At 44.7% G+C, this 134,291-nt stretch overlaps 3 protein-coding genes across 10 annotated transcripts in view; all 3 read left to right on the top strand.

Moving 5' to 3' along the window:
• Positions 1–13,918: 13,918 nt before the first annotated feature.
• LOC118370742 (kinase suppressor of Ras 1-like) lies at positions 13,919–79,197 on the top strand. 6 transcript variants are annotated; one of them, XM_052467818.1, is made up of 21 exons: positions 13,919–14,377; positions 33,774–33,914; positions 62,308–62,455; positions 62,562–62,970; positions 63,162–63,298; positions 63,583–63,688; positions 66,513–66,596; positions 67,570–67,631; positions 67,752–67,864; positions 67,988–68,168; positions 68,664–68,705; positions 69,165–69,222; positions 69,393–69,450; positions 73,014–73,268; positions 74,857–75,053; positions 75,263–75,359; positions 75,656–75,795; positions 75,913–76,044; positions 76,285–76,420; positions 77,089–77,222; positions 78,163–79,197. In XM_052467818.1, the coding sequence occupies exons 1-21, from the start codon at positions 14,243–14,245 to the stop codon at positions 78,239–78,241; spliced, it is 2,844 nt and encodes a 947-aa protein (XP_052323778.1). In that variant the 5' UTR covers positions 13,919–14,242; the 3' UTR covers positions 78,242–79,197. The 6 variants fall into 6 exon arrangements, with proteins under 6 accessions (XP_052323778.1, XP_052323780.1, XP_052323779.1 ...); XM_052467819.1 differs by having other exon boundaries at positions 13,921–14,377; positions 63,619–63,688; XM_052467820.1 differs by lacking the exon at positions 68,664–68,705 and having other exon boundaries at positions 13,920–14,377.
• A 1,520-nt stretch (positions 79,198–80,717) lies between these two features.
• Positions 80,718–91,720, top strand: LOC118370736 (galectin-9-like). The gene is made up of 8 exons (XM_035755840.2): positions 80,718–81,004; positions 81,479–81,567; positions 81,704–81,911; positions 82,773–82,892; positions 82,977–83,156; positions 90,246–90,334; positions 90,667–90,823; positions 91,114–91,720. The coding sequence occupies exons 1-8, from the start codon at positions 80,969–80,971 to the stop codon at positions 91,258–91,260; spliced, it is 1,026 nt and encodes a 341-aa protein (XP_035611733.1). The 5' UTR covers positions 80,718–80,968; the 3' UTR covers positions 91,261–91,720.
• Positions 91,721–112,795: 21,075 nt separating this feature from the next.
• Positions 112,796–134,291, top strand: part of LOC118370744 (unconventional myosin-XVIIIa-like) — a 176,896-nt gene continuing 155,400 nt past the window's right edge. For all 3 annotated transcript variants that reach the window (XM_052467794.1, XM_052467793.1, XM_052467792.1), the window contains exons 1-2: positions 112,796–112,920; positions 115,119–116,343. In XM_052467794.1, the coding sequence (XP_052323754.1) occupies positions 115,291–116,343 (1,053 nt within the window). In that variant the 5' untranslated portion in view covers positions 112,796–112,920; positions 115,119–115,290. The remainder of the gene's footprint in view (positions 112,921–115,118; positions 116,344–134,291) is intronic.

Below are 134,291 nucleotides of genomic sequence, written 5' to 3'. Positions count from 1 at the left end.
CTCTGTGGAGACGGGAGAACCTTGCAGAAGGACAACCATCTCTGCAGCACTCCACCAATCAGGCCTTTATGGTAGAGTGGCCAGACGGAAGTCACTCCTCAGTAAAAGGCACATGACAGCACGCTTGGAGTTTGCCAGAAGGCACCTGAAGACTTAGACCATGAGAAGCAAGATTCTCTGGTCTAATGAAACCAAGATTGAACTCTTTGGTCTGAATGCCAAGCTTCACATCTGGAGGAAACCTGGCACCATCCCTACGGTGAAGCACGGTGGTGGCCAGTGGTGTAAAGGACTTAAGTAAATATACTTGAAAGTACAACTTAAGTAGTTTTGGGGGGGTATCTGTACTTTACTTTAAAATGTATATTTTTGACAACTTTTACTTTTATTCCACCACATTCCTAAAGAAAATAATGTACTTTCTACCCCATACATTTTCCCTGACACCCAAAAGTACTTTTGTTACATTTTGAATGCTTAGCAGGACAAGAAAATGGTCTAATTCATGCACTTAAATAGAAAATCCCTGGTCATCCCTACTGCATCTGATCTGGCAAACTCACTAAACACAAATGCTTTGTTCGTAAATTATGAGTGTTGGAGTGTGCACCTGTGAATGGAAAAGATCTGTACATTTAAAAGAGCAAACAAATTGTGCCGTCTGGTTTGCATAATATAAGGAATTTGAAATTATTTATACTTTACTTTTGATACTTAAGTGTATTTAAAACAAAATACTTTTGGACTTTTATTCAAATAGGATTTTACTGGGTGACTTTAACTTGAGTCTTTTACTCACGTATGACAATTGGGTACTTTTTCCACCACTGGTGGTGGCAGCATCATGCTGTGGGGCTGTTTTTCAGCTGTAGGGACTGGGAGACTAGTCAGGATCGAGGTAAAGATGAACGGAGCAAAGTACAGAGAGATCCTTGCGCTCAGAGCGCTCAGGACCTCAGACTGGGGCGAAGGTTCACCTTCCAACAGGACAACGACCCTAAGCACACAGCCAAGACAATGCAGGTGTGGCTTAGGGACAAGTCTCTGAATGTCCTTGAGTGGCCCAGCTTGAGAGGATCTGCAGAGAAGAATGGGAGAAACTCCCCAAATACAGATGTGCCAAGCTTGTAGCGTCATACCCAAGAAAGGAAAGGGAAAGGGGGCTACCTAGTCAGTTGTCCAACTGAATGTATCTTCCGCATTTAATCCAACCCATCTGAATCCGAGAGGTGCGGGGGGCTGCTGGCCCAATGCTCTAAGACTCGATGCTGCTATCGCTGCCAAAGGTGCTTCAGCAAAATACTGAGTAAACGGTCTGAATACTTAAGTAAATGTGATATTTGAGTTTTTTAATTTGTATAAATTAGCAAAACATTTCTAAAAACATGTTTTTTTGTCATTATAGGGTATTGTGTGTCGATTGATGAGGGAAAATAACAATTTAATCCATTTTAGAATAAGGCTGTAATGTAACAAAATGTGGAAAAAGTCAAGGGGTCTGAATATTTTCCCGAATGCACTGTAGGGAATAGGATGCCATTTCAGATCCACCACCCCTAGTGTGCTTTTACACTATGTTTTGGAATGGTCAATGAAGAGAATCTGGCAGTTGGTCAGCACAGGAGGGCCTCTCCTTCTCGCCTGTGAAACATCACATTGTTCTCATATTGACATGTCTGTGAACAAGGACACAAATCGGGCCTTTACATAAGATCTGTACTGGATGACCCGTGCACTGAGAACAGGGAGAATATGGTGGAACTGTGACTAGTACAAGTTTCTTATCAGGCATGAGAATGTGTGACATAAATTGTACTAAGTCAATTTGCATTGGTGTACTCTCGTTTCTTAAACGTGGATTGACATTTGAGGAATGATACATATATTAATATAACAAGAACAGAGAGGATATGCATAAATGCATAAGTAAATATTGATACAATGACATTACCGGAATGTGGATACATTATAGAGGGCTGTAAATATCAGGGGATGAATTAACGTTACCGAACATTCTTTCCCTTCCTCCAATTGTGACCACTTCCTGTGTCTCAATCTCCTAACAGTCACTTCCTGTCCTTGTTGAGTGTCTTCATTGCCAACTACATCACTCTTTTAACAGACCTCCAAAATAATGGATTTTTTTTTACATAGAAAATATAAGGTCACTTTACCTGGGGGGGGGATATGGAACTCTCTCTCTCTCTCTCTCTCTCTCTCTCTCTCTCTCTCTCTCTCTCTCTCTCTCTCTCTCTCCCTCTCTCAATTCAACTCAATTCAATTCAAGCTTTATTGGCATGGAAAACATATGTTAACATTGCCAAAGTAAGTGAAGTACAGTTGAAGTCGGAAGCTAACATACACTTAGGTTAGAGTCATTAAAACTTGTTTTTCAACCACAAATTTCTTGTTAACAAACTATAGTTTTGGCAAGTTGGTTAGGACATCTACTTTGTGCATGACACAAGTCATTTCTCCAACAATTTTGTAAATGCAGATTATTTCACTTATAATTCATTGTATCACAATTCCAGTGGGTCAGAAGTTTACATACACTAAGTTGACTGTGCCTTTAAATAGTTTGGAAAATTCCAGAAAATGATGTCATGGCTTTAGAAGCTTCTGACAGGCTAATTGACATCATTTGAGTCAATTGGAGGTGTACCTGTGGATGTATTTCAAGGCCTACTTTCAAACTCAGTGCCTCTTTGCTTGACATCATGGGAAAATCAAAAGAAATCAGCCAAGACCTCCACAAGTCTGGTTCATCATTGGGAGCAATTTCCAAATGCCTGAAGGTACCATGTTCATCTGTACAAACAATAGTACGCAAGTATAAACACCATGGGACGACGCAGCCGTCATACCGCTCAGGAAGGAGACGTGTTCTGTCTCCTAGAGATTAACGTACTTTGGTGCGAAAAGTGCAAATCAATCCCAGAACAACAGCAAAGGACCTTGTGAAGATGCTGGGGGAAACAGGTACAAAAGTATCTATATCCACAGTAAAACGAGTCCTATATCAACATAACCTGAAAGACCGCTCAGCAAGAAAGAAGCCACTGCTCCAAACCGCCATAAAAAAGCCAGACTACGGTTTTCAACTGCTCTTGGAGTCTCTCCCCTCTGTCACTGACTGACCGTATTGTACCAGTAGATGGCAGTACATTCTCACAAGAAAGTTGGGACAAGAGGACAAAATAACAGTAATCTGAAAATAAATTACAACAATAATTTTGGAATATTTTATAATTGAACCTTTATTCATTTAGGCAAGTCAGCTAAGAATTTTTATTTAGTTTCAATGATTGCCTACCCCGGCCAAACCCTAACCCAGACGACGCTGGGCCAATTGTGAGCCACCCTATGGGACTCCCAATTATGGCCGGTTGTGATACAGCCTAGAAATGAGGTCTGTAGTGATGCCTCTAGCACTGAGATGCAGTGCCTTAGACCGCTGTGCCACTCGTGAGCCCAAACATGGGGAGCAGGGTCTGCAAAACAGTACAGGAAGAGACAGGAGAGACTGTATATGGGCACGACAAATTGTGTTTTCATCCTTCTTTGCATGATGAGATATTTATATATAATGAAACAGCAACACATTTTGATTATCTTTGTTGATTGTATTTCTATAGACTTGCTCCAAATAAAAGTAAAGTCACTAGAGCCAAATTCAAACAGCTTAGGTCAAGCCATCATTCTCCACTGATCCAGAGAGGGTAGCAGGCGGGAGTGGCACGATGGCCCAGTTTCTCTCTAATCACCTGAAATCTAGGCAACAGGGCAGAGCCAATCGCTGTGAATGTGATTAGAATTTCATTAAACACAGCAAGTTGCCTGAGGTCAGAACCCTCTGGGCTGTAAAATTAAGTGTGTCTCTTTTTATGTATCCTTTATTCATCGAGGTGAGTTGTATTGGACTTCGAGAGTGTATGACATTTTGTCTGTATTTGCCTCCCTTACATACCATTACATTATTCCTACTCTTCTGCAGGACTCATGGAACTGGCTGTGTGCCCTCCCATCCTCCAGGATTTGGCTGCTCCTCCTCTCCTGCCTGCGTCATGAAGGGGGCTTGTTTTCTAGATGTTTGGGAGCGGGGAGCTTTCCCATGGGAAACACAGGCAGAGCAGGTCACAGCACGCCAGTCAGAGCTTCATCTCAACACACAAATTAAACAAAGACCTGGCTATTGTCTGCACTCTTCTAACTACTCTGGTTCCCACCATATTTCTCTCTCCATCGTTATATCTCCCCCAACCTGTATACTGGTAAACCACGTACATAGAGAACATTTAATGAACAAGTGCTGCGCTCTAATCCTTGTATTTAGTGATAGTTAGGCCAGGGTTATTGCGATTATCGATGTACCCTTAGGCACGGCATTTAACCCTGCACCATTGAGAGCATCTTGACTAGCTGCATCACCACTTGGTATGGCAACTGCTACAGATGGTAGTGCGTATGGACCAGCACATCACAGGGGCTGAGCTCTGTGTCATCCAGGACCTCGGATAAGAGCGTCTGCTAAATGACTTAAATGTAATGTAATGTATACCAGGTGGTGCCAGAGGAAGGCCCTAAAAAATTGTCAAAGACTCCAGCCACCCAAGTCAGAGACTGTGCTCCCTGCGTTCATCCACCTCTGGCCTGCTCGCCTCCCTACCTCTGAGGAAGTACAGTTCCCGCTCAGCCCAGTCAAAACTGTTCGCTGCTCTGACCCCCCAATGGTGGAACAAACTCCCTCACGACGCCAGGACAGCGGAGTCAATCACCACCTTCCGGAGACACCTGAAACCCCACCTCTTTAAGGAATACCTAGGATAGGATAAGTAATCCTTCTCACTCCCCCCTAAAAGATTTAGATGCACTATTGTAAAGTGGCTGTTCCACTGGATGTCATAAGGTAATGCACCAATTTGTAAGTCGCTCTGGATAAGAGCGTCTGCTAAATGACTTAAATGTAAATGTAAATGTACTGCATGGCGAGCGGTACCGATCCACCAAGTCTGGAACCAACAGGACTCTGAACAGCTTCTACCCTCAAGCCATACAACTGCTAAATAGTTAACCAATAGCTACCCGGACAATCTGCATTGACCCTTTTTGCACTATCTCTACTCAAATCAAATCAATCTAATTTATTGGTCACATACACATGGTTAGCAGATGTTAATGCGAGGGTTGCGAAATGCTTGTGCTTCTAGTTCCGACAATGCAATAATAATCAACAGGTAATCTAACCTAACAATTCCACAACAACTACCTTATACACACAAGTGTAAAGGGATGAAGAATATGTACATAAAAATATATGAATGAGTGATGGTACAGAACGGCATAGGCAAGATGCAGTAGATGGTATAGAGTACAGTATATACAGTGGGGCAAAAAAGTATTTAGTCAGCCACCAATTGTGCAAGTTCTCCCACTTAAAAAGATGAGAGAGGCCTGTCATTTTTATCATATCACTTCAACTATGACAGACAAAATGAGAAAAAATATCCAGAAAATCACATTGTAGGATTCTTAATGAATTTATTTGCAAATGATGGTGGAAAATGAGTATTTGGTCACAGCGGGGTGGAGATGTTGTTACCTACCCTCACCACCTGGGGGAGGCCCGTCAGGAAGTCCAGTACCCAGTTGCACAGGGCAGGGTCGAGACCCAGGGTAGGTCTGTGGACCTATTGGGACGGTAAGCAAATTGGAGTGGGTCTAGGGTGTCAGGTAGGGTGGAGGTGATATGGTCCTTGACTAGTCTCTCAAAGCACTTCATGATGAGGGAAGTGAGTGCTACGGGGCGGTAGTCGTTTAGCTCAGTTACCTTAGCTTTCTTGGGAACAGGAACAATGGTGGCCCTCTTGAAGCATGTGGGAACAGCAGACTGGGATAAGGATTGATTGAATATGTCCGATAACACACCAGCCATCTGGTCTGCTCATGCTCTGAGGACCCGGCTGGGGATGCCGTCTGGGTCTGCAGCCTTGCGAAGGTTAACACGTTTAAATGTTTTATTCACGTCAGCTGCAGTGAAGGAGAGTCCACAAGTTTTGGTAGCGGGCCGTGGCACTGTATTGTCCTCAAAGCGAGCAAAGAAGTTGTTTAGCCTGGTCCGCAACGGGGCTGGTTTTCTTTTTGTAATCCGTGATTGACTGTAGATCCTGTCACATACCTCTTGTGTCTGAGCCGTTGAATTGCGACTCTACTTTGTCTCTATACTGACGCTTAGCTTGTTTGATTGCCTGGTGGAGGGAATAGCTACACTGTTTGTATTCCGTCATGTTTCCGGTCACCTTCCCTGGTTAAAAGCAGTGGTTCACGCTTTCAGTTTCGCCCGAATGCTGCCATCAATCCACGGTTTCTGGTTTGGGAATGTTTTAATAGTTGAGGAATGTTTTAATAGTTACTCATCATATACGCTGCTGTTACTGTTTATTATCTATCCTGTTGCCAAGTCACTTTATCCATACCTATATAGTGGGGAGAACAAGTATTTGATACAGTGCCAATTTTCCAGGTTTTCCTACTTACAAAGCATATAGAGGTCTGTCATTTTTATCATAGGTTCACTTCCAGAAAAAAAAGAAAACAATCCAGAAAATCACATTGTATGATTTTTAAGTAATTCATTTGCATTTTATTGCATGACCTAAGTATTTGATCACCTACCAACCAGTAAGAATTCCGGCTCTCACAGACCTGTTAGTTTTTCTTCAAGAAGCCCTCCTGTTCTCCACTCATTACCTGTATTAACTGCACCTATTTGAACTCGTGACCTGTAAAAAAGACACCTGTCCACACACTCAATCAAACAGACTCCAACCTCTCCACAATGGCCAAGACCAGAGAGCTATGTAAGGACATCAGGGATAAAATTGTAGACCTGCACAAGGCTGGGATGGGCTACAGGACAATAGGCAAGCAGCTTGATGAGAAGGTAACAACTGTTGGCACAATTATTAGAAAATGGAAGAAGTTCAAGATGACGGTCAATCACCCTCGGTCTGGGACTACATGAAAGATCTCACCTCTTGGGGCATCAATGATCATGAGGAAGGTGAGGGATCAGCCCAGAACTACACGGCAGGACCTGGTCAATGACCTGAAGAGAGCTGAGACCACAGTCTCAAAGAAAACCATTAGTAACACACTACGCCGTCATGGATTAAAATCCTGCAGCCCACGCAAGGTCCCCCTGCTCAAGCCGGCGCATGTCCAGGCCCGTCTGAAGTTTGCCAATGACCATCTGGATGATCCAGGGCAGGAATGGGAGAAGGCCATGTGGTCTGATGAGACAAAAATAGAGATTTTTGGTCTAAACTCCACTCGCTGTGTTTGGAGGAAGAAGAAGGATGAGTACAACCCCAAGAACACCATCCCAACCGTGAAGCATGGAGGTGGAAACATAATTCTTTGGGGATGCTTTTCTGCAAGGGGACAGGATGACTGCACCGTATTGAGGGGAGGATGAATGGGGCCATGTATCGCGAGATCATGGCCAACAACCTCCTTCCCTCAGTAAGCTCATTGAAGATGGGTCATGGCTGGGTCTTCCAGCATGACAATGACCCGAAACACACAGCCAAGGCAACTAAGGAGTGGCTCCGTAAGAAGCATTTCAAGGTCCTGGAGTGGCCTAGCCAGTCTCCAGACCTGAACACAATAGAAAATCTTTGGAGGGAGCTGAAAGTCCGTATTGCCCAGCGACAGCCCCGAAACCTGAAGGATCTGGAGAAGGTCTGTATGGAGGAGTGGGCCAAAATCCCTACTGCAGTGTGTGCAAACCTGGTCAAGAACTACAGCAAACAAATGATCTCTGTAATTACAAACAAAGGTTTCTGTACCAAATATTAAGTTCTGCTTTTCTGATGTATCAAATACTTATGTCATGCAATACAATGCAAATTAATTACTTAAAAATCATACAATGTGATTTTCTTGATTTTTGATTTTTTTTAGATTCCGCCTCTCACAGTTGAAGTGTACCTATGATAAAATTACAGACCTCTACGTGCTTTGTAAGTAGGAAAACCTGCAAAATCGGCAGTGTATCAAATACTTGTTCTCCCCACTGTATGTACATATTTACCTCAATTACCTTGCACCCCTGCACATCGGCACGGTACTGGTATCCTGTTATTTTTAGCCATTTTTACTCATTGTATATATCTTTGTTCTCTCTGCATTGTTGGGAAGGGCCCGGCAGTAAGCATTTCACTATTAGTCTACACAAGTTGTTTACTAATTCGATTTGATTTAATTGCTCCTGTAAGTCTCTGGATAAAAACTTCTGATAAATTACGTAGCCCTTTTCTGCAGTCGAATGACCAAAGCGGAATGTAAATCATATTTTTAATAATTCCATAATTAATCAACTCTGGTGTTTCTATGTCAAACGGTTTTGTTATATTTCAGTCTTCTGTGATGTATATAAAGTGTAATATTGGGATGCAAACTGGTAATTGAAGACACTTCAACTCTATATCTGACATGGTACAGATGGCTTATTTTTTGTAAGCCCATAACCATGTGTGTGAGGTGTATACTTTGCTTCAGTAGATGCTGCTTGCTCTGCCTGCTTTATATCTGTCTTACAAGGGGAAATACGGTGTGGACAGCAGCGAGTGAGAGAGCAAGTGGTGTGTGGAAGCTTTGGTGTGCTGTGTCGTCAGTTGGTGTTTTTAATCAGAGAAAGGTGAAACAGACACAGTGTATGTGTGAGAGGAATCAATCCAAAGCACGCGTATTATGACTATAGCTTCTTTTTTTTTTTTTTTTTTTTTTTTTTACCCCTTTTTCTCCCCAATTTCGTGGTATCCAATTGTTGTAGTAGCTACTATCTTGTCTCATCGCTACAACTCCCGCACGGGCTCGGGAGAGACGAAGGTTGAAAGTCATGCGTCCTCCGATACACAACCCAACCAAGCCGCACTGCTTCTTAACACAGTGCGCATCCAACCCGGAAGCCAGCCGCACCAATGCGCCGGAGGAAACACCGTGCACCTGGCCACCTTGGCTAGCGCACACTGCGCCCAGCCCGCCACAGGAGTCGCTGGTACACGATGAGACAAGGACACCCCTCCCTAACCCGGGCGACGCTAGGCCAATTGTGCATCGCCCCACGGACCTCCCGGTCGCGGCCGGTTACGACAGAGCCTGGGCGCGAACCCAGGGACTCTGATGGCACAGCTGGCGCTGCAGTACAGCGCCCTTAACCACTGTGCCACCCGGGAGGCCCATGACTATAGCTTCTTTAGTTAGCTCTTGAGTATTCTACTACATCTCCAACAATGCATCTCGCCTAGAAGGGCCATTCCAGGCAGCCTTTATTGCAGTCATAATGCATATTTGCTTAAATCACTGTACACATCAAGACAGGCTTCTATTTGAACCAGGTGTCTACTTCCTTAATACACACAGCATTTGCTCATTTGCATAGTTAATTGTCTAAGTCCAGCATTCACTTCCAGCATTTTAATCAATTTCCTGCAATAATGTGTTGTCATTTACACAGTCACGTGTCTTTTGTCTTAGTGTGCCTCTATTTCACAAAAAGTATTATATTCCTTGTAATGGAGACGCAGGGAGTCAGTTTAATAGGAATGAACATAGAGTGAATACAAAAACAGGAGTAGCATCTAAACATGAAAACAGGAAACCATACTACCTAATGGCTGATACAAAGGAGTTCTAGATAAAGGGGAAGTAATCAGGGAGTGATGGAGTCCAGGTGTGCCTCATGATGGGGAGCAGGTGTGCGTAATGATGGTTGCCAGGTGTGTGGTTAGTTTACCGGCGACGTTGAGCGGGGGAGCGGAGGTAAACATGACTGTAACCCCCCCCCCCGACACACGGCTCCAGCTGCAGGACAACGCAGGCCAGGGTATGGTCGAGAAGTGGCAGGTCTGGTCGAGAAGCGGGCAGGTCCGGTCAGCGAAAGTGGAAATCTCGGATGAGGTTGGGATCTAGAATGTCATCCACCGGAACCCAACACTGCTCCTCTGGACCGTAACCTTCCCAGTCCAACAGCTACTGGAGCCGACCCCCACAACATTGGGAGTCCAGGAAGGATCTGACAGCATGTCCAGGGGAGGTGGAGGGGTGTCGCGGGGGGCGACATCAGCCAAGGGACCAGGAACCACCGGCCTGAGGAGGGAAATGTGAAAACAGGGTGAGATCCAGATATTTGTGGGAAGCTGTAATCGGTATGTTACCTCATTGACCCTCTGGAGGATTTTGAATTGCCCCACAATCCTGGGGCTCAGCTTCAGGCAGGGCAGAGATCAACAGGATGGAACACAGGCGATCAACAGGACGGAACACAGGAGCCTCAATGCGGTGGCAATCCGCCTGCACCTTCTGGTGGTTGGACAGCGCGTTGGAGCCTCACATGGGCAGCGTTCCAAACTTCTTTGGTGCCCCAGAACCACTCGTACACCACAGGGGCTTCGGTCTGGCTTGGGGTCTACAGGGCCAGGGCCGGCTGGTACGCCAGGACACACTGCCCGGTGGAGGAGTGACGAACTGAGTTCTGGGCGTACTCCGCCCAGGGAAGGAACCGGGTCCACTCCCCCTGCCGGTCCTAACAGTGACTCCTCAGGAATCTCCCCAGCTCCTGGTTGGTCCTCTTCAGCTGCGCGTTGGACTGAGGCCGGTACCCGGATGTGAGGCTGACCGTGACCCCAGCTTCTTCTGGAAGGCTTTCCATACTCATGACGTGAATTGGGGACGGGACCACAGTTGGTGCTGAAGACCTGGAGAGTGCTAGGGAGACCAGCTACAGGGAGAAAACAAAATGATTTGGAGAATCTGTCCACAACAACCATAACAGTGGTGAAACCATCAGACAGGGGAAGATCAGTAACAAAATCTATAGACAGATGGGACCAAGGCCGCTCAGGCACTGGGAGGGGAAGGAGTTACCCTGCTGGGGCGTGCCTGGAGGACTTGGTTTGAGCACATACTGAGCAGGAATTGATGTAGCGGGCGACATCCTGCACAAAGGTGGACGACCAGCACTTAATGGAGATGGATTGAGCTGTGAGGGCGATACCTGGGTGTCCAGCGGCAAGGAACATGTGTGCCCAGGTTAATAGCCGATCCTTTACCTCCGTAAGAATGTGGGTGCTCTCCGGAGGACAGGTAGCAGGTGCAGGTTCCCTCTCCAGAGCCTGCCATATGTCCACGTCTATGTCCCAAAGCACAGGCGCAAAGATTCGGGAGGGCAGTATGATGGGCTCCCTCAGATCCGGAACATCTCCCGAATCGTGGAGGCGTGACAGGGCATCGGCTTTTAATGTTCTTTGAACCTGGGTGGTACGACAAGGTCCTCCTGCTGTAGTTGGAGTAGTCGCTCACCCCCCTCTCCGCCCTCCTGTGGATGATCGAAGACTCCTCTGAACAGAGCCAAGAATCTCCCATAGGAACCCAGCTCCTCCTCTCTGCCAGATGGCCGTATCACACTCAGCAGTGAAATAACCAGGGCAACGTTGGACCTCTCAGGGGCGGGGGCTCCCGTTTGATGAGCAAAATAGAGGGAGCACTGGAGGAGTCAAGCCATTGCATTTGGATGGAGTCCCGTCATATTTGTCCAGAAGGGACAAACGGGCATCGTTGACCTGGGCAGACTGCTGAATGGGCTGGGGTGCATGCTCGCTGGGTTGACTCATGGTAGAAGATCCTCCGCTCGTTGGGGGTGGCGCCTTAGAGGAAGATTTAGACGTTGAAGAACGCAGAGGACCTCATCCATAGTCCCCAGTTGCGCCAGCTGGTCGTGGTGTTGGCAAAGTGTTTCCCCCTGTTCGCCGACCATCTGGGAGATGTCTCATTTGGCTGCTGCTTCCATTCTGTGAGGTAGTATTCTGTAATGGAGACGCAGGGAGTCAGAAAGCAGGTGGTCGTTGAGTTTACTTCACCTTTATCTAGCACTCCGTTGTATCACCCATTAGGCTGTATTGTTTCCTTTTTTCATGTTTAGACGCTATTCCTGTTTTTGTATTCATTCAGTGATGGAGTCCAGCTGTACCTCATGATGGAGCGCATGTGTGCTTAATGATGGCTGCCAGGTGTGTGTAATGATGGTTGTCAGGTGTGTGTAATGATGGTTCCCAGGTGTGTGTAATGATGGTTGCCAGGACCGGTGGTTAGTAGACCGGCAACATTGAGCGCGGGAGTAGAGATGACATTATTTATTTTCCTTTTTGACTGTGCATTTTTGGCAGTGTTTATTTTCGCCACTAGATGGCGCTCAACCTATTTCTGGTGGTCTGTACTTCCGAAGTTGTTAACTGGTGGAGGCTGGTGGGAGGAGCTATAGGAGGACAGGCTCATTGTAATGGCTGTAATGGAATAAATGGAACGGAGTCAAACGTCTATTCCTGCCATGAAAAGGAGCCCATCCTCCTATAGCTCCTCTCACCAGCCTCCACTGACGTTGACTGTTGAAAAGATGGCACCGTACTGGATGGCCGCCGTTTTGTGAGCTCCGACCCAACTTTGCTATTTTGTAATTCTTTTGGTGTTCATTTGTACTTTATTTTCACAAAATGTATCCGCTATCATTTCTTATAGCCGACAAGAAATGTTGAATTTCAGATCGGCAGTTACTTACCTCAGCTCTGACTTTGACTCATCAGCCCTGGGCTCTTTCTGTAATTCTGACCCAATCTTTGATGTATCCAAGAGGAAACGTTGGTGTTACAGAAGCAAAAGTGGGAGTCCTGGCGAGATTAAGGTGAAGGGAAAACTGGCCACCTCTACCCTCCATTCTTCTGACCAAGATGGGTGAACAATCTTGGCCAATAGAATCACTTGATAATAAGGTGGATGACCTCCGATCACAGATTTGCTACCAATGGGATTCTCATAACTGCAAAATGCTCTACTTTTCTGAAATACCCCCCATGGCTGTCCAACTCGATGGATTCTCCATTCCCGAGTGGACAGGACAGGGAAGTCAGAGATATTGACAGTGGGAGGGGTTTGCCTCTTCATCAACAACAAATTGTGAGTTTTCAGCTATTGTTGTCTCAGGACAAAAAAAATAACAAGCTGGCAGTTAACAAACTGTACAAGGCTATAAAAAAGCAGGAAAACTTGCCCCCCGAAGGCTGCTTTCTTCATTGTGATGCCCAACTTCCATCAACACGTCTCCTTCACTACTAGGGGCAATAAAGGCTCCTGAGTGGCACTGCATCGCAGTGCTAGAGGCACAACCTGCCTTGATCGGGAGTCCCATGGGGCGGCGCACAATTGGCCCAGTGTAGTCCGGGTTAGGGGAGGTTTGGCCGGGGCTGTAATTGTAAAATAAGAATTTGTTCTTAACTGACTTGCCAAGTTAAATAAAGTATTTTATTTGTATTTTTGCACTCTATGCACACTCACAGGACTCTATACACACACACACACACACACACACACACACACACACACTTCATTTTCTCACACACATAACATTCATACACATTTATACTGACTCTACACACACTCACATTCAATCTTCATGTATGCTGCTGCTACTCTGTTTATCATATATCCCGATCCCTAGTCGCCCAGTATCCCTGCACATTACAGTTTGCTCAGAAAATGCAGCACGGCTGGCGCTTAAATGTACACACAGAGCCAACATTAATACTATGCATAACAATCTCTCATGGCTCAAAGTGGAGGAGAGATTGACTTCATCACTATTTGTTTTTGTAAGAAGTATTGACATGCTGAATGGACCGAGCTGTTTATATAAACTACTATAAACTACTACGCATTGTTGGTTTTAGAGCTTGCAAGAAAGGCATTTAATTGTACTTGTATGATATTGCCATCTTCTTGTGAAGATTTCTATATGTTATTATATATCCTGATAGGATAAACAGTTCTCCAGGAGTTGTGAGATATGATCTTCTGCGCAGTGTGAAAGAGGTTAAAAGACGACGCGGCCACTCTGTCAAACACCATTCATAAGTAAACTACGTAGCTCTTGAGAATACACAGAACAGCTAAGACTTTAAAGGTTTTAAATGAACTGTTCGTTTTGTTTGCAGCTCTTGGGAGTCTATTACTAAGTGCAGATTATTTGTTTGTATGCGTCCCTGTAGCGTGTCTACTTTTTAACTGTCCAAACTCAACCCAACCTGTCAAGCCGTGCCAATGACGAGGAATTGATAGTGTGCCAGTCAAAGGTGGAAGGATGGTTTAAAGTAATTAACTATCGGACGGGGACTGTGAAGGTGGCGCAGCGATGGACAAGGACGCACTCCGCCAGTGCGAACTCATCCAGAATATGATCGAGATCTCCATCTCTAGTTTACAAGGACTCCGAACCAAATGCGCTGCATTGAGCGACCTCACTCAGAAAGAAATACGCACTTTGGAGGTACAGTATGGTCAGCATAGCCATAACATACACTTCGACAGTTATCGTAATAAACTTCAGTTTATTGGTGTGTGTGTGTGTGTGTGTGTGTGTGTTTGTGTGAGCGAGAGAGACAGTGGAACATGACATTGTTTGATGTGTGTTGTGCCCATGATATAGGCTACTAGATTGGTTTTTATATAGAAAATAATAGACATTGCAAGCACACCACATTCTTGAAATAAATTCAAATGATACAGTGATATCGTGTATATCGATCTGGCCCAAAGATGAACAGTCTTTGATGTGCTGTATTCCTATAGTAGGTACAATTGAAGTCGGAAGTTTACATACACCTTCACCAAATACATTTAAACTCAGTTTTTCACAATTCCTGACATTTAATCAGAGTAAAAATTCCCTGTCTTAGGTCAGTTAGGATCACCTCTTGATTTTAAGAATGTGAAATCTCAGAATAGTAGAGACAATGATTTATTTCAGCTTTATTTCTTTCATCACATTACCAGTTGGTCTGAAGATTACATACACTCCATTAGTATTTGGTAGCATTGCCTTTAAATTGTTTAACTTGGGTCAAACGTTTTGGGTAGCCTTCCACAAGCTTCCCACAATAAATTGGGTGATTTTTGTCCCATTCCTCCTGACAGAGCTGGTGTCACTGAGTCAGGTTTGTAGGCCTCCTTGCTTGCATACGCCTTTTAAGTTCTGCCCACAAATTGTCTATGGGATTGAGGTCAGGGCGTATGTGATGGCCACTCCAATACTTTGACTTTGATGTCCTTAAGCCATTTTGCCCCAACTTTGGAAGTATGCTTGGGGTCATTGTCCATTTGGAAGACCCATCTGCAACCAAGCTTTAACTTCCTGACTGATGTCTTGAGATGTTGCTTCCATATATCCACATTATTTTCCTTCTCATCATGCCATCTAATTTGTGAAGTGCACCAGTCCCTCCTGCAGCAAAGCACCCCCACAACATGATGCTGCCACCCTCGTGCTTCACGGTTGGGATGGTGTTCTTTGGCTTGCAAGCCTCCCCCTTTTTCCTCCAAACATAACGATGGTCCTTATGGCCAAACAGTTCTATTTTTGTTTCATCAGACCAGAGGACATTTCTCCAAAAAGTACGATCTTTGTCCCCATATGCAGTTGCAAACCGTAGTCTGAATTTTTTATGGCGGTTTTGGAGCAGTGGTTTCTTCCTTGCAGAGCGCCCTTTCAGGTTATGTTGATATATGACTCGTTTTACTGTGGATATAGATACTTTTGTACCTGTTTCCTCCAGAATCTTCACACTGTATTTTGCTGTTGTTCTGGGTTTGATTTGCACTTTTCGCACCAAAGTACGTTCATCTCTGTTTGTACAGATGAACGTGGTACGTTCAGGCATTTGGAAATTGCTCCCTATGATGAACCAGACTTGTGGAGGTCTACAATTTTTTGGCTGATTTCTTTTGATTTTCCCATGATGTCAAGGAAAGAGGCACTGAGTTTGAAAGTAGGCCTTGAAATACATCCACAGGTACACCTCCAATTGACTCAAATGATGTCAATTAGCCCATCAGAAGCTTCTAAAGCCATGACATTATTTTCTGGTATTTTCCAAGCTGTTTAAAGGCACAGTCAACCCAGTGTATGTAAACTTCTGACCCACTGGAATTGTGATACAGTGAATTATAAGTGAAATAATCTGTCAGTAAACAATTGTTGGAAAAATTACTTGTGTCATGCACAAAGTAGATGTCCTAACCGACTTGCCAAAACTATAGTTTGTTTACAATAAATTTGTAGAGTGGTTGAAAAATGTGTTTTAATGACTTCACCATAAGTGTATGTAAACTTCCGACTTTAACTGTATATTGTATTTAGGTTCAACTTCCCTGTTCCTTCCATGCCCATAATCAATAACAGTTACGTAGCCTAAGGCAGCACCTATGTGTTAAAACTGTTTATTACAGATTTTAAACTATAATTAACAGTTTATGAACTTCTTATAAAACAGTAAGGCAGAAACACATTGATGAAAGGTTATGGCTGGCTGTCATCAAACAAAGTCTGTGTGATATTTTGACACATCTGTCCCCCCCAATGAATACTGTCAGTTTCACTTCTCCCTCAAGTCAGTATGTCCCCCAGGCAACCCACAATGCACAGCTCTACTCTTCACTAAAAAAAGATTGAGTTGCCACTTCCACCTTGATCCATTCACATTGTTATTCAGCTGGGTATTACAAACGGAGCGACCTCCTTATAATGTAAAGCCCTTTAGGATCATACATACATGGAGATGCCAACTGTCATTATCATCACATCACCTTTTCTGTACTGGTCATATCAGGTACAGTACCAATTTCCCATGGGATTGTTGACTTCGAAGCACTGGATAAGACCGTATGTTCTGGGTTTCTCATCGCTATCATTGCCATCTTCCCAAGGAGAGAGCTGGTTCAGGGAGTGCAGATCAGAGTGCTTGTGTACTAGTGACTGTAGAAACATCTAAATGTGGACTTCTCTCCCTCCCACACATTCTCAGTGTGGGCTGTTGAACAACAAAATCAAATGAAGCGCAGTGGGAGGGGAGGAAGGAAGGGGAGAAAAGGGGAAAGAAGGGCGGAGAAGATAAAGGAGGAGATATCCAACATGGCCGTTTCTTATTACAGATAAACAGTGAGGGGTTGTCTTTAAGACTGGACTGGGGGAACCAGGGAACCAGCAGTCAACAACATGGTTAGAACAAAAGAGGCAGACTAAGCCACTGCCTTTCTCTTCCTCTGTCTTTATCTGTGTCTCTCTCCTCTCTCTCCCTCCTCTCTCTCTCTTCTCCCCCCTCTCTTTCTTTTTCATTCCCTTTCTCTCTTTTTCTCCCCCTCCTCTCTCTCTCTCTCGTTCTCTCTACCCCCATCTCTTTTTATCTCTAACCCACAATAGGCCTGTCTGCCCTCTACCCCCAAGCCATAAGACTCCTGAAGAGCTAATCAAATGGCTACCCGGACTATTTGCATTGTCCCACCCCCTGTTTTACGCTGCTGCTACTCTCTGGTTATTGTCTAGTTATTATAGTCACTTTAACTCTACCGACATGTACATATTACCTCAATTACCTCGACTAACCGGTGCCCTCGCACAATGACTCTGTACCGGTACCTCCTGTATATAGCCTCCACATTGACTCTGTACCGGTACCTCCTGTATATAGCCTCCACATTGACTCTGTACCGGTACCTCCTGTATATAGTCTCCACATTGACTCTGTACCGGTACCTCCTGTATATAGTCTCCACATTGACTCTGTACCAGTACCTCCTGTATATAGTCTCCACATTGACTCTGTACCGGTACCCCCTGTATATAGCCTCCACATTGACTCTGTACCGGTACCTCCTGTATATAGCCTCCACATTGACTCTGTACCGGTACCTCCTGTATATAGCCTCCACATTGACTCTGTACCGGTACCTCCTGTATATAGCCTCCACATTGACTCTGTACCGGTACCTCCTGTATATAGCCTCCACATTGACTTTGTACCGGTACCTCCTGTATATAGCCTCACTACTGTTAATTTACTGCTGCTCTTTAATTATTAGTTATTTTTATAACCATTTTTACTTATCTATTTTTACTTAACACGTATTTTTCTTAAAACTGAATAGTTTGTTAAGGGCTTGTAAGTAAGCGTTTGACTGTAAGGTCAACACCTGTTGCATTCGGCACATTTGACAAATATAATTTGATTTGATTTGTCTGTATAGGGTAGTCAGGCCTGAACTAAGTGGCTGTATGGGGAGTTGGGTTTCTCAGGTCTGTCCATGTGAACCAGTGGCGGATTTAGGTATAGGCGACATGGACAGCCCTGCCAGGGGCGGCATGGGGTGCCCGCACCAAAAAATTTGGTATGGTGACATTTGCGTGATTGGTTTTCTATCGCTCATTTGCACGTCACGTCAATGATATCATGTCACCATGTTGGACTGTGGGTCAATTAACCTTGTCGGAGTGGGTGTCCTGATTCTAGTTTGTGAGCTAGGCAGACTACTACCTGGGAAGGTCTCCCACTCAGAAGTACGAGATGGGGAGGGGAGCGGGGATAGGTTGACCTCAGGTCTCCCCACTGGAAGCCTGAGGTAGGGAGAGCGGGGGAATCTATCAAATAGCGCACCTCTAACTTTGTTCAGTACTAATGCAATTAGTAAAATCAGTCACACTACGAAATGCTGCCAAATAAACCACAATTCATTCATAGTACTGTGAATACATAGTTAAACAGACATATTGTTTCATTTTTGTCTGGTTTGTGCGAAATCGTTAAGAATAAAATAAAACCAGACTCTTGGTTGACAGTGTTGGGGGATGGGTAATGTATTGATGCTGGGTGCCAAATCAACACAAATGTGTTTATATTTCTCTTTGTTACTTCTTTTTGATATTTCTGAGTCTTATTTTTGTATATATTTTTATATTTATATATCTTTACACTACCGTTCAAAAGTTTGGGGTCACTTAGAAATGTTTGTTTTTGAAGAGTTGCAAAGAAAAAGCCATATCTCAGACTGGCCAATAAAAAGAAAAGATTAAGATGGTCAAAAGAGCACAGACACTGGACAGAGAAACTCTGCCTAGAGTCGCTGTAACGGCTGTCTTGGGTGGAAGAAGGAGAGGACCAAAGCGCAGGGTGGTTAGTCTTTTTAATAGAAAACTGAACACTTCAAAAACACAAAACAACTTAAACAAAGGAGTAACACAAGAACTAGGGTCAGAACGTGACAGTCGCCTCTTCACTGTTGACGTTGAGACTGGTGTTTTGCGGGTACTATTTAATGAAGCTGCCAGTTGAGGACTTGTGAGGCGTCAGTTTCTCAAACTAGACACTCTAATGTACTTATCCTCTTGCTCAGTTGTGCACCGGGGCCTCTCACTCCTCTTTCTATTCTGGTTAGAGCCAGTTTACTCTGTTCTGTGAAGGGAATAGTACACAGCGTTGTACAATATCTTCAGTTTCTTGGCAATTTCTCGCATTGAGTAGCCTTAATTTCTCAGAACAAGAATAGACTGATGAGTTTCAGAAGAAAGGTCTTTGTTTCTGGCCATTTTGAGCCCGTAATCGAACGCACAAATGCTGATGCTCTAGATTCTCAGCTAGTCTGAAGAAGGACAGTTTTATTGCTTCTTTAATGAGGACAACAGTTTTCAGCTATGTTAACATAATTGCAAAAGGATTTTCTAATGATTAATTCAAATTTTAAAATGATAAACTTGGATTAGCTAACGCAACATGCCATTGGAACACAGGAGTGATGGTTGGTGATAATGGGCCTCTGTACACCTATGTACAGTTGAAGTCAGAAGTTTACATACACCTTAGCCAAATACATTTAAACTCAGTTTTTCACAATTCCTGACATTTAATTAGAGTAAAAATGCCCTGTCTTAGGTCAGTTAGGATCACCACTTTATTTTAAGAATGTGAAATGTCAAAATAATAGTAGAGAGAATGATTTATTTCAGCTTTTATTTCTTTCATCACATTCCCAGTGTGTCAGAAGTTTACATACACTCAATTAGTATTTGGTAGCATTGCCTTTAAATTGTTGAACTTGGGTCATTCGCTTTGGGTAGCCTTCCACAAGCTTCCCACAATAATTTGGGTGAATTTTGTCCCATTCCTCCTGACAGAGCTGGTGTAACTGAGTCAGGTTTGTAGGCCTCCTTGCTCGCACATGCTTTTTCAGTTCTGACCACACATTGTCTATGGGATTGAGGTCAGGGCTTTGTGATGGCCACTCCAATACCTTGACTTTGTTGTCCTTAAGCCATTTTGCCACAACTTTGGAAGTATACTTGGGGTCATTGTCCATTTGGAAGAGCCATTTGCGACCAAGCTTTAACTTCCTGACTGATGTCTTGAGATGTTGCTTCAATATATCCACATAATTTTCCTACCTCATGATTCAATCTATTTTGTGAAGTGCACTAGTCCCTCCTGCAGCAAAGCACCCCCACAACATGATGCTGCCACCCCCATGCTTCACGTATGGGATGGTGTTCTTTGGCTTGCAAGCCTCCCCCTTTTTCCTCCAAACATAACAATGGTCATTAAGGCAAAACAGTTCTATTTTTGTTTAATCAGACCAGGGGGCATTTCTCCAAAAAGTACGAACTTTGGCCCCATGTGCAAACCGTAGTCTGGATTTTTTATGGCGGTTTTGGAGCAGTGGCTTCTTCCTTGCAGAGCGGCCTTTCAGGTTATGTCGATATAGGACTCTTTTTACTGTGGATATAGATACTTTTGTACCTGTTTCTTCCAGCATCTTCACAGGGTCCTTTGCTGTTGTTCTGGGATTGATTTCCACTTTTCTCACCAAAGTACGTTCATCTCTAGGAGACAGCGGTATGATGGCTGCGTGGTCCCATGGTGTTTATACTTGCGTACTATTGTTTGTACAGATGAACGTGGTACCTTCAGGCGTTTGGAAATTTCTCCCAAGTATGAACCAGACTCGTGGAGGTCTACATTTTTTATTCTGAGGTCTTGGCTGATTTCTTTTGATTTTCCCATGATGTCAAGCAAAGAGGCAAGAAATTTGTGCAGTGGTTGAAAAACGAGTTTTAATGACTCCAACCTAAGTGTATGCAAACTTCCAACTTCAACTGTAGATATTCCATTAAAAATCTGCAGTTTCCAGCTACAATTGTCATTTACAACATTAACAATGTCAACACTGTATGTAAACAGCCTGTATTGTGTTTACAATGGACATTGCAGATGAGTAGCACTGTCCTACACTGTCATTGCCTTAAAGAGATGGATAAAGGACTCTGACCACAATATGCATATGTTGTCTGTCAGGACAGGACAGGTGTGTGGGGGGTTGGGATAGGCTAGTTTCGAGTGTTGCTGGACACCAGATGATGAAGAAATGGAGAGATGTTTGGTGCTGCCTGAAACATGTTTCTTATGTAATTGCAGAAGTGGTGTTGTGTTTCTGACTGGTTTTCAACTTCCTCATATTAGCTGCAGTGAAGTAGGCTAACTATATTTATTCCTCAACTTTTCTAATATTAATATGCACATTGCTTCACTTTACAACTAGAGTAGCCTGGCTGGCATGAAAATGAACCTGCGGGAAAAGCGTCCTACGCATGTCATGTATTTTTTCCCCCTGCCCCTGTTCCGACAAGTACATGATAATGGCCCATTCTAAATCAAAGCTAATTTCACACATATATTATTTAGTATATGTAAAGACAAGATTAAATTGAGAATAGTCTGATGGGTGACTATATTATCACTTGTGAATGATGCTCAGCGTGTGCAGTCTAAGGCAATAAACAGCGAATGCCTTTTTTTGCGACTTTTTCAAATCATAGTGGCATGCATAATGTAGCCTAGCCCATAGGCCTATATGTTTTAATAAGGTTTGTATCACACCTCATGTAGCCTAGCCCATAGGCCTATATGTTTTAATAAGGTTTGTATCACACCTCATGTAGCCTAGCCCATAGGCCTATATGTTTTAATAAGGTTTGTATCACACCTCATGTAGCCTAGCCCATAGGCCTATATGTTTTAATAAGGTTTGTATCCTATATGTTTTAATAAGGTTTGTATCACACCTCATGTAGCCTAGCCCATAGGCCTATATGTTTTAATAAGGTTTGTATCACACCTCATGTAGCCTAGCCCATAGGCCTATATGTTTTAATAAGGTTTGTATCACACCTCATGTAGCCTGGCCCATAGGCCTATATGTTTTAATAAGGTTTGTATCACACCTCATGTAGCCTAGCCCATAGGCCTATATGTTTTGATAAAGTTTGTGTCACACCTCATGTAGCCTAGCTCATAGGCCTATATGTTTTAATAAGGTTTGTATCACACCTCATGTAGCCTAGCCCATAGGCCTATATGTTTTAATAAGGTTTGTATCACACCTCATGTAGCCTAGCCCATAGGCCTATATGTTTTAATAAGGTTTGTATCACACCTCATGTAGCCTAGCCCATAGGCCTATATGTTTTGATAAAGTTTGTATCACACCTCATGTAGCCTAGCCCATAGGCCTATATGTTTTAATAAGGTTTGTATCACACCTCATGTAGCCTAGCCCATAGGCCTATATGTTTTAATAAGGTTTGTGTCACACCTCATGTAGCCTAGCCCATAGACCTATATGTTTTGATAAAGTTTGTGTCACACCTCATGTAGCCTAGCCCATAGGCCTATATGTTTTGATAAAGTTTGTGTCACACCTCATGTAGCCTAGCCCATAGGCCTATATGTTTTGATAAAGTTTGTGTCACACCTCATGTAGCCTAGCCCATAGACCTATATGTTTTGATAAAGTTTGTGTCACACCTCATGTAGCCTAGCCCATAGGCCTATATGTTTTGATAAAGTTTGTGTCACACCTCATGTAGCCTAGCCCATAGGCCTATATGTTTTGATAAAGTTTGTGTCACACCTCATGTAGCCTAGCCTCTGTTTTGACAAGGTTCGTATGACAACTAAAGTGGACAAATAACTCCAAACGTGGTAACCAAAAAAGTGTTATACAAATCAAAATATATTTTATATTTGAGATTCTTCAAAGTAGCCACCCTTTGCCTCGATGACAGCTTTACACACTGTTGGTATTCTCTCAACCAGCTTCATGAGGAATGCTTTTTCAATAGTCTTGAAGGAGTTCCTACATATGCTGAGCACTTGTTGGCTGCTTTTCCTTCACTCTGTGGTCCAACTCATCCAAAACCATCTCAATTGGGTTGAGTTTGAGTTTGGGTCATCCGTTCACTTACTCTGCATCTCACAAAGACACTGCGGTTGGAACCAAAAATCTCAAATTTGGACTCATCGAACCAAAGGACAGATTTCCACCTGTCTAATGTCCATTGTTCTGGTTTCATGGCCCAAGCAAGTCTCTTTGTCACGTCTACTATAATGATTGGACCAAGGCGCAGCGTGCGTAGAGTTCCAAATATTTTAATGAATAGAGACTCACCAAACAAAATGAACAAGCACAAACGAAACGTGAAGCTACTGGTGTGCATACAGGCAACTGACTGTAGACAAGATCCCACAAAGACCAATGAGGAAATGGTTGCCTAAATATGATCCCCAATCAGAGACAACGATAAACAGCTGACTCTGATTGGGAACCATACCAGGCCAACATAAACCATTAATCACCGAGATGACCCACCCTTGTCACTATCACACCCCAACCAACTAAGAATAAACAGCTCTCTATGGTCAGGGAGTGACAGTACCCCCCTGTCCGGGTGGTCCAGGTTCCAGACCGTGGACCGTCGTTGGAGGTTCCGGACTGTGAAACGTCATAGGAGGTTCCGGACTGTGAAACGTTGCCGGAAGCTCTGGACTGGGAACTGTCGCCGGAAGCTCTGGACTGGGAACTGTCACCGGAAGCTCTGTACTGGGAACTGTTGCCGGAAGCTCTGGACTGGGAACTGTCACCGGAAGCTCTGGACTGGGAACTGTCGTCGGAAGCTCTGGACTGGGAACTGTCACCTGAAGCTCTGGACTGGGAACTGTTGCCGGAAGCTCTGGACTGGGAACTGTCGCCGGAAGCTCTAGACTGTGGAAGTGCACTGGAGGCCTGATGAGTGGGACAGGTACAGGTGGCACCGGGTTGATGACACGTACCTCAGGGCGAGTGCGGGGATGAGGCACAGGACTTACTGGACTGTGGAGGCCTGATGCATGGGACCGGTACAGGTGGCACCGGGCTGATGACACGCACATGAGGGAGAGTACGAGGAGCAGGAACAGGACACATCTGACTGGGAAAGCGCACTTGAGGGAGAGTGCGAGGAGTTGGCACAGGACGCACTGGGTTGTGAAGGTGCACTGGAGACCTGGTGTGTATAGCCGGCATCAATTGTTGCCAAACTTTAACACACTTCTCAGGACGAGTACGTGGAGCTGACTCAGGTGGCACCAAACTGACAACACGTTCCTTTATTCCAAATCTGTGCATCCTCCACCAACTCAACAACTCTCCCATTTCTCTCTCCTCCAAATTCTCCTTCTTCTCCCAGACTGGCTCTGGTTCACCCCTCGGCTCCGCCGACTGCTCCATGAGCCCCCTCCCAAAACTTTATTGGGGTTTATGTGGCCTACCTCCCCGACTTCGTCACTGTCCCTCCTTCGCTGCTTCCTCCTGCCTCCATGGCAAGCTCTTCTCTCCTGCTATTATGTCATCGTCCCAAGTCCAGGATGTTCTCTCCTTAATCTCCTCCACAGACCAGGATGCCATTATCTCCCGGGCACGCTGCTTAGTCCGTTGTTGGTGGGATCTTATGTCACATTCGCTATAATGATTGGACCAAGGCGCAGCGTGCGTAGAGTTCACATATTTTAATTAATAGAAACTCACCAAACAAAACAAACAAGCACAAATGAAACGTGAAGCTACTGGTGTGCACACAGGCAACTAATTGTAGACAAGATCCCACAAAGAACAATGAGGAAATGGCTGCTAAAATATGATCCCCAATCAGAGACCACGATAAACAGCTGTCTCTGATTGGGAACCATACCAGGCCAACATAAACCATTACTCACCTAGATGACCCACCCGTGTCACTATCATGCCCCAACCAACAGAGAATAAACAGCTCTCTATTGTCAGGGCATGACACTCTTCTTATTATTGGTGTCTGTTAGTAGTGGTTTCTTTTCAGAAATTCAACCATGAAGGCCTGATTGACGCAGTCTCCTCTGAACAGTTGATGTTGAGATGTGTGTGTTAAGCATTTATTTGGGCTTCAATCTGAAGTGCAGTTAACTCTCTTACACCTCTGCAGCCGAGGTAACTCTGGATTTCATCATAGCGTTTGATGGTTTTTGCGACTGCACTTGAAGAAACTTTTAAAGTTCTTGAAACTTTCCGTATTGACTGACCTTCATGTCTTAAAGTAATGATGGACTGTCATTTCTCTTTGCTTATTTGAGCTGTTCTTGCCATAATATGGACTTGGTCTTTTACCAAATAGGGCTATATTCTGTATACCACCCCTACCTTGTCTCAATACAACTGATTGGCTCAAATGCATTATTTAAGAAGGAAAGAAATTCCACAAATTAACTTTCTTTTCTTTCTTTTTTTTTACCACCTTTTCTCCTCAATTTCGTGGTATCCAATTGTTATTAGTTACTATCTTGTCTCATCGCTACAACTCCCGTACGGGCTCGGGAGAGACGAAGGTTGAAAGTCATGCGTTCTCCGATAGACAACCCAACCAAGCCGCACTGCTTCTTAACACAGCGCGCATCCAACCCGGAAGCCAGCCGCACCAATGTGTCGGAGGAAACAACGTGCACCTGGCGACCTGGTTAACGTGCACTGCGCCCGGCCCGCCACAGGAGTTGCTAGTGCGCGATGAAACAAGGATATCCCTACCGGCCAAACCCTCCCTAAACCGGACGACGCTAGGCCCCCACAAATGAACTTTTAACAAGGCACACCTGTTAATTGAAATGCATTCCAGGTAACTATCTCATGAACCTGGTTGAGAGAATGCCAATACTGTGCAAAGCTGTCATCAAGGCAAAGGGTGGCTACTTTGAAGAATCTCAAATGTAAAATTCTTCAGTTTGCAAATCACCTGCATGCTCGTCATCCTGAGCAGGGTCTTGACCTGATGGCAGTTCGGCGTCGTAAATGCACACCTTCGGTAGCCGTGCTCTTCACGGATAAATCCCCATGTCGCAAGGATCTGTACACAATTCCTGGAAGCTGAAAATGTCCCAGTTCTTCCATGGCCTGCATGCTCACCAGACATGTCACCCATTTAGCCTGTTTGGGATGCTCTAGATAGACATGTACGACAGCTTGTTCCAGTTCCCGCCAACAACCAGCAACTATGCACAGCCATTGAAGAGGAGTGGGACAACATCCCATATGCCACAATCAACAGCCTGATCAACTCTATGCGAAGTAGATGTGTAGCTCTGCATGAGGCAAATGATGGTCACACCAGATACTGACTGGCTTTCTGATCCACGCCCCTACTTTTTAAAAATGTATCTGTGACCAACAGATGCATATCTGTATTCCCAGTCATGTGAAATCCATAGATTAGAGCCTAAATCATTTATTTAATTTGACTGATTACCTTATATGAACTGTAACTCAGTAAAGTCTTTGAAATTGTTGGATGTTGCTTTGATATTTTTGTTCAGTGTAGGAGGGCCTGTTTCTTTGTTAACCGCTCAACACAGACTAGCCGCATGTGCGCACTCATCACTTGGAGAAAATATCCTTTCTATTTTATTCAGCTATATTCAATGGTTTTCTTCTTACTATAAAATACTTCCATATGTCTGAAACACAGGCTTCTAGCGAGGGCAATTTTGGGGCTTCACCATTTTTCTCTCACACCCTGACTGTAGAGAGTGTTTATGTCTCTATTTTGGTTTGGTCAGGGTGTGATTTGGGTGGGCAGTCTATGTTCTATGTTCTATGATTTTCTATTTATATGTGTTTGGCCGGGTGTGGTTCTCAATCAGAGGCAGCTGTCTATCGTTGTCTCTGATTGAGAACCATACTTAGGTACCCTTCCCCCACCGGTTTTGTTGGAAGTTAACTTTGTCTTTGTTTAGGGAACATAGCCCAAAGCTTCACGGTTTGGTTTTTGTTCTTCATTTTGTCGGCGTCATTTTTTGAATGAAGAGAAAATGTACGCTTACCATGCTGCACTTTGGTCCAGTCCTTCAGCCAGCCATGACAGTTTCATTGAAATGTACAGCTGTGTGTCATCCACATAGCTGTGAAAGTTAACATTATGTTTTCGAATGACATCCCCAAGGGGTAAAATATATATTGAAAACAATAGTGGTCCTAAAACGGAACCTTGAGGAACACCGAAATTTACAGTTGATTTGTCAGAGGACAAACCATTCACAGAGACAGACTGATATCTTTCCGACAGATAAGATCTGAACCAGGCCAGAACTTGTCCGTGTAGACCAATTTGGGTATCCAATCTCTCCAAAAAAATGTGGTGATCGATGGTATCAAAAGCAGCACTAAGGTCTAGGAGCACGAGGACAGATGCAGAGCCTCGGTCTGATGCCATTAAAAGGTCATTTACCACCTACACAAGTGCAGTCTCAGTGCTATGATGGGGTCTAAAACTAGACTGAAGCATTTCGTATACATTGTTTGTCTTCAGGAAGGCAGTGAGTTGCTGTGCAACAGCTTTTTCAATTTTTTTTGAGAGGAATGGAAGATTCGATATAGGCCGATAGTTTTTTATATTTTCTGGGTCAAGGTTTGGCTTTTTCAAGAGAGGCTCTATTACTGCCACTTTTAGTGAGTTTGGTACACATCCGGTGGATAGAGAGCCGTTTGTTATGTTCAACATAGGAGGCCCAAGCACAGGAAGCAGCTCTTTCAGTAGTTTAGTTGGAATAGGGTTCAGTATGCAGCTTGAAGGCCATGATTATTTTCATCATTGTGTCAAGGGATATAGTGCTAAAACACTTGTGTCTCTCTTGATCCTAGGTCCTGGCAGAGTTGTGCAGACTCAGAACAACTGAGCTTTGAAGGAATAAGCAGATTTAAAGAGGAGTCCGTAATTTGCTTTCTAAAGATCATGATCTTTTCCTCAAAGAAGTTCATGAATTTATTACTGCTGAAGTGAAAGCCATCCTCACTTGGGGAATGCTGCTTTTTAGTTAGCTTTGCGACAGTATCAAAAATACATTTCGGATTGTTCTTATTTTCCTCAATTAAGTTGGAAAAATAGGATGATCGAGCAGCAGTGAGGGCTCTTCGGTACTGCACGGTACTGTCTTTCCAAGCTAGTCGGAAGACTTCCAGTTTGGTGTGGCACAGCCCTAGTGCTACTGTGACCTTATTACAGAGCCCTGTGACTCCTTCAGTCTAAAGTTAAATCTACAGACTGGCCACACCTAACTAATAGCCGTCATCTGATTTCCATACACTAACTAATGTTCCGGTGGTCAGCTTCTACTCTGTAATCAGATCTGGCAAACCAGGGATGGACATGGCCCATATTATCTCTATTGATGATCATTTTTCAGAGATTTTTACTTTTGAGTCTCTCTCCCACTTCATTGGTAAGATCAAAGAAGTGCTAGTTTGATCATTTTGACGATTTTCCTAAGCAGCAGCTACGGTGAAGTCAGTGGAAGAAACAGAAATACAAAATTATAGGTTGTGTGGTGTCAGGAAACTCCCATGTGGTTTTGCAAATGATCTGTCCCCCCCTTTCATCTTTCTTTCCCTCCGTCTGGTTCGCTTTCTCCTTCCTTCTTGACCTTTTTGCTCGCACTCTTTGTCACATCTATAATTTTCCTTTGCCTTCACTAAGACGCACACAAATGTTTTTTCCACAGATGGAAAAAATGTGGGTACTGTGGTCTTTTCATAACCGCAATACAAGCACAGCTTCAAGATATGAACTGTGATAGTGGCTGAGAAATATACCTTAAACCACTATCATCCCACCCCCACGCAGGCTTTGTCTGGTACATAGAGACTAACATTGAAAGGTTGAGCACTGGCAGCCAAGGCCACCTCCTGTATTCTATCAGTGAAAAGGCCCTTCCCTTGGGTCATTGTCACACACAATACACACAATTTGGTTACATACACTGTGGTAAAACATGTGGGCACAGATACGTGCTGCCTGTCTGCCCCATGGACCCACTCAGCCTGCCCCACCCCTTGCTGAGTGTCAATGCCATGTAACAGAGCTGGGAGATGGAGAGAAAGATAGACAGTGAATAACGGCGAGCACCACAGTGGAACGAGGCCAAGCGTTGTCTGGTGCAAACCAACACCGCCTGGTTTACTCTAGTCGCTCAGTCAAGTGCATCAAATCAACTATGGCCATTCTCTGATAGGGAGAGAGACAGGAGGGCATTCAGAGACATTCTCCCTCAGACTGGTCTAGTGCTGATAAAACTTTAATGTTATTCCACTGAGCACACGGCAAGTGGTACCTGAGTGCCAAGTCTAGGTTCAAAAGGCTCCTTAACATCTTCTGCCCCCAAGACGTTAGACTGCTAAACAGTTAATCAAATGGCTATCCAGACTTCCTTTTTAAGCTGCTGCTACTCGCTGTTTATTATCTATGCATAGTCACTTTACCCCTACCTACATGTACATATGATCTGAATTACCTCGACTTAGCCATACCCCTCCACACACATTTACTCGGTACCAGTACCCCCTTTATATAGCCTAGTTATTTGTATTTTATTGCGTTACTTTATTTTATTATTATTTATATTTTTTAGCAAATATTTTCTTACTTAAAAAAAAGTCTGCATTGCTGGTTAAGGGTGCATGTGACAAATACAATTTGATTTGATTTGACTAGGCCAGGCTCCCTAAAACCTACCAGGACCAGCAGTGTTTGAAGATGGGAGCTTACACATATTACACACATATTTACAGTTGCAGCTTTTTGGGTAAGAGGTCAGTTAAAATCCAGCTTTGAAAAAACAAAATACTTAAAACACTGCCATATTAAATTCAGCTCCAAAAGGTGCTAGAAGTAATGTTTGTGGCTGGACAGAGGGGTAAGACTAGAAGTACTTATTGTGACTGGACAGAGGGATACTTTCGGAAAGTATTCAAACCCCTTACTTTACAGCCTTATTCTAAAATTGATTAAGTGTATATTATTTCTCACCAATCTACTCACATTACCACATAATGACAAAGCTAAATCAGGTTTTTAGAATTTTTTGCAAATGTATAATAAAAAAAACAGAAATACCTTATTTACATAAGTATTCAGACCCTTTGCTATGAGACTCGAAATTGAGCTAAGGTGTATCCTGTTTCCATTGATCATCCTTGAGATGGGAGTGCCCCTGTGGTAAATCCAATTGATTGGACATGATTTGGAAAGGCACACACCTGTCTATATAAGGTCCCAGTTGACGGTGCATGTCGGAGCAAAAACCAAGCCATGAGGTCGAAGGATTGTCGAAGGATTGTCCGTAGAGCTCAGAGACAGGATTGTGTTGAGGCACAGATCTGGGGAAGGGTACCAAATAATGTCTGCAGTGTTGAAGGTCCCCAAGAACCCAGTGGCCTCAATCATTCTTAAATGGAAGAAGTTTGGAACCACCAAGATTCTTCCTAGAGTTGTCCGCCCTGCCAAACTAAGCAATCGGGGGAGAAGGGCCTTTTTCAGCGAGGCGACAAAGAACCCGATGGTCACTCTGACAGAGATCTAGAGATCCTCTGTGGAGAGGAGAATCTTCCAGAAGGACAACCATCTCTGCGACAGTCCACCAATTAGGCCTTTATGGTAGAGTAGCCAGACGGAAGCCACTCCTCAGTAAAAGACAAATGACAGCCACTTGGAGTTTGCCAAAAGGCACCTAAAGACTCTCAGACCATGGGAAACAATTTATTAATTTATTTTTATTTCATCTTTATTTAACCAGGTAGGCCAGTTGAGAACAAGTTCTCATTTACAACTGCGACCTGGCCAAGATAAAGCATAGCAGTGCAACAAAAACAACAACGCAAAGTTACACATAAACAAACATACAGTCAATAACACAATAGAAAAATCTATGTACAGTGTGTGCAAATGTAGAAGAGTAGGGAGGTAGGCAATAAATAGGCCATAGAGGTGAAATAATTACAAGAAACAAGATTCTCTGGTCTGATGAAACCAAGATTGAAGTCTTTGGCCTGAATGCCCAAACTTCACATCTGGAAGAAACCTGGCACCATCCCTACGGCGAAGCATGGTGGTGGCAGCATCATGCTGTGGGGATGTTTTTCAGTGGCAGGGACTGAGAGACTAGTCAGGATCGAGGAAAAGATGAACGGAGCAAAGTACAGAGAGATCCTTGATGAAAACCTGCTCCAGAGCACTCAGGACCTCAGACTGGGGCAAAGGTTCACCTTCTAACAGGACAATGACCCGAAGCACACAGCCAAGACAACAAAGGAGTGGCTGCAGGACAAGTCTTTGAATGTCCTTGAGTGGCCCAGTCAGAGCCCAGACTTGAACCTGATTGAACATCTCTGGAGAGACCTGAAAATACCTCTGCAGCGACTCTCCCCATCCAACCTGACAGAGCTTGAGAGGGTGTGCAGAGAACATTGGGAGAAACTCCCCAAATACAGGTGTGCCAAGCTTGTAGCGACATACCCAAGAAGACTCTAAGCTGTAATCGCTGCCAAAATACTGATTAAACACTTATGTAAATGTCATATTTCTGTTTATTTTATTTTATACATTGACAAACCTTTCTAAAAACCTGTTATTGTGTGTAGATTGATGAGAAAAAAAATACAATTTAATAATACATTTTATAATAAGGCTGTAATGTCAAATCAAAATGTATTTTATTTGTCACATACACATGGTTAGCAGATGTTAATGCGAGTGTAGCGAAATGCTTGTGCTTCTAGTTCCGACCATGCAGTAATATCTAACAAGTAATCTAACCTAACAATTTCACAACAACAACCTTATACACACAAGTGTAAAGGAATGAAAAAAATACGTACATAAAAATATATGAATGAGTGATGGCCGAACGGCATAGGCAAGATGCAGTCGATGGTATAGAGTACAGTATATACATATGAGGTTAGTAATGTAGGGTATGTAAACATTATATAAAGTGGCTAGTGATACATTTATTACATCAATTTTTTCATTATTAAAGTGGCTAGAGATGAGTCACTATGTTGGCAGCAGCCACTCAATGTTAGTGATGTCTGTTTAACAGTCTGATGGCCAAGAAGCTGTTTCTCAGTCTTTCGGTCCCTGCTTTGATGCTTTGAGATGAAATTAACATTGTGGACAGTTTTCAGCAACTTGCAACATTGAAATGCAGAAAAAACTTTTTTTCCATAAACAAGCTCTAAATCATGTTTGATGCACTCTGGACAACAAAAAAAAATATTATGTTTATTCGAGATGCACCTCGCGCTGCTGCGCCTACTTCACCACCCTGTCTGTGTGGGTGGATCCATTCAGTTTGTCTGTGATGTGTAGCCGAGGAACTTAAAACTTTCCACCTTCTCCACCTAGTCGTCTCTGTAACCCCAGCCCAGCATCACCCATAATCTCATTTTGACATAAACGGGTTCTGCCGTCGGTGGCTGCAGGGTTTCCATGGCGCTCAGTTGTCATGGCAGTGGCACAGGCCAACGCCCCCATGACAAAACTTGCTCTGTGTTCCTTTGAGTTTGTATGTAATGAGGACTATTTGCTGTTAGCTGCTCTGAGGGGAGAACTGTTAACAACACATGAAGTCATAGATTAACTGAAATTGTCCCCTCCTCGTTTCCTCTCCTTCATCAACATTCTACATTTATGTTCTTGAGAGTTTTTAACACTGAGGTACTTCTGAGACAAAGTTGTCCTTTTTTAGGCCTGAGTGTACAAAACATTAGGAACACCTTCCTAATATTGAGTTACACCCCCCCACCCCTTTTGCCCTCAGAACAGCCTCAATTTGTTGGGGCATAGACTCGACAAGGTGGAGAAAAAACGTTCCACAGAGATGCTGGCCAATGTTGACTCCAATGCTTCCCACATTTGTGTCAAGTTGTATCCTTTGGGTGGTGGACCATTCTTGATACACACGGGAAACAGTTGAGCGTGAAATCCCAGCAACGTTGCAGTTCTTGACACAAACCGTCGTGCATGGCACCTACTACCATACCCCATTCAAAGGCACTTAAATCTTTTGTCTTGCCCATTCACCCCCTGAATGGCACACATACACAATCCATGTCTCAATTGTATCAAGGCTTAAAAATCCTTATTTAACCTGTCTCCTCTCCTTCATATTAACTGATTAAAGTGGATTTAACAAGTGACATCAATAAGGGATCATGGCTTTCCCCTGGTCAGTCTATGTCATGGAAAGAGCAGGTGTTCTCATCTACACTCAGTGGATCTCTCTCTCTCTCTCTCTCTCTCTCTCTCTCTCTCTCTCTCTCTCTTTCTCTGTCTCTCTTTCAGTTGACAGGGGGATTTCCTCAGCCTGAGCTTAGTCTCACTTCTCACCAGCGTTTTGCATAGAACACCAGACCTCATGCTGAAAATAACAAGAAAGAAATACTGTGCAGTTTGTTCTCAAACATCAGTGGGTTTCACACCTGCAGTTGTCAGTTTGTTGTCAGTCTCCTTTGTTAAAATTAAATGAAACTCCCACACACTGTGCTGCAAGTTTTAGTTTCCACTCATTTTGTTCTACTTTGTTATAATTACTTTCAGGATTATGCTTTTGCTTAGCATCGTCTCTGTTTCAGTTATTTTGTGAACATTCTTAATTACATTTTCCCCATCAACATTTTTGGAGATCAGACCAAGCGACGTCTTATCACTCTTGTGTTTGTGTTGTCGCCCCCTCCAGGTGAAGCTGACTAAGTACATCTGTAAGCAGCTGCAGTGTAAGCAGAGAGTGCCTGAGAGACAGAGGACCCAGGCTCTGGCCAGCTACCCTCGACTGGGAGACTGGCTCTGCACCATCAACCTCAGACCTGAACTCATACAGGTAATATTTAGTCACACTGTGTATGTTGGTTGTGCATCTTGGTTGTTCCAATGAATATACTCTCCTGCAACCCGCCTCACCCAATGTTGTACAGATCTGCTATTGTTATACTTTAGAACCGGAACCCCCATCAGGAGCTAGCCAGCTAACTAGCTACTAGCTAGTAGTCAGTTAGCCACTGCAAGCGGTCTTCACTGTTAATTCGGACACCAGCCAGCCTCAGCTCGGTCAATACCTGCCAGTCTGCACAGCGCGATATCAACCCAGAGCATATCGGACAGCCTTTTCTCTACCACATCTTATGATTCCTACTGCAAACTCTGAAACTTTACACCGGTTCATCGCAGCTAGCTAGCTGCAATCCGAGTGGCTACTCCTGGCTAAGGTCTATGTCCCAAAGCAAGCACCAGTTAGCCTTGAGCTAGCCTCGAGCTAGACCCATCTCCCGTTTAGCCGAAGAGGTCCACCAGCTAATTCTTGGGCTACAATACCTCTTTTGCCAATTGGCCTGGACCCTTTACTGCCGACATGGAGCCCCGCCGATCCATCACGACTGGTCTGCTGGCGTAATCGTCCGAGGTGGTTTCAACAGACTCTAACGTTGTGATGTTGCTGAAGGCCCATCTGCTAGCCATCTGCTAATCGTCTCCCTGACTCACCTATTGTTACTCATTGGACCCTATGATCACTCGGCTACACATGCCTCTCACTAATGTCAATATGCCTTGTCTATTGCTGTTTGGATAGTTATTATTATATTACTTCACTGTAGAGCCCCCAGCCCTGCCCAATATGCCTTAGGCTGTGGAGGTCAACTCCCTCTTGTAGGCTTCAATTGGGTTTACCTTGGTCTACGCTCCCATTCCCCTTTTGTCGCCCCCCCCCCACACACACACATGCAGTGACCGCACCTGGCTGAACTGGTGCCTCTAGGTGCCTCTAGAGACATAACCTCTCTCACAAACCTCTCTCACAAAATGCCTAGGTTTACCTCCACTGTACTCACATCATTCACTGCTTTAGCACACTCCGCCAACCCTGATGTCCTAGCCGTGCTTGAATTCTGGCTTAGGAAGGCCACCAAAAATCCTGACATTTCCATCCCTAACTACAACATTTTCTGACGAGATAGAACTGCCAAAAGGGGCAGAGTTGCAATCTACTGCAGAGATAGACTGCAGAGTTCTGTCATACTATCCAGGTCTGTGCCCAAACAATTCAAGCTTCTACTTTTAAAAATCCACCTTTCCAGAAACAAATCTCTCAATGTTGCCACTTGTTATAGACCCCCTCAGCCCCCAACTGTGCCCTGGACACCATATGTGAATTGATTGCCCCCATCTATCTTCAGAGTTCGTACTGTTAAGTGACCTAAACTGGGATATGCTTAACACCCGACCGTCCTACAATCTAAGCTAGATGCCCTCAATCTCACACAAATTATCAAGGAACCTACCAGGTACAATCCTAAATCTGTATCCACAGGCACCCTCTTAGATATCATCCTGACCAACTTGCCCTCTAAATAAACCTCTGCTCATTGCCTGTGTCCGTAATGGGTCTGCGGTCAAACGACCACCCCTCATCAATGTCAAATGCTCACTAAAACACTTCAGCGAGCAGGCCTTTCTAATCGACCTGGCCCGGGTATCCTGGAAAGATATTGACCTCATCCCGTCAGAAGAGGATGCCTGGTTGCTCTTTAAAAGTGCTTTCCTCAACATCTAAGAATAAATATAGCCCTTGGTTCACCCCAGACTTGACTGCCCTTGACCAGCACAAAATATCCCGTGGCGTTCTGCATTAGCATCGAAGAGCCCCTGCGATATGCGCTGATTGACAGAGTCGAAAGCCTTGGCCAGGTCGATGAAGGGAAGTCAGGAACCATTATACACAGTCAGTTAAGAAAGCTAAGGCTAGCTTTTTCAAACAGAAATTTGCATCCTGTAGCATTAATTTCAAAACGTTTTGGGACACTGAGAATAAGAGCACCTCCTCCCAGCTGAATATTGCACTGAGGATAGGAAACACTGTCACCACTGATAAATGTACAACAATTGACCATTTCAATAAGCATTTTTCTATGGCTGGCCATGCTTTCCACCTGGCTACCCCTACCCTGGCCAACAGCTCTGCACCTCCTGCAGCAACTTGCCCAAGCCTCCCCCCGTTTCTCCTTCACCCAAATCCGGATGCTACAAATCTGCTGGGCATCTGGACCCTCTCTTTCTAAAATGATCTGCTGAAATTGTTGCAAACCCTATTACTAGCCTATTCAACTTCTCTTTTATATCGTCTGAGATCCCCAATGATTGGAAAGCTGCCGCGGTCATCCTCCTCTTCAAAGGGGGAGACACTCTAGACCCAAACTGTTATAGACCTATATCCATCCTGTCCTGCCTTTCTAAAATCTTCGAATGCCAAGTTAACAAACAGATCACCGACCATTTAGAATCCTTCTTCACTATGCAATCTAGTTTCCGAGCTGGTCATGGGTACACCTCAGCCACGCTCAAGGTCCTAAACAATATCATAACCGCCATCGATAAAAGACAGTACTGTGCAGCAATCTTCATTGACCTGGCCAAGGCTTTCGACTCTGTCAATCAGCGCATTCTTATTGGCAGACTCAATAGCCTTGGCTTCTCAAATGACTGCCTCGCCTGGTTCACCAACTACTTCTCAGATAGAGTTCAGTGTGTCAAATCGGAGGGGCTGTTGTCCGGACCTCTGGCAGTCTCTATGGGGGTGCCACAGGGTTCAATTCTCGGGGCGACTCTTTTCTCTGAATATATCAATGATGTCGCTCTTGTTGCTGGAGATTCTCTGATCCACCTCTACGCAGACGACACCATTCTGTATACATCTGGCCCTTCTTTGGACACTGTGTTAACAAACCTCCAAACTAGCTTTAATGCCATACAACACTCCTTCCGTGGCCCCCAACTGCTTTTAAATGCTAGTAAAACTAAATGCATGCTCTTCAACTGATAGCTGCCCGCACCCTCCCACCCGCCCGACCAGCATCACTACTCTGGACAGTTCTGACTGAATATGTGGACAACTACAAATTCTTAGGTGTTTGGTTAGACTGTAAACTCTCCTTCCAGACTCACATTAAGCATCTCCAATCCAAATTAAATCTGGAATCGGCTTCCCATTTCGCAACAAAGCCTCCTTCACTCATGCTGCCAAACATACCCTCGTAAAACTGACTATCTTACCTATCCTTGACTTCGGCAATGTCATTTACAAAATAGCCTCCAACACTCTACTCAACAAACTGGATGTAGTCTATCACAGTGCCATCTGCTTTGTCACCAAAGCCCCATATACTACCCACCACTGCGATCTGTATGCTCTCGTTGACTGGCCCTCGCTACATATTTGTCGCCAAACCCACTGGCTCCAGGTCATCTATAAGTCTTTGCTAGGTAAAGCCTTGCCTTATATCAGCTCATTGGTCACCATAGCAGCACCCTCTCGTAGCACGCGCTCCAGCAGGTATATTTCACTTGTCATCCCCAAAGCCACCTTTCCTTCCAATTCTCTGCTGCCAATGACTGGAGCGAATTGCAAAAATCACTGAAGCTGGAACATCACCATCTGCACATCTATCACTCCAGTGTTTATGCTAAATTGTAATTATTTCACCTCTATGGCCTATTTATTGCCTTTCCTCCTTAATCTTCTACATTTGCACACACTGTACATAGATTTTTATGTTGTGTTATTGACTGTATGTTTGTTTATGTGTAACTCTGTGTTGTTGTTTTTGTCGCACTGCTTTGCTTTGTCTTGGCCAGGTCGCAGTTGTAAATGAGAACTTGTTCTCAACTGGCCTACCTGGTTAAATAGAGGTGAAATAAAAAATAAAATAAATATGTGTGTGTGTGTGTGTGTGTGTGTTTGTGTGTGTGTGTGTGAATCAAGGAAAAGCAAGAGTCTATGTAATGGTATCCCTGTACAGTCCTCCCTGAAAGGTTAAAGTACCCAGGTTAGTTTGGTTAGTTTGCATCTGACTTAGAGAAGGTGATCATCTTGGACTCCTCAGATTCCATGTACCAGGTCCCTTAGCTGATGGTGACATGGCATAACAGTTGGCTATTCAAGAGAAGATGTTCCTGCGCATTGCTTATTATAGTTTCAGGACAGTCAATATCCACTGAAAATGTCCACAATTGGAGCTGCTTGTGAGCCATTTAACTTTGAACATGGTTAAAGAACATGGTTAACTTCTCCGATACTGAACTTGGTTAACTCCTTCAATGCAGAACTTGGTTAACTCTTCCGATACAGAACTTGGTTAACTCTTCCGATACAGAACTTGGTTAACTCCTCCAATGCAGAACATGGTTAACTCATCCGATACTGAACTTGGTTAACTCCTTCAATGCAGAACTTGGTTAACTCTTCCGATACAGAACTTGGTTAACTCCTCCAATGCAGAACATGGTTAACTCATCCGATACTGAACTTGTTTAACTCCTTCAATGCAGAACTTGGTTAACTCTTCCGATACTGAACTTGGTTAACTCCTCCAATGCAGAACTTGGTTAACTCTTCCGATACTGAACTTGGTTAACTCCTCCAATGCAGAACATGGTTAACTCATCCAATGCAATATAAACATCCTAAGTGAACCAACAGTACTGTCTCCCTTTATCTGTGTCAGATTGAATTTGGGTCTTTGTTTATTTTGGACCGTAACATGCTTATGATAGGGCATATTTCATAGCAGTGTAAGCCTTTGCTGGAAGCTGAAAGCAGGCTTTTGTAGTTCCGCTCTGTCTCCACCCTTCCAGTTGGCAGTAGCAGCTTCACGGGGAGAGATTCTGTCACTATTTTGTCAGGACTGGTACATACACAAAAACATTTAATCTGGTGTTTTTATAGAGACAGTTTGCTCTGCCAATGGAAAATGAGTGATCACTTTTTACCGTAAATTTATTCTCTCACAGACCTACATTTAGGACTGTTGTTGTACGCTTTGGGTTCTGAGACCTACCCACCCCCAAAGCCTATTGGCCTGTAGTCAACTCTTGACGTGATCTTCTCCATTCCATGTCCCAGCTCGTGTCCTTGGCCTCCAGCCATACCCCCCTCACTATACCCCGGCCTATGTTTAGGTGTTATGTGTTTTTACTTTGTACCAAAATGGCAGAATATATATGTATGTGTACTGCACCCCCAGCAGGTTTGTGCAGATGATGCTATTCAGGAGTTGGCAACTGTCAAAAACAGAATAGGAGGATACTATTTTGTTATATACAGTATGTGTCCTGGCCCACTAATCTATGTCTATCACGGACGAGTCTAAGCTGCTCCTATCTACCAAGCCCTCTTTGCAAACACAGCCCAGTGGGCAAAAACTCATTCAATCAACATTGTTTCAACGTAATTTCAACAAAAACATTGAATGTGATGATGTTGGGAATTTCATATTTTTCCCACCAAACTTTTAACATAAATTCAATGACATGATGCCATTTTTTGTTGATTTGGTATTTGGTATTTTATTAGGATCTCCATTATCTGTTGCAAAAGCAGTAGCTACTCTTCCTGGGGTCCACACAAAACACGAAACACAATACAGAATTACTTAATACAGAACATCAATAGACAAGAACAGCTCAAATTCAGAACTACATTAAAAAGGCACACATAGCCTATATATCAGTGCATACACACAAACCATATAGGTCAAATAGGGGAGAGGAGTAGTGCCGCGAGGTGTTGCTTTATCTGTTTTTTGAAACTAGGTTTGCTGTTAAGAAATATGAGATAGAAGGAAGTTCCATGCAATTAGGGCTCTATATAATACTGTACACTTTCTTGAATTTGTTCTGGATTTGGGGACTGTGAAAAGCCCCTGGTGGCATGTCTGGTGGGATACGTGTCTGTGTCAGAGCTGTGTGTAAGCTGACTGTGTAAACAAGTTGGGATTTTCAACACATTAATGTTTCTTATAAAAATAAGAAGTGATGATGTCAGTCTTTCCTCAACTCTTAGACAAGAGAGACTGGCATGCAATAGTATTTATATCAGCCCTCTGATTACAATGAAGAGCTAAATGTGCCGCTCTGTTCTGGTCCAGCTGCAGCTTAACTAGGTCTTTCCTTGCAGCACTGGACCACACGACTGGACAACAATAGAGATTAGACAAAACTAGAGCCTGCAGAACTTGCTTTTTGGAGTGTGGTGTCAAAAAAATCAGAGCATCTCTTTATTATGGACAGACCTCTCTCCATCTTTACAACCATTGAATCTATATGTTTTGACCATGACAGTTTACAATCTAAAGTAATGGCAAGTAATTTAGTCTCCTCTACTTGTCCAACAGCCACACCATTCATTACCAGATTCAGCTGAGGTCTAGAATTTAAGGAATGATTTGTACCAAATACAATGCTCTTAGTTTTAAAGATGTTCATGACCAGTTTATTACTTGCCACCCATTCCAAAACAGTCTGCAACTCTTTGTTAAGGGTTTCAGTGACTTCATTAGCTGTGGTTGCTGATGCGTATATTGCGGATATTGCCACTATATTGTGATCTTGTTCCTGTAGTGCTTGTAAACACCCTGGTTGGTTGATTAATAACCTGAACCAGATTACAGGCACTGGTTACAGTAAGAAGCTTCCTTTTGAGCGGACAGCTTGATGAAAACCAGTCAATATTCCCCAAGAAAGCAGACCTCTTCGTTTACGTCACATACACCATCAAGCATTTCACACGTTATTAGATACTGACTGTTAGCACTTGGTGGCCTATAGCAACATCCCAAAAGAAAAGGCTTTAGATGTGCCGAGAGAACCTGCAACCACAACACTTCAATAACACTTGACATAAGATCTTCTCTAAGCATTATATGGCTCTGAATATATACAGCAACACCTCACCCATAAGCATTTATGTCTCTTCTATAGATGTTATATTCTTGTATTGCTACTGCTGTATCATCAAATGAATTACATTTGAAGTTGGAAGTTTACATACACCTCCAAATACATTTAAACTCAGTGTTTCACAATTCCTAACATTTAACCCTAGTAAAAATTCCATGTCTTAGGTCAGTTAGGATCACCACTTTATTTTAAGAATGTGAAATGTCACAATAATAGTAGAGAGAATGATTTATTTCAGCTTTTATTTCTTTCATTACATTCCCCGTGGGTCAGTTTACATACACTCAATTAGTATTTGGTAGCATTGCCGTTAAATTGTTTAACTTGGGTCAAACGTTTCGGGTAGCCTTCCACAAGCTTCCCACAATAAGTTGGGTGAATTTTGGCCCATTCCTCCTGACAGAGCTGGTGTAACTGAGTCAGGTTTTTAGGTCTCCTTGCTTGCACACACATTTTCAGTTCTGCACACACATTTTCTATAGGATTGAGGTCAGGGCGTTGTGATGGCCACTCCAATACCTTGACTTTGTTGTCCTTAAGCCATTTTGCCACAACTTTGGAAGTATGCTTGGGGTCCATTGTCCATTTGGAAGAGCCATTTGCGACCAAGCTTTAACTTCCTGACTGATGTCTTGAAATGTTGCTTCAATATATCCACATACTTTTCCTCCTCATGAATTAATCTATTTTGTTAATCCTCGCAGTTCCAGACAGGCAGGTCACGGGGAAGATTGAAAACAACAAACAGCAGGGATCTAGGCAATCACAAACCCGGGACAATCCATGGTCCCAGCCACAATGGCTAACTGTGTCGTGGGCTACTTTCAAGAAAACCCTGCTAGCTTGATATGCAGCTAGCTAGTAGCTAGGCTAGCTGCAACGCCAAATAGCTTCTCAGACCTGTCCTTGGTCAGCAGGATCACTGGAAAGAAACAAGCAGTCCTAGCAACTGATGCCAACTGCGTCGTGGGATCCAAACTAAGAAGCTAGCTACCAAGAACTTTCCAATACACTTTCAAACAACAAACTTTCCAAACAAACAAAACCAAGCTCTTCTTTGTTCCGCATTCAACAGGAAGTGACTTGAAGTTTCACGTTGAATTCACGTTAGTTGACAACTCAACCAAATGTAAATGAACACTGGATGTTGAAATTATGTCTGGGCCCAGTGGGAGGCCATTTAAATGTGTAAGATCAGCCAAGAGGTTGAGAAGGAGGAGTGGTATGTGTGAATGAGAGATTCTGAGAAAATTAGGGAGGGAGAGCAAGAGATAGACTAATTATGACTGGAAGATGAGAGATTCTGCAGTGGTCTAGAGAGGCTAAGATTAAGATTAAGGCTAGAGATAAACTCAGGAAAAAAATAAACGTCCCTTTTTCAGGACCCTGTCTTTCAAAGCTAATTTGTAAAACTCCAATAACTTCACAGATCTTCATTGTCAAGGGTTTAAACACTGTTTCCCCTGCTTATTCAATGAACCATAAATAACAGCTTACAGACAGTAGGCAATTAAGGTCACAGTTATGAAAATGAGGCCTTTCTACTGACACAAAAAAATACCAAAAGAAAGATGCCCAGGGTCCCTGCTCATCTGCGTGAATGTGCCTTAGGCATGCTGCAAGGAGCCATGAGGACTTCAGATGTGGCCAGGGCAATAAATTGCAATGTCCATACTGTGAGACACATAAAATAGTGCTACAGGGAGACAGGACGGACAGCTGATCATCCTCGCAGTGGCAGACCACGTGTAACAACACCTGCACAGGGTCGGTACATCCAAACATCACACCTGCGGGACAGGTACAGAATGACAACAACAACTGCCCGAGTTACACCAGGAACGCACAATCCCTCTATCAGTGCTCAGACTGTCTGCAATAGGCTGAGAGAGGCTGGACTGAGGGCTTGTAGGCCTGTTGTAAGGCAGGTCCTCATCAGACATCACCGGCAACAATGTCGCCTATGGGCACAAACCCACCATCGCTGGACCAGACAGGACTGGCAAAAAGTGCTCTTCACTGACGAGTCGCGGCTTGTCTCACCAAGGGTGAAGGTCGGATTTGCATTTATCTTCGAAGGAATGAGCGTTACACCGAGGCCTGTACTCTAGAGCAGGATCGATTTGCTGTGACATGGTCTGGTGTCACAGCATCATCGGACTGAGCTTGTTGTCATTGCAGGCAATCTCAATGCTGTGCGTTACAGGGAAGACATCCTCCTCCCTCATGTGGTACCCTTCCTGCAGGCTCTTCCTGACATGACCCACCAGCATGACAATGCCACCAGCCGTACTGCTAGTTCTGTGCGTGATTTCCTGCAAGACAGGAATGTCAGTGTTCTGCCATGGCCAGCGAAGAGCTCGGATCTCAATCCCATTGAGCACGCCTGGGACCTGTTGGATTGGAGGGTAAGGGCAAGGGCCATTCCCTCCAGAAATGTCCGAGAACTTGCAGGTGCCTTGGTGGAAGAGTGGGGTAACATCTAACAGCAATTACTGGCAAATCTGGTGCAGTCCATGAGGAGGAGATGCACTGCAGTACTTAATGCAGCTGGTAGCCACACCAGATACTGACTGTTACTTTTGATTTTGACCCCCCCTCCTTTGTTCAGGAACACATTATTCCATTTATGTTAGTCACATGTCTGTGGAACTTGTTCAGTTTATTTCTCAGTTGTTTAATCTTGTTATGTTCATACAAATATTTACACATGATAAGTTTGCTGAAAATGAACACAGTTTAGTAAGAGACTGAAATAGTGACACAGAAAGAAAGAGTGGGTTCCGAGATAGAAGGAAAGATATAGAAGCAAATAGATAAAAGGAAAGATAGGAGTAAAGACAAAGAAGTAAAGACAGAAGTAATGAGATAAAAGGAGACATAGAAGTAATGACAGAAGTAAAGACAGAAGTAATGACAGAAGTAAAGACAGAAGTAATGAGATACAAGGAAAGACATAGAAGTAAAGAGAGAAGTAAAGACAGAAGTAATGACATAAAAGGAAAGACATAGAAGTAAAGACCTAGAAGTAGAGATATAGAAGAAAAGAGATTAAAGGAAATAAATAAAAGGAAAGACATAGAAGTAAAGAAATAAAAGGAAAGACAGAAGTAAAGAAATAAAAGTAAAGACAGAAGGAAAGAGATAGAAGTAAAGACAGAAGGAAAGAGATAGAAGTAAAGAGATAGAAGTTAAGAAATAAAAGGAAAGACATAGAAGTAAAGAAATAAAAGGAAAGACATAGAAGTAAAGACAGAAGGAAAGAGATAGAAGTAAAGACAGAAGTAAAGAGAGAAGTAAAGACAGAAGGAAAGAGATAGAAGTAAAGACAGAAGGAAAGACAGAAGTAAAGACAGAAGGAAAGAGATAGAAGTAAAGACAGAAGGAAAGAGATAGAAGTAAAGACAGAAGGAAAGACAGAAGTAAAGACAGAAGGAAAGAGAAGTGGAAAGAGATAGAAGGAAAGATATAGAAGTAAAGAGATAAAAGTAAACACAGAAGTGAAGACATAGAAGGAAAGAGATAGAAGGAAAGACAGAAGGAAAGACATAGAAGTAAAGACAGAAGGAAAGAGATAGAAGTAAAGACAGAAGGAAAGACAGAAGTAAAGACAGAAGGAAAGAGATAGAAGTAAAGACAGAAGGAAAGACATAGAAGTAAAGACAGAAGGAAAGACATAGAAGTAAAGAGATATAGATTTAGTAGATAGGTTGTAGTGTTTTCATTGCCTCATGCCAGCTACAGTACACCCCACCCCCCCGCCACGCTATTTATACACACGGTCCTGCCTCCCCACATACCACACACACGCACACTCACACACATGGACGTAAGCACTCACACACGCATGGACATGAGTGCTCTCACACACACAGACACGTAACACTGGACAGCGTAGGATCGCCGATACAGACTATGAGACAGGAACTTACGTGGCTGAACTTGCAGGTCCTGGATTCAACAGGTGGATTTATAGGGAAAGGCAGACAGAGATAGTAGGACCAGTGAAGAGCAGCACATGTGGTGCTGTGTCCGGGACACTGAGGTAGGCTAATGTCGCGTCTAATTGAAAATAACATTATTCTCCGCTCACAGCAAGAAAGCATGTGGATGTATGTTGTTATGCAAAGGATTGACAACATTGTTTTGTCACCAAAAATGTGTTGAGTCCATGAATGCAAATCTGCATTCTTGCAGAACAACAATGTTTTTACTGTTCCTGTAAGTCTGGCGACCTGTTTTAATTGAATAGGTTAGAATACAAGCCATTCTCTACTTTAGCATCTGTGTGGACCATACTACCACAGCTCCTAAAACGCGATTGTCAATTGTCTTTCTCTCCCTATGAAAGTGTCCTGGCAACAATGGCCATTCATTTAGCCAGGGCTCCTCTCCATTCGCTATATGACTCACAGTGCAGGAATGTATTCACCCATGCCTCATCACACTAAAAGTGGCACCAGTTAGCTGACAGTCTGTTGGGTACATTTGGGATCGGATGTGCTAAAAGAGCTAGCCTGGTCCCATATCTGTTTTGTTTTGGGTGATCTCGCACTCCGAGGCCCGCGTGAGAAGGTTCTTTAATCATGTCAACACCAACAAGGCCGCAAGCCCTGACGGTATTCCAGGCCACGTTCTCAGAGCATGTGCAGAACAGCTGGCAGTCATTTTCAACCTCTTCTTGTCCCAGTCTGTAATCCCCACATGTTTTAAGATGACCACAATCATCCCTGTTCCTAAGAATTTCAATGCTTCATGCAACAATGATTACTGCCATGTAAGCACTCACTTCTGAAATAATGAAGTGCTTCGAGAGGCTGGTTATAGCACACATTAACTCCACCATCTCAGCCACCCTAGACCCACTCCAATTTGCTTACTGCTCCAACAGATCCAGTGCTCTCAACACTGCCCTCATCCACCTAGATAAGAGATAAGAGATAAGAGACAAGATAAGAGAGAGATAAGAGACTACCTATGTGAGAATGCTGTTCATTGTCTACAGCTCAGTGTTCAACACCATTATCCCCTCCAAGCTTGTCACCAAGATTAGGACTCTGGGTCTGAACACCTCCCTCTGCAACTGGATCCTGGACTTCCTGACGGGCCAACCCCAGGTGGTGAGTGTAGGCAACATCACCTTCACCACGCTGACCCTTAACACTCCCTGTTCACCCACAACTTTGTGGCCATGCTCGACTCCAACACCATTATCAAGTTGGCTGATGACACGACTGTGGTAGGCCTAATCATCGGCGACAATGAGTCAGCCTACAGGGAGGAGGTCAGTGACCTGGCAGTGTGGTCAGCAAGACGAAGAAGCTGATGGGGAGGGGGGAAATCCCTAAAGACTTAAAATGGTCCAAACACACATGCACAGTCGTGAAGAAGGCGCGACAGTGCCTCTTCGCCCTCAGGAGGTTGAAAAAGTTTGACAGTTATACCATTGAAGCATATTAACTGGCTGCATCACTGCTTGGTATGGCAATAGCACCACCCTCCATCCCATGGCGCTACAGAGGGTTGCGCGGACAGCCCAGTATATCACTGGGGCCGAGCTCCCTGCCTTCCAGGACCTCTATATCAGGCGTTGTGAAAAGAAGGCCCTGAAAATCATGAAAGACCCCACCCTCCCAAGCCATAGTCTATTTTCTCTGCTATCACACGGCAAGAGGTACCTGTGCATCAAGTCTGACACCAACAGGCTCCTGAACAGCTTCTATCCTAAAGCAATACAACTGATAAATAAATACACAGACTGAGTTTACCTTGTATATTTATTACATTTTAGTCAATTAGCAGACATTCTTATTCAGAGCAACTTACAGTAGTTAGTGCATACATTTTCGTACATTTTTTTACTGGTCCCCCATGGGAATCAAACCCACAGCCCCGGCATTGCAAGCATTGCTCTACCAACTGAGCTACACGGGTAGACCTATTCATTCAATATTTGCACTGTCTCAAAGCACACTCACAGGGCCCTACACACACACACACACACACACACACACACACACACACACACACACACACACACACACACACACACACACACACACACACACACACACACACACACGTACACACACACACACACACACACACACACACACACACACACACACACACACACACACACACACACACACACACACACACACACACACACACACACACACACTCCAAAAAACACACAAACACTCACTCCATCATTTTCTCACTCACACATAATATGCACATACATTTAAACTGCACATACATTTATACTTTCTTGCATGTTAACATTAGAAGCCTCCTCCCTAAGTTTATTTTATTCACTGCTTTGCAACACTCCACCAACCCTGATGTGCTAGCCATGTCTGAATCCTGGCTTAGGAAGGCCACCAAAAATCTTGGAATTTCCATCCCTAAGTATAACATTTTCCGACAAGACAGAACTGCCAAAGGGGGCAGAGTTGCAATCTACTGCAGAGATAGCCTGCAGTTCTGCCATACTATCCAGGTCTATATCCAAACAATTCTAGCTTCTAATTTTGAAAATCCACCTTTCCAGAAACAAGTCTCTCACAGCTGCCACTTGTTATAGACCCCCTTCAGCCCCCAGCTGTGCCCTGGACACCATACGTGAATTGATTGCCCCCATCTATCTTCAGAGTTCGTACTGTTAGGTGACCTAAACTGGGACATGCTTAACACCCGTCCTACAATCTAAACTAGATGCCCTCAATCTCACACAAATGATCAAGGAACCTACCAGGTACAACCCTAAATCCGTAACCATGGGCACCCTCTTAGATATCATCCTGACAAACTTGCCCTCTAAATACACCTCTGCTGTCTTCAACCAGGATCTCAGCGATCACCGCCTTATTGACTGCGTGCGTAATGGGTCCGCGGTCAAACGACCACCCCTCATCACTGTCAAACGCTCACTAAAACACTTCAGCGAGCAGGCCTTTCTAATCGACCTGGCCCAGGTATCCTCGAAGGGTATAGACCTCATCCCGTCAGTAGAGGATGCCTGCTTGTTCTTTAAAAGTACTTTCCTCACCATCTTAAATAAGCATGTCCCATTCAAAAAATGTAGAACTAAGAACAGGTTGGTTCACCCCAGACTTGACTGCACTTGACCAGCACAAACATTCCTGTGGCGTTCTGCATTAGCATCGAATAGCCCCCACGATATGCAACTTCCAGGGAAGTCAGTAACCAATATATTCAGTCAGTTAGGAAAGCTAAGGCTAGCTTTTTCAAACAGAAACTTGCATCCTGTAGCACTAATTCCAAAATGTTTTGGGACACTGTAAAGTACATGGAGAATAAGAGCCCCTCCTACCAGCTGAATATTGCACTGAGGATAGGAAACACTGTCACCACCAATAAATTTACAACAATCGATAATTTCAATAAGCATTTTTCTACGGCTGGCCATGCTTTCCACCTGGCTACCCCTACCCTGGCCAACAGTTCTGCACCTCCTGCAGCAACTTGCCCAAGCCCCCCTCCCCACTTCTCTTTCACCCAAATCCAGACAGCTGATGTTCTGAAAGAGCTGCAAAATCTGGATCCCTACAAATCAGCTAGGCTAGACAATCTGGACCCTCTCTATCAAAAATGCCGAAATTGTTGCACACACTATTACTAGCCTATTCAACCTCTCTTTTGTATCGTCTGATAATCGCCGAAGATTGGAAAGCTGCCACGGTCATCCCCCTCTTCAAAGGAGGAGACACTCTAGACCCAAACTGTTATAGACCTATATCCATCCTGCCCTGCCTTTCTAAAATCTTCGAAAGCCAAGTTAACAAATAGATCACCGACCATTTAGAATCCCACCGAACCTTCTCCACTATGCAATCAGGTTTCCGAGCTGGTCATGGGTGCAACTCAGCCACGCTCAAGATCCTGAAAGATATCATAAACGCCATCAATAAAAGGCACTACTGTCCAGCCATCTTCATTGACCTGGCAGACTCAATAGCCTTGGCTTCTCAAATTACTGCCTCGCCTGATTCACCAACTACTTCTCAGATAGAGGTCAGTGTGTCAAATCGGAGGGCCTGTTGTCCGGACCTCTGGCAGTCTCTATGGCGGTGCCACAGAGTTCAATTCTCGGGCCTCGGACTCTTTTCTCTGAATATATCAATGATGTCGCTCTTGTTGCTGGAGATTCTCTGATCCACCTCTACGCAGACGACACCATTCTGTATACATCTGGCCCTTCTTTGGACACTGTGTTAACAAACCTCCAAACGAGCTTCAATGCCATACAACACTCCTTCCATGGCCTCCAACTGCCTTTAAATGCTAGTAAAACTAAAATGCTAGTAAATGCATCCTCTTCAACCGATTGCTACCCACACCCTCCCACCTGCCCGACGAGCATCACTACTCTGGACAGTTCTGACTATCACAGTGCCATTCGTTTTGTCACCACAGCCCCATATACTACCCACTACTGCGACCTGTATGCTCTCGTTGACTGACTATGCTCGCTACATATTCGTCGCCAAACCCACTCCAGGTCATCTATAAGTCTTTGCTAGGTAAAAGCCCCGACTTATCTCAGCTCACTGGTCACCATAGCAACACCCACCCGTAGCACGCGCTCCAGCAGGTATATTTCACTAATCATCCCCAAAGTCAACACTTCCTTTGCCCGCCTTTCCTTCCAGTTCTCTGCTGCCAATGACTGGAACGAATTGCAAAAATCACTGAAGCTGGAATCTTATATCTCCCTCTCTAACTTTAAGCATCAGTTGTCAGAACAGCTTACCGATCACTGCACCTGTTCACAGCCAATCTGTAAATAGTACATCCAACTACCTCATCCCCATATTGTTATTTATCTTCTTGCTCTTTTGCTCCTCAGTATCTCTACTTGCACATCACCATCTGCACATCTATCACTCCAGTGTTTATGCTAAATTGAATCTTGTTTCTTGTAATTATTTCACCTCTATGGCCTATTTATTGCCTTCCTCCCTACTCTCTACATTTGCACACACTGTACATAGATGTTTCTATTGTGTTATTGACTGTATGTTTGTTTATGTGTAACTCTGTGTTGTTGTTTTTGTCGCACTGCTTTCGTTTATCTTGGTCAGGTCGCAGTTGTAAATGAGAACTTGTTCTCAACTGGGCTCCCTGGTTAAATAAGAAAATTAAAAATAAAACACTGACTCTACACACCTGCACACCCACTCACCCACTCACCCACTCACATACAAGCTGCTGCTACTCTGTTTATCTTAAATCCTAATGCCAAGTCACTTACACTATAAGTATTTTGTTTCCCTGCACATGTAAATATAGTATTGGAACTGACTTTTTAAATATTTCTTGCATATAGCATGCTTAATTACTTACTTTATTGCGTATTTCATATAGCTTATTCTTATTTCTCACGTGTTTTGTTCTAGTGATACATTTTTGTTGATTATTGCATTGTTGGGTTTTGAGTTTTTAAGAAAAGCATTTCACTATACTTGTGAATGTGACATTAAAATTTGAAACTTGTCTTGCCAAGTCCTGGTGGTGACAATGACCATAGGAGTTAGGAAGACAGCACAAACAGATCTCAGACTAGGCTATAAAAGATCTCAGATAATGAGCGCTCTTCTCCCAGCCCTCAGCCATTGTAAACCTTGGGAGATTTGAGAGAGAGGGAGGCTTTGTCCCCGGCTCAGCGCTGCCACTGTTTACACAGGAAGAAGTGAGGAATGGCCCTCAGGGCAGAGCCCAGATCAGGCGTGCCTCTTTGCCACATTTGCATGACTGGACAGTTTAGGAAAATGTATGAAGAGGCAGTGATAACCAGGGGAAAAAGTTGTGTTTAGTTAGCATAGCTCCACTTTTTGTTCCAATCAACTAATATCATATTTTTTCCATTTGTTCCTGATATTTACTAATTTACAGCTACCTAAAACACTTGGGACTTGCTTGTGTAAAACTTCAACTAATGGGGGATGTCAGTATGTGTTAAGGATGATTTGGTGTCAGCATGGGACCAGACTGAATCAACACATGTATGAAGAACCAGGGGTTAGTTAGTGTAATAATATAATAAATAATATATGCCATTTAGCAGACGCTTTTATCCAAAGCGACTTACAGTCATGTGTGCATACATTCTACATATGGGTGGTCCCGGGAATCAAACCCACTACCCTGGCGTTACAAGCGCCATGCTCTACCAACTGTGCTACAGAAGGACCACAGGACAGCTGCAGTAACAGGGAACACATAGAAGAGAGGAAAGAGGTCGGTCAGAGCAGAAAAAGTACAAAGGACCTCAACAAAACTGCTGTTTCCTGAGCCCTTGTGGAAGATACAGTTGAAGTCGGAAGTTTACATACACTTAGGTTGGAGTCATGAAAACTGTTTTTCAACCACTCCACAAACATCTTGTTATCAACTATAGTTTTGGCAAGTCGGTTAGGACATCTACTTTGTGCATGACACAAGTCATTTCTCCAACAATGTTTGACAGACAGATTATTTCACTTATAATTCATTGTATCACAATTCCAGTGGGTCAGATGTTTACATACACTAAGTTGACTGTGCCTTTAAACAGCTTAGAAAAGTCCAGAAAAAAGATGTCATGGCTTTAAAGGCTTCTGATAGGCTAATTGATATAATTTGAATCAATTGGAGGTGTACCTGTGGATGTATTTCAAGGCCTACCTTCAAACTCAGTGCCTCTTTCCTTGACATCATGGGAAACTCAAAAGAAATCAGCCAGAAAAAACATTGTAGTCTGGTTCATCCTTGGGAGCAATTTCCAAATGCCTGAACGTACCACGTTCATCTGTACAAACAATAGTACGCAAGTATAAACACCATGGGACCACGCAGCCGTCATACCGCTCAGGAAGGAGAGGCGTTCTGTCTCCTAGAGATGAATGTACTTTGGTGCGAAAAGAGCAAATCAATCCCAGAACAACACCAAAGGACCCTGTGAAGATGCTGGAGGAAACAGGTACAAAAGTATCTATATCCACAGTAAAACGAGTCCTATATCGACATATCCTGAAAGGCTGCTCAGCAAGGAAGAAGCCACCGCTCCAAAACCACCACAAAAAAGCCAGACTATGGCTTGCAAATGTACATGGGGACAAAGATCGTACTTTTTGGAGAAATTTATTTTATTTTTATTTTATTTCACCTTTATTTAACCAGGTAGGCTAGTTGAGAACAAGTTCTCATTTGCAACTGCGACCTGGCCAAGATAAAGCATAGCAGTGTGAACAGACAACACAGAGTTACACATGGAGTAAACAATTAGCAAGTCAATAACACAGTAGAAAAAAATGGGCAGTCTATATACAATGTGTGCAAAAGGCATGAGGAGGTAGGCGAATAATACAATTTTGCAGATTAACACTGGAGTGATAAATGATCAGATGGGCATGTACAGGTAGAGATATTGGTGTGCAAAAGAGCAGAAAAGTAAATAAATAAAAACAGTATAAAAACAGTATGGGAATGAGGTAGGTGAAAAGGGTGAGCTATTTACCTATAGACTATGTACAGCTGCAGCGATCGGTTAGCTGCTCGGATAGCTGATGTTTGAAGTTGGAGAGGGAGATAAAAGTCTCCAACTTCAGCGATTTTTGCAATTCGTTCCAGTCACAGGCAGCAGAGTACTGGAACGAAAGGCGGCCAAATGAGGTGTTGGCTTTAGGGATGATCAGTGAGATACACCTGCTGGAGCGCGTGCTACGGATGGGTGTTGCCATCGTGACCAGTGAACTGAGATAAGGCGGAGCTTTACCTAGCATGGACTTGTAGATGACCTGGAGCCAGTGGGTCTGGCGACGAATATGTAGTGAGGGCCAGCCGACTAGAGCATACAAGTCGCAGTGGTGGGTGGTATAAGGTGCTTTAGTGACAAAACGGATGGCACTGTGATAGACTGCATCCAGTTTGCTGAGTAGAGTGTTGGAAGCCATTTTGTAGATGACATCGCCGAAGTCGAGGATCGGTAGGATAGTCAGTTTTACTAGGGTAAGCTTGGCAGCGTGAGTGAAGGAGGCTTTGTTGCGGAATAGAAAGCCGACTCTGGATTTGATTTTTGATTGGAGATGTTTGATGTGAGTCTGGAAGGAGAGTTTGCAGTCTAGCCAGACACCTAGGTACTTATAGATGTCCACATATTCAAGGTTGGAACCATCCAGGGTGGTGATGCTAGTCGGGCATGCGGGTGCAGGCAGCGATCGGTTGAAAAGCATGCATTTGGTTTTACTCGCGTTTAAGAGCAGTTGGAGGCCACGGAAGGAGTGCTGTATGGCATTGAAGCTCGTTTGGAGGTTGGATAGCACAGTGTCCAATGACGGGCCGAAAGTATATAGAATGGTGTCGTCTGCGTAGAGGTGGATCAGGGAATCGCCTGCAGCAAGAGCAACATCATTGATATATACAGAGAAAAGAGTCGGCCCGAGAATTGAACCCTGTGGCACCCCCATAGAGACTGCCAGAGGACCGGACAGCATGCCCTCTGATTTGACACACTGAACTCTGTCTGCAAAGTAATTGGTGAACCAGGCAAGGCAGTCATCCGAAAACCGAGGCTGTTGAGTCTGCCGATAAGAATTTGGTGATTGACAGAGTCGAAAGCCTTGGCGAGGTCGATGAAGACGGCTGCACAGTACTGTCTTTTATCGATGGCGGTTATGATATCATTTAGTACCTTGAGTGTGGCTGAGGTGCACCCGTGACCGGCTCGGAAACCAGATTGCACAGCGGAGAAGGTACGGTGGGATTCGAGATGGTCAGTGACCTGTTTGTTGACTTGGCTTTCGAAGACCTTAGATAGGCAGGGCAGGATGGATATAGGTCTATAGCAGTTTGGGTCCAGGGTGTCTCCCCCTTTGAAGAGGGGATGACTGCGGCAGCTTTCAATCCTTGGGGATCTCAGACGATATGAAAGAGAGGTTGAACAGGCTGGTAATAGGGGTTGCGACAATGGCGGCAGATAGTTTCAGAAATAGCGGGTCCAGATTGTCAAGCCCAGCTGATTTGTACGGGTCCAGGTTTTGCAGCTCTTTCAGAACATCTGCTATCTGGATTTGGGTAAAGGAGAACCTGGAGAGGCTTGGGTGAGGAACTACGGGGGGGCGGAGCTGTTGGCCGAGGTTGGAGTAGCCAGGCGGAAGGCATGGCCAGCCGTTGAGAAGTGCTTATTGAAGTTTTCGATAATCATGGATTTATCGGTGGAGACCGTGTTTCCTAGCCTCAGTGCAGTGGGCAGCTGGGAGGAGGTGCTCTTGTTCTCCATGGACTTCACAGTGTCCCAGAACTTTTTGGAGTTGGAGCTACAGGATGCAAACTTCTGCCTGAAGAAGCTGGCCTTAGCTTTCCTGACTGACTGCGTGTATTGGTTCCTGACTTCCCTGAACAGTTGCATATCACGGGGCTATTCGATGCTATTGCAGTCCGCCACAGGATGTTTTTGTGCTGGTCGAGGGCAGTCAGGTCTGGAGTGAACCAAGGGCTGTATCTGTTCTTGGTTCTGCATTTTTGAACGGAGCATGCTTATCTAAAATGGTGAGGAAGTTACTTTTAAAGAATGACCAGGCATCCTCAACTGACGGGATGAGGTCAATGTCCTTCCAGGATACACGGGCCAGGTCGATTAGAAAGGCCTGCTCACAGAAGTGTTTTAGGGAGCGTTTGACAGTGATGAGGGGTGGTCGTTTGACTGCGGCTCCGTGGCGGATACAGGCGATGAGGCAGTGATCGCTGAGATCCTGGTTGAAGACAGCGGAGGTATATTTGGAGGGCCAGTTGGTCAGGATGACGTCTATGAGGGTGCCCTTGTTTACAGAGTTAGGGTTGTACCTGGTGGGTTCCTTGATGATTTGAGTGAGATTGAGGGCATCTAGCTTAGATTGTAGGACTGCCGGGGTGTTAAGCATATCCCAGTTTAGGTCACCTAACAGAACAAACTCTGAAGCTAGATGGGGGCGATCAATTCACAAATGGTGTCCAGGGCGCAGCTGGGAGCTGACGGGGTCGGTAGCAGGCGGCAACAGTGATAGACTTGTTTCTGGAGAGAGTAATTTTCAAAATTAGTAGTTCAAACTGTTTGGGTATGGACCTGGAAAGTATGACATTACTTTGCAGGCTATCTCTGCAGTAGACTGCGACTCCGCCCCCTTTGGCAGTTCTATCTTGACGGAAGATGTTATAGTTGGGTATGGAAATCTCTGAATTTTTGGTGGCCTTCCTGAGCCAGGATTCAGATACGGAAAGGACATCAGGGTTAGCAGAGTGTGCTAAAGCAGTGAGTAAAACAAACTTAGGGAGGAGGCTTCTGATGTTGACATGCATAAAACCAAGACTTTTTCGATCACAGAAGTCAACAAATGAGGGTACCTGGGGACATGCAGGGCCTGGGTTTACCTCCACATCACCCGCGGAACAGAGAAGGAGTAGTATGAGGGTGCGGCTAAAGGCTATCAAAACTGGTCGCCTAGAGCGTTGGGGGCAGAGGATAAGAGGAGCAGGTTTCTGGGCATGGTAGAATATATTCAGGGCATAATGCGCAGACAGGGGTATGGTGGGGTGCGGGTACAGCGGAGGTAAGCCCAGGCACTGGGTGATGATGAGAGAGGTTGTATCTCTGGACATGCTGGTTGTAATGGGTGAGGTCACCGCATGTGTGGGGGTGGGACAAAGGAGGTAACAGGGGTATGCAGAGTGGATCTAGGGGCTCCATTGTGAACTAAAACAATGATAACTAACCTGAACAACAGTATACAAGGCATATTGACATTTGGGAGAGACATACAGCGAGGCATACAGTAATCACAGGTGTTGAATTGGGAAAGCTAGCTAAAAACAGTAGGCGAGGCTAATCAGCTAGCACAACAAACAGCAGGTAAAATGGCGTTGACTAGGCAACTGGGCCGACAGATAAACAAACAAGCAGAATGGGGTACCGTGATTAATGGACAGTCCAGCGTGCGTCAGCTATGTAGCCAAGAGATCAGTGTCCAGGGGGCAGCGGTGGATGGGCAGGGAAGCTGGGCTGGCGAGTGTTATCCAGGTTTTTTTTTTTTTTTTAAACTAACAATGACTAAATAGCTTGTAGCTAGTTAGCTGGTTAGCGTCTGGAGGTTCTTGAGTGTGTCATAAAAATAAATAAAAATTAAAAGTGATAGCGAATCCGTATCACAGTGGGTGAGGCAGGTTTCCGGAAGGTATAAACAAATAAAAATCAAAGAGATAGAAAGTAAATGGGTTCAGAAGTGTTTGGGATGAGGTGAGTCAGATGGTTAGCAGGCCTGTGCTAACAAGCTAACAGTTCGTAGGCCCGGGCTAGACAAGCTAGCCGTTAGCAGGCCGAATAGCAAGTAGGGAGATAGCGAGGGCTAGAGAGCTAACCTTTGGGGGACGTCGCGATGGGGTGAGTCTGTTTATTCCTCTTCTTGCGGTGACATCGACAGACCGGTCGATGTCCTCTGGTCTAACTGTTTGGCCATTTTTATGTTTGGAGGAAAAAGGGGGAGGCTTGCAAGCCGAAGAACACCCTCCCAACCGTGAAGCACGGGGTGGCATCATGTTGTGGGTGTGCTTTGCTGGAGGAGGGACTGGTGCACTTCACAAAATAGATGGCATCATGAAGAGGAAAAGTATGTGGATATATTGAAGCATCATCTCAAGACATCAGTCAGGAAGTTAAAGCTTGGTCGCAAATGGCTCTTCCAAATGGACAATGACCCCAAGCATACTTCCAAAGATGTGGCAAAATGGCAAAAAAGTCAAGGTATTGGAGTGGCCATCACAAAGCCTTGACCAGAACTGAAAAAGCATGTGTGAGCAAGGAGGCCTATAAACCTGACTCAGTTACACCAGTTACACCAATTGAAAGGCAATGATTCCAATTACTGATTGAGTGTATGTAAATTTCTGACCCACTGGGAATGTGATGAATGAAATAAAAGCTGAAATAAATCATTCTCTCTACTATTATTCTGACATTTCACATTTTTTAAATAAAGTGGTGATCCTAACTGACCTAAAAACAGGGAATTGTTACTTGGATTAAATGTCATGTCAGGAATTGTGAAAAACTGAGTTTAAATGTATTTGGCTAAGGTGTATGTAAACTTCTGACTTCAACTGTATATCCCCTACCTACTCCCCCCCCCCGTTCTTCTTTCTCTTCCCGTCTCACTATCCCCGGTTCTCTGGTCTTAAGGCCAGCCTTAGTCTTATCTGGAGCGTCCAAGACGATGGCCTGTGGAGAAATGCTAGTGTTCATAGGAAGTGGAGGCAGTCTTCTGAGATTGGGTGGCAAAGCACTGATTAGTTATGGTTCTCTCCTTGTCTTCATGGTCCTGTCTGGAGGAAGGATTTCCTGAGCCATCCAATATTGAGAGAGATATATGAATCAACCCCATCAAGTAGTTTCTATGGCTCTTAGACTTGAGGTCACTAGCTGCATTCTGCACACACAGCTTATCTGTTGAGATTCTCTAATACTGTTTCTAGCAGTCTCGCATTCCACTACGGCTGCTTTGTGGGGTTACTAGGGCCACTGTGTTTGGCGGCTTGCTGTTGTGTTGGGCTACTCTGTAGGGCTTCCCTATTATGCCTAGCATGGAGATATTCTGTTAGGCCCAATGCCTGATGCACCGCTTTGGCATGCCAGAAGCAAACTGACAGGCTGGCTATCTGGCAGAGCCTGCTTGGAAAGAAAAGAGAGAGACAGGGAAGGAGGGAGGGAAGGGAGGGAGGGAGGGACTGAGGGAGTGAGCGAGAGAAAAAAAAACAGTGTGTGAGACTGCGCTCAGGAGACACTGTCACAGTGTTTTTGACAGTGTTTTGGAGCACTAGGGATATCACTGGGACATTAGAGAAGACAAAAGTCCATAAGGAGCACATGGTACGTACTACAGGAAAGCTTTTGAACAATCTCCTGAAGGAAAGCCTTTTGTATAGCATAGCAACATGGCCTTTTTTTTACCAGGTGTTTCCTGTTAGCCAGAGGTGTCTTACTTGAGAGTGACTTGTTTCTGCAGTGCTGATAGACTGTAGCTCTGTGTAGACTAAATAAGTTATTAGCTGATAATACTGTGTTAGTACACAAGACATGGGATTTAGTAGCACAGAGAAGATTACTGTTGTTGAGTCTGGCCTCTTTTAATTTGAGGATTTAAGAGGCGGTTGTTCTGTTTAGTTTGTTGACGTTAATAGGTTTTAGTATGCTCCCGTCTGTGTGTGTGTGTGTGTGTGTGTGTGTGTGTGTGTGTGTGTGTGTGTGTGTGTGTGTGTGTGTGTGTGTGTGTGTGTGTGCGTGTGTGTGTGTGTTTGTGTGTTCATGTGTGTTCCTTGCGAAGTTTATTTCTCTTTGTCTACTATTTCATTTCACTCCAGATATGAACTTATACATACGAACAACAAATTACAGACACACACAAACAATGACAACATCTCATCTGCCCAGACCTGCATGCTCACACCCCCATCCCTAGTGCCTGCATTACTGTTTGCCACTTGGCCTTAAATTGTATCAATTTGTTTTTACTCGGTTTCCCATGCTATTTCAATATTTCAATAATAAATCATTTGATTTTTCCGTTGTGTTAATAATGGCGGATTGATTGATTTCTACTTTTTTAGTCTACGTTTTTTCAAGATAAGTGATGAGAAGAGAATCACCCAGCCCATTGGGTATCTCAGTACACCCCCATAAGTTTCTACGTATTCCAGTAGCTTCCAGTAGCTAGGCTGATTAGTGTGTTCACCTCCTGGCTCACGTGTTGTGTGTCTGGGTGAGTGTGTTTCTTTGATGATTTATAGAAGGGGGCTTGTTTTGGGTGATATTAAATCATTAAGAGTCTATTGACCCACCGGTGCGTTAATCTAAGTAACATAATAAAAAAATCCCCATCAGAGTCCGTCAGTTTAAGCTAGAGATCATTTATTTTGCATGGGCTGCGGCTCAATCCCCCACATCCCCCTATGTCAGCCTTCCGCATCTGAGGTGGAAGGTGGCCGAGCTACACCGGTGTTTGTCAGACCATGAGACATCCCGAAAATCGCCCGAACGGTTTGGCCTACACTCTATGGAAAGATGGGGTTCTCCATTTTGCTCTATTACCCCCACAAGTGTCACAGACTCGTCTGAAGATAACCTATACAAAGGAATAGAAGTTTGGACGTAGTTTTGTGCCAACAACAATAAGGGGTTAAATATGTGTAGAAAAAATATATATACTATATTTCCTTAACTTTATTGCTGTGTACCTCCTCGATATATGACAGACACTTCAGAACCTTATTCCTTATGATTGATTTTTGGACTGTCTTTTTTGCCATTTATGAATGTGTTTCTATGGGCTATAGTAGTAAACGTCTTAAACTTTTAGAGGTTTAATGGGTGCAGGTAGCAAACGGATGAGATAAGGGGTTTGTGTGTGTGGTCATGGTGTGTGTGGTCATAGTGTTTGTGATCATGGGCTGTGTGGTCATGTGTCTGTTTGTGGTAAGGGACCGTTTAGTTGAGTTGTTTTTGTCGAACTCACTCTCCCTCTGGTTCTGTGTAGTCAGTCATCTGTTCTGTCATTATTAGGTTACGTCAACACCAAACACAGCCAGTCATAGCATGCCCAGAAAGGCTGACACCCAGGCAACGGTATGTGTCAGCCTTTTCATACGCTTTCAGTTTGAAGTTCTGGCCTGCCCCACACACAGTATCATAACCCACAGCACACAGTATGTGTGTGTGTGTGTGTGTCTCTCTCACACACACACACCTGCTATGTGTGGTCTGCAGTGTGCGTGTGTACATTCAACAGATGAGTTGGTCAGGTTCTACTGACGTGACAGTGCAGTTGGTTGAGATTGTGTCATATAGCCCGGAGATAAAGAGATTAAAGGTACCTTCAAGCAAAACCATATCCCCATTAGACACCTTGCTTCCTGGTCAATTTCCAACTCAGCTTGTCTTTTGTTGTGGGTAACAAGTCTGTCTGCTGATAAGAAGAAAGTGACTCCCTGGAAAAACAGATCATTCTATGGAGGGGTTGAGTTCCATGGTAGACCATTGCACCCCAATACACATCAAGTGCCACAGTGCTTATTGAAGAAGTAATACCTTAGGCAATAGGCATGACGGGCAAATAAGTGATCAGGTTTTAATGCGAGGTTCCAGCCAGGGGCTCTGTATCCTGGGACTCTCCTCTCACCATCTGCCTAGATACAGATACTGATAAAGAACAGTAGCCCTGGTCCGCTGCCACCCACACCACCCTCCCTTTGATCCTGCTACTACTGGAATAAGTGGGCACTTATCTAAGCCTCTGGTCCTAACCATGTCCCTTACACAAATACCTTGTTGTTATTAATCTGTACATAAAAGTGATTAAGTTCTTTAACACTAATGATACAAGCTGTTGAATTGATTACCTATTTCTGCCACGTGTGCATGCATTCACACACACAAGCACCCATGCACACACATACCCATGCACACACATACCCATGCACACACATACCCATGCTCACACATACCCATGCACACATACACAAATACACACACACTACACTACACTATCTGTCAATATGATAGCAAAAGGCTGGCTGGCTGGGTTCCTCCAGGGCCCACACACAGCCTCTACCAATCCTGCTAGTTTATTTCTGTTATGCAAAACAAAAGGGTCCAAAATAACAACAACGACAGGCTAAAAATAGAACCCGGTGCGTCTGTTGTCACCAGTTGCCCAACCTCTTAGGCCCTGCTGTGAAGGCCAGTGGTTCTTAGGGGGTGAGGGAGTCTGTGTGAGGTCTTGGAAAAGGTGGTCTATTATTCCACAGCTGTGTAGTCTCAGTGCTTGTCTAAGCTGCTGACTATGAATGTTAATTGCATTGAGGTCCATTGTTGTGTGGACATAGTAACGTTATGGTCAGCTAGGTTATTGGGAATAGGCTTTAGGAAGTAGAATTAGGATTTCCAGGTCTCATCATTTCAGTGACGCAGGGAAATAAACCACTTTTTATTTCCATGGTATTGTGAGGTACTACAGTAAAAGGAACATTCCACAGTAAGAAACTAGACAAGGGGCCTTTGAAGTTGACTCAAGCCTCAGTTTTCCCAAGCAGCATTGATATGACTGTAGAAACATATACTTAGTGGATCTCCAGATCGTGACTATAACTAATAGACCTAGATAATATCCAACTCCTCAGTCTCCTGCGTCCCTCACTGAGCCAAACACCACTTCATGCTTCCTTTTGTCCGTTTCCTCCATTTACCATGGAGACAATGCAGGAAGCTATTGGTTGCCAGGCGATAAAGCCTCCATCCCAGAAACCTCCCTCCCCCGCTACTCTGGTTAGTACGGTCCACTGGGCTGAGGACGGTCGCCGGGGAGACCAGAGGTGTGAGAATTCATTCCAGGGAAGCAATGGGGGATGTTGGTGGTATATGGGTTGGTATAAGCCTTCTTTTTATGGCTTGCCAGTAGATTCCGGAATTCACCAGTCCAGCACTGGGGTACCTCATCTCAGAAACCTCTGAGTGAACTATACTGAACAAAAATATAAACACAAAATGCAACAATTTCAAATATTTTACTGAGTTACAGTTCATATGAGGAAATCAGTCAATTTAAATACATTCCTTAGGCCCTAATCTATGGATTTTACACGACTACCACATTTTCTAAAATAATGTTGGAGGTGGCTTATGGTAGAGAAATTAACATTAAATTATTACATTCCTGCAGTCAGCATGCCAATTGCATGCTCCCTCAAAACTTGAGACATCTGTGGCATTGTGTTGTGTGACAAAACTGCACATTTTAGAGTGGCCTTTTATCTTCCCCATTGTGCACCTGTGCAAACATCATGCTGTTCAGCTTCTTGATATACCACACCTGTCAGGTGGATGGATTATCTTGGCAAAGGAGAAATGCTCACTAACAGGGATGTAAACAAATTTGTGCACAACATTTTTGAGAAATAATATTTTCTGGGATCTTTTATTTCAGCTCATGAAACATGGGACAAACACTTTACATTTACATTTTTATTTTTGTTCAATGTAGCTATCTCTTTAAGGATAGTGTTTTTCATTGGACTTGAAATAGCCACCAAGTAACCTCTAGAGTGACCAAATGTCACATCTTACACAATGTCCCCCTCTCCCTGCCTGACTTGGAGTGAGACAGGGTTGACACAGTCCTGTCTGAAGGTTGGGTTGATAGTTTGTCACAGCACGTCTGTGTAGAATGTCATAGCAACTTGTCTGGGACAACCACACACACACACTGCCCACGTCTCTCTCTCTCTCCCCTTTCTCTTTACTTCATCTCTGGCACACATACCTCCCTGCCTAAGTCTTCTACCCATCTGTTTCAGGTCTCCTTCCATCCTTTCCCATTCTCATCCTCTCTCTCTCTCTCTCTCTCTCTCTCTCTCTCTCTCTCTCTCTCTCTCTCTCTCTCTCTCTCTCTCTCTCTGTCCAGGCTGTACCAGTGAAGCTGTCCCTGGATGCTTTGCTGCAGATGTCCAGTTGTCAGGTGCAGGACACCATGAGACGACTGGGCTCCAACCCAGAGGAGTGCTCTCAACTCACCGTTGCCCTCTCCTGCCTGAAGAATGCTACTGAGATAGGTCAGTTACACCGTTATGTTACACCGTTCTGTCATTAATAACAGTGCTTATTGATGCTGTGTGCTTTGTAGTTTAGTACTATTTGTAACTCTGACCTCTGCTTTAGGTGGGGACATCAGGGAAGACACAGGAACCTTGATAACAGAGTCGCCCCGCCGTGACAGTAACACATTACCTCCTCTGGACCGTCGTCCCTCCACCCCTGCCACACTACCCTGTGGCCCCATCCTCAGTCCCCACACCCACGCCCGTTCTGTCTCTGTGACTGTTGTACCCTGTGTGGACGATAAGGGGCATAAAGTCTACACAGGCGACATGACGGACACCTTCCCCTCCTCGTCGCTGCTCCTCTCCAATTTCTCTCCCTCCAAGAGACGCACCAAGCACCTCCCACGCGCGCCCCCACCCCCCTCCCGAATGCTGCTGCAGCTCCCCTTCAACATCACCCTCACACGCAGCAAGAGCCACGAGTCACAGCTGGCCAATCGCATAGAAGATCCAGTGCCCAACAACAAGTGGGTGTTTCTCTATTCTGTCTTCTGAAATTAATTAGGGCAGCTATTTTGTGTTTTCTCTGTTGAATATGAGTGGCCATTTTCATCGCAAGTGTGGGTGTTTGAGTCAAAACCTATGGAATGAGTTGGTTTCTGTGTGAATGATGTGTCCGTTCTCTGAGTGACCCACACAGCTAGCCCTCTCTCTGCAGGAGGGGGAAGAAGAATAAGCTGCTCCTGAACGTGCACATCAACAGTAGCAGTGGGAACGGGTGTGAAGACTCCGCCTGCACCCCTGGTCCGGCCACCACCCCCTACACCCTCCCAGGCACCCCCACGCTGCTCGAACGTGAGTCCTGCTGCCCCAGTGGAACCTGGGAACTCTGCCGTTCTGCGTTTCCCTTTCTCTCTTTTCCCCCCTTTCTGTTTCCCTCATACTCAAATCAAATCAAATCAAATCAAATTTATTTATATAGCCCTTCGTACATCAGCTGATATCTTAAAGTGCTGTACAGAAACGATTAGAACTCCATCACTTTTCTCCTGTCTTTCTTTCTCCCACTCTTTTTTTTTCTCTCTCTCTTCCCCCATCTCCCTCTTGCTATCTCCTGTCCTCTGTCCCCCTTTGTCTAGCTCCTCTCACACTCCCTCACTCTCATTTCCTTCCAGACAACCTGGCATTGCACCGGGGGTCTCCACAGATAATGAGGAAAGATATCGGCCTCTCTGTAACACACAGGTAGGACACATCATCACCATACTTACATATCTATTGTTTAAACCTTAGAGGCCCTCTGGGTCTTAATGGAGTACAGTTGAAGTTGGAAGTTTACAGACACATTAGCCAAATATATTTAAAATATATATTTTTTTTTACAATTCCTGACATTTCATCTTAGTAAAAAATCCCTGTCTTCGGTCAGTTAAGATCACTACTTTATTTTAAGAATGTGAAATGTCAGAATAATAGTAGAGAGAATGATTTCAGCTTTTATTTCTTTCATCGCATTCCCAGTGGGTCAGAAGTTTACATACACCCAATTAGAATTTGGTAGCATTGCATTTAAATTGTTTAACTTAGGTCAAACGTTTCGGGTAGCCTTCCACACGCTTCCCACAATAAGTTGGGTGTAACGGATTTCCTCCTCTTCGTCTGAGGAGGAGTAAGGATCGGACCAAAGCGCAGAATGGTAAGTGTTCATGATGATTTTAATTAAAGAAAGCCCTGAACACTGAATCAAACCGATGACGTGAATTTACAAAAACCGAACCAGTACCATGTGGCCCAAACACTCACACGGAAACAAACACCCACAAACCAAAAGTGAAACCCAGACTACCTAAGTATGATTCTCAATCAGAGACAACTAACGACACCTGCCTCTGATTGAGAACCATACTAGGCCGAACACAAAAACCAACATAGAAAAACCAACATAGACTGCCCACCCCAACTCACACCCTGACCTTACTAAAACAAAGAATAAAATAACAGAACTATGGTCAGAACGTGACATTGGGTGCATTTTGGCCCATTCCTCCTGACAGAGCTGGTGTAACTGAGTCAGGATTGCAGGCCTCCTTGCTCGCACATGCTTTTTCAGTTCTGCCCACAAATTTTCTATAGGATTGAGGTCAGGGCTTTGTGATGGCCACTCCAATACCTTGACTTTGTTGTAATTTTGCCACAACTTTGGAAGTATGCTTGGGGTCATTGTCCATTTGGAAGAGCCATTTGCGACCAAGCTTTAACTTGTCTTGAGATGTTGCTTCAATATATCCACATCATTTTCCTACCTCATGATGCCATCTATTTCGTGAAGTGCACCAATCCCTCTTGCAGCAAAGCACCCCCACAACATGATGCTGCCACCCCCATGCTTCAAGGTTGGGATGGTGTTCTTTGGCTTGCTTGCATGCCTCCCCCCTTTTCCTCCAATCATAACAATGGTCATTATTGCCAAACAGTTTTATTATTGTTTCATCAGACCAGAGGACATTTCTCCAAAAAGTATGATCTTTGTTCCCATATACAGTTGCAAACCGTAGTCGGGCTTTTTTTATGGCGGTTTTGGAGCAGTGGCTTCTTCCTTGCCGAGCGGCCTTTCAGGTTATGTCGATATAGGACTTGTTTTACTGTAGATATAGATACTTTTGTACCTGTTTCCTCCAGCACCTTCACAAGGTCCTTTGCTGTTGTTCTGGGATTGATTTGCACTTTTCTCACCAAAGTACGTTCATCTCTAGGAGACAGAACGCGTCTCCTTCCTGAGTGGTATGATGGCTGCGTGGTCCCATGGTGTTTATACTTGCGTGTGTCACGTTCTGACCTTAGTTCTTTTGTTATGTCTTTGTTTTAGTATGGTCAGGGCATGAGTTTGGTGGGTTATCTATGTTCCTTTTTCTATGTGGTGTTTTTGTGTTTGGCCTAGTATGGTTCTCAATCAGAGGCAGGTGTCGTTCGTTGTCTCTGATTGAGAATCATAGTTAGGAAGCCTTTTCCCACCTGTGTTTCGTGGGTGATTATTTTCTGTTTCAGTGTTTGCACCATTCGGGACTGTTTCGGTTTTCATTTTGTTTCTCTTGTTCTTTTTGTATTCTGTATTCATTCTCATTAAATTACATTATGGATACATACCACGCTGCATTTTGGTCCTCCGATCCTTCCTACTACTCCTCCTCAGAAGAGGAAGAAGAAAGCCGTTACAGCGTGCTATTGTTTGTACAGATGAACGTGGAACCTTAGAAATTGCTCCCAACGATGAACCAGACTTATGGATGTCTACAATGTTTATTCTGAGGTCTTGGCTGATTTCTTTTGATTTTCCCATGATGTCAAGTAAATAGGCACTGAGTTTGAAGGTAGGCCTTGAAATACATCCACAGGTACACCTCCAATTGACTCAAATTATGTCAAGTAGCCTATGAGAAGCTTCTAAAGCCATGACAGTTTTCTGGAATTTTCCAAGCTGTTTAAAGGCACAGTCAACTTAGTGTATGTAAACTTCTGACCCACTTGAATTGTGATACAGTGAGTTATAAGTGAAATAATCTGTCTGTAAACAATTATTGGAAAAATTACTTGTGTCATGCACACAGATGTCCAAACCAACTTGCTCAAACTATAGTTTGCTAACAAGAAATGTGTGGAGTGGTTGAAAAACTAGTTTTAATGACTCCAACCTAAGTATATATAAACTTCTGACTTCAACTGTATGGTGATGGGATTTGTGAAAAAAATACATTCCTGGTTTTTAGCTCAGCTTCCTAGCTTGGCACAGACCCCAAACATTTCTTGCATTGGTCTGGTGGGAATGGCGCCTCAAGAATCTGAGAATTTGAGTTATGCAGACACTCAGTCAGACCCAGTGTTTATCTGACTGGAAAGTGTGTATTTATTCATTTTGATCTTCCGTAAAAGTTTGGGGAAAAGAGATAACAGATTCCAATGAAAACCATTTGGGATCTGGCAGAATTACAACACATAAACTTCACTACAGTAGGCAACTCCAACATTAGAAGTTGTGAAATATATTAATATTTAGCTTCTCTCTCCTTCTAAGGTTTTCAACCAAATCCTGGCTCTCACAGACATGCCAGGTGTGTCATAAGAACATGATGTTTGGTGTTAAGTGCAAACACTGCAAGTAAGAAGAAGCCTTCTATGCGGTGCATTCAGAAAGTATTCAGACCCGATAACTATTTCCACATTTTGTTACGTTACAGCATTATTCTAAAATGTATTAAATTCAATGTTTTCCTCATCAATTTACACACAATACCTCATAATGACAAAGCGAAAACAGGTTTTTAGAAATGTTTTCACGTTTTTAAAAAAGTATTCAGACCCTTTGCTATGAGACAAGAAGTCTTTGGCCTGAATGCCAAACATCACGTCTGGAGGAAACCTGGCGCCATCCCTAAGGTGGAGCATGGTGGTGGCAGCATCATGCAGTGGGGATGTTTTTCAGCAGCAGGGACTGGGAGACAAGTCAGGATTGAGGGAAAGATGAATGGAGCAAAGTACATAGCGAACCTTGATGAAACCTGCTCCAGAGCGCTCAGGACCTCAGACTGGAGCGAATGTTCACCTTCCAACAGGACAACGGCCCTAAGCACACAGCCAAGACAAAGGAGTGGCTGCGGGACAAGTCTTTGAATGTCCTTGAGTGGCCCAGCCAGATGCCGGACTTGAACCTTATCAAACATCTCTGGAGAGACCTGAAAATAGCTGTGCAGCAACGCTCCCCATCAAACCTGATAGAGCTTGAGAGGATCTGCAGAGAAGAATGGGAGAAACTCCCCAAACACAGGTGTGCCAAGCTTGTAGCGTCATACTCAACAAGACGCTGTAATCGCTGCCAAAGGTGTTTCAACAAAGTACTAAGAAAAGGGTCTGAATACTTATGTAAATGTGATATTTCCATTTTTATAAAAAACTGTTTTTGCTGTGTCATTATGGGCAACGATTTAATCAATTTTAGAATAATACTGTAGCGTAACAAAATGTGAAAAATGTCAAGTTGTCAGAATCCTGTCCGAATGCACTGTACATCTCCGCATTCATTTGTTCACAAGTCACTCTGCTCCCCCTCGAACTACTGTCTCCTCTGCTTCCAGGTTAAAGTGCCATAACAAATGTACCAAAGAAGCCCTTCCCTGCAGGATATCTTTTCTTCCACGTAAGCCCTTGTCAATTCCTGCATATAAAACGACAAAAAATGCACAATGTAATTATCTTTTTCCCGATAAATCCCAAGAATGTCAATTTAGTACTGAATCATTGTTCTCCTATTTTTCAGTCCCGCAAATCCGCCGGGCAGAATCTGTACCATCCGATATCAATAATCAAATTGACCGCACAGCAGAGTTACCAATCCAGTTTGGCACTTTACCTAAGGTGCTAACCAAAAAGGTAGAAAAAAGTGTTTTAGCATACGTGTGTATGTGTATTAATAGTAATATCACCATACATGGAACCTCTAATTTGTCCTGAACCTTAATTTATGAAACCTTTCTGTTGAAAACCCTCTTTCAGGACAACCCTCCCATGTTGAGTCAGATGGATTCCAGCAGTAACCCCTCCTCCACCACTTCCTCTACACCCTCCTCGCCCACCCCCTTCCAGCAGAGCAACCCCCCCAGCGTCACCACCACACCGCCCCCCAATCCCTCGCCCGGACCCCAGGGGCCCCGAGACAGCCGATTCCACTTTCCAGGTCCTCACAATGACAGGCCCTTACAGGCCCAAGCACTCTCTACAGGCCCAAGCACTCTCTACAGGCCCAAGCACTCTCTACAGGCCCAAGCACTCTCTACAGGCCCAAGCGCTCTCTACAGGCCCAAGCACTCTCTACAGGCCCAAGCGCTCTTTACAGGCCCAAGCACTCTCTAGATTCCTACCCTGTTCCACTAACATTTCACTCCAAAGCAGCACTTCTCCAGTATCTCTCACAGGCATTCACCCCAAAGACTCTAGATTCCTACTGTGTTCATCTCAATCACAACACTTAACTCCAAATCTACCCTAAGCCAGTAATAGCACATCTCTAATCATATTCCAATTCCTGATTACACTTCATTTGCTATTTTACCACTAATCATACAATATATCCTATTATAACATCTCCTTAACTGCTTGTGGCTTATCTAACCCAATCATATCGCTCTCTCTCTATTTTCCTCTGGTTGTTGTTTCTCCTCTTGTCCTTTAGCTGGCGGTTATTTACAACCTAGACAACAGTTTAACTTCCCTGGTGAGTTAACAATGTGTTAACACCGCTCCCTCCCTGTGTGTCCTGTAGTCCTGCCCAACTAGTACAGTACCATCCCCTTATCATGTTCCCTCTCTCCCCATGTTGCTTTGCTGCAGTGGCTTACTATGACTCATGCTATGTTGTGGGAGGGGTCATGGGGGGTTGGTGTCACCTTGGGCACTGCTGCAATGGCATGTTGTGGTCTGCCACTGTAGTTTATGACAAGCTTATAGCAGAGCCATCATATTACATGCAGATAGCTTTGGCTTTTATAATGCATACCTGCCCTCTGGTAGACAAAGAGGTGAACTGACTGACTGTGCTGCTTGGCGCTGTGCATGGTTTGACAGAGTTAGAGGCAGCCATCACAATTTAGAGAATATATGCTCTGAAGTGCAGTGAAAATAGATTGGCTTAGTCACATAATAGTTTTGAACATCCTCATTGTCCCACACACAGACATTTCCTCTTCACCGTATCCTGTTGGACTAGACCCTGAAGGCCACCATGGCACTGGGTAAGAGACAACCGCTTTAAATGACAGTCACTGTAGAGTCCGAGTAAAGACCATTTAAAATGCTGTGGTTTTTCACCCACATTGTCGACTGTAAGTCCACCATAGTTTCTACTAGACAGGGTTAGGTTAAAGTTAGGAACCCATGTTTATGGTGATGCTTGTCCCAACAGAGACACACAGCAACTGGCCCAATCAGAACATCCATCTCAGGGACAGGAAGGAGGATCGGTGAGTACCCAAAATCGCTAGCGGCAGAAAGTATTCAGACCCCTAGACTTTTTCCACATTTTGTTAAATTACAGCCTTATTCTAAAATGGATTAAAAAATGTAAAACCCTCATCAATCTATACACAATACCCCATAATGACAAAGTGTAAACAGTTTGTTTGAAATTTTATCAAATTTATTGAATCTAAAAAACAGAAATACCTTATTTACATAAGTATTCAGACCTTTTGCTATGAGACTCAAAATGTTGCACCGGTGCATCCTGTTTCCATTGATCATCCTTGAGATATTTCTACAACTTGATTGGAGTCCATCTGTCAATATAAGATCCAACAGTTGACAGTGCATGCCGTAGAATTGTCCGAGAAGCTCCAAGACAGGATTGTATCGACACACAGGTCTAGGGAAGGGTACCAAACGATTTTTGCAGCATTGAAGGTCCCCAAGAACACAGTGGCCTCCAACATTCTTAAATGGAAGAAGTTTGGAACCACCAAGACTCTTCTTAGAGCTGACCGCCCAGACAAACTTAGCAATTGGGGGAGAAGCGCCTTGGCCAGGGAGTGACCAAGAACTTTATGGTCACTCTGACAGAGCTCCAAAGTTCCTCTGTGGAGATGGGAGAATCTTCCAGAAGGACAACCATCTCTGCAGCACTCCACGAATCAGGCCTTTATGGTAGAGTGGCATTACGGAAGCCACTCTTCAGTAAAAGGCACATGAGTTGGAGTTTGCCAAAAGGCTTCTAAAGGACTCTCAGACCATGAGAAACAAGATTCTCTGGTCTGATGACACCAAGATTGAACTTTTTGGCCTAAATGCCAAACGTCGCGTCTGGAGGAAACCTGGCACCATCCCTACGGTGGAGCATGGTGTTGGCAGCATCATGCTGTGAGGATGTTTTTCAGCGGCAGAGACTGGGAGACAAGTCAGGATCAAGGGAAAGATGAACGGAGCAAAGTATAGAGAGATCTTTGATGAAAACCTGCTCCAGAGCGCTCAGGACCTCAGACTGGGAAGAAGGTTCACCTTCCAACAGGACAATGACCCTAAGCACACAGCCAAGACAACGAAGGAGTGGCTGCAGGACAAGTTTTTGAATGTCCTTGAGTGGCCCAGCCAGAGACCGGACTTGAACCCGATCGAACATCTATGCAGAGACCTGAAAATAGCTGTGCAGTGACACTCGCCATCCAACCTGACAGAGCTTGAGAGGATTTGCAGAGAGGAATGGGAGAAACTCCCCAAATACAGGTGTGCCAAGCTTGTAGTGTCATACCCAAGAAGACTTGAGGCTGTAATCACTGCCAAAGGTGCTTCAACAAAGTACCGAGTAAAGAATCTGAATACTTATGTAAATGTATCTGTTTTTTTATCATTAATACATTTGCAAACATTTCTAAAAAAAAACAGTTTTCGCTTCGTCATTATGGGGTATTGTGTGTAGATTGATGAGGAAAACTAATTAATTTAATCAATTTTAGAATAAGGCTGTAATGTAACAATGTGGACAAGTCAAGGGGTCTGAATACTTTCTGAATGCACTGTTTATCTAACCATATCATGATAGCAACAAAGTCTAAGAGAAGGGTAGGCCAGCTGATGAGTCTTAAGGCCACAACAGTCTGAACAGCCCTGAGATTATCAGGGAGGGAGTTCCATAGGCATGGTGTACGGGAGGAAAAGGCACGGCCCCCCATTGTGTGGAGCCTGGTCCTGGGGGCATGGAGGAGTTTAGCATGACTTGAATGTAAGGGAGGTTCATGGGGGAGAGTAGGTCTGACAGGTAGGTGGGTCAGATGCCATTTAAGGTATTTTAGACAAGGAGATGTTCAAATAAATTATTTGAGGAACTGGTAGCCAATGGAAATCAGCAAAGATGTGGATGATCTGGGCAGAATGTTTTGTTTGTCAGAATCCTTGCAGCACTCCTTTGGATGAGCTGTAGTTTATTAATTGAATTTGCAGGCAGTCCCCCAAGTATTGTTTTCCCAAAATCAATTCTGGAGAAAATGAATGCATGCATTAGCTATTCTGCGTCAGATGTGGTGAGAGACGGTCTTAGGCGGAAAATGTTCTTCAGGTGAAAGAGTGACGTTTTACAGACGTGACTAATGTGGCTATTGAAGGAGAGAGCATTGTTGAATTTCACACCCAAATTATTGAGGCGAGGGGGATGATGTGGCCAAGTATGGCAGGGCGGATGCTGCAGGGCGGATGCTGCAGGGCGGATGCTGCAGGGCGGATGCTGCAACAATGATCTACTGGAGGATGTCTGTCAGCATTGCCTCTGCCTTGTTGCTGTTGAGTTGGAGGAAGTTGTTCTGCATCCAAGAATTTCCTTCTTCCAGACAGTTGGACAGTTGACAGAGCAGATGTTGTATAATGCGTTGTTTTAATGTGTTGCAGTGGAAATGGACACTGTGCTGTCTGAAGAGCTGGCCAAGTGTGGGCATGTAGAGCAGGAAGAGGATAGGTCCTAACACCTACCATTGCAGGCTATGATGGACTCCTCTGATCTTGCCTCACTGAGGGTGACGTACTGCTTGCGGTTAGAACGGAGGAGATAAATCAGTTTAGGGCAGTCCCGCAGATGGTAGTGTGCTGTCTGAGGTGCTGCATTAGAATGGTTTGATCTACTGTGTCAAAAGCAGTAGAAGAACCAAGATGGTGGGGGATCCTGTATCTGCAGCAATGAGCAGGTCATTTACAACCTTCACCAGGGCTATCTCAGTACTGTGCATGGGTCTAAAGCCGGACTGGAGAGCTTCATAAAGATGGTTAGCACTGAGGTGTGACTGAAGCTGAGTTGCCAGTGTGTTCTCCATGGATTTAGATAAAAATGTGAGGTTGGAAATAAGCCTGTAGTTTGAGAGGAGATCTTGGTCAAGGGATGGTTTCTTGAGAAAGGGGGTGATGACAGCGATGTTGAACAGTGACGGCACCTGCCCAGTATGGAGAGAATTGCTGAACAATTTGAGAGCAGCTGAGTATGTTTTGAACAGTGATGTTCCAATAGGTTCGTGGGGGACACTGGTAGTCTTCATTTTATTAGATTTCTACCACAGCAGCAGGTGAGACCAGAGCTAAATCACTTAGAGTGGGGTCAGATATGGGTGGTGGGTTAGGAGCCAGAGTGGGGTTGAGGTTGGAGAATACAATGTTCTTTCGAATGGTGTTGATTTTAGCCTTGAAGAACTCAGCAAATCAGTTGCATTGTTCAGTACTTTCTGAAAAAGTGAAAGAGAAAACAGTTCATTTTTTTTAGATTGGGAAACCACCCAGCAGCATAACCTGATCAAGTGACAGTTCTCTAGTCTAGTTAATTATGTGGTGCAATGATATTGACAGGATCATTTTGCCATATAGAGAACTTAATGAAAGATTGTTTCTCTGTTTCGGTTTTTATTCCGATCTCTCTACCTGTGCTGTTGTGTACAGATAAACCAGCAAAAAAATCAAATAGACTTCCAGAAATCTGCAATTACATGGAATACCGGCCTAAATGTATGTTTGTTTGGATTGACATGACACAATTCGTGCTTTGTCTCTGCATATTCAGGAAGAGGAGGCAGAAGAGGAGGAATACCTAGGAGAGGAGGATGAGGGAAATGGTAGCAGGGAGAGCAGAGAGAAGGGCCACACAAACGGAGAGTGTGATGGGGACGAGTTAGAGGAGCTGCCCAGCTACCGGGGCAGGATGGCCGGGGGCCGATGGAGGGGACCCATCTCCCGTAAGGCCAGCCAGACCAGCGTGTACCTGCAGGAGTGGGACATCCCCTACGAGCAGCTGGAGCTGGGGGAGCTCATTGGCAAGGTGAATGACTACACCTTTACATAGTGTTAAATATACAGTACCAGTCAAAATGTTGGACACACCTACTCATTCAAGGGTTTTCTTTCATTTTACTATTTTCTCATTGTAGAATGATAGTGACAGCACCAAACGATGAAATAACACATATGGAATCATGTAGTTACCAAAAAAGTGTTGAAGGTCAGTAAATTTGGAAAATTTCAAGAGCTTTCAACGTTTCTTCAAGTGCAGTTGCAAAAACCATCAAGCGCTATGATGAAACTGGCACTCATGAGGACCACCAAAGAGGATAAGTTCATTAGAGTTACCAGCCTCAGAAATTTCAGCCCAAATAAATGTTTCACAGACTGTTCAGAGGAGACTGTGTGAATCAGTCCTTCATGGTCGAATTGTGCAAAGAAAGCACTACTAAAGGACACCAATAATAAGAAGAGACTTGCTTGGGTCAAGAAACACGAGCATTGGACATTGGACCAGTGGAAATCTGTCCTTTGGTCTGGAGTCCAAATTTGATATTTTTGGATCCAACCACCGTGTCTTTGTGAGATGCAGTGTAGGTGAATGGATGATCTCCGCATGTGTAGTTCCCACCGTGAAGCATGGAGGAGGTGTAATGGTCTGGTGGTGCTTTGCTGGTGACACTTTCTGTGATTTATTTAGAATTCAAGGCACACTTAACCAGCATGGCTACCAGCAATATGCCATCTCATCTGGTTTGGGCTTAGTGGGACTATCATTTGTTTTTCAACAGGACAATGACTCAACACCTCCAGGCTGTGTAAGGGCTATTTGACCAAGAATGAGAGTGATGGAATGCCTCATTCGATGACCTGGCCTCCACAATCACCCGACCTTAACTGAATTGAGATGGTTTGGGATGAGTTGGACCGCAGAGCGAAGGAAAATAATATATATATATGCCATTTAGCAGACGCTTTTATCCAAAGCGACTTACAGTCATGTGTGCATACATTCTACGTATGGGTGGTCCCGGGAATCGAACCCACTACCCTGGCGTTACAAGCGCCTTGCTCTACCAACTGAGCTACAGTAGGAAAAGCAGCCAACAAGTGCTCATCATATGTGGGAACTCCTTCAAGACTGTCAGAAAAGCATTCCAGGTTTAGCTAGTTGAGAGAATGGCAAAAGTGTGCAAAGCTGTCATCAAGGCAAAAGGTCGCTACTTTGAAGAATCTCAATATAAAATATATTTGGTTTGTTTAAAAAAAAAATTGATTACTACATGATTTGTTATTATTTAGTTTTGATGTCGTCAATTTTTATTATACAATGTAGAAAATATTAAAAATAAAGAAAAACCCTGGAATGAGTAAGTGTGTCAACTTTTGACTGGTACTGTACACTCAGTGGTCAGTTTATTAGGTACACCACCTCGTTGACGGTTCGCTTTTACATACAGTGAGTCACGTGGCCATGGCTTGCTATATATTGCAGGCAGGCAGGCATCGAGTGTATCTACACAGAGGGTAGTAGCAGTGGTGGAAAAAGTACCCAATAGAGCCAGAGTTCATAGAAAAGGAAGATTCAGGGTAGCTAATAACACAAGTGCCCATACTCCCTATTCCAGGGCCGTTGGGGGAAGGTGCATAAGGGGCGCTGGCATGGAGAGGTGGCCATCCGGCTGCTAGAGATAGATGGTAATAACCAGGACCACCTGAAGCTGTTTAAGAAGGAGGTGATGAACTACAGGCAGACCCGCCACGAGAACGTGGTCCTCTTCATGGGGGCCTGCATGGCCCCGCCACACCTCGCCATCATCACCAGGTTAGGGGGAGGGAAGTGGGAAAGGGAGGTGGGGATGGTAAGGGAGTTGAGCAGGGAAAAGCTGGAACCCTTGAATCAATCTATGAGAAGTATTAAATGTGTCTTGGTTTAACAAATGAGGAAACCAGGAAAGGATTTGTTTTGAGAAACTAGATGATCCAGTTATCACTCCCTTTCCCCCCCTGACATTTCCTCTTGTTTTCTCTCAGTTTCTGCAAAGGTCAGACACTATTCTCAGTTGTAAGAGATGCCAAGAACACACTAGACATCAACAAGACAAGGCAGATTGCTCAGGAAATTGTTAAGGTGGGGTATTACTCAACTTCTCTTTAATTGGGGCGGCAGGGTAGCCTAGTGATTGGACTAGTAACCGGAAGGTTGCAAGTTCAAACCCCTGAGCTGACAAGGTACAAATCTGTCGTTCTGCCCCTGAACAGGCAGTTAACCCACTGTTCCTAGGCTGTCATTGAAAATAAGAATGTGTTCTTAACTGACTTGCCTAGTTAAATAAAGGTTAAAAAAATTAAATAAATTGTAAGAACATTGTAAGCAGCCTACTCTTCCTTTCACTGAAAGTAACTAAACTCTGACCTCTTCCTCAGGGTATGGGTTACCTTCATGCTAAAGGAATCGTTCACAAGGACCTGAAGTCCAAGAATGTGTTCTATGACACAAACAAAGTGGTAATCACAGACTTTGGTCTTTTTGGAATGTCCGGAGTGGTACAAGAGTACCACAAGAGGTAAGCAAAAAAACACTGTAAAAAGTTGAACACTCTGAGAAGCATACTTCTATACCTTTTGAAAGATCAATGTGTACGTTTGTCCATCTGTGGGTATCTGTTTGTGTGTCTGTCCAGGCGAGAGAACGAAGTAAGGCTCCCTCATGGCTGGATATACTACCTGGCCCCTGAGATCGTCCGCAGGATGGGTACTGGGAACCATGAGGACCGCCTGCCTTTCTCCAACGCTGCAGACGTCTACGCCTTTGGGTGCACACCATTTCCGGCCGTCTTATATCCTGACATAATAATAATAATACTGCATTTACTTAAATATAGGACATCTGAATGCTTTTAGAAAATGTAGCTCAAAACAAACAACACTGGATTTTTGGGGGATATATACATACATCGGTTGAAATGTGGCTCCCCATGAAATGAATGTGTGTATGCTGTTTGTATACAGGGTTAACACTGAGGGGCTAACCATACAGTATATTTCACCCCCAGCACCATTTGGTACGAGCTGCAGGCCCGTGGCTGGCCACTCACCAACCAGCCAGCAGAGGCCACCATCTGGCAGGTGGGCAGCGGAGAGGGCATCAAGAAGGTCCTGGCAAAGGTCAGCCTGGGCAAGGAGGTCACGGTAAGGTCAAAGAGCAGTTTGTGACAGTGTGATGTCCTCTGGGAAGCTTACTGTACTGTATTGACATGATAATAAACCAAACAATATTATTCTCAGTGTGCGAGTGATATCATTAAAACAGACTGACATCGTACTACCAGAGCCAAAACCTTTGAATGGGTTATCAAATCAAATAAAATGTTATTGGTCACATACACATGGTTAGCAGATGTTAATGAGAATGTGGCGAAATGCTTGTGCATCTAGTTCTGACAGTGCAGTAATATCTAACGAGTAATCTAACAATTCCCCAACAACTACCTAATGCACACACATCTAAAAGGGTGAATGAGAATATGTACATATAAGTATATGGATGAGCGATGTTCGCGTGGCATAGGCAAGGTGCGATAGATGGTTTAAAATACAGTATATATATGTAAACATTATTAAAGTGACATTATTTGAAGTGGCATTGTGTAAGAGTCTAGTGATCCATTTATTCAAGTGCAGTGATTGGGTCTCAATGTAGGCAGCAGCCTCTCTGAGTTAGTGATTGCTGTTTAGCAGTCTGATGGCCTTGAGCTGTTTTTCAATCTCTCGGTCCCAGCTATACATCGACGTTGTGTGTATAGCTATAATGATGGATGTAGGATCAGATAAATACCCCCCTCCCCCCTGTACTGTAGGAGATACTGTCTGCCTGTTGGTCCTTCAAGCCAAAAGAGCGTCCCTCCTTCACCCAGCTGACTGACATGCTGGAGAAGCTGCCGAAGCTCAACCGCAGGCTCTCCCACCCAGGACACTTCTGGAAGTCAGCCGAGTATGTATCCTAAAGACCAGAATCCCATTTGAGATATACTGTATATACACTCTGTATATATTTAGAATACTTCTCCTATGTCTATGGGGATGCCACTTCTGATGCCGTTGGGTTCCCTCATGGCTCACAATGTACCTGTTGATCCCTCTCCATCCAGTGATGTCACATTGGATGGAGCCGGGAGAACATGGGGTGTTTGTATGAGTGTGTAAATAAAAATGTGTTTATGGTGGAGAGGTGTAGCCCTCCGATAAACCTGGGCCTACTGTATGTTTTTTTGTAAGCCCTTTGATTTAAATAATTAAAAGGGATGACTGTGATACAAATCGCCAGCTTTATATACAGTTGTCTTCAATAGGGAATTTTAGCTAAAAGGTAGAAATGTGATCATTTTTAAGTAAAGGTTGAACAGGACAAAAGTTGAAATAGCCTGTTGAAACGGTTTGGTTTGTGACTGTTCATTTCAGAGCTGATTGTTTTGATTCCCTAAATCTGTCCATGTTTCAAAGAGAGTATACTTTATAATAGCACCACCCCCTACCCCTCTCCCTGTCTCTATGCTGTCCATCTCTGTGGGCAGTGATTGGAGGCTTGAGTGTCCCACCTCTCCTGTGTCCCCCTTTCTGTAAATATTTGTCATACCTCTCTCTCTCTTGACATCTCTGTTTGGGTCTCCCTCCCTCTCTGGGCGCTGCTGCTCTCTCCTGGATCACCACTGACTGACTCCACCTGTTCCTGCTCCACTTCACCTTCCCTGTCTCCCTTGGACCCCTCCTCCTTCTCCACCTCCTCTTTACTGCCAACCCCCTCAAACCCCCTTCTCATATCATTTTTTCCCTCCACCGTGAACATCTTCTCCGACTGAATCTTCCCGCCTCCACTCCTCTCCTTGATCTATCCCATCCTACTTTCTTCTTCTCTCCTTGCTCTCTGTGTGAAGGCCCTGGGTTCATCATCATTGCCTGCGGGACCATTGCAGTAAGGGCCTGCAGTCTCGCTGCCCCTACATATACAAATAACACATCTCTCAGTGGCAACTTGTGCTTATCAATTCTAAGGAATAGCCTGTTTGGTATTAGATTCAGAGGAATTCAGAGAAATGGATGACCTTGCATAATGACATCAACTGGTATCGCAGCCAATAGAGTAACCAATATATAGAGTAATGCATCTTTGTCAACTTGCTAAATGTACCATAATGCACTGCCTGGGTTGTTTGTTAGTTTCTTGTTCTTTGCCTAACTGCAGTTCATGTATTGACATTTTGGTACTAGTAGTGGCTAATGCAAACAGTCTAGTCTAACCGCTTGCTTTCTTTAAAGTTTCTCTCCCTCTCTCACGTTCGCTCTGTACTCTCTCGCGCTACCTCTCTTCTCTCTTTTCCCCTTTCTCTCTCTTTTTCTCTCTCTCACCCTACAACTTAGGTTCTAGCCTTCAGTATGCAAGAGGAAGTAATACTATGAGGTTTAATGTAAAATGTTGATTTGCCTCTTGTGCACTCTTTATGTGCCTGTCTCAGCATGCCCTGTATGTGTGTGTATAGGGACATGTGTGCATGCCTGTTTGGTTGGTAGATGAATGTAATGTGCTGGACATCCAGAGGTTAACCCTGTGAAAGACTGTAGTGATTGAATGTTAGCAGTGATAACAACACAAAGATAAATGTATCCAATCTATATAAATATATATATATATAGAATTGTTTTATTTAATGTACAGATAACATTTATTTTATTATGTGTACAAAGTCTTTATATTACATTGCACGTTACATTATAGGTACTTCACATCTAATTATGTAGAGCTTTAAAAACCTATTTTTCCCTCAACACTGTGTAAACAAATTGTACATTACTTAAAGATGGGTTGGTGTTTTTGATGTCATAAGAATGTATATTTTTGTACAGATTGTGGCTACACTCTGAAAGAGTTTCTGGTTTCCTCAATGAAAGATGATAAAACTAAACTCACGTCATTTGGTTCTGTGTCTTGTTTTGGAATGCTTACAACAGTTTGAATGTATGGTCAGTTAGATGAAAAGGGTATCGCTTTACATTAAGGATTTAAGCAGCTAAATTACAAGCACACAATTCCCACTAGACACCATTTATACAGTTGATTTATTTCCAAGTGTTTGGTTTGATTTAAAGGGGCAATCCGGGATTCAAAACGTTGACCTCAAATATGGGTGTCACTGACTCACCAGTTCCCAGAAGAGAGGATGATTGGGTGTCACTGACTCACCAGTTCCCAGGAGAGAGAGGATGATTGGGTGTCACTGACTCACCAGTTCCCAGAAGAGAGGATGATTGGGTGTCACTGACTCACCAGTTCCCAGGAGAGAGAGGATGATTGGGTGTCACTGACTCACCAGTTCCCAGAAGAGAGGATGATTGGGTGTCACTGACTCACCAGTTCCCAGGAGAGAGAGGATGATTGGGTGTCACTGACTCACCAGTTCCCAGGAGAGAGAGGATGATTGGGTGTCACTGACTCACCAGTTCCCAGAAGAGAGGATGATTGGGTGTCACTGACTCACCAGTTCCCAGGAGAGAGAGGATGATTGGGTGTCACTGACTCACCAGTTCCCAGGAGAGAGAGGATGATTGGGTGTCACTGACTCACCAGTTCCCAGGAGAGAGAGGATGATTGGGTGTCACTGACTCACCAGTTCCCAGGAGAGAGAGGAGGATGCAGAGAACAGACATGTTCATGACTCCCATGATGGTGGTATTCTGGTGGTCTCAATACACTTCTGCTACTGATATGCAGGATTACATCAAAAAGTGTGTCATGGAGTATACAGTATGTGCAAACGTAGTACATCGAATCCAGGAGAGACAAATGGAAGTGTCTAAAGGACAGTGGTAGCCTACAATTTGTTGTCTTGGGTTGAAGTGACAATCGGGCAATTAATTCTCTTCTAGAACATTTTGAAACAAATACAATGAATTGGGTGTGTATTTGTGGTATTATTACTAAAACACCAACATTTTACCTTTATTTAACCAGGCAAGTCAGTTAAGAACACGTTCTTATTTTCAATGACAGCTTGGGAACAGTGGGTTAACTGCCCACAGGGGCAGAACGACAGATTTGTACCTTGTCAGCTCGGGTGTTTGAACTCGCAACCTTCCGGTTACTAGTCCATCGCTCTAACCACTAGGCTACGCTGCCGCCCCAATAGAAATATCCTCACCGATTAGAAATATCCTCACCGAATCCAGGAGAGACAAATGGAAGTGTCTAAAGGACAGTGGTAGCCTACAATTGGTTGTCTTGGGTTGAAGTGACAATCGGGCAATTAATTCGGTTATTGAATTAGAAATAAAAAATGTGCCATTGTTATTACATTATACATGTGACGTTAGAATGCGTGTGTGTGCATGGAGACAAACTGACCTCTATACACAGCAAACCCTGTCCAATTCTGAATCAACTTCCTGACAACATCACTTGACTGAGTTATTGCAGGGTAATGATTGAAAAAGCATAAAAATCTATCGCCCGCTTCGTCTCTTGACTAGGCCTACCGATGAGGGCAAGACCGATAAGGTATTCGTTAGGGGAAAAAAACAATGTACGGGAATTGTAAACTGGGCTACATTGTTACTTACTTCCTCCTCCCACACCTTCAATGCACGAAAAAACGAAACTACACATTTCTGAAACCACCCATATCATCAATGAGAAGAGAGCGTTGAGCAACTGAGAAGACGTTTCGATTTACAGTGAGATTTGGAGAAATGGCATTTTATAACCAGGAACCTTTTTATAATCCGGTACGTTTATTACAAACATTTGTCATGTGATTTATTGTGTTGTGTATTTAAAATGTAGATGTTCTTAATGTTTAACTTCGGGAGAGTTGTGCGTGTGCTTTCTTGTCAAATCTGGTAATCAAAATGCGCTCCCATCCGCTTCTCAGTAATATACTGTACATTATTTTCCCAGTTATAGTCTGCTTTTTTCAGTTCACAGATTTAATTCTAAAATCAATATATGCATAGCTAGACATTCATAGTATCAATTCATGCTATGCTATTGTGCAAATGTAACATGTATGTTATTAGGCTACAGTGAATGTCTCGCGTATTCCGTTATGTAGGCCTATTAAACATGATCACACAAGCAGTAATAGTAGATGTAGTAAAGAGGTGAGTCAATGGCCTCTAGTCTACATAATAGTTTTCATTTCATTTATCCATTCTTATTCAATTGAGTTTTGTCGTTAATGATTCTGTTTATTTTCCCAGAGTCTCCCTTTCACCGGCTCTATCCAGGGTGGGCTTCAGGAGGGGAAGACCATCACTATCACTGGGAGAGTTCACCATGGGGCAGACAGGTGGGTCACCACTCACCGATATAAGTTTTGATAATACATTTCCTTATTAGTTGTCTCAGATTCAAATTTGTTCTGAGAACTGTTTAACATATCCAGAAGCACATGATCTCTCTCAATCTCACTTTCTCTTTCTCAGGTTCCATGTGAATTTGCAGTGTGGTTCTAGGGCAGGGGCAGACATTGCCCTTCACTTCAATCCACGCTATGACAGTCACCCTGGATATGTGGTGACCAACACCTTGCAGCAATCCAGATGGGGGACAGAGGAGCGGAAGCAGCATTCCCCCTTCCAACATGGCTCCAGCTTCAGCCTCGAGATAACTGTCCAGAGGGACGGCTTCCAGGTCACCCAAACCCTCCGCTACTATAGCAAATGGAAGATACAGATGTAGGATCTTAATTTGAGCCAGTTTGTTACAGCAGGAAAATAATCCTGCAGCCACAGGAAATGTTGATTATTATATGGATTATAATGAATGGGGTTGATACATTTTTTGTTTTAAAGGGGGGAAAAAAGCTTTTTTAAACCTTGAATACACAAAAGGTTAGCATTTCCTGTTGACAGGAAAAGTCTCATCAACGAAAGAGTGATCAAATTAAGAACCTACATCTGTACATTCTGACTACACAACAACCTTTTCAGTCTGTCATTGTAAAATATATAATTTCCTGTTTTATATAAATGACTGTAAAATATTATGCTTACAGAGCTCCCACATTATTTCAATGAAGTCAGTGACTCAATCTTTTTTATTTTTTATTTAACCTTTATTTAACTAGGCAAGTCAATTAAGAACAAATTCTTATTTAGAATGACGGCCTACCCCGGCCAAACCCTAACCCGGACGATGCTGGGCCAATTGCGTGCCGCCCTATGGGACTCCCAATCGCGGCCGGTTGTGATACACCCTGGAACCGAACAGGGGTCTGTAGTGACGCCTCTAGCACAGAGATGCAGTGCCTTTGACGGCTGCGCCACTCGGGAACCCATGGGATTTCACTCTTGTTTTCTTGAAATGATATGTTATGTATTCTATTTTACAGTGTGACTCAATTTATTCTAGTCTGTTTAGGAGTTCAAATGGATTTCAATTCATGGGTTGGAAAATAACTTGAATAGTTGTGAGTGACACCTGTTCTCTCACTCACTGTCCTCAGGTCCATAATGACTCTGCTCATGGTCGTTCTCTGTTCTCTGTCTTCAGTTGAAAGTGAATGGGAACCATTTCATGACCTTCAAGCACCGAATCCCGTTTTACTCAGTGGACACCATCTCAGCCGATGGGAAAGTGGAGTTGACCTCCATCGTCTTCCAGAACCCTGCGGTGAGTAGTACCTAACATATTAATTAGATGGACAGAGAATTTGAAGACAGTTCAACTGATTTAAAGTGATTTCATGTCCTTCAGCCCATCATTCCTGCACAGCCAGGATTTCCGGGGCAACCAGGATTCCCTTCTTACCCGGGATTTCCGGCGCAACCAGGATTCCCTTCTTATCCAGGATTTCCGGGGCAACCAGGATTCCCTTCTTGTCCGGGATTTCCGGGGCAACCAGGGTTCCCTTATCCAGGATTTCCCGCACAACCAGTGAGTTAATCTGGATCTGAATCAATAATGATAATTTATTGGCCAACCACTTCTTGGTTATCGGACTCATTAACATTTTTTTCTCCATTTTGTGATTTGTATTCCTTTCACTGTCTTTCAGAGTCTCTAGATTTTAGTTATCATTCAGTCAACTGGGTTAGACATCTCACTATGGGACATCCTTATTTTGTGGGTCATTGGTGTAAGCATTATGCAAATCACGCCTAACAGCCTAATCAGAGCTTTGTGGGTGTACGCCCAAGTGTCTTTATAACACCCTCTGGTTTCCTCATTCTTTGTGTCTTCATGAGTCTATTTGGTTACTATATGGTTCCTAGCCTTAAAGCAGCTTCATTCAGAAAACTAGCTCTCAACTTAACTGTTCCTTTTGGTGTGGGTTACCACCCCAACACAAAGCGTTAAATGGCTTATTTTCAGGAATTCTGCTAACTTCATCTTCACTTAATAACAGAGTGAAGTTACCTCAGTTAGCTTGTTAGCAGTGTTTTTTGTTGTTGTCTAGCTACAGTAGACCTGTTGCCTGGCCTACACACAATTTGCGTTGTTAGTTATTTAGCTCCACTGCTTTAACATCTCACCAATAGCAGGTTCCCACAAATTTTTAGCTAGTCCCATCGCAATTGTAGCTAGTTACCTTCACACATGAGATATCTAAGGTTCGCCTTTGAGTGCATAGCCTACGAATATTCCACCGTACCACTCGATCTGTCCCTTGCCCCACCGATGGACACTCTGGCTCAGGCAGTGGAGCACACAGCCTAGCTGTTGTTGCACATGCTCGCGCTAGGCTTCAGGATGAATCGTGCCAAAAGCTTGCTCTTACCGATCCAGCAGAAAATATTTTGATGGCTTTTCGCCACTGCCTCTTGTGTTTTACCCGGCAACATCAGTCACATACTGGATGTGCCTGATTGTGGCAGTTTTGCTTGGTCTCCTCCTCATGAGGTGTTGTGTTTTTGGCATCATTAAAAGTGAAGACTTATTTTATCAAATCAATTCTCCGTAATTATTATTACGTGATTAAACTAATCATGCAAATGTAATTAACTAGGAAGTCGGGGCAGCAAGATAAATCTTCAGATTACAAAGTTATAATTTTCCTAATATAACTCTTCAGATATTTTAATATCTGATGAATTAGTCTTCTAATTAATTCATTATTCTTTACCTCACATGAGTCTCATTCCAAACGTCGTAAATTGTTGGTTATCTGCACGAACACAGCCTTTACTATGAATCATATATACACACCAATTGTCTTAATAATTTATTTACTAACTAACTAAATAATCACAGAAATGCATACACAGACAACAGTAGATATGGTTACTAACAAAGGATAGGGAAGATTCCCTAGTGGGCTAAGCCGATATGACGGCTTGGTGACAAAGGGAAGTGGGTGTGGACTGAGAACAGGCGGGAAAGACAAATGGAAACACAACACAGTTGATAATTATATGAATTGAAATGCTAATCCTTTGCACATGAACGCTCACTCATTTGGGAATAATTGCAATCAATATATATTTACGCCTAGTGTGTCGTCGTGATTTCTGTTGAAATCGTCCGTCTGCGGAGAATCATTTCATCATCGTCTCTCTCTGCTTTGCTGAAGATCTTTCGTGGTTAGAATGGCTACTTCAGAGTACCATTCAGAAAGGTTTTCATAGAATAGATGTTTAGGTGGTTGTCTGTCTTCGCATCCCGGGTTGACATAATTTCTAGCTGCAGACTAGTTATTAGCATCGAAGATTTGCTCTTATTCTGTAGGGATCGATAGTCTCAGAGTTGAACAATTTCCAGCCATGTAGCCAATGCGCCACGTGGTATGGTTAGGAATTCCAAACTATTCGCATTCACAGCTCATTCTGTGGGTTTGCTTAGTCTCAACTCAAACCTTTCCACCCTCAGTGTCCACCGTGGTATGCGTGGTCTGAAGAGGATTTCCTCAGGAGGGTTTTTTATTTGTAACAATAGAAAAGGAGGTTCTATGACGCCAGATCATGTCTGTGCTCAGGGGGGTGGGCCAATGACTTAGTTAAACTTGAAAGGGAATACAGTTCGCTCACATTAAAGGTTTACCATCACATTACATCATTCCACAAACAGTTTCATCTTTATTAGTTAATTTTATACAAGAATTAGATTCAAACCCCATAATTGAGATATGTACACATTCAGAGATTTAGTTATGGTGTTTCCTGTCCTCTTTGAGGTCATCAAATGAAAGGGTTAGGACACTCGTCATACCCGTCCCTTAAGTGTCAGAGAGAGAGAGAGAAGTCCGGTTGGTGATTGCCGTTGCGGTCCCCCTCTAGTGGATTACCTTGGTAGGTTTCCTGGAAGCTGCAAAGTACCACAAGTATGGGCAGGGGATGCCCATCCCGTTCCGGACTCGTCGTCTGGTCACCCAGACTGGAAGATCTCTGGGCAGTAACTTAGGCAGATGTTAACAACGCACACACACTCACAAAATATGTATAATTACATTCATTCCCCAATGAACGGCATTGTGGCACTCATACCCTGACTACACCGTGTGTTGCAAAATACATTTAGAAATCTATGTTATTCAGTTGCACTCAACGAGCGTCTGTGTTGCCAAGGGCTAAAATAGAAGTCCTTTCTATTTCTGACGCAGATCGCGCTGCAGGTCCTGCCTTTCCCATCTCCTCATTGGTTTAAAGAAGCAGGTACCCACGTGCCATATCCTCATTGGTTATACCCACGTGAATGATTGAAAGACAAACTGTGTTGCCGGTCGTCGTGGTAATACTATGAACGTTTAGATGCCAATATACCATATTAGTTAAAAGGCCTGGAAGGGGGAGAGATGACTAGAAACAATTCGGTTGACCGTATTATGTGTGGATTAATTGTCGGAGTAGAGGACCTTGTGCATTTCAGGTAAAATGACAACTCAATGTTTATCTCCGAGGACAAATTAACTAGCAACTGCAAGCTAGCTAAATAGGACAAATTAGCTAGCAAGTGCAAGCTAACCAGGTAAATTGCCATAAATGTTTAATGCTTTTTGACCTGTCCCCAAATGAATGTAATTGGTTCAGAGTTTGCTTTGATATTTTAACCTGTGTTTCGTGATCGCGTTTGGTGTAGGGGGACAAAATAAATGTATGCACGATGGCACACGCGCGCAGCTGGTTTGGGTTCCGTGTAAGTGATGGTTGTAAACTTTGTTTATGGCTCTATCGCTTCCTAAGTGTCAAAGGAACTGAACCGAAAAGGAATGAAAGCATAAACAAAAGATATACAAAATATAGTTCTCACACCAAAATCACCTAATTGGACTGTATTCTATATACGTCCAATGTCCTGGCAAAATGACTCTATCATGGCATTGTCTCTAATGTCATGTCACTAGTTTTGGCAGTCTACAGGGATGAACTATGGACTTCTGGGAAGAAAACTTGTGAGTACTGTAGCAGTAGAGTCAAAGGCCTCAAAGTAAATGTTTAACTTTACTAAGGCTGGTATTTTGCTCGGACCCTTAAGTGATCCTAGCATAAATCCTAGTTGGATGTTCCGTTGTGCATGTGCGTTTATGCTTACACAAGCGCGCATGTCAAGGGAAGAAAACCAAGTATCATGGCAGATTACAACTTGTTCAGAATGAGTCTGATGTAATCAGGTAATTTTCAGGTCAATGCCTGGAGATCAGTCAGAATTGGTGTCGACTGAGTCTGTAGTGGTTTTACTACAAGTCACTGCATCTTCCACTATTATAGTGGCGATAGGTATGTGGCAATAGGTATGAAGAAGTCTATTTCATAGCTATGTTTTCCACGGAGGAGCTAACCTCACGACAGAAGTACTCTTTAAGTATTGGACCAGTCGTACGTGGTGTGATCATGGTTCATGACTTTTAATAACTTTCCTCCTGAATGGAGGGTTCTATTTATTAATGGCACGTGTGTTAACCATTGGAAGAGTGCTCTGGAGATTCCCTTACCCGTGTTGTACTCTGAGTGACTCCTAACTGTAACAGTATAACGTTAGTCCATCCCCTCGCCCATACCCGGGCTTGAACCAGGAACCCTCTGCACACATCAACAACTGACACCCATGAAGCATCGTTACCCATCACTCCACAAAAGCCATGGCCCTTGCAGAGCAAGGGGAACCACTACTTCAAGGTCTCAAAGCGAGTGACGTCACCGATTGAAACGCTATTAGCGCGCACCACCGCTAACTAGCCAGCCATTTCACATCTGTTACACTCACCCCTCTTTTGACCTCCTCCTTTTCTGCAGCAACAAGTGATCCGGGTCAACAGCATCAATGTAACAGTATAACTTTACTCCGTCCCCTCGCCCATACCAGGGCTTGAACCAGGGACCCTCTGCACACATCAACAACTGACACCCAAGAAGCATCGTTACCCATCTATCCACAAAAGTTACCCCGAACCACTACTTCAAGGTCTCAGAGCAAAGTGACGTCACCGATTGAAACGCTATTAGCGCGCACCACCGCTAACTAGCTAGCCATTTCACATCCGTTACATAACTACTATGTCGCTGTTGTCAAGGGTAATTTGATTTGTTAGGTAACTAATCTTCTTACTGATTGTAGCTGGACTAAATGTTGCTGGCATTGCTACTGGTACTCAAGGGGACCAGTTATCCTACTGATTCATTCTGAAATATTATCCTACCGGAACACATGATTAGAGCATTTTACTAGTTGTATTGTAGTTGAACCTACACATGGCAAGGCATGACTATTTATTTTTTTGCCATTTGTTCTGAAGGTGGAAGTCCAGTGGACTTCTACGACCAGTGTGGTGGTTACGACCAGTGTGGTACACCTCAGTAATATCTTAGATGTGTTCTAAGATTATCCCCGTCTACGGGCCTGTCTGCTCCTCACTGTTCTCATAGGGGAGTTTACAACTACATTTGTTTGATGCTCTGGCGGGCTCGTACGGTGTTGCCCGTAGTCTCGACCCCCCCACTGGCCTCGATGAGGCTTATCATGGGTCTGGGCTGCTATTCCCCCCCTTTGTGTCTCAGGACCCCCCCATCAGCGGGTGGTGTTGGTATCCAAGGCACAAATGAGAAGGTCGGACCATATGTAGAAGTTGTCAGCGGCTGTGTTGTTATGAGAATGGCTGTCACCTTTCAACCAAATCTCCTGGTGTTTGTGCTTCAAAACGCTCAGTGGCTGTTGAGGCCTGTCAGTCACCACCACGTCCGCGTGTGGCAACCTCTTCAATACCTGCATACTGAGATGAGGATATCGGTCTGTGATATTGCAAAGTGTTTCACCAGTGGGAGTCATCGGGTCAGTTGCTGGACTGACGCCATTAGTGTCAGTCACCACCTTCCGGAGACACCTGAAACCCCACCTCTTCAAGGAATACCTAGGATAGGGTAAGTAAGGGTAGGTAATCCTTCTCCCCCAACAAGATTTAGATGCAAGTGGCTGTTCCACTGGTTGTCATAAGGTGTATGCACCAATTTGTAAGTCGCTCTGGATAAGAGCGTCTGCTAAATGACTTAAATGTAATGTAATGTAAATGTCATTGTAAGGGGTAACAGTCCCCCACAAAGCGGAAGGTGTATTATCGGAAGCAGAGTACACTCTGTGCATAAATGTTTTTCTTGCTGATGCGGCCGCAGTGCTTGCGGAAGTGTCCGAAGGGCAAGAGATGTTAATCTCAACTACCGTATTGCACGACTGCAAGGAGGAGGGAGTTTGCTCATTCACAGAGACAGGTGGCTCAAAATCATGAAAAGAATAGTCAATAAGGTTTGCTGATGGCATGTGTTGAGATATAGATATCGTAATATCTCTTTGGATCGGAGTCTGCACCAAGAGGTTTCTAAGGTCATTCACATGACCTATCGTAGTTAAGCCACTGACCTCTTTCCCTTCCACCCTCAGCCTTTCTCTTCTCCAGAGCAGCGGCATCTTAACACGTTGTGTCTGGTGGGCACACGGTGCATCTACATTGACAGGACTAGGCCATTCCAGAATTGTGACCAACTGTTTGTTTGCTTTGCCACCCCGCTCAGGGCAGGGCTTGGTCCAAACAACGCCTCTTCCATTGGGTAATGGAGGCTATCGCCAAGGCATACAGTTATCCAGGATTGCAGTCTCCACTGCGTGTCCGGAGACATTCCACTAGAGGAATTGCCAGTCATGGGCACTGTTCAGAGGCATCTCCGGCTAGTTGGGCTAGTCATTACTGCACCCTCCCTGGCACACACAGTCATTGGTGCTGGAGCTGAGTAGTATGGATCAGATACATTACCATGAACCACAACAGGCTTCTCAGGAAACGGGCTTTTGGCAATCGGGGTGTTTTGCAAGTGTCCCATAGTGAGTTGTTGAACCGAGTCGACTGAAAGAGAAATTTGGGTTACGGTATGCAATCCCGGTTTTCTGAAGGAGATGAGGGAGACATATCACCAGATTGCTCATCTTGCACAACTTGTTCTTAGATTGAGGAAACCAGAGCAGTGCAGGATGTTATATAGACAAGAGGAGCGTACACACACAAAGCTCATATTGGCCTGTTAGGCGTGATTGAATAAGAATTCAACCAATGACCCACAAACGAGGGCGTGTCCCATAGTGATACGTCTCCCTCATCTCCTTCACTGAACCGGGGTTACATACCGTAACCCAAAGTTTTATGCTTAGTAGACCTGATGCTTCGTAGTTCCTGTGATGGGGAATTTTAAGATCACTAAAGATCATATTTGTATAGTGTGATCTACTTCCTCTTTCTGTACACTGACTGTATCGTTGTGTGAGTGTAACAACCTGTCATTGTCTTTAGGCAGATTGTGACAGAGTTACACTAAATATACAGTAACCTGTTTACAGGGAAATGTAGTACTGTAATCAACGTGCTGTTAAGATCCCCCTCTCCTGTTGCTTGTCACAGGCCACTCCTCCATATGTCCAGCCACCATTCTTTGTAAATGATCTTCTACTTTCTTGTACTGTAGTGTTGCGGAGCAAATTTAGTTAGTTCTATCGCATCAACGTCTATTGGTCATAATGAGTGATTCATTCAAATCTTCCTTTTTCATCCAGGCTGTTCCATACAAGAACATGATCAATGGAGGACTCTACCCTGGACGCACCATCAACATCCAGGGAGTGGTTAACCCCAATGCCAATAGGTCTGATCCTGCCTTATTGTCTTTACAGTAAAGGAGAACAACAGCGAGAAATACACTTCCCCTGGAGTTACAATATAAATTCCTATATATATTTGAATTTAAAAAAGCATAAAAGAACTTTGGCAATTCTAGTTCACCTCATTTCCATGGTATTGCAAGTGTGCCAATGTGCCCTTGGCTTAGAAACTTAACTTGCCTAGTTAAATAAAGGTACATTTTTAAAAAAATAAATAGAAAGAGGTAGGCCTACAAAACATGCTAGAGGGTGCAACAATAGCAGTTCTCCTGTCATGGTTTTCCCCAAACACTTATCGTTTTCCCGTTGCCTATAGGTTCCACATTAACCTACTGTTCAACTCTGGGATCGCGCTGCACTTCAACCCCCGATTTGACGAGACACTAGTGGTACGCAACAGCAAGCTGAGAGACCAGTGGGGAAAGGAGGAGCGCTCTGGTGGAATGCCCTTCCACAGGGGCCAGGCCTTCACGGTAACTAACCACCAGGAACCTTCCACTTTTATCTAAGGCTGCCGTCACACAACGCACCTTGTATACAATCACAGTTTCAAGGATGAATAATTATTTATTGTTTCAGCACCAAGCATACCACTTATCTTTCTGTTTAGCTAAGCCCTTTCCTGATAATGATTTCCTTTCTGGTATAGTCACTCAGAATGTGGCATGATGTTCATTAGAGAGATGATCGACATTAAAGATGCTGGATTGTTTCTCTCTTTATATCAGACTGAGTACTAATGAGGCTAGTCTGGTCTTTTCAGCTGTCTATTTACTGTGAGGGTCAGTGCTACAAGATAGTGGTCAACGGGAATCAGACGAGCACCTACAAACACCGCCACACCCTCCTCCAGCAGGTCAACATCCTGGAGGTGGATGGAGACCTCAGTTTGACCTCTGTGATGGTTTAGTGCTGTGGGTCACAACTGTCTTTGGTGACCTAGCCACTTGTTTCATTTTGTGTCACCTCTGACCCAAACCATTTGTATTTTTTGATCTCTTCTTGCTATGATAAAAATGACATTAACTTTTTTTACTGCTTTCACTGCTTGTTAGATTATCTCACTTGCAAATGTATTATTAGTGAGTGCCGTGCCATCGACTTCAAGGATGAGAAATGTGTTCCTGTTTGTTATAAATCACAGTAGAAAGCCATTAGAAATCACATTGATTGCTTTAGCCATCATTTTTGTAGCACTAGACAAATTCTTAAATCATTATTATTTTGTGATATAATGCCAGACCTGACGTTACCTATCATGAGAAGTACCCTGAGGACATTGCCTGATAATTCCATATGTAGCCTTGTTCATCACCAGTAGTCTCTATGCTCTTTTCTATAAAAATCTGAAGATATATATATATTTATAATGTGTGCTTTTAAAAATTATTTTTTAAATATTTCAAATGTGAAACATTGGAGTGAGACTGGCTTTGCCTCTAAATCAGGGCTCTCCAACCCTGTTCCTGGAGAGCTACTGTCCTGTAGGTTTTCACTCCAACTCTAATCTAACACACCTGATTCTAATAATTAGCTGGTTGATAAACTGAACCAGGTTAGTTACTGGGGTTGGAGCGAAATCCTACAGGAGGGTTGTTCACACTGCAGGCCTTAATGCTGAAATCAGTTCTATTTTGAAAATCCGTATTGGAATACTGATGGTCCAAACAGCAAGTTACAAGTGACCAAATAAGATTTGTGTGTGTTCAGACAGTAGTGATTTGCTGACATGTGACCGTTCCTGGTGTAAAAGCAATTTCCTATCCCGGAGCTTGAGTAAATTACATTACTAAGCTGCTCCCGAATATACTACGCCAGGACATGGACATCGATTCTATCGTGGTCCATGTGGGTTTTAATGACATTATGAAGGGCAGCTCTGAACATTTGAAACTGGATTTTAAAGAGCTGATTGACTCTCTGCTAGACATTAACAAAAGACCCATCATATCTGGCCCTGTGTCCTCTCTGAATCGTGGCATTCAACACTTCAGCAGGATTCTTTCTCTTCACAACTGACTATGTGATTATTGCAGCTCAATGGGTGTAACTTTTGTTGAAAATGTCAGTACCTTTTGGAAACTAAACACGTTTTAATAAGGAGGATGGGACCCAACTCATTTGGGTTCCAGGATCCTTTCACAGCATTATAAGGCTGCATTGAGACAATCAGGGTTGGGGAGTAACAGATTACAAAAAAAACAGTAACTAAATACATTTACATTACATTTACATTTAAATATTGTAATCAGATTAGATACTTAAAAAACTAGATTACTTTGAGCATGTTAGTGAAAAAAATGAATCTTTGACACTCAATGACATTCAAATCAGCATTGAAAAAAGGCACAAGTTTGTTCCACCTGAGTGAGTCTGACCACAAGTCAGAGACCACTATGATGACACACCAAATGTGGTTTATGGATTGCGGGAAAAGAGCAGGAATAGGCTTTTGTAGGATACAGTCCAAGCTATGTCTTCCAATGGTGCCACTGCTGTCGGCATCCAAAGATCATCCAACTTGAATAAACACTTGGAGGTGAAGATGACAGCAGTGTTGTAGTCTACAGTGATACGTATATCACTTATTATTGATATCTACATCACACTGCTGCTCTCTCATTTATCTATTTGCATTTTACGGATTGTGGTTGTTGTGGATGGCTGTTCACAAATGTAAATGTGTATTTAAACCCAATAATGGTGGAATTCAAGAAGTTTAAGTTGCCTATCAATCATTGTGTTTGAAACCAGTGAACAACCAGTGAAACATTCGCTCTTGCAAATCAAATCAAAGTTTATTTATCACGTGTGCCTATTACAACAGGTGTTTCACCTTACAGTGAAATGCTTACTTACAAGCCCTAACCAACAGTGCAATTTAAGAAAATAGGTATCAGGTAAACAATAGATAAGTAAATAAATAAAAACAGTAAAATGACAGTGAAAATAACAGTAGCGAGGTGATATATAGGTGGTGCCTGTACAGAGTCAATGTGCGGGGGCACCGGTTAGTCTGGCTAATTGAGGTAATACAGTGCCTTGCAAAGGTATTCACCCCCTTGGCATTTTTCCTATTTTGTTGCATTACAACCTGTAATTTAAATGTATTTTTATTTGGATTTCATGTAATGGACATACACAAAATAATGCAAATTGGTGAAGTGAAAGGAAAAAAACAACTTGTTTAAAAAAATGTCAAATTAAATTAAAATGTAAAAGTGGTGCGTGCATATGTATTCACCCCTTTTGCTATGAAGCCCCTAAATAAGATCTGGTGCAACCAATTACCTTCAGAAGTCGCCCAATTAGCTAAATAAAGTCCACCTGTGTGCAATCTAAGTGTCACATGATCTGTCATGTAGATATACACCTGTTCTGAAAGGCCCCAGAGTCTGCAACACCATTAAGCAAGGGCACCACCAAGCAAGCGGCACCATGAAGACCAAGGAGTCCTCCAAACAGGTCAGGGACAAAGTTGTGGAGAAGTACATATCATGGTTGGGTTATAAAAAAATATCCAAAACTTTGAACATCCTGCGGAGCACCATTAAATCCATTATTAAAAAAATTGAAAGAATATGGCACCACAACAAACCTGCTAAGAGAGGATCGCCCATCAAAACTCACTGACCAGGCAAGGAGGGCATTAATTAGAGGCAACAAAGAGATCAAAAATAACCCTGAAGGAGCTGCAAAGCTCCACACATTTGGTGTCAGCCAAAAGGCATGTGGGAGACTCCCCAAACATATGGAAGACGGTACTCTGGTTAGATGAGACTAAAATGGAGCTTTTTGGCCATCAAGTCAAAGCTATGTCTGGTGCAAACCCAACACCTCACATCACCCCAAGAACACCATGTTTTTCCTCGGCAGGGACTGGGATACTGGTCAGAATTGATGGAATGTTTGATCACGCTAAATACAGGGAAATTCTTGAGGGAAACTTTTTTTCAGTCTTCAAGAGATTTGAGACTGGTATGGAGGTTCACCTTCCAGCAGGACAATGACCCTAAGCAAACTGCTGAAGCAACACTTGAGTGGTTTAAGAGGAAGCATTTAAATGTCTTGGAATAGCCTAGTCAAAGCCTAGACCTCAATCCAACTGAGAATTCTGTGGTATGACTTAAAGATTGCTGTACACCAGCGGAACCCATCCAACTTGAAGGAGCTTGAGCAGTTTTGCCTTGAAGAATGGGCAAAAATCCCAGTGGCTAGATGTGCCAACATTCTAGAGACAAACCCCAAGAGACTTGCAGCTGTAATTGCTGCAAAAGGTGGCTCTACAAAGTATTGACTTTGTAATATGTCTTGTTTGTTTCACACAAAAAAAAACATTTTGCATCTTCAAAGTGTTAGGCATGTTGTGTAAATCAAATGATACAATAACCCTCCAGGTTATAAGGCTACAAAATAGGAAAAATGTCAAGGGGGTGAATACTTCCTCAAGCCACTGTATGTACAGTGGGGCAAAAGTATTTAGTCAGCCACCAATTGTGCAAGTTCTCCCACTTAAAAAGATGAGGCCTGTAATTTTCAGGTACACTTCAACTATGACAGACAAAATGAGAAGAAAAAAAAATCCAGAAAATCACATTGTAGGATTTTTAATGAATTTATTTGAAAATTATGGTGGAAAATAAGTATTTGGTCAATAACAAATGTTTATCTCAATACTTTGCTATATACCCTTTGTTGGCAATGACAGAGGTCAAACGTTTTCTGTAAGTCTTCACAAGGTTTTCACACACTGTTGCTGGTATTTTGGCCCATTCCTCCATGCAGATCTCCTCTAGAGCAGTGATGTTTTGGGGCAGTTGCTGGGCAAAACAGACTTTCAATTCCCTCCAAAGATTTTCTATGGGGTTGAGATCTGGAGACTGGCTAGGCCACTCCAGGACCTTAAAATGCTTCTTATGAAGCCACTCCTTCGTTGCCCGGGCGGTGTGTTTGGGATCATTGTCATGCTGAAAGACGTTTCATCTTCAATGCTCTTGCTGATGGAAGGAGGTTTTCACTCAAAATGTCACGATACATGGCCCCATTCATTCTTTCCTTTACACGGATCAGTCGTCCTGGTCCCTTTGCAGAAAAACAGCCCCAAAGCATGATGTTTACACCCCCATGCTTCACAGTAGGTATGGTGTTCTTTGGATGCAACTCAGCATTCTTTGTCCTCCAAACATGACGAGTTGAGTTTTTACCAAAAAGTTCTATTTTGGTTTCATCTGACCATATGACATTCTCCCAATCTTCTTCTGGATCATCCAAATGCTCTCAAGCAAATTTAAGACGGGCCTGGACATGTACTGACTTAAGCAGGAGGACACATCTGGCACTGCAGGATTTGAGTCCCTGGCAGCGTAGTGTGTTACTGATGGTAGGCTTTATTACTTTGGTCCCAGCTCTCTGCAGGTCATTCACTAGGTCCCCCCGTGTGGTTCTGGGATTTTTGCTCACCGTTCTTGTGATCATTTTGACCCCACGGGGTGAGATCTTGCGTGGAGCCCCAGATCGAGGGAGATTATCAGTGGTCTTGTATGTCTTCCATTTCCTAATAATTGCTCCCACAGTTGATTTCGTCAAACCAAGCTGCTTACCTATTGCAGATTCAGTCTTCCCAGCCTGGTGCAGGTCTACAATTTTGTTACTGGTGTCCTTTGACAGCTCTTTGGTCTTGGCCATAGTAGAGTTTGGAGTGTGACTGTTTGAGGTTGTGGACAGGTGTCTTTTATACTGATAACAAGTTCAAACAGGTGCCATTAATACAGGTAATGAGTGGAGGACAGAGGAGCCTCTTAAAGAATAAGTTGCAGGTCTTGCTTGTTTGTAGTTGACCAAATACTTATTTTCCACCATAATTTGCAAATAAATTCATTAAAAATCCTACAACGTGATATTCTGGATTTTTTTTTTTCTCATTTTGTCTGTCATAGTTGAAGTGTACCTATGATGAAAATTACAGGCCTCATCTTTTTAAGTGGGAGAACTTGCACAATTGGTGGCTGACTAAATACTTTTTTGCCCCACTGTAGATGTACAGTGCCTTGCGAAAGTATTCGGCCCCCTTGAACTTTGCGACCTTTTGCCACATTTCAGGCTTCAAACATAAAGATATAAAACTGTATTTTTTTTGTGAAGAATCAACAACAAGTGGGACACAATCATGAAGTGGAACAACATTTATTGGATAGGTCGCAAAGTTCAAGGGGGCCGAATACTTTCGCAAGGCACTGGAGGTATAGTTAGTGACTATGCATAGATGATAAACAGGGCAGCAGTGTAAAAGAGGGTTTGGCGGGACACAATGCAAATAGTCCGAGTAGCCGATGTGTGGGAGCACCAGTTAGTTGGGCTAATTGAGGTAATATTGTTGATCTTGGTTCAAACATTTTGGGTAGCCTTCCACAAGCTTCCCACAATAAGTTGGGTGAATTTTGGCCCATTCCTCCTGGCAGAGCTGGTGTAACTGAGTCAGATTTGTAGGCCTCCTTGCTCGCACACGCCTTTTCAGTTCTGCCCACAAATTATCTATAGGATTGAGGTCAGGGCTTTGATGGCCACTCCAATACCTTGACTTTGTTGTCCGTAAGCCAATTTGCCACAACTTTGGAAATATGCTTGTGGTCATTGTCCATTTGGAAGACCCATTTGCGTCCAAGCTTTAACTTCCTGACTGATGTCTTGAGATGTTGCTTCAATAGATCCACAATTTTCCTCCTCATGATGCCATCTATTTTGTGAAGTGCACCAGTCCCTCCTGCAGCAAAGGACACCCACAACATGATGCTGCCACCCCCATGCTTCACGGATGGGATGGTGTTCTTCAGCTTGCAAGCCTCCCCCTTTTTCCTCCAAACATAACGATGGTCATTATGGCCAAACAGTTCTATTTGTGTTTCATCAGACGAGTACATTTCTCCAAAAAAAGTACAATCTTCGTCCCCATGTGCAGTTGCAAACCGTAGTCTGGCTTTTTTATGGCGGTTTTGGAGCAGTGGCTTCTTACTTGCTGAGCGGCCTTTCAGGTTATGTCGATATAGGACTCGTTTTATTGCGGATATAGATACTTTTGTACCTGTTTCCTCCAGCATCTTCACAAGGTTCTTTGCTGTTGTTCTGGGATGGATTTTCACTTTTTGCACCAAAGTACGTTCATCTCTAGGAGACATACCTCCATGTCAAAATGTGGTGTAAACTGAGACGTCACCGCTCAAATTGGTAATCCAATGTTTTGAAAATAGCTGGCTAGCCGTTTGTGCAGTACATAACATGCACATATCTAATGTTATCTTAAAGCTACCTCTGCAGTTTCTTTTGCCATTAATAGGATGTACATTTATCCTAATTATTCCCTGACATTGCCAAGTTCTGATTTCTCATTAATCCTCCTCCAATGTATTACACATCGCCCACTTCCTCATTAGAAAGTAGCAACAAACTATAAAAGGTGCTAATTTCATTCATCAACATTTTAAAAGGGTAGTAGACATTTACAGAAGACATTTCCCTGATCAGTCTAGCTCAAAACTAACGAGACTGTTTCAGAATGTAAAAAGTAACAGTACAAAACATACATTATTTTAGCAAACGTAAAATAAGTGAGTTTTGACTGAATAGATATTTAATGAACGTTTCAAAACAACACTACAGACCTGCTAAATTACTCTAATTCTGTATTTATTTCAGATGTAACGATTGTTCATGAAGCAAACATTGTATGTTTGGTAGAATGAAGCTGTCCGCTTTCCTCCCGCTCCTTCACCCGTGGCGCTTGTTCAACATAGCATTGAGATTCCTGTGAACATCAACAGTCAAACATGTCATTCTGAACAGCAACTTCATCCTAACAACAATTTAGACCAGTTGACAATTCAACAGAATTCAGTCTTGTTCATGTTGATGATCGGTACATCATGAGACAGATAGCAAGCCATGGTATATCAGACCGTATACCCTGGGTATGAGTCAATACTACTTGTTGACTGTTGTAATTAGGTTGGTAACCAGTTTTTTAATAGCAATAAGGCACCTTGGAGGTTATATACCATGGCTAAGAGCTGTATCCAGGCACTCTGCGTTGCACCCTGCGTAAGAACAGCCCTAAGCCGTGGTATATTGTCCACATACCACAAATCCAGAGCTGCCTTATTGCTTAAAATATAAAACACAGATACATGCACATGTGAGGTTTCCAATAATAATGTTACTACGACTAGCTTGCTCTCTCCCTGCTTCTCCTGAACATGTTTATCTGATATAGCTAGTTATTGTTCTCCCTTGCTCATCCAAAGCAGGCTTTTCTCCTCCTTGCTAGTCTTCAGATGCTTGACTATATGATCATCATGTTGTGGCTGTAACATGGATATTGCATTAGAAAAAAATAGTATACATTCTTAGAAAAAAGGGTTCCAAAAGGGTTCTTCAGCTGTCCCCATAGTGTAACCCTTTTGGGTTCCAGGTAGAACCCTCTGGAAAGGGTTCTACCTGGAACCAACAAGGTGGTTCTACCTGGAACCAACAAGGTGGTTCTACCTGGAACCAACAAGGGTTCTTCAAAAAGTTATTTACGGGGACAGCTGAATAACTTATGTTCGTTCTCGATAGCACCTTTTTTTCCCAAGAGTGTAGCTTTATCAGAGACATTTTCAGGAAAAGCAGTTAATTTAGCAAGCCAATAAAGTCTGATATAACTAGCTGGTAATTCTTGTCTTATAGGCTTTCCTCCTCCTCACTGGTCTGCAGATGCTTGAGCGTGCGTTGAAGAGGTCGTTCCCATAGCAACGATTAAAACAGTCCCAAACCAGAAACCGTGGATTGATGGCAGCATTCGCGTGAAACTGAAAGCCCAAACCACTGCTTTTAATCAGGGCAAGGTGACCGGAAACATGACCTAATACAAACAGTGTAACTATTCCCTCCGCAAGGCAATCAAACAAGCTAAGCGTCAGTATAGAGACAAAGTAGAATCTCAATTCAACGGCTCAGACACAAGAGGTATGTGGCAGGGTCTACAGTCAATCACGGATTACAAAAAGAAAAGCAGCCCAGTCACGGACCAGGATGTCTTGCTCCCTGGCAGACTAAATAACTTTTTTGCCCGCTTTGAGGACAATACAGTGCCAATGACACGGCCCGCAACTAAAACATGCGGACTCTCCTTCACTGCAGCCGACGTGAGGAAAACATTTAAACGTGTCAACCCTCGCAAGGCTGCAGGCCCAGACGGCATCCCCAGCCACGCCCTCAGAGCATGCGCAGACCAGCTGGCTGGTGTGTTTACGGACATATTCAATCAATCCCTATCCCAGTCTGTTGTTCCCACATGCTTCAAGAGGGCCACCACTGTTCCTGTTCCCAAGAAAGCTAAGGTAACTGAGCTAAACGACTACCCCCCCGGAGCACTCACTTCCGTCATCATGAAGTGCTTTGAGAGACTAGTCAAGGACCATATCACCTCCACCCTACCTGACACCCTAGACCCACTCCAATGTGCTTACCGCCCAAATAGGTCCACAGACGATGCAATCTCAACCACACTGCACACTACCCTAACCCATCTGGACAAGAGGAATACCTATGTGAGAATGCTGTTCATCGACTACAGCTCGGCATTTCACACCATAGTGCCCTCCAAGCTCGTCATCAAGCTCGAGACCCTGGGTCTCGACCCCGCCCTGTGCAACTGGGTACTGGACTTCCTGACGGGCCGCCCCCAGGTGGTGAGGGTAGGCAACAACATTTCCACCCCGCTGATCCTCAACACTGGGGCCCCACAAGGGTGCGTTCTGAGCCCTCTCCTGTACTCCCTGTTCACCCACGACTGCGTGGCCACGCACGCCTCCAACTCAATCATCAAGTTTGCGGACGACACAACAGTGGTAGGCTTGATTACCAACAACGACGAGACTGCCTACAGGGAGGAGGTGAGGGCCCACGGAGTCTGGTGTCAGGAAAATAACCTCACACTCAACGTCAACAAAACTAAGGAGATGATTGTGGACTTCAGGAAACAGCAGAGGGAACACCCCCCTATCCACATTGATGGAACAGTAGTGGAGAGGGTAGTAAGTTTTAAGTTCCTCGGTGTACACATCACAGACAAACTGAATTGGTCCACCCACACAGACAGCATTGTGAAGAAGGCGCAGCAGCGCCTCTTCAACCTCTGGAGGCTGAAGAAATTTGGCTTGTCACCAAAAGCACTCACAAACTTCTACAGATGCTCAATAGAGAGCATCCTGTCGGGCTGTATCACCGCCTGGTACGGCAACTGCTCCGCCCACAACCGTAAGGCTCTCCAGAGGGTTGTGAGGTCTGCACAACGCATCACCGGGGGCAAACTACCTGCCCTCCAGGACACCTACACCACCCGATGTCACAGGAAGGCCATAAAGATCATCAAGGACAACAACCACCCGAGCCACTGCCTGTTCACCCCGCTATCATCCAGAAGGCGAGGTCAGTACAGGTGCATCAAAGCTGGGACCGAGAGACTGAAAAACAGCTTCTATCTCAAGGCCATCAGACTGTTAAACAGCCACCACTAACATTGAGTGGCTGCTGCCAGCACACTGACTCAACTCCAGCCACTTTAATAATGGGAATTGATGGGAAATTATGTAAAATATATCACTAGCCACTTTAAACAATGCTACTTAATATAATGTTTACATACCCTACATTATTCATCTCATATGTATATGTAGTATATAGTGTACTCTGTATCATCTACTGCATCTTTATGTAATACATGTATCACTAGCCACTTTAACTATGCCACTTTGTTTACATACTCATCTCATATGTATATACTGCACTCAATACCATCTACTGTATCTTGCCTATGCCGCTCTGTACCATCACTCACTCATATATCTTTATGTACATATTCTTATCCCCTTACACTTGTGTCTATAAGGTAGTAGTTTTGGAATTGTTAGCTAGATTACTTGTTGGTTATTACTGCATTGTCAGAACTAGAAGCACAAGCATTTCGCTACACTTGCATTAACATCTGCTAACCATGTGTATGTGACAAATGAAATTTGATTTGATTTACTTTACATTTCCTAGAACTAACAACTTTATCAGATAGACATTTTCAGGAAAAGCAGGTAATTTAGCAAGCCAAGAAAATACCCATTGCATTGGTTCAAACTTGAAATATAGCTAATCAAGATAGAGATCTTACCTTTTTTTTATTTTATCTCTGTAGCAGTTTGCTCTCACCTTGTCTGGGCACTGCAAAAGCCAGATCTTATTCCACGTTCTCTTTTGTCAAGATTCTGCAAGGAGCAAGTCTGTTCTGTTAGAGTTGCGTAAATTCGAATCTGGTATCTGGATAATCATGACAAAGAGTCACCGATTGTATATTATGTATTTTTTATTAGCTAAGCAATAAATGGCAAATGCAACTTTTGTATATACGGGCTCACTGTAATACCACGCAGGGCAAAACAGGGAACTGACAGGATGTACGTAAACAGTGATAGACATTGTTCCAACCCGTCTGTTGGCCTATCACAGTAGAGGCTGAGCTACTCAGCCTATCGCAGGCGCTCAAGCGGGTCCCCGCCTCTTGGCGCTTCTTGGAGTCCTCCCTCCGTCGATGTATAGATTCTTACTGTTCTGGTATCACAGTCTACTTATAACAGTTGCTCAGTTCCTGCTATTGTGTTGTTCAGTATTTTTCCATTTCAGTTAAACCTCGTGATGACCACCCCTCCCTATACCTGATTAACCACAACTTTGTAAGATAGGGCAAGTCACACCATGTGCTCAATATTGTTACATACAAACACAACGACAAAGCATCTGCTGGGCTGTTATCTACAGTTTTGCAACATGCAGGTCACACCATGTTACTCAGTTCTTGCCACACACACACACAAACAGGCAAGTAGATGTTGCAAGCAGTTGTTTAATCTCATGATGATGCTCAAGTGCACAAATGCAGATACCTCACACAGCCAACATCAGATAATATTTAATCATATAGTAATGGCTATAATGTAAAATACGGAATCCCACAGTTCTCCTAAAACATGAGCAAATAGCTAAGTTAGCCAACTTGAGCAAATACATCTCAGCTTGCCAACTAGCAAATCCAAACAATTACACAACAAATATACACAAAGTAAACAATTATTTTCTAAACGAATGTTAGTCTCAACCAAATGACAAGTATAAATAACTATTGCTATGTCCCACAACGTAACAACCATTAGATACAGGCTAGACAGAATACTATTGCTAGCTTGTTAACTAACTATTTAAATGAAAATAAGTTAGCTAGCCAGCGTCAACTTTGTAGTTGTAATGCTATGTGGGAAAAGTTGTTTTCATTTCTTCTTCCATTTCTCACCAACGCCTTGACTAATTTGAACAATTTGATCCATATTTAGAAACCCCCTCCCTGGGTAAGCGATTCATCTCAACAGGCCGGAAGTCAAACAAAGTCAAACTCACGGAAATTGAGGTGGGAGGGGCTACAATATGGTACTTTCAGACCCATGAAATGTACCCTACGACACAGGCGTTCAGAACGTGTGCAATGGTACAATTTCATGCGTCTGAAAGTACAATATTCAAGCGTTCTAATCACCTGTAAATTAACATTGAACAGGTGTAATGATCACGTGTAAAAATGACCATAACACACGTTCTAATCACATGTAAATGAACATTGAACAGGTGTAATGATCGCGTGTAAAAATGACCATAATACACTTTCTAATAAAATGTAAATGAACATTGAACAGGTGTAATGATCGAGTGTAAAAATTACCATAATACACTTTCTAATAAAATGTAAATGAACATTGAACAGGTGTAAAAATGCCCACAACAAGCATTCTAATCGCCTGTCAATACACACTGGACTGGGGTGCATTTACCTTAGGGTCTTTTAGTTTTAAATTGTTATTCTTTTTTTAATCCTTGTATGTAGTAAATATTTCCGTTTTTATTTTCATCGTTTTTTTTCATGTGAAGTGCATTGTGTTGCATTCGTGTCTGAAATGTGCTATTGGGGCACCCGAGTGATGCAGTAGTCTGTGACTGCATCCCAGTGCAGGAAGTTCTGCATCCCAGTGCAACTGGTTCAAATCCAGGCTGCATCACATCTGGCCGTAATTGGGAGTCTTATAGGGCTTCGCACAATTGGCCCAGCGTCGTCTGGGGTAGGCCGTCATTGTAAATAAGAATTTGTTCTTCTTACCAGGATCTCAGTGATCACTGCCTCATTGCCTGCGTGGGTGATGGGTCCGCGGTCAAATGAAGGCCTTTCTAATCAACCTGGCCTGGGTATCCTGGAAGGATATTGACCTCATCCCATCAGTAGAGGATGCCTGGTTGCTCTTTAAAAGTGCTTTCCTGCCATCTTAAATAAGCATGCCCCATTAAAAAAATGTAGAACTAAGAACAGATATAGCCCTTGGTTCACCCCAGACTTGACTGCCCTTGACCAGCACGAAAACATCCTGTGGTGTTCAGAATTAGCATCGAATAGCCCCCGCGATATGCAACTTTTCAGGGAAGTCAGGAACCAATATTTGCATCCTGTAGCACTAATTCCAAAATGTTTTGGGACACTGTAAAGTCCATGGAGAATAAGAGCACCTCCTCCCAGCTGCCCACTGCACTGAGGCTAGGAAACACTGTTACCACCAATAAATCTACACTAATCAATCATTTCAATAAGCATTTTTCCAACTGGAAAGCCCCTACCCCGGCCAACAGCTCAGCCTCCCCTGCAGCAACTTACCCAAGCACCCCCCCGCTTCTCCTTCACCCAAATCCAGACAGCTGATGTTCTTTAAGGGCTGCAAAATCTGGATCCCTACAAATCAGCTGGGCTAGACAATCTGGACCCTCTCTTTCAAAAATGATCCACCGAAATTGTTGCAACCCCGATTACTAGCCTGTTCAACCTCTCTTTCGTATTGTCTGAAATCCCCAAAGATTGGAAAGCTCCCTCTTCAAAGGGGGAGACACTCTAGACCCAAACTGTTATAGACCTATATCCATCCTGCCCGGACTTTCTAAAATCTTCGAAAGCCAAGTTAACAAACAGATCACCGACCATTTCGAATCACACTGTACCTTCTCCACTATGCAATCTGGTTTCCGAGCTGGTCATGGGTGCTTCTCAGCCACGCTCAAGATCCTAAATGATATCATAACCGCCATCGATAAAAGACAGTACTGTGCAGCCGTCTTCACATTCTTATCGGCAAGACTCAATAGCCTTGGCTTCTCAAATGACTGCCTCGCCTGGTTCACCAACTACTTCTCAGATAGAGTTCAGTGTGTCAAATCGGAGAGCCTGTCTCTGGCAGTCTCTATGGGGGTGCCACAGGGTTCAATTATCGGGCCCACTCTTTTCTCTGTATATATCAATGATGTCGCTCTTGCTGCTGGTGATTCTCTGATCCACCTCTACGCAGACGACACCATTCTATATACATCTGTCCCTTCTTTGGACACTGTGTTAACAAACCTCCAAACAAGCTTTAATGGCATACCACACTCCTTCCGTGGCCTCCAACTGCTTTTAAATGCTAGGAAAACTAAATGCATGCTCTTCAACCGATTATTGCCCGCACCCACCCGCCGGACTAGCATCACTACTCTGGACGGTTCTGACTTAGAATATGTGGACAACTACAAATACCTAGGTGTCTGGTTAGACTGTAAACTCTCCTTCCAGACTCACATTAAGTATCTCCAATTCAAAATTAAATCTAGAATTGTCTTCCTATTTCACAACAAAGCCTCATTCACTCATGCTGCCAAACATATCTGTGTAAAACTGACCATCCTACCGATCCTTGACTTCGGCGATGTCATTTACAAAGTAGCCTCCAACACTCCATCACAGTGCCATCCGTTTTGCCACCAAAGCCCCATATACTACCCACCACTGCGACCTGTATGTTCTCGTTGGCTGGCCCTCACTACATACTTGTTTGCCAAACCCACTGGCTCCAGGTCATCTATATCTCAGCTCACTGGTCATCATAGCAACACCCTCCCGTAGCACGCACTCCAGCAGGTATATTTCACTAATCATCCCCAGTCAACATTTTCTTTGGCCGCCTTTCCTTCCAGTTCTCTGCTGCCAATGACTGGAACGAATTGCAAAAATCACTGAAGCTGGAATCTTATATGTCCCTCTCTAACTTTAAGCATCAGCTGTCAGCTTCCCGATGTGTACTGTACCTGTACACAGCCAATCTGTAAATACCCAACTACCTCATCCCCATATTGTTATTTATCCTCTTGCTCTTTTGCACCCCAGTATCTCTACTTGCACATCACCATCTGCACATCTATCACTCCAGTGTTTATGCTAAATTGTAATTATTTCACCTCTATGGCCTATTTTCTTCTACATTTGCACACTCTGTACATAGATGTTTCTATTGTGTTATTGACTTTACGTTTGATTATGTGTAACTCTGTGTTGTTGTTTTTGTCGCACTGATTTGCTTTATCTTGGCCAGGTCGCAGTTGTAAATGAGAACTTGTTCTCAACTGGTCAACCTGGTTAAATATAGGTGAAATAAAAAAATAGATTAATAAACTGGCATTGGTTATTTGGACCAACAGGATGGAGGATATGTAATGTCATTTTGTATTATCAGAGAACAATCTTTGCAAAATAAGGCACTTGATATGTTATTAACTTGAGGCATGAATTCATGTATAAAATAATTGGAATGTTAATGACATCTCCATGGGTCCACCTTGGGGAGGAGTCAAAGGTCATACCTGTGTGCAATTTGCTATACATTGATGAGACAGAATGGGCAGCTCTGGGATGTGCTTTATTATCACATTGCACCATAGATGATAACTACACCAAACTTCCCACAGAACAAGGACACCCATTGGAAAAGTTTCATAGAGTCATCATAGATTTAATGTAAAATCAGTCACAACAACCTATTTTCAAGTTGGCCGCCATTCGTTTGAATGTGGAGGAACTGAATAGATTTTTCGGGGCATAAATTAAAACCTCTTAAGGATCGGACCCTTTTTTTCAAATGTTTGCCTAAAATGACTTAGGAGTCAAGGCATAATATAGATTTTGGCCATTAGTTGGCAGCAGTGTATGTGCAAGGTTTTAGACTGATTCAATGAGCCATTGCATTTCTGTTCAATATGTTGTGTCAAGACTGCCCAAATGTGCCAAATTGGTTTATTAACAATTTTTTTGTTTGTTTAAAAAAAAATGTACCCCCTTTTCTCCCCAATTTTGTGGTATCCAATTGTTAGTGGTTACTATCTTGTCTCATCGCTACAACTCCCGTATGGGCTTGGGAGAGACAAAGGTCAAAAGCCATGCATCTTACACAGCGCGCATCTAACCCGGAAGCCAGCCTCACCAATGTGTCAGAGGAAACACTGTGCACCTGGCAACCTGGTGAGCATGCACTGCGCCCAGCACACCACAGGAGTCACTAGTGTGTGATGAAACAAGGATATCCCTACCAGCCAAACCCTCCCTAACCCAGATGACGCAAAGCCAATTGTAATATCTACTGTAAATTGGGTAGTGCAATTAGATTAACAAGAATTTAAACTTTCTGCCCATATCAGATATGTCTATGTCCTGGGAAATGTTCTTGTTGCTTTCAACCTCATGCTAATCACATTAGCCTACGTTCGCTCAAATGTTCCGACGGGGACCCACTGATCCTGTAAATAATTGGTGTAATAAGACTAATAAAGCTTGAAAATGTGTGATACTGTGAGGAAAATGCTAAAAGATGTCCCAGTATATGTATTTAGTAAAATATTATCAGGGTGTCTGCTAAGTTACTAAAATGTAAATGTAATACTGGTAGAAATATGACAAAATGCTGAAAATAAGGTCAGGTTATGATGGGCTCAGGAGATCATACATGTTTCCTTCTATGAGATAATATCAGTCATTTAACATGACCTTTATCGATTATGAATCCTTTATGTGCTTTATGTGCATAAATGCTTTAAAAAACGAAATGTAACGTTAGCCGATGAAGATTATCTCATAGAACAAAACGTACAACATTTTCTAAGCCTGTATTTACCAAATAACACATTTTCGGCAATAATAAAAAACAATAATAATACAAAAACGCATTTTATCACCCTATAGGCTTTCGAACGAACCATGGCGGAGTTAGTGCCTACTGCCCTGGGATTGACTCCGGCTCTCTTGGTCAGCCCCAGCCCTCTCTGGGTGAATTTAGTAGCACCCCCTGGTGGCCACAGTCAGGGGATGGGCCCTCTCTCTGGCGGTCGGCCCCCCCTCCCTGGGTTTGTCCATCCCTCTCTGGCTGCCTCCCCCCTCTCTTCCTGGTGAAGAGAGCAGGATGCATGTAGTTGCGCCGCCTGGGGGTCGAGGGCAGGGGGTCAGCGCCCCTCTAAAGGGGACACCCCCACCCTCCCTGGGGCGGCCCCAGCCCTCTCTGGCCCTCTCCCCCATCTCCCTGGTGCAGGGAGCGGGCTGGTTGTAGTGGCACCCCCTTTTGACCGTGGGTGGGGGTCGGCACCCCTCTCCGGGGGTTGGCCCCCCTTTCCCTGGGTTGGCCTCATCCCTCTCTGGCCCTTTGTAGGGAGCTAGGTTGCCCTCTCTCCCTGGGTCTGCCTCAGATTTCTGGCCCTTTCCCCCCATATTCCTGGGGAAGGGAGCTATGTGGACGTATTGGCGCCCCCTGGTTGCCATGGACAGAGGTTGGCCCCCTTCTCTGGGGGACGGCCCCTTCACTTGGTCGACCTCAGCCCTCTCCCCTCATATCTCTGGTTCAGGGAGCTGGCTGGATGTACTGGTGCCCCCTGGTGGCCGTGGGCGGAGGTAGGCACCCCCCTCTGGGGGTCGGGCCCCCCTACGTGGGTCAGCCTCAGCCCTCTCCGGCCCTTCCCCCCCATATCTCTGGGGAAGGGAGTTGGCTGGATTGGCCCCCGTGCCAGGGGGTCGGTCCACCCATTCTCTGGAGTGAGACTCTAGACAGAGCCTCTGAGTTAGAGCATCAACATCAGCACACAGAACAGGTGTATTGAACGTATGTAATGCACACTGAACAGGTGTAATGAACGTGTGTAATGCACACAGAACAGGTGTAATGAACAAACATTCTAATCACCTGTAAACACACTGGACAGGTGAAAAAATCACATGTACAAAAAATAACATTTGACACTTGAAAAAGGCAAGTGAAAAATGATCATAACAGGTGTTCAAATCACCTGTAAACACACTATACAGGCAAACAATCACATGTACAAAAAAAATGACTTTTGACACTTGAAAAAAGCAAGTGATAAATTATAATTGTAAGTGTTCAGACGTGTCCGGATAAGACAATTTAAACATGTTGACCTTCCATACGGGGGTGCCTAAGCTTGAGAGGTTTCTTGCCCCGGTTGGCTCGGAAGGCGCCCATCCCACGTCAGGCCTCAGCCGGATCGTCAGGTTTTTACCCCCAGACGGCTCGTCAGGCTGCTACGCCTCAGCCGGATCTTCAGGCTCCCATGGTCCAGCGGGATCCTCAGGTTGACACACCTCAACTGGGTCGTCAGGCTCCCACGCCTCAGCCGGTTCGCCAGGCTTCCATGCCCCTGTCAGGCTCGCCCAGGTGGGTGGTGGCGCCCCTCTGAGGAGGGGGTACTGTCATGCCTGCTCCCGCTCCCTTTCCCTGGCGTTCGAAGGTGCCAGGCTCCCCAGCATTACGCACTCCTGCCACCATCAGTACGCACACCTTCCTTTCCCAGTCACGCGCATCAGTGTATTATTGGACTCAATCACCTGTTTATTACCTCCCCTATATCTGTCAGTTCCCCATCTCTGTTCCCCGCTGCTGCATTGATTGTTGTTTGTCGTTGTGTATCCGTGTGCTTACGCTGTTCCTGTCTTGCTCTTTGTCTGTTCCTAATTAAATGTCAACTCCCGTACCTGCTTCTCGTCTAAGGAAGAGAAGAGTAGCTGGCCATGGGTAAGCAGATCATTAATCTGATACATCAGTCATTCAGCCTATTCATTTTCATCAGGAAACTACTCGAAGTGTAGCTACATGTTAAATCAATCTGTGCATTTCAACAAGATAATGAATATACAGATATATAGTGAGGTTACTAAGAAAACACATCCAGAGCTCTTAAAAACATCCTTGCTGAAGGCTAGAGTATGATGTAAAGTATTATAGGCTACCTGTGTCTGTCATCCACATCAGAACACTGCGGGACAAACAGGTAGTGATGTATGTTAATACAATTTTTCTACTGCAAAAAAATAGTTTAACACACTGACAGTGTTTTATAACCCCATTGCTCAAGTGAGCTGGGCATCCTGAAGATGCAAGACACTAATAATAAATCAAATCAAAGCAGGTAGGCTTATGCCTACAGTTACAGTAGTTGGTCTAGTCTGGCATGCTGTGTACTACACTTGATTAGGCCTACTTACCTTTTGTTGAAATGAAGGATTATTCAAAGTTCTCTCGAAAAGCAGTAGGCTATATACTCCCTAAACTCTTTGTTTTGCATTTATCTTAGGCTACCTGCTGATTTTGAAAATATAAAAGGACCTTTTTGGTGTGTGTTTAGCTATTTTCAGAAATGAAAGTGCATTATTCCCATGGCCATCCAAGGTCTTGGATTGATTGGCACTGGCTTAGGACAGGCGATCATGACTGAGGCCATGACATTGGTGCCACTTGGCCCTTAATGCTTCCTACCCTGCATACGTGATTCCCAGGGTGTCACTACCCTCAGGCCTCTACCCCGCCCCATGAGCTCCGGAGTCCCACTACCCTCAGGCCTCTATCCTTCCCCCATGATTCCCGGAGTCCCACTACCCCCAGGCTTTGTGCCCCCTCAGGCTCTTGTGCTGATGCCTGCCCTTCTCAGACCACTAGCCTGCCATCCAGGATTGTAATAACTGACTCAGATCGACTAGCTCCTCGACCACCAGAAAGTTAATCTGGCTGAAGTGGTTCTGGACTGGTGAGTGAATACTAACTACATTGTAAAGAACAGTGTCGGGCAGCAAGTGTTTTCTGTAGCAGAGGAGAATGACTGCTGCACTCTACAGTTCTGCGGCCCCGGCCTTTACTTTTCACCCTTCAAATCCAGGACAACCTGGGACAGGAAGCAATGACCCTGATACACCCTTTGAGGTGCGACTCCTGCTGCTTCCCCTGCTTCCTGCAAGAGCTGGAGGTGCAGAATCCCTCTGGTAACCCCATAGGGTACGTGGTGCAGAACTGGCACCCTTTCTACACTAAACTCACCATGCAGATTGAGAGGAGTCCCTGGATGAGAAAACGTGGTGGGGAAGATCAGTAAGAAATTAGTTGGATTGCTGCAGGAAGTTGTCAAGATGCAGATAACTTTGTAATCTCATTCCCTATGGAATTGGAAGTGAAGATGAAGGCTGTGTTGCTGGGAGCCTGCTTCCCCATCGACTTTATGAAAATAAATAACTTAAAATCCCAAATGAACTTTTAACCCACACTTTCTACTTTTAATGGACTATGAGAACCCTTGGGTGTGAAATAAATCAATGACAATATTGATGGGGGATTTACTGACAATTGTTTCCTATCCTCTCTGTAAGGTTTTTGTGCATACTGAAAGTGATTTTTTACTGGACTCTATTTTTCTTATGTATAATTTATCATAGGTGCACCTTCTATGTAGGCTACAGTAATACAATTGATTAATTAAAAGGAAATGTACAAAGCTGCAGACATTAGAATGCACATCATTTCAGTACCATGGACAGCGTGATGACAATAGCAGTGTTATACACATTTTTTCTACTTTGGGATTTTTTTATACCAAAGTTATTGCCAGACTTCTAAAACAAAGCCCTCAATAGAAACTGCCAATAGGTACACAACACTGTTACTTTGGAGGACATTTTCATTGAGCAAAAGAATTGTGCAATCAGGACCAAACTTTGTTATAGTCTTCCAGCGTGATTTCATTTGAAACCTTTCTATGCGTTATAAGGAGGCGATTAATTAACTAGAGTTTAGTAAACTGAGCAATACACATAAATAGTCACAGATTTATAACGCATGATTGTTGAACAAGAAAGGTTGCTTCGGTAAAGTTACAAATTCTGTCAGGTACCAAATTCTTTACTCTGTGTGGTGCAAGGTGACATCTCAAAGCCGTTGCAGAGTCTGGTAGTGACAAACTACCCTAAGTGTGTGGAAGGGCCTGGGGAGAGGCCACTGCTAAGGACCATAGGTAAGAGGAGTCTCAGGGTACATAGGCTCTGGATTCAAGGTTGATGTCCGCACTAAAGACTTTATTTGAAACTCATAATTAAAATAACACACTTTCAGTTAACAACTTATGATTTAGCAAACAAAGGACAACGGAACATAGTAACCCCGCTTTTCAGTGAATATATGCAGCAGGTAATATCCCAGATGATCTCTTTAACATTCTATTAACTTCAAATTTCAACATGCTTTACATTGAGCATCAATGGATGGAACATGGAAGTTGTCAACTCATACAGTTTTTGTTTAATTTTAATCCTGATGTTGTTCAGTGGGCAGAAAATGTCACCTATAGGGATGGTAATGTGATCCGTCTCCTCTACATTTCTACACTCCCAGCATCACCGCCTTCACCTTCACTGTTTCATCCAGAGACCTCACATCAAAGTTTACATCTGACCAGCATTGACAGACAACACATGCACCATGGATCTTAAGCTGGGGCTCTCTCCTCTTGTTCTGCACAGTGAGTTTGGGCAGGTAAGGGTGCCACTCCTGCACCACGTACCCTATGGGGTTACCAGAGGGATTCTGCACCTCCAGCTCTCAAATTAAAGTTTGTTATAACTTACCTTATAGTTTATGACTCTACCATGCATAATGTTTTCACTTTCCAGGCTTGCAGTTGATGCAGCAGCCAAACATAGAGGCAAACAGTTCACTGCGCATGAGCGAAGGTGTGGTGTGAATTTCCACTACTGGTAAACCGACACCACAGTGGTGGCCAGTGCTATAAGCAAAATAATCAACTGCTTAGGGCCCACCTCAATGGCCAGGGGCACCCCACAAATTGTGAAGGGGAACCCTAAACAGGATCCTGCTTAGGGACCCCAAAAAGCTTGGGCCAGTGATAAAAGTAGGCCTATTGGTAAACTGGTACCAAATGGTGCTTAATTGTGCTTGGTTGGAATGAATCCCATATAACCAAACCAGTCACTCCTAGATTATTTACTGTGTATGTATTAATACTTTACCCACAAAATATAAAATGCTACTGCAACCAATAGAAATCTATCATCATAGAGTGATAATGTAATCTTTCATAAGTGGTACAACTTGCAATAAACCCAACTTGCAATAAACCCAACTGGCCAGCAGGAATCACTATTCGATATATTTTCAGTGATGTTGCATGCGTGCTGTAACCAGTCATCTAGCTAATCATATACAGTCAACGCAGCTGCTTTCTAGTGCGAGCTGCACCCATCAATACAGCTCCCTCCGATTCGAACGCACCAGTGTCAACCCACCGACACAGAGCAGAGGAAGAACACACGCAAACGGTGAGTCATCCATCATTTCATGAATATGTTAGAACATCTCAAAATGATTCGATGCACCAATTTGAGCTAAAGATTGAAAGCAGAATGGCTCAGATAGATAGCTATAGATAGAAGTCTCTCAGAAATCCCAAAATATGTTCACAGGGATGTAGCAGCTAGCTAGCCTAGTTGATAGGCTACACCAGAATTAATGTGGGCAAAGAACAGAGGCTTGGGCTGCCAGATAATCGTGCAAGCTTACTAAAGCCGTATTGGTAGTTTCAGAATATCACTTTTCTCAATAAAGTATTGTAGCCAGGGCTTTTCTGTGACAGACAGATTTAGAGGAAATTACTTTACAGTTATAGTTAACAATGGCCTGTAAAACATTATAATTCCCAATGTGACATCAGCTAGCTGGCTAGCTAGTATTAGTAGCTTTCTCGCTTTTTGTCCTCCCTGTCCATTGAGGGAATGGGGAATGATGACACCTCACTCGCTAGCGTAGTGGAGCCTGCCAACTATTTCAGCTGCATTTCATTGTTGTAACGAAAAGCCTTGATGTAAGTGGCAAAATGATGTGCCCATAGCATCCCTGCGGTGTTGGAAAAAAAAGTGTAAACATCTGTAGCAACAAGGAAGCTTGGCTATAACCACGAAAGTGTATGACATTTTTCAGCTCAAAATGAAGCTGTTAAGGAGCGTCATGCAGGCATATTTCTTTGCTCACAGGATGTAAAATAGTGAGCTATATGTAACTATACCATTATTAAACATATATTTCCATCAATACATCTTCTTATTAATGATTTAAAAATGCACTTTCTTTTAGCTTGAAGTTTGTTTACATGTAGGGGTCTCCTGCTGCTGGGAACTCTGGGAACATCAGATAGAACTGGAACTTTGACACCAATGTTTCACCCAGTGACTACCAGAGTGGACTGTGTAGATTCTGACCCATTTTTAGCGCCCCATCCGTCACTGGAACAACAGTTTGGCTAAACAGTTATTTCACCTTCAAAATGTCTTCTATCACTCAGGTAGAGGAGGTAGGTATAAGCCTATTTGGGTGTTTGGCTTACATTGAATGTGATTTACATTTACATTTACATTTAAGTCATTTACACATATAAAATGGAGACTGAAATATAGCTTAGGCCTAGACTACATAATTTGGGTTTGAAGCCTTAGGCTGTTTGGGATTCCGTGCAATGCTACCCGATGTAGAGGGGGTAGCTCCTCTGAGGCAGAAAACTAGTAATAAAACCCAGATTTTGGGAAAGTCCTGCCTACTTTCTGCAGTATGTTGAGAGTGTCTCTTTGGCAAAAATATCTTCCTTGATGTTTGAGCAAATGCAGCTCTAATGGAGGCTAGTGTAACAGTATAACTTTAGACCGTCCCCTCGCCCATACCCGGGGGCGAACCAGGGACCCTCTGCACACATCAACATCAGTCACCCACGAAGCATCGTTACCCATTGCTCCACAAAAGCCACAGCCCTTGCAGAGCAAGGGGAACCACTACTTCAAGGTCTCAGAGCAAGTGACGTCACCGATTGAAACGCTATTTAGCGCGCACCACCGCTAACTAGCTAGCCGTTTCACATCCGTTACACTAGGAATGTTGTCTATTTTGCCAAGATCACTTAAACTGTTGTTTGGTTGTGATGTGTGTAATATTTTTTCCATGTTCACTTTATCGGCTAGTGTTTTGTGTGGCATGGTAATGGTCTGTTGCAAAGTCTTAAGGTGTGGGTTGCTCTATCTATAGTCCTACTCAAAAGGCTTAGAAAGATGTTTGGTTTCGAGAAATAAAGATGGTGTTTATTAAATGCACAATTTTATTTTCTGCAACAAATTCCTCACTCGTCCTCTGCAATGGAAGTGATATATTGTGTGTGATCTAATTAAGCAATAAGGCATGAGGGGGTGTGGTATATGGCCAATATACCACGGCTAAGGGCTGTTCATAGGCACAGCTTTTAGCCATGGTATATCGGCCATATATCACAAACCCCAGAGGTGAGTTATTGCTATTATAAACTGGTTACCAATGTAATTAGAGCAGTAAAAATACACGTTTTGTCATACCCGTGGTATACGGTCTGTTATACCACTGCCCAGTTTATAATTGTATTTATGAAACATAATGAACGCTGTTTCTCATTCTGTCATGCCAGATGTGAAGGTCGACTGAAGGTGTTTTTTCTCTCCCACAGGGCATTTGAACTAGTGGCAGCTTAACCCCTTTTCGGAGGTTACGAAAGACTAGACCCACCCCCCAAAAAAACTGGACCTCTGCCTCTGTATGGAAAAATCCCCCTTGCCTGAGAAAACAGGAGCCAAACCGGTAGGACCCACTGTGTTGAGCAACACAGCAGGCACACCACCATGTTCAGTCTGATCAAAAAGGAGAAGGATGGAGGGAAGAAAGAGAAGGATAAGAAGGACAAGAAGGAGAGGATGTCTGCAGCGGAGCTGCGCAGCCTGGAGGAGATGAGCATGAGGCGTGGCTTCTTCAACCTCAAGAGAGAGTCCAAGCGGGATTCCAAGAACAAGCTGGAGATCTCCAACCCCATCCCCATCAAGGTGGCCAGCAGCCACGAGCTCAGCCTCACTGACATCGAGTCAGACGGCCTGAGCAACCGCAGTAGCATGGTGCTGGATGCAGACGGCCTGAGCGCTGCCAGCTCCACCGATGACCTGAAGGGCGAGGGGGGCGGCTGTCTGGACAAGGACCGGGGCTCGGTGCGAGACCGCGTGGCCCACTTCGGCTCGATGGCCAAGCACAACTCCTCTCAGGTCATGAAGCGCTTCTCCTTCTCCCAGAGGAGCAAAGAGGAGAGCCCCTCGGAGACCTCCACGCTCTCGGGACAGAACTCAGCTGCTCCGTCCCCGCAGGTGGAGAACAAGGTGTTCGACCCGCAGAGTAAGCACAGCCTCCAGCAGCAGAAGCTGGGGGTGGGGGTCGGGGTGTGGGTCGGGCCAGCACCTTGGCCAGTGCCGGTCAAGATGGCTCACATCCCTGAGGTGGTGGACAAGACCTTCCCTGCTGACCTGAGGCTCCCGGTTGTCATCCCTCCACAGTCTCCGGAGCCACGGGAGCTGGAGCTCCAGCGCCGCAACACGGGTGACTTCGGATTCTCCCTGCGCCGCACCACCATGTTGGACCGCGGAGCCGACGGAGGGGTCTACCGGAGGGTGGTGCACTTTGCAGAGCCCGGGGCCGGCACTAAGGACCTGGCCCTGGGGTTGGTGCCGGGAGACCGTCTGGTGGAGATCAACGGGGGAAACGTGGAGAACAAGACCAGGGACGAGATTGTGGAGATGATCCGTCAGTCTGGGGACACGGTGAGGTTGAAGGTGCAGCCCATCCTGGAGCTGAGTGAGCTGAGCCGCTGCTGGCTGAGGAACACAGACGGGCAGCGCCGAGAGGCCCAGGATGTAAGTTACCCCAAATCACTCCTCTACTTATCACCTAGATAGACATTCTATTCAGACCTACAACTTCTAGAGAGGCAACCCACGGGCTGGTTTGGCTCTTCTATACTGTAGGGTTGAATTGGACCCAACATATCACACTCGTTGGTGTGGGTGTGTGGAAAGTCAGTGTTGTTAAATGGTGGAGTGAGTCACCAATGCCAATGTTTTTTTTCATGTTTTAGCATGATGGGTGTTGTAACTTTGGAACTGTCTGATGGTGATCACTTTTGTTAACAAACAACCACATTTCCCTCCCACTTCCCAAACAACTTGTTTACAGGTGGCCTAACCTATGGAGTGGCCCAGACACTTAAGTCTCTCATTGTTTCCACAGCGCACTTCAACCCATGTCCAGTTTGGTTTTTGTATGAACTAACAGAAAACTCTTAGAGTAAAAAAACAATTACAGAACATATATGTTCTGTTGGGAAACGTTAGTGACGAACTTACCACAGCTCTGACGGCTTGAAGCAGTTTTTATGAGACTCTTCTTGCCATGTTTCTTCCTCTCCTTATATACCTTCTGTAATGTTTAGGTTTCAGCCATGCTTTCTTGTGGGTGTCTGGGCTTGATGTAGAAATGTCACCTTGATGTGTGCAGCCCAGCCACAGATGTTCAAGGGCAACATGGAGTGGTGGACGGAGTCGACTTCTGGCCAGACCACCCGGTTGATATCAAATGGAAGCTGTTGTGGCTAATCTTGTATTTTATGCTCTGCTTGTTGGTTTTATCAGATAAGAAGGCCGTTCTGCCCGGGCTTCAGCTTCTGTGAGGGTAGATACGTAAGCAAGTGTGGGTACGTGTGTGTTCTTCAAACACTATGTCTGCATGCTGATGTAAGTAGAAAGTGTGTCTGTGTGAACAGGCTACTGTTCGGGAACTGCTGTCCAGTTCAGAGTTCAGACAGAGGAAGTGTTGTCGAGGCAAACAACTCCAGCTGTGTGTGTGTGTGTGGGGGGAGATGAAGATGAGAAGATGGGCCACACTTTCTTCATGCTAACTTGCAACAGTCGGAATTGAAATCTGTTTGTGATGATATCCATTTATTACACTGTTATAAAAAGTGTTTGTGTGTGTGTTCACCGTGTCCTGTAATCACTCAAGAACAGCAGACAATGTATCATGTTTGTTCAGTCATCTGCAAATAGTTATACTGCTGCATAAGTTATGTATCAATATATATATATTTTTTAATCTTTTGAAAATGATATTCCTATCCAAGAATTTTCCAACAGCTAGACCTAACCGCAGTGCTCTGAGCCAAGTCCTTGTTTGTAATCTTGTGGACTGGATGTTTGTGATGTTGGTTAGTAAGATGGTTATGTTACTGTTCCAGTGTAATAGTGGATTGTTGTGCAGCGGTGAAAAGGGTGTGTTTTGGATTGTGTGTGTGTGCAATTATGTGTGTGTCTGTATACTTGCAAGTGTGTGTGTAGTGTGGTAGGCCTTGTCCCTGATTAGGTGGCAGACAGTGGTCTGATTGCGGTCAGGGTCAGGGAGTGTTATGATACTTGAAGGATACTCTGTGCCTAAAAACTAGGTTTACAAAATGGTCACGCATACACTACCAATTCATGACCATGTTTGTTGTCACCCAACACCACACTGCTCCTCTAGATTTAGGTATCTGACCTTCAGCCCGGAATAATTGGCTCTTTGGAGCTTAAGGGCATCAAATGGGTCAGTCTTAATGCATAGGTGAAAAGCCTACACTTAGAAAAAAAGGGTTCTAAAAAAGTTATTCGGTTGTCCCCATAGGAGAGAACCCTTAGTTGTTATTTAGTCTAGTCTGTGAAAGGACATGGAATAGCAAGGCACAAGCTTGTCTTAGCACACTTGTCTAAACTACACAGAGAAGACATGGCCGGCTACTGAGAGATTTGAAAAACACTGGGGAAATGATCCGTTCCCCCAAAATATGCTTTTCTCACAAATGGGTGACATGGTAGCACCCCTCCCACTCCCCCACCCCTCCTTTCTGCCTCACTCCGGAATTTTCGGCATTGTTCTATTTTGGAATTTACCAATAAACAAAGAAGGACTTTGCTGTGCTGTTCAGTTTGAGGCCAGCCTCCCCCTTTTGTACTTTTCCTGGCTCTGCGCCTCCCTCCCTGTGTAGTGTAGGCTAACCCACTGCTGTCTCCCAGAGCAGAAACAGGGAGAGTAGATCAGAATCAGATCCCAGGCGCTGACTGACTTCCACTGCTGTGAGAGGGTTAGAGTCTCAATCTGACAGATCATGATGATGTAGTCAACACCCTGAGAAGTGTGCTTTGGAGTAGGGCAGGGAATGGCCATGGACCTCACAATACGATATTAGCAAGATACTTAGGTGCCGATACGATTTGTACTGCTTTTTAGTTTAGTTTATTTGATCATTTAAAACAAGGTGCACTTGATTAAGAATCATCAAGGATAAACACAAAGTTTACGACTTTCATGATAGCGTTTGGCAAGTTTGGCATACAGTGCATTGTGAAAGTATTCAGACACCTTCACTTTTTCCACATTTTGTTACATTACAGCCTTATTATAAAATCTATTAAATATTTTTTTCCCCTCATCAATCTACACACAATACACCATAATGACAAAGCAAAAACAGTTTTTTAGAAATTTTAGCAAAGAAGGCCAGCATCCCAGAGTCGCCTCTTCACTGTTGACGTTGAGACTGGTACTATTTAATGAAGACGGGTACTATTGAGACGGGTACTATTTAATGAGGCTGCCAGTTGAGGACTTGTGAGGCGTCTGTTTCTCAAACTAGACACTCTAATGTATTTGTCCTCTTGCTCAGTTGTGCACCGGGGCCTCCCAATCCTCTTTCTATTCTGGTTAGAGACAGCGCTGTTCTGTGAAGGGAGTAGTACATAGCGTTGTATGAAATCTTCAGTTTCTTGGCAATTTCTCGCATGGAATAGCCTTAATTTCTCAGAACAAGAATAGACTGACGAGTTTCAGAAGAAAGGTCTTTGTTTCTGGCCATTTTGAGCCTGTGATCGAACCCACAAATGCTGATGCTCCAGATACTCAACTAGTCTAAAGAAGGCTAGTTTTATTGCTTCTTTAATCAGAACGACAGTTTTCAGCTGTGCTAACATAATTGCAAAAAGGTCTTCTAATGATCAATTAGCATTTAAAATGATAAACTTAGATTAGCTAACACAATGTGCCATTGGAACACAGGAGTGACGGTTGCTGATAATGGGCCTCTGTATCACTATGTAGATATTCCATAAAAAGAATCTGCCATTTCCAGCTACAATAGTCATTTACAACATTAACAATGTCTACACTGTATTTCTGATCGATTTTATGTTATTTTAATGGAAAAAAGTGTATTTCTTTCAAAACAAGGACATTTCTAAGTGACCCCAAACCTTTGAACGGTAGTGTATAATTTTTAGATATCGATACTTGGGACTCCCCCAATCCCTTGTTGGAGCTGTTAAGACTAAATGAATTTAGTGACTTCTTAGTTTTCTGCAATCAACCCTGCTCCATTCCTGTCCCACATCCCTGCCAGCACTCTCCCTTTCCTCTCTCGTCTTTCAGCTGATGCCCACTCACAATACTGAGTCTTTGTTATCGCTTGTCATGTAGCTCTATCACGTAGCGAGCAGTCCTGTCCCCTAAGGGGGGGAAGCCAATTTGGAGCTTTTTGTTTGTGTCCCTCAATTGGCTGAGATTCAAGGGCCCTTGTGACACAAAGTCCTAATGAAAGGCTAATCTGCCCCAGCAAGCCGTGTTCTGGCCACATGTTGTTCTCTGGAGTTTTTGGGAGAAAAAGAAAGAATGGAGAGTGACTCTGGGACTGTGGGCCCTCACTCCCTGGGCCCTGGAGTTGGTTTCTTCGGAAAAGCCCCTTTGAGTCACAGTGTGGATAAGATAGTTTTTAAACTAAGTGGCCGAGTGCTCTGTTTCCATCACGCAAACAGGAAATGAGGGCTTATTGAGGTGTGTGTGCGTGCGTGGGTGCGTTTTTGTGTGCGTCCCTTACTGATTTATATGTTCCAGTCTCACTAAGCAGCAGGCCAGCTCTCCATCCCTTTGTCTTCTAAAACAAACATTAACAGCTTGTACAGTCGGGTCATCCGTTCAAGTGAAGGAGAACCAACAGAACGGTAATTTCTCAGTTCAACAAAGGCTGTATGGAGGCACACTTCACAGGGACACAAGCAGCTGCTCTACTCTCGTCTCCAGATTTATAAGCACTCTGAAATGGCTTTCCAGACCCATGGTAATTAGACATTCAATGCAGAGTCTGTTTCATAAACAACTAAAAGTTAATGAAGAAATATCCAGTGTGCAGGGCAGACACCTTAGCCGTGTGGATGAAAGACTGTTGTCAAGCCTAGAGTAGGGAACATGGGCTTGTACCACAGCTGCCCCAAGTACCGTAGGGACACAATATGGACGTATGCGTAATATTTAATTAGTTGAAAGTCACAGAGAGAAATAAGTCATTCCAGTACTTGTGCTGTTTAGGAAGTTTACTGTAACTGTATAGAAATATGTCCCCTGGAGGCTACTGTGACCCTTACAGTATGACCCTCTATCCTCCATCCTCTTGGAGCCAAGTAGCTCTTGGAGCAGGGGGGTCGGTCGGGCGCTAGGGTTGAGTAGGGGCTGAGTGTGTGGGTGTTTTTCTATTTTTAAAGTTTCCCAACATTTTTTACGTCCAACTTTCCTTGGCAGAGAATGACATGTTGAAATTCTCCTCTTCCAAAGCTCAGGAATGTGAGGAGGTCAGGAGGCTGTCAGGGAGTATGCTCTGACACACACACGCACACACACACACACACACACACACACACACACACACACACACACACACACACACACACACACACACACACACACACACACACACACACACACACACACACACACACACACACACACACACACACACACACACACACACACACAGATGGTGATTTACCAGTGCCCCAGACAGACAGGAAGCTCCCAGTCAGTGGCTCATGTAGACAGGATGTCCTGCAAGGAGCACCAAGATGGGGAGAAGGGATAAAGCATTGCGGTTCACAGGAACAAACAAGATAGTTAGGTCTATTTTGGCCCTGGATAAGGCTGGGGGTCCACCCAGACAATGGGCTCATGTGTGAATGCATAGGATTTAATTCTCAACCTAGGCAAAATACAGCAGGTTGATTAACTTGTTTGAGGATGCCAGTTTGTAGGACTTTTAGAAACCGGATTCCTCCTCCCATGATTGACAGCTCTTGGCATCAGCTGCCCATTTCTCTAAAACAGGCCTTTTTGCTCTCCCTGAGCTTCTTTCAGAGCTTAACCCAAGTCATCCTGAATTTTCTGTACCTGGATCCATGTCAAACCTGAGCAATAACAAACGCCACGCCATGCCACGCCACGCCAGCATCCTGACATGTAGCCTACATCTGCTCCTGCTCCTCTCTCTCCTGTCTCCTCAGCAGATACCTCTGAAAACTCTACACACGCAAAAAAAAATCAGCAACCCCAACCAAGCCCAGCTGGGGTCATTTCAGTCCACAGTCCAACCCCAACCAAGCCCGGCTGGGTTCATTTCAGTCCACAGTCCAACCCCAACCAAGCCCAGCTGGGGTCATTTCAGTCCACAGTCCAACCCCAACCAAGCCCAGCTGGGTTCATTTCAGTCCACGGTCCAACCCCAACCAAGCCCAGCTGGATTAATTTCAGTCCACGGTCCAACCCTAACCAAGCCCAGCTGGGGTCATTTCAGTCCAAAGTCCAACCCCAACCAAGCCCAGCTGGGTTCATTTCAGTCCACGGTCCCACCCCAACCAAGCCCAGCTGGGTTCATTTCAGTCCACGGTCCCACCCCAACCAAGCCCAGCTGGGTTCATTTCAGTCCACGGTCCAACCCCAACCAAGCCCAGCTGGGGTCATTTCAGTCCAAAGTCCAACCCCAACCAAGCCCAGCTGGGTTCATTTCAGTCCACGGTCCCACCCCAACCAAGCCCAGCTGGGTTCATTTCAGTCCACGGTCCAACCCCAACCAAGCCCAGCTGGGTTCATTTCAGTCCACGGTCCAACCCCAACCAAGCCCAGCTGGGTTCATTTCAGTCCACGGTCCCACCCCAACCAAGCCCAGCTGGGTTCATTTCAGTCCACGGTCCCACCCCAACCAAGCCCAGCTGCGTTCATTTCAGTCCACGGTCCCACCCCAACCAAGCCCAGCTGGGTTCATTTCAGTCCACGGTCCAACCCCAACCAAGCCCAGCTGTGTTAATTTCAGTCCACGGTCCAACCCCAGCCAAGCCCAGCTGTGTTCATTTCAGTCCACGGTCCAACCCCAACCAAGCCCAGCTGTGTTCATTTCAGTCCACGGTCCCACCCCAACCAAGCCCAGCTGGGTTCATTTCAGTCCACGGTCCAACCCCAACCAAGCCCAGCTGTGTTCATTTCAGTCCACGGTCCCACCCCAACCAAGCCCAGCTGGGTTCATTTCAGTCCACGGTCCAACCCCAACCAAGCCCAGCTGGGGTCATTTCAGTCCATGGTCCAAAGTGGATAAGGGATCCAACATTTTTTCCCCCGTATGTTATTAAATGTATTAGTCAATTGTTTATGTCTGGGTTTTATGATGCACATTAGTTTAATAGCTTCATAGCTGCTGTTTCCTCTCCTCCTCTCCAGTCCTTCTAGATGTGTTGTGACTGTAGAGCAACGTTGTGAGTCAGTATGTGGATGAGGCCCAGTGCCTTTTTAATAGGCCTCTCTGGACTCGGTATAATATTCCCTGTGAGAAGAGTTGTTCTGTGACCTGTCTGGGTGGGCCCCAGGCTAGCTGGCTAGTTCTCCACAGTGGAGGTAGGAGACTGCTGAGGAGAGGAGACTCACTACCTTGTAAAGACGCGGCATGGCCTGTTACTGCAGTGGTGCCCACGGAGAGGTTGTCTAGGACTGGGGCTAGTCTCTCCACCCACAGCTGTGTACCAGATGTGGGCAACACACACAAACATACACACATGTGTATACACACTCATGCACGCAATACAAACATACATATACACACACACTGGCTTAATCTACAGTGCATTCGGAAAGTATTCAGACCCCTTGACGTTTTCCACATTTTGTTACGTTACAGCCTTATTCTAAAATGGATGAAATAAAACAAAATCGTCATCAATCTACACTCAAAGCGAAAACATAAAAATAAAAAAAAACATTTTTGCAAATTCATAAAAAACATAAATAGCTTATTTACATGCGTATTCAGACCCTTTGCTATGAGACTTAAAATTCAGCTCCGGTGCATCCTGTTTCCATTGATCATCCTTGAGATGTTTCTACAACATGATTGGAGTCCACCTGTGGTAAATTTAATTGATTGGACATGATTTTTAAAGGCACACACCTGTCTAGGTCCCACAGTTGACAGTGCATGTCAGAGCAAAACCCACCTGTGTCCTTTGACACTTTATAAACTAGTGACCTGCAGTGTTTGTCATTCTACCCTGATGAAGACAGCTTGTCTGTTGAAACATTGGACATTGGGCGGCTCTCCTTTTCTTTTTCAAGTGTTCTTCTCCGCTAGCCAGCACCTCGCCTAAACAGGTGTGCGTTCCTTTTGCCTCCAGAGCAGAAACCAAGCCATTCGGTCGAAGGATTGTGTCGAGGCACAGATCTGGGGAAGGGTACCAAAACATTTCTGCAGCATTGAAGGTCTCCAAGAACACAGAGGCATCATTCTTAAATGGAAGAAGTTTGGAACCACAAAGACTCTTCCTAGAGCTGGCTGCCCAGCCAAACTGAGCAATCGGGGGAGAAGGCAGCACTCCACCAATCAGGCCTTTACGGTAGAGTGACCAGACGGTAAAAAGCGCATGAAAGCCCGCTTGGAGATGCCAAAAGTCAGCTAAAGACTCTGAGATCATAAAAAAGATTATCTGTTCTGGTGAAACCAAGATTGAACTATTTGGCCTGAAAGCCAAGCGTCACGTCTGGAAGAAACCTAGCACCATCTCTACGGTGAAGCATGGTGGTGGCAGCATCATGCTGTGGGGATGTTTTTCAGGGGCAGGGACTGGGAGACTAGTCAGGATTGAGGGAAAGATGAACAGAGTAAAGTACAGAGAGATATTTGATGGAAACCTGCTCCAGAGCACTCAGGACCTCAGGCTTGTGGCTATGGATCACCTTCCAACAGGACAATGACTCTAAGCACACAGCCAAGACAGCGCAGGAGTTGCTTCGGGACATATCTCTGAATGTCATTGAGTGTCCCAGCCAGAGCCCAGACATGAACCTGATCGAACATATCTGGAGAGACCTGAAAATACCTCTGCAGTGACTCTCCCCATCCAACCTGACAGCGCTTGAGAGGATCTGCAGAGAAGAATGGGAGAAACTCCCCAAATACAGGTGTGCCAGGTTTGTAGCGTCATACCCAAGAAGACTCAAGGCTGTAATCGCTTCCAAAAGTGCTAAAACAAGTTTTTTAAAATTTAACTAGGCAAGTCAGTTAAGAAAATCATTTCTTATTTTAAATGATGGCCTGTTCAGGGGCAGAACGACAGATTTGTACCTTGTCAGCTCAGGGATTTGAACTTGCAACCTTCCGGTTACTAGTCCAATGCTCTAACCACTAGGCTACCCTGCCGCCCCAGGGTAGTACTTATTAAAGGGTCTGAATACTTGTGTAAATTAAAAAAAATTCTGTTTATTTTATTTTATCAATTTGCAAACATTCCTAAAAACCTGTTTTTGCAATGTCGTTATGTGGTATTGTGTGTAGACTGATGAGGGGAAAAACACATTTAATCCATTTTAGAATAAGGCTGTAACATAACAAAATGTGGAAGAAGCCATACTTTCCGAATGGCATCTATGCTGAATACACCTAGAATGGTTATGGGTAATCCCTGGAGAGTCTACAGTCCCCTTTGTTGTCTTCTTCTCTGTTGTCCTGGAGAGGCCTTGTTGTTCACAGCCCTATATCCCCAGCCTGAAACAGGACAGCAGAGCATCTCCTCTGTTGTCCTGGAGAGGCCTTGTTGTTCACAGCCCTATATCCCCAGCCTGAAACAGGACAGCAGAGCATCTCTTCTGTTGTCCTGGAGAGGCCTTGTTGTTCACAGCCCTATATCCCCAGCCTGAAACAGGACAGCAGAGCATCTCCTCTGTTGTCCTGGAGAGGCCTTGTTGTTCACAGCCCTATATCCCCAGCCTGAAACAGGACAGCAGAGCATCTCCTCTGTTGTCCTGGAGAGGCCTTGTTGTTCACAGCCCTATATCCCCAGCCTGAAACAGGACAGCAGAGCATCTCCTCTGTTGTCCTGGAGAGGCCTTGTTGTTCACAGCCCTAGATCCCCAGCCTGAAACAGGACAGCAGAGCATCTCTTCTGTTGTCCTGGAGAGGCCTTGTTGTTCACAGCCCTATATCCCCAGCCTGAAACAGGACAGCAGAGCATCTCCTCTGTTGTCCTGGAGAGGCCTTGTTGTTCACAGCCCTATATCCCCAGCCTGAAACAGGACAGCAGAGCATCTCTTCTGTTGTCCTGGAGAGGCCTTGTTGTTCACAGTCCTATATCCCCAGCCTGAAACAGGACAGCAGAGCATCTCTTCTGTTGTCCTGGAGAGGCCTTGTTGTTCACAGCCCTAGATCCCCAGCCTGAAACAGGACAGCAGAGCATCTCTTCTGTTGTCCTGGAGAGGCCTTGTTGTTCACAGCCCTATATCCCCAGCCTGAAACAGGACAGCAGAGCATCTCTTCTGTTGTCCTGGAGAGGCCTTGTTGTTCACAGCCCTAGATCCCCAGCCTGAAACAGGACAGCAGAGCATCTCCTCTGTTGTCCTGGAGAGGCCTTGTTGTTCACAGCCCTAGATCCCCAGCCTGAAACAGAACAGCAGAGCAGAGTAGAGCATCTCTGCCATAGGAACAAAACAAAAGCACCTCACTACAGTAACGACTCACTGCCACAAACACTCCACTGACTAACTAGTGTGTCCCAGTCCCACTACTAGCCCAACCAGCTCTTCTCTAGCCATGCTGCTGTTTGTGTGCTGTTTGTTGTCAGTGTGAAGTCAGCCGAGCAGAGACGGCTTTGCTTGGGAGCGGCCTGGTGTGTTTCTGTGTGCTAAACACAGCTCTGGAGGACTGGCCTGCCATGCCACTGACCCGCAACACAAAGCCTTCTGGGAACTTTCTGCCACATTCCACCACGGCCAGTCGGCCATGCTGTGTTGCTCTGCTCTGAGGCTGAGGAACAATTCCAGCAATGGTTATTATTTTGTGATTGGGCCCAAAGTTTTTTGTGGAGGGAGGGAGGAGTACAGTGGAGAGAGGGAAGAGTATCGTGGGGAGCTTGTTGAGAAGAAACTGTTGTCTAGTGTTTAACTTCACTACAGAACAATATGCTCCGAAAGGCCATAGTGATCAATGAGAGAATGCTGAGTGGGTTGCAAAACGTAACAGTTAATGGGTACAGTGCAGATATATCTTCACCTTGCAGGGATATGTACTTCTTTCTCAGTCCCATCATGCAGGCCTGCAGTCCCACCCCTAATGTACCTTGTTTCAGGTTTTGTTTTCATTGTCACCTCTGGTGGATTCTGTGTAGAAGGAACAACCTAAGCTTCTTTAACCTCTATGGGATGGGTGTCCCTATACCGGGGCGGTTGTTGGATCGGTGTCCCTATACCGGGGCGGTTGTTGGATCGGTGTCCCTATACCGGGGCGGTTGTTGGCTCGGTGTCCCTATACCGGGGCGGTTGTTGGATCGGTGTCCCTATACCGGGGCGGTTGTTGGATCGGTGTCCCTATACCGGGGCGGTTGTTGGATCGGTGTCCCTATACCGGGGCGGTTGTTGGATGGGTGTCCCTATACCGGGGCGGTTGTTGGATGGGTGTCCCTATACCGGGGCGGTTGTTGGATCGGTGTCCCTATACCGGGGCGGTTGTTGAATGGGTGTCCCTATACCGGGCGGTTGTTGGATGGGTGTCCCTATACCGGGCGGTTGTTGGATCGGTGTCCCTATACCGGGGCGGTTGTTGGATCGGTGTCCCTATACCGGGGCGGTTGTTGGATCGGTGTCCCTATACCGGGGCGGTTGTTGGATCGGTGTCCCTATACCGGGGCGGTTGTTGGATGGGTGTCCCTATACCGGGGCGGTTGTTGGATGGGTGTCCCTATACCGGGGCGGTTGTTGGATCGGTGTCCCTATACCGGGGCGGTTGTTGGATCGGTGTCCCTATACCGGGGAGGTTGTTGGATGGGTGTCCCTATACCGGGACGGTTGTTGGATGGGTGTCCCTATACCGGGGCGGTTGTTGGATCGGTGTCCCTATACCGGGGCGGTTGTTGGATGGGTGTCCCTATACCGGGGCGGTTGTTGGATCGGTGTCCCTATACCGGGGCGGTTGTTGGATCGGTGTCCCTATACCGGGGCGGTTGTTGGATCGGTGTCCCTATACCGGGGTGGTTGTTGGATCGGTGTCCCTATACCGGGGCGGTTGTTGGATCGGTGTCCCTATTCCGGGCGGTTGATGGATGGGTGTCCCTATACCGGGGCGGTTGTTGGATGGGTGTCCCTATACCGGGGCGGTTGTTGGATGGGTGTCCCTATACCGGGGCGGTTGTTGCTAACGTGTGCTAATGTGACTAGAATGACGTTGTAAGTAATATCCAGGACATAGACATGTCTATGTGCAGAAAGCTTAAATTATTGTTAATCTAACTGCACTGTCCAATTTACAGTAGCTATTACAGTGAAAAAATACAATGCTTTTGTTTGAAGGGAGTACACAACAACCAAACTTTTATCACAGGACTTGGTTTGAAACATTCATCTCTGAAGGTATATAATGTACTTACATTCAGTAATCTACCTCTGATTTGTCATCCTGAGGAACCCAGAGATAAAATGTAGCATAGTTTTGTTTGCTAAAATACATTTTTATATTCAAATGTAGGAACTGGGTTCTAAAGTTTGAACCCCTGCTGTATCTGGAATGGTCTAAGGCACTGCATCGCATGGGGTTCGATCCCAGGCTGTGTCACAGCTGGCTGAGACTGTGAGACCCATGAGGCGGTGTGCAATTGGCCCAGCGTCGTCCGGGTTTGACAGGCCGAGATAACCTTGTCCCATCGCGTTCTAGTGACTCTTGTGCCGGGCTGGGCGCATGCATGCTGACACTGTCGCCAGGTGTATGGTGTTTCGGAGGATGCACGGCTCTCGACCTTTGCCTCTTCTGAGTCCGAAAGAGAGTTGCAGCGATGGGACAAGACTGTAACTACATTTTTTTGAATGCCTTGTGGGCCGGATTGAAGTGCCCAGCGGGCTATACATTGCCCCCTCTTGAGTTAACCCCTCAAACACTCGCTAGCTCACTGGCTGTTAGAATTCACAGATTTCTACACAACACAGTAGATCTTCTTCATCAAATTGAAACACTCACTTTGTCTCTAGAAAGGCTGAGGTGATTTGGCTCCATTTGGCTTTATCTTGGTGCACTCCGTGAGTTTCTCTGTTTACTTGAATATTACAGTTCAGTGGCGGGCTGGCAGCAATCTGTGATAAATCAGTAGCGCTAGTGTTCTCTCCTCTCCTCTCGTTGGTTATCATCCATTTCAGAGCCTCACTGTCTGTCTGTCTGTCTGTCTGTCTGTCTGTCTGTCTGTCTGTCTGTCTGTCTGTCTGTCTGTCTGTCTGTCTGTCTGTCTGTCTGTCTGTCTGTCTGTCCTGTTTTTTTCTTTCCATCCCGTTCCATCCCTGTTCCATCCCCTTTCCACCCTGTTTCCTTCCCCATTCCTCCTCCTTTCCTTTCCTCCTTTCCTTCGCTTCACCCCTAGTTGTCCTTTCCTTTCTCCCTCACCCTGCAACCTCTCTCTCTCTCTCTCTCTCTCTCTCTCTCTATCTCTATCTCTATCTCTCTCTCCCTCTCCTTGTGTTCTTGGGCTCTTCTTCTCAATCTACAGTAGCTTTCTGTTTCTCCCCCTTTCCCTCTCCCAAACCCCTCCCTCTACACTCCTCCCTCCCTCTCTCAGTCTGCCCCATTCCTCTCTTTCTTTGGGCTCTGGTATTTCCGGTTGGCTTGGCATCAGTTCTAAACTGTCTGGAAGCCATTTTGGTACATTTTGAATATTTAATATGGACTGTGAAAAACAACAACCTCAGTCAGACCTAGAGGAACCCCCGTAAAATAGTAGAGAAGAGCGCTCTGTAGTGTGGAGAGGTGCCCTAAAGCATGGGGCTGTGTGTGCCCTCAGTTCACCGCCTCTGTAGTGTGGAGAGGTGCCCTAAAGCATGGGGCTGTGTGTGCCCTCAGTTCACCGCCTCTGTAGTGTGGAGAGGTGCCCTAAAGCATGGGGCTGTGTGTGCCCTCAGTTCACCGCCTCTGTAGTGTGGAGAGGTGCCCTAAAGCATGGGGCTGTGTGTGCCATCAGTTCACCGCCTCTGTAGTGTGGAGAGGTGCCCTAAAGCATGGGGCTGTTTGTGCCCTCAGTTCACCGCCTCTGTAGTGTGGAGAGGTGCCCTAAAGCATGGGGCTGTGTGTGTCCTCGGTTCATCACCTCTGTAGTGTGGAGAGGTGCCCTAAAGCATGGGGCTGTGTGTGCCCTCAGTTCACCGCTTCTGTAGTGTGGAGAGGTGCCCTAAAGCATGGGGCTGTGTGTGCCCTCAGTTCACCGCCTCTGTAGTGTGGAGAGGTGCCCTAAAGCATGGGGCTGTGTGTGCCCTCAGTTCACCGCCTCTGTAGTGTGGAGAGGTGCCCTAAAGCATGGGGCTGTGTGTGCCCTCAGTTCACCGCTTCTGTAGTGTGGAGAGGTGCCCTAAAGCATGGGGCTGTGTGTGCCCTCAGTTCACCGCCTCTGTAGTGTGGAGAGGTGCCCTAAAGCATGGGGCTTTGTGTGCCCTCAGTTCACCGCCTCTGTAGTGTGGAGAGGTGCCCTAAAGCATGGGGCTGTGTGTGCCATCAGTTCACCGCCTCTGTAGTGTGGAGAGGTGCCCTAAAGCATGGGGCTGTTTGTGCCCTCAGTTCACCGCCTCTGGAGTGTGGAGAGGTGCCCTACAGCATGGGGCTGTGTGTGTCCTCAGTTCATCGCCTCTGTAGTGTGGAGAGGTGCCCTAAAGCATGGGGCTGTGTGTGCCCTCAGTTCACCGCCTCTGTAGTGTGGAGAGGTGCCCTAAAGCATGGGGCTGTGTGTGCCCTCAGTTCACCGCCTCTGTAGTGTGGAGAGGTGCCCTAAAGCATGGGGCTGTGTGTGCCCTCAGTTCACCGCCTCTGTAGTGTGGAGAGGTGCCCTAAAGCATGGGGCTGTGTGTGCCATCAGTTCACCGCCTCTGTAGTGTGGAGAGGTGCCCTAAAGCATGGGGCTGTTTGTGCCCTCAGTTCACCACCTCTGTAGTGTGGAGAGGTGCCCTAAAGCATGGGGCTGTGTGTGCCCTCAGTTCACCGCCTCTGTAGTGTGGAGAGGTGCCCTAAAGCATGGGGCTGTGTGTGCCATCAGTTCACCGCCTCTGTAGTGTGGAGAGGTGCCCTAAAGCATGGGGCTGTTTGTGCCCTCAGTTCACCGCCTCTGTAGTGTGGAGAGGTGCCCTACAGCATGGGGCTGTGTGTGTCCTCGGTTCATCGCCTCTGTAGTGTGGAGAGGTGCCCTAAAGCATGGGGCTGTGTGTGCCCTCAGTTCACCGCCTCTGTAGTGTGGAGAGGTGCCCTAAAGCATGGGGCTGTGTGTGCCATCAGTTCACCGCCTCTGTAGTGTGGAGAGGTGCCCTAAAGCATGGGGCTGTTTGTGCCCTCAGTTCACCGCCTCTGTAGTGTGGAGAGGTGCCCTAAAGCATGGGGCTGTGTGTGTCCTCGGTTCATCACCTCTGTAGTGTGGAGAGGTGCCCTAAAGCATGGGGCTGTGTGTGCCCTCAGTTCACCGCTTCTGTAGTGTGGAGAGGTGCCCTAAAGCATGGGGCTGTGTGTGCCCTCAGTTCACCGCCTCTGTAGTGTGGAGAGGTGCCCTAAAGCATGGGGCTGTGTGTGCCCTCAGTTCACCGCCTCTGTAGTGTGGAGAGGTGCCCTAAAGCATGGGGCTGTGTGTGCCCTCAGTTCACCGCTTCTGTAGTGTGGAGAGGTGCCCTAAAGCATGGGGCTGTGTGTGCCCTCAGTTCACCGCCTCTGTAGTGTGGAGAGGTGCCCTAAAGCATGGGGCTTTGTGTGCCCTCAGTTCACCGCCTCTGTAGTGTGGAGAGGTGCCCTAAAGCATGGGGCTGTGTGTGCCATCAGTTCACCGCCTCTGTAGTGTGGAGAGGTGCCCTAAAGCATGGGGCTGTTTGTGCCCTCAGTTCACCGCCTCTGTAGTGTGGAGAGGTGCCCTACAGCATGGGGCTGTGTGTGTCCTCGGTTCATCGCCTCTGTAGTGTGGAGAGGTGCCCTAAAGCATGGGGCTGTGTGTGCCCTCAGTTCACCGCCTCTGTAGTGTGGAGAGGTGCCCTAAAGCATGGGGCTGTGTGTGCCCTCAGTTCACCGCCTCTGTAGTGTGGAGAGGTGCCCTAAAGCATGGGGCTGTGTGTGCCCTCAGTTCACCGCCTCTGTAGTGTGGAGAGGTGCCCTAAAGCATGGGGCTGTGTGTGCCATCAGTTCACCGCCTCTGTAGTGTGGAGAGGTGCCCTAAAGCATGGGGCTGTTTGTGCCCTCAGTTCACCACCTCTGTAGTGTGGAGAGGTGCCCTAAAGCATGGGGCTGTGTGTGCCCTCAGTTCACCGCCTCTGTAGTGTGGAGAGGTGCCCTAAAGCATGGGGCTGTGTGTGCCATCAGTTCACCGCCTCTGTAGTGTGGAGAGGTGCCCTAAAGCATGGGGCTGTTTGTGCCCTCAGTTCACCGCCTCTGTAGTGTGGAGAGGTGCCCTACAGCATGGGGCTGTGTGTGTCCTCGGTTCATCGCCTCTGTAGTGTGGAGAGGTGCCCTAAAGCATGGGGCTGTGTGTGCCCTCAGTTCACCGCCTCTGTAGTGTGGAGAGGTGCCCTAAAGCATGGGGCTGTGTGTGCCCTCAGTTCACCGCCTCTGTAGTGTGGAGAGGTGCCCTAAAGCATGGGGCTGTGTGTGCCCTCAGTTCACCGCCTCTGTAGTGTGGAGAGGTGCCCTAAAGCATGGGGCTGTGTGTGCCCTCAGTTCACCGCCTCTGTAGTGTGGAGAGGTGCCCTAAAGCATGGGGCTGTTTGTGCCCTCAGTTCACCGCCTCTGTAGTGTGGAGAGGTGCCCTAAAGCATGGGGCTGTGTGTGCCCTCAGTTCACCACCTCTGTAGTGTGGAGAGGTGCCCTAAAGCATGGGGCTGTTTGTGCCCTCAGTTCACCGCCTCTGTAGTGTGGAGAGGTGCCCTAAAGCATGGGGCTGTGTGTGCCCTCAGTTCACCGCCTTTGTAGTGTGGAGAGGTGCCCTAAAGCATGGGGCTGTGTGTGCCCTCAGTTCACCGCCTCTGTAGTGTGGAGAGGTGCCCTAAAGCATGGGGCTGTTTGTGCCCTCAGTTCACCGCCTCTGTAGTGTGGAGAGGTGCCCTAAAGCATGGGGCTGTGTGTGCCCTCAGTTCACCGCCTCTGTAGTGTGGAGAGGTGCCCTAAAGCATGGGGCTGTGTGTGCCCTCAGTTCACCGCCTCTGTAGTGTGGAGAGGTGCCCTAAAGCATGGGGCTGTGTGTGCCCTCAGTTCACCGCCTCTGTAGTGTGGAGAGGTGCCCTAAAGCATGCGGCTGTGTGTGCCCTCAGTTCACCACCTCTGTAGTGTGGAGAGGTGCCCTAAAGCATGGGGCTGTGTGTGCCCTCGGTTTACTGCCTTTGTAGTGTGGAGAGGTGCCCTAAAGCATGGGGCTGTGTGTGCCCTCAGTTCACCGCCTCTGTAGTGTGGAGAGGTGCCCTAAAGCATGGGGCTGTGTGTGCCCTCGGTTCACTGCCTTTGTAGGGTGGAGAGGTGTCCTAAAGCATGGGGCTGTGTGTGCCCTCGGTTCATCGCCTCTGTAGTGTGGAGAGGTGCACTAAAGCATGGGGCTGTGTGTGCCCTCGGTTCATCGCCTCTGTAGTGTGGAGAGGTGCACTAAAGCATGGGGCTGTGTGTGCCCTCGGTTCCCTGGCTTCCTTTGAAATAGATTACAACGACAGAATCAATGCATACTGTCCACAGGGCCTTGCTGGTGTGTGGGTGCCTGTGTGTTTGTCACATTCTTTACATGTTCGTGTTGGTATCCTTTAGCACACATTAGACACGCACACACACACACACACACACACACACACACACACACACACACACACACACACACACACACACACACACACACACACACACACACACACACACACACACACACACACACACACACACACACACACACACACACACACACACACACACACACACACACACACACACCTCATTACAAGGTACCCGTGATGCTGACATGTTATTTGACTCCGTTCAGGAAGCAATCCTGATTTAATTGGCTCCCATTTTATCTAAACCTTCTCAACATTTTGGAACTCAAACATACTTTTTCCAGACCCCCCCCCCGCTTTCCCTACACCCACCTAAACACTGACTGAGCTCCAATAACAACCCATAGTTGGAAAGTGACTTTCTTGTGTTTTTCATTCCACTTAAAAAGAGACTTATGCCACAGTACTGACTGGTTGACTGGATGATAACAAATCCAGAAATCTGACTTGGTATTTTCCCCTTCTTTTCTCCCTGGAGGTAGAGAGACCTTCAGTATATCCTGCCTGTAGTATTTTCCCCTTCTTTTCTCCCTGGAGGTAGAGAGACCTTCAGTATATCCTGCCTGTAGTATTTTCCCCTTCTTTTCTCCCTGGAGGTAGAGAGACCTTCAGTATATCCTGCCTGTAGTATTTTCCCCTTCTTTTCTCCCTGGAGGTAGAGAGACCTTCAGTATATCCTGCCTGC

This window comes from Oncorhynchus keta, chromosome 18 (genome assembly GCF_023373465.1).
Source record: "Oncorhynchus keta strain PuntledgeMale-10-30-2019 chromosome 18, Oket_V2, whole genome shotgun sequence".
In the NCBI taxonomy this organism is placed as follows: Eukaryota; Metazoa; Chordata; class Actinopteri; order Salmoniformes; family Salmonidae; genus Oncorhynchus; species Oncorhynchus keta.
The sequence above is the reverse complement of the archived record's forward strand: the minus strand, read 5'-3'. Positions and strand labels throughout refer to the sequence as shown.

What these genes read in the sequence shown, in the direction of transcription:
- LOC118370742 (XM_052467818.1), top strand. Translation starts at nt 14,243, where the DNA reads ATGGACAAGGACGCACTCCGCCAGTGCGAACTCATCCAGAATATGATC. An exon ending in GGCCTCTCTGTAACACACAG is followed by an intron (nt 63,689 to 66,512) that starts GTAGGACACATC and finishes TCTCCTTCTAAG; the next exon opens with GTTTTCAACCAAATCCTGGC. An exon ending in CAGGATATCTTTTCTTCCAC is followed by an intron (nt 67,632 to 67,751) that starts GTAAGCCCTTGT and finishes CCTATTTTTCAG; the next exon opens with TCCCGCAAATCCGCCGGGCA.
- LOC118370736 (XM_035755840.2), top strand. Translation starts at nt 80,969, where the DNA reads ATGGCATTTTATAACCAGGAACCTTTTTATAATCCG. An exon ending in TCCAGAGGGACGGCTTCCAG is followed by an intron (nt 81,912 to 82,772) that starts GTCACCCAAACC and finishes CTCTGTCTTCAG; the next exon opens with TTGAAAGTGAATGGGAACCA. An exon ending in ACAGGGGCCAGGCCTTCACG is followed by an intron (nt 90,824 to 91,113) that starts GTAACTAACCAC and finishes TGGTCTTTTCAG; the next exon opens with CTGTCTATTTACTGTGAGGG.